This window comes from Amblyomma americanum, chromosome 9, assembly GCF_052857255.1.
Source record: "Amblyomma americanum isolate KBUSLIRL-KWMA chromosome 9, ASM5285725v1, whole genome shotgun sequence".
Lineage (NCBI taxonomy): Eukaryota > Metazoa > Arthropoda > Arachnida > Ixodida > Ixodidae > Amblyomma > Amblyomma americanum.
Window position 1 is genome coordinate 129435513 of NC_135505.1, and position 144179 is coordinate 129579691.

The 144179-nt window shown below is 43.7% G+C and overlaps 4 protein-coding genes and 2 non-coding genes across 7 annotated transcripts; 4 read left to right on the forward strand and 2 right to left on the reverse strand.

Annotated features, from left to right (window-relative positions):
* Positions 1 to 7420: 7420 nt before the first annotated feature.
* Positions 7421 to 52362, forward strand: LOC144104348 (fibronectin-like). Of its 2 annotated transcripts, XM_077637294.1 has the most exons (17): positions 7430 to 7920; positions 16920 to 16983; positions 18849 to 19139; positions 20082 to 20357; positions 22406 to 22696; positions 22793 to 23068; positions 28921 to 29196; positions 30226 to 30501; positions 33793 to 34086; positions 35620 to 35895; positions 39210 to 39512; positions 41033 to 41317; positions 44733 to 45035; positions 45614 to 45877; positions 46560 to 46844; positions 48672 to 48789; positions 52188 to 52362. In XM_077637294.1, exons 1-17 carry the CDS (start codon positions 7831 to 7833, stop codon positions 52222 to 52224), a joined length of 4005 nt encoding a protein of 1334 aa, XP_077493420.1. In that variant the 5' UTR covers positions 7430 to 7830; the 3' UTR covers positions 52225 to 52362. The 2 variants fall into 2 exon arrangements, with proteins under 2 accessions (XP_077493421.1, XP_077493420.1); XM_077637295.1 differs by lacking the exons at positions 22406 to 22696; positions 22793 to 23068 and having other exon boundaries at positions 7421 to 7920.
* On the reverse strand, positions 36785 to 36858 carry TRNAP-UGG (transfer RNA proline (anticodon UGG)). Its single transcript has one exon. It is a non-coding gene; the product is annotated as a tRNA-Pro (tRNA).
* On the reverse strand, positions 37202 to 37273 carry TRNAS-ACU (transfer RNA serine (anticodon ACU)). Its single transcript has one exon. It is a non-coding gene; the product is annotated as a tRNA-Ser (tRNA).
* Positions 52363 to 60045: 7683 nt separating the features above from the next.
* On the forward strand, positions 60046 to 65346 carry LOC144103672 (von Willebrand factor A domain-containing protein 1-like). Its single transcript, XM_077636331.1, has 4 exons — positions 60046 to 60116; positions 62026 to 62304; positions 63253 to 63534; positions 65051 to 65346. Exons 2-4 carry the CDS (start codon positions 62145 to 62147, stop codon positions 65344 to 65346), a joined length of 738 nt encoding a protein of 245 aa, XP_077492457.1. The 5' UTR covers positions 60046 to 60116; positions 62026 to 62144.
* Positions 65347 to 74895: 9549 nt separating this feature from the next.
* LOC144103673 (uncharacterized) lies at positions 74896 to 93703 on the forward strand. Its single transcript, XM_077636332.1, has 10 exons — positions 74896 to 74928; positions 77580 to 77680; positions 77757 to 77844; positions 79517 to 79675; positions 80653 to 80797; positions 81635 to 81849; positions 82758 to 83041; positions 83873 to 84029; positions 92647 to 92747; positions 93595 to 93703. The coding sequence occupies exons 1-10, from the start codon at positions 74896 to 74898 to the stop codon at positions 93701 to 93703; spliced, it is 1392 nt and encodes a 463-aa protein (XP_077492458.1).
* A 1655-nt stretch (positions 93704 to 95358) lies between these two features.
* Positions 95359 to 105199, forward strand: LOC144103674 (glutamate receptor ionotropic, NMDA 2D-like). The gene is made up of 6 exons (XM_077636333.1): positions 95359 to 95373; positions 96777 to 96935; positions 98238 to 98382; positions 101303 to 101517; positions 103994 to 104277; positions 104947 to 105199. The coding sequence occupies exons 1-6, from the start codon at positions 95359 to 95361 to the stop codon at positions 105197 to 105199; spliced, it is 1071 nt and encodes a 356-aa protein (XP_077492459.1).
* The last annotated feature ends 38980 nt before the right edge of the window (positions 105200 to 144179 follow it).

Consider the following 144179-nt stretch of genomic DNA (forward strand, 5'->3'; position numbering starts at 1 on the left):
TGGCGTAGAAGCATGCGCCATATTATGGACGCATATTTCGAGAATGTGTTTACAGGCTTTTTAAATATCAGCATTTAAAGTTCTTTTCGTTCAAGTTATCAGCACACAAATTTCGCTACTAATATAAGCGCGGCTAAGGGCTTGCCTTGAACAAGAACAGAAAAAGAATAAAAGTTTACGTTCGCGTACTTAAAGCAGTGCCTTAAAGCACCAACAACGAAGACGCCTTCTGACGGAAATGCAGTTTCATGTAAAGCCCACGAAGAAGTGAGTTCTATTTTGTCTCATATGTGAGAAATAGGATGCAAGTTTACTGAAGCAACAATATCAAATGACATATACGAGCGTAAAGCCTCTTCAGAGAGACTTGTTGTAAGCAAAAGTAATATTGTCATCCTTGGGGATTTTTGTATGCGTATAGACACTACAAAAGAGAGAGAAATGCATAAATACTTCAGGCTTTTAACTTTCATGCGTTAGTGTGAATTATGCGGTAAAAAAATGTGTGCTTAGTTTGAGTTCGAGCGTTTAGATGAAAAGATGTGGGAAATCTGCCCTAACACTGTGTCTAAGATTCTTTAAAGGCAGTAGGTACATGCACAAGTGAGTTGAACATAGTGCGACAATGCACATGAGGCGGTTCTGGGAACTTTTATATTAGCACTAAGATGTTTTATTTTGCATATAGGCTGGACGCCAGCAGAAGTGTCAACTTATACATAATCAAGCACTTTTTATGATACAAAGAAAATGGCTTCTGACATATGGATTTCTTGCTGGTAGAAACTGGTAATTTATTATGTTATAAGTACTGCGGAAGATCCCACGATGAACTAAACCGTGTCGAAATAAAGGTTTTCAAAATGATAACCACAACAACCAAAATGACAACCACTGTGGTCCAACCTGGGTTCGAAAATGTGTAACTCCTTTCGGTTTTTCACGAGAGTGAAATAACTAGAAGATTAAAATTGGGGTGGTACCAAATTAGCAGATAATCTTGGATCATGAAAGAAACTTTATCAGTATTCCTTCAGAGAAATGTATATACCACCTGTGTCTAACCGGCACTCGACTGTTTGGCGCAAATGTGACTATTACAAAGAGGGTTGAATTTAAAATCAGTACAACGCAGTGAACTAGGGAAAGGTGAATAATAGGTGCGACGAAAAGAGGCAGGAAGAGAGAGCGGAGTGGGTCAGGAAGGAAATGCAATTCAATAATGTTTGAATCGAAATGAAGAAGAAATGACTGTAGGCAGTGTAATCGATGGTCGCTAAACGCACTCCCTGGATTTCAAGAAAAGGCAAGCTCCTGGCGACGACAGAAGATTAGGCGGCCGGATGAGGCTAGAAATTGTGCGGGGACAGGGTGGCCGCGCTGGCATAGGACCGGGTTAATTTAAAACTTAATAAGGACATTTGCTTTGCAGTGGATGTAGTATAGCTAGTGATGATAATCATGATCGGTTTCCGCACGTGGGCTTTAAGTACGGTGGAACCAAGAAGTTTTTCGGAGCCGTGTTTGCAGGTAACTGGTAAAAACTACTCGAGCATAAGCGAATGCTATCCATGTGGTTGATTATTGATAGCCTCATAAAAATGACTTCTACAAAAGTGGGACTACGTATATATCTCATAATTGCTGTTAGTGGGTGGCTTTACTATCAAGACTTATATATATATATATATATATATATATATATATATATATATATATATATATATATATATATATATATATATATATATATATATATATATATATATATATATATATTCTGCAGCTAGAGCAAGAGTAGTGCTTTTTTATTTCCGGATTAAGGTTGAATGCTGTCGTTAAGGCAGAGAACTCCGGAGGAGGGCTTCCTGTAAGCAACTCAACCGAATCCATCGAAACGTTTTGAAATGAGCGTTCGCGTTTGCTAAAACGCCTCAACAAGCAAAGGCATGTGACAGTGATTTTATGGTGTGCACGTACTTTGTTACCACTCGCAGTTCGGTTGCCAATTTGGAACAAAATGTACGCTGTAGCCTTTTTTTTTGTTCGAACACACCTGTACAAACGTGCCCTGTAACAGAGTGTGAAAATTTTTACCGCATCCCAAATAACGCAGCAAGTGTACGATGCAATTAGCTGCTACTACGGAGCATTGAATCTCCTCCTAATGCTGGCCTTGGGTAACATTGAGCAGCATGCTAGCATCGTGCTATTCTCACGATCATAATGGGAAAAAATATTGAGCTGAGGACATGAATGTGCTTTTTTATACGGTGCAAGCGTCCCTAACAACCTTTCCATTGTGCGTTAGTTTATCATCACGTGTGCGCAAAACATTATGTCCAAGTGCTATTGCGAAATAAACTCGGCATACGCATACATGCCCGCCACAAATTGTAACAATAAACTGTGCTGTACCGCATCAAGAATAATGTTCTAATATAAAAGACTACGCCTGTCGAAATTCTTTATTACTGGCTGCCACTGCTATGTGACTGTGCTCTCACTTTTTGTACCAATTACTTTTTCACCTCAAGTCCGCCTAGATATTTCCAATAGCTAAATGAGTCACAGCTGTTTTTCCGCATCCATTGTCACAAGCACATCACTAATTAACTCTTCACTTTCAGCGCTAGCCTCATGGAGGCTTGTGTTATCCTTAGAATCTTATATTTAGCTAACGTTATCAACGTTCTGGTGTTGTAAAAGTTTTGCAGAACAGTCGGTTTGTCTAAAGAGCGTTTAGGTATTATCTGAGGAATGGCTTACTATGAGTCTTCTGATAAAGATTGTGTTAAAAAGAGTCCACTAATTGCCTCTTGTCGCAAGGAGAGTTTTTACTTTGTTCTTTTTTATTTTTTCATGATACATGTGTCGGAGCAGTGTATTATACAAATAAGGCGAGAAAAAGTTATATTCATTAGCAGCCAATGTATATATCGTACAACTGAAGTGGGAGTTATCTATTTTATGGAGCGTCCCCAAAAATTCAATAAATTTTCTCTTTCATTCGCGTGTTTGATTTCAGTATTTAAAGTACGAAATAAACATACGGCAGTGCGGAGTTGATTAGGTAGCGGTTGTTTGGGGTTAGTGCGGGGTCATTGGAAGTTTTCATATTCGCTGTTACAGGAGGGAATTTAATACCACTAACAATTTCATGCTATTCTTTTCACACTACGCAACTTGCTGCTCACACAAGATGTGATGCTTTAGAAATAAGTCGTGGGCACTTAGAGGTTTTTCAGAAGTATTCTAATGTGGATTCGAAGCGGCAGCCGGAACCATAGGTTGAATTGTTCGTAAAAGCCAGTTTCCAAACTGGCAAAGCATCGACTACAGGTGGAAAGAATAAATAAACGTAATTGTCTTAATGAGCTTACGCGGGCACAAGCAAATTTAAATGATAAGTGACGTTCAGGATGATATTTCCCGGGGGCCAAAGAAAAGCAATGCTGTGGAAGCAACGGGATAGTCCGGCACATCGCTCACGTTAGAAGTGTGTAAACTCGTAGGTTTGGCAATGGCTGTGTTTCAGGTCTGGTCGCTGATATAACACACTGAATTGTCTCGCACTGCATAAAAACAACAGGAGAGAGAAACATTATGCAGCGCCGCTACCATTTTTTCATAAAAACGTTCATCCTCATTTGTATGCTGACGCGCACCCACCATATGTTACCAAACATGAATAACTGCAATTATGAGCAGGCAAAATGAAAACAATATAAAGAAAAGCAAGAGACGTGTGAAAAAGCAGATATGTACACTATCTGTCGAAGAGGAAAAATGTATTTGCAATAGGTCGAGAAGGAACTGCAATAACCTCTCGAGCCGTGGTACGGAAATTACACTAACATGTGCGTCACCGTCTAAGAATAATTCCACCACACAGCCTACTGCAGCGGAAGCCTTTTCAGTGATCTCAACGAGCGCCTGACGAGCGTTGTTAGAGCTGAACAGTTGTTGATTAGACGGGAGCTGTAGCGTGGTCTTGAAAATGCGTATATGCAGCGAATCGGATATCCGATGGCAGAGACCACGTGCGCCAGGAACAGCAAGGAAGCAAAAACATGCAGATACTTTTTCTTCTCCTCCTTTCTCAATACAGCGAGAAGACTGGCACGTGCAGGCCCTTCTTCGCGTTGCATAAATAGGCAAGTGCAATATATCTTCAACCCACATAGTCCAAAAGCCGCTACCACAAAAATCAAAACCAGGAATTTGGCTTCTGTTTGATTGAGGACAGCCTGAATAGAGGTGAAGCAGAAGCGATTGTCTTATTTTATTTTATTTACGAAATACCTGCGTCGCCTCGAAGGCATTATAGCAGCGGAGACAGTTTGAACACAACGTGTTATTTTCACAGAAAAAGCAACAAGAACATTAAGCGAAGTTAACATCAAAGTAAAACAAAACGATCATTGAACATTATTAAAGGGAACAGAAAGCTTGAACTATAGTAAGACAGGAGTAGATTCTCAGGAATACAAACGATAAAAAAATAGCGATAATCAAACACTGGAACACACACTTCGGGCAGCAAGTTCCAGTCTTTCACAGTTTGTGGAAATAATGATTTAAAAAAAACTGTTTGTATTAGAATTGTATTCGCGCACCTTCTTGGAGTGGTTGTGCCGAGTCGAGACGCAAGTTGGCTCCAAAAGGTAGTTACGGCTGTCAATTTCTGTTTGGTTATAGAAGATGCGGTGGAAGAATTTAAGTCGCAAATTTCTTCTTCTGGCGTTTAACGGTTCCCAGCCCAGCCATGATTTTATCTAAGTAATACATTGGAAGGGGTTATAATTATTTCATACGAAGCGTGCAGCTTGGTTTTGGAGTTTTTCTATTGCTTCGATCAAGTAGGCCTGATATGGGTCCCAAATAATGCAGGCGTAATCGAGGATGGATTTCACGTGCAAGAATTAAAGTGTTTCTTTAACATCTTTTGATGCAGATTTGAAAATTCTACGAGAACAACATTTCACTTGCCTTAGTTATTGACTGCTCGATGTGTGTGTTCCATTTAAGAGTCTGCATAAAATAAACATCAGGGTACTTGCACTCTGAGACGATTTTTATGGTTATGTTTTCAACAATGTATTGTGTGGGCAGTTCTAGTTTTTATTCGAAAAATGGACGTGATTACATTTATTAATATTCAGATTTTCATATTCAGATTGTCTCATATTCAATTTGTCATATTCAGATTGTCTCATATTCGAATTGTCTGATATTCATATTCAGATTGTCTCACATAACTTTGGAAATTGCACGTAGATGGATTTCCCTATTATTTTCAGTACCCCACCAAGCCGGACGAGGATATTGCAAGTTTGTTTTTTATATTTGGCAATATTTTTTTTTTGCGAGTTACTAGCTAAGGAACCTGTCGTCTACACAATTACATACGTTAGACTGATCGTCCAGGAGATTTGGTCATTACTGGCTTGTAAATAGAGCGCTGGGTCTAATAATGAACTGCGTGATGATTTGGATATCTCCATTTTTTTCTAAGATTGACTATGGTGCTCTCCTTTTTCTTTGGTTTTCTCTCAGCTTATCAAAGAGAACATTGCGCCGTTCATCGTGGAACATTCCATGCAGCCCACTGCATAGCCCTCCTTTGCGAATAGCTATGTGCTACTGGTGGTCACCGAGAGGTATGAAGTCTTGATAAGTTCAAGGGCCTTGTTGGAACAAACAAACCCCCACGTGTGGAATGAGAACTGTACAAGACTGTTTGCGTTGATGCACTAAAAGTAGGCGTGTTCCTCACTCTTCAAGCTAACTCTCATGATTTATGTAGTCGCTATTGGTAATCAACATTAGAATCATCAAACCTACTTATGTTTTCTGTAGCACAAACGCTGCTCCCAATGGACTCCTAATAACCCATTCCTGCACTTGGTGCGGATTGCTTTATCTGCGCCCCTGACCCTCTGGTGCCACCAGGCAAGTCTGACAGGCCCGAACACTTCCTGCGCGCTTCATTTCGCGCCAATTAAAATATTTCTTTCTGCTGCCCCTCGCCGCTCATGCCATCTCTTGGAATCCGCTCTATCACCAAGATGTACCAATGAGTTTCTTCAAATCAGAGACCCCACCCCTCTAAAATTTCCGCTTCCAGATTTCAGCTAGGATACCATTAATTGGCGCTCCGTCCCTAAGCCGCTGGGTTTTCTTCCCGTCTTTTGATGTCGCCCCTGCTAACTTCACTTCATTAGATTGGTGATTTCTCGTTAACTTCAACCGTATTGGAAAACAATCTATTCTTTTTGCCAGAGTTTATTATTGGTCATATGGAGTAATATATTATCCCTAAAAATTGCACTTGAATCCTCCAAATCTCTCTACGAAGGAGGCGACAAACACAAAGACCTTTCGACAAACGACGGGTATTGCGTTGTTTAATATCGCGCTTTGCACATTTCTCACACGCTTTACTAAACTCGTACTGCAGATACTCATACGAATTTATTTTCCTGTTTCGTTCTTTTATTTTTCTTGCTGCCCTATGACCCTAAATTTATTCCTGTTTTATGAAAATAAAGGTGTACGCGTACTTATATGCCGGCCTCACGTCTCTCGCTGATATGGAACTCTTCGGAAATTCTCCATCTTCTTTTGTTGACGTCACTTGCTAAAACGTTTGTGTCCTCTTGAACCTGACTCATTTTGTGACGTTAAACTCCATAATTAGGGGTCACCAATGTTCTGAGTCGCAGTTTAAACCGAAGACAGTCTTTCAGGCCACCGAAGGCGAAGGGATGTGTTGCAGTTTATGCTATTTTACTGCGATTTTCGCGGATGACAGAAAATTAATTACCAATTGTGTATTTAAAATACGAGACAACTGAAAATTAGGTGAAAGTAAAGGCAACTACAAGCCGCTGCTGGGATCCGAACACAGGACCTTCGCTTGTCGCATACGGCACTCTTTTAACTAAGCCACAAAGATGACCGTGCTGCCTTCTGCTTCAGAATCTAGTAATGTTTAGTGCAGGGTAACATTTGCAGTGGCCGCTAGTAACCTTTTCCAATCTTAGCAGTAAACGTAGAACGTCCTGTCACACTGCAAATGCCTCGTGAAACTTGTTGAAAGTATGCAGGAGCAGCGAGTGCTAGGGCACTCTTGTGCCATCTTTGGCAGCAGCACCGCCAGGCCACACCTCCTTTTATACTTGCTCTGCTCACTGAACAGTGGTCACTCCTCGTTATTCCTATTAGAGCAGAAACCATGCACGTGCAGTGACATTTGAGCTTATTTGCGAGAGCAACACATCGTGGTCACCTCTCGCCCCACTTCTGTCGCGCCCGCCGGGGAGAAGGGCACGTCTGGACCTTCCCTCTCGAAACAACGTTTCCTCCTTGCCTCTCTACGTCTACCCGGCAGCGCTGCGGGTTTCAAGGGCGTTTCTTTACCCCCGTCTGACGACGCGCATTAGACGGAGCACGTTCCGCTGTGCTTTCCCCTTACGTGCCCTGTACGCAATCGCTAGAAACAGCCGGGAGTGCGGCATCCGCAAGTTTGCGAACCGAGCGTTGGCGCGCACCTCAGCAATTCAGGGACTGCCGGAGAACTCAGTGGCAGTGCCGTTTCCGCACTGTCCCGAGCAGATCGGTGTGTTCGATAGATACCGCAAGTCTTCTTGCTTCGGTATTTGCGCTACAGAAATCAAACGTCGCTTCGCGTGACGCTTGCTCGCCACGGGAGGACGCGCTCACGCGCTAGTGAGAGCTGCGGAAAGATAAGCCGTCCGGAAAAAGTGGGCGTTTGTCGCCGCTGCCGGGACAGTCATCGAGCATCCACTCGAAGCGTCGGACGCGATGTCACCGAGCGGCGACCGGCACCGACAGGGGACTTCATTGCTCGTTGCGTGTTTCCTGGGGACCTTATGCATTTCAGCGAATGCAAAGGTGAGGAATACGAATTACTCTGTTTTGCTGTGCACAGTGCCACGCACTGGTGTGAAATTTGTCGCGTTACTTTTTCTTGAAAATTCGCGTATTCGGCATTCATTTGTTCTTCTGGAAGGAAACTTGCTCTTAGAGTTTAAGTTTAAATGCTTCTTTTATTCATTTATTCTTTCATTATAACTTATACCAGGAAAGGGGATTCAAGAATGCCGCTTAAGACAATGTATTAATATAGATGCGCGCAATCTTCAAGTATGGTTGATGGCAAGCGGGAGTAGCCTGTCATCGTCAAAAATTACGCAGCAAAGCAATTAAGTCTTTGGCTGTATGTAGGAGAAAACACTGATGAAGTGTCGGCGTAAAAGTTACGTGTGAAGTGTGAATCCAGTTGTTGCCTTCAAGATAGGTACCAAAATCCAAAAGGGTTCATTACAAGTGAACTGGGTCCACACGGAGTTCGTGGGGACACCTGACGTTGAAGAGTAAATCTGCCACTCAGCGGGGGGCTTGCTAAGCGAAAACGAAAAGTACAGGTGGTCATATGATGCGAGAAATCAGCATTAGCATAATTGATTGGCGCTTAAGCTTTTGCCCTGATCGCATTCCCATTGCGTCTCTGAATTTGATTTCGCCGTTGCTTTTGTGACCCGCTGCTATGTAGGTTTTTTATGTGTGGAGGATTCTGGAGGGTGGAGGTGAACGCAGGGTGGTGGGGGGGGGGGGCGCCTTCGGAGGGTTGAGGTGGGTGGATCGGTGGTGGGCTCCGAGGCTTCGGTTTCGACATCAAATGGTTCACGCCGATGGGTGGAGGTGGGTGTGGTTGGGCTGCGCTTCTGGAGAGTGAAGACTTTTGTCGCCAAGGGTTTACACGCCGCAGTTTAAGGAGAAAATCGCTGTTACAGTTAACGTATTTAAATATAACAAAAACACCATTCCACAATTTATAGCTGTAACAAAATATATCGCCCTGCAGAGCCGTCATTGCCAAACACGGAGAAATATGTCTTTCTATTCTGATAGATGGTTTTTGCCAATCTCACATCGGTTCGAAACTTGATCCTCTAGGCTTGAAGCTCTTTTTACGAGGAAGCCTGTTTCTAAAAAAAAAAAATGTTATTGCTGATCTTGTAAAATACACTGTTTTCTAGCTATACCTATGGTACTAAAACGGGCAAGTTGAGAGTGCCCAATAAAAATTATCCCCTATGAGAGAATTAAACAGCGCCACATTATGCGGGAAAGCATTAGCTCCATGGCCTTCGAATAAGAAATCCACACTTGTTCGCAAATGTTGTCCAGAAGTAAGGATAGCTGGCATTTTAATCTAAGAGTACACGTTCCTTTTGACACCTTCGAAACAAGCGCTAGGCCTTTTGAAGAACAATAAGAAGACCCTCCTAAATTGAAGCAAAAGTGTTCTGAACACACTACGTGATGAGTATTAAAACATAGGTGAAAATCATATGAGGGCTTGAAAAACTATTTCTATGTACCTTTTGCAAATCGACTCATTCATTCACAGTGTACTCTTTATCATAGCTAAAGTAAAGGGGGAGTTCGGTGACAGCTTTATTGAACGGGCACATGCAGGTTACAGGTTTGGCCTTGTAATCGGCATTTGAAATGAATCGAAGCCATACAGACGTCTCAAGTCAACGAGAATGATGGCCAGGGTATGGGCGCTGTATTTTCGCCAGAAACAATAGTGATAGCGGAATGCTTCAAGGGTCGGCAGCACCGACAGCCTTGTATCAGCGGGAGTTCGAAGTGAGTAGCTAGAAGGCAAGGGTGGCGGTCGGACTGTTTGCAGTGGCGAACTTGTGCGTACTTATCATGTACTGTCGTCTTTAAGGAGCGCTAGACAGAACAATAGACGCAGGAGGGTGAAGCACTTCACCATGCCTGCCTGAGATAGCCGCTAAGGCAGACCTCAGATAATGCCCTTGGAACAACCGCGTGAACAGAGAGCTTGTACCGAAAAGTATTGCCTGATTATTTCATTGGGAACGGGAAACTTTTCTTATGACAGAGCATTTCCCTAAAAAAAGTACTTTTTAGATTTAGCACAGACGACGAGCAGTTGTTATGACACGGTCAAAATATGGTGAACAATCCTAGTTCGAGGAAAAAAAAATTGAGAATTCAATATTATCTATTTTCGTTTAGAGCTCACGCAAGTGCATTCCGTATGTGTCTTTACTTAATACATCATAGGGAGGTGATTGCACCAGGTTGCAGTGCGTTGAGTTTTTAATGGATTGGAGAGGAACAGAGTAGGTAACTGTATTCTGAAATGTACGATCCGTACAAAAGGCCAGTGGTTGCTACCAATTTCTTAATCATATTCTTCGAGCTCTCAATTTACCGCGTAAAATATTTTTGAGAAAAACTATATCTTAAAATGACATTTGTCATTTTTACAAAGTGTGGGGAATAGAATCCGAAAGGACATGAAAGGGATGAGCTTTGTGACTTGAATGCAGTCCACTACTATGAAGCGCCTTGCCGGTGCTGCCGTATGCGAATTCGGTGAGCGGAACTCGCATTAAAGAGACAGCAACGCTGCCATTTCGAGGGGGATAGATTTAGTTGACCCCCTACGATCGCCAGATCTCAGTGGGAGGTTCCGCGAGTTTTCTTTTCCGAAGCGCCGGTTCAAGTGGACACTTTTAGACGATGTAGGCACCAGCGCCGGCCACGAAACAACATTCTATGGGATTGCTTTTGAACAACTTGTGCCCCAGGCCACTGCTTGTGGCGAGGCCGTAAGCTACAGTCCGTGTGCATCTCGTTCCCCTTATTGATGCCAAAAAACGTTGTGATTTCGGTTCAGGGCGAGCTGTGTGAAAGCCACTGTGTGTAAATGGCTCGCTCTTGCACTTTGGGAGGTGGTAAATCGGTCGAGGACAAATGCTTTCTTGCATGCTTCTTTTCGAGCCTTGCTATGTCCCCCCTGCTTGCCTTCGATACTTTCGTGTTCATGCACGAGAAAAACTGTCGCAGAAATGTTAAGACTCAGTGGTAGAAGCCCAAGTCTACTGATTTATTCCACAGGAAGCGAATGAGGTGACAGCTGGACTCCTCGGCGAAGCGCCGCGATCTTCAAGTGGTTCGCATTGTCAATACCGATAACGTAGCGTCGACCTCCTCACCGACGCAAGCGCAGCCGTGATCACAATGCCATTTGTGCTTTGACCCCGTGTATAGAAGCATGGCGAAAAAGCCAAATGTAAATGCATCGCTCGGCTGTCTTTTCCCCCCTCGTCACGGGATTGCAGCCTGGCAGGAAGTCGCGGCCAGATTCAGAAGTGGCCTCGAACGCCGAGAGTATCCTCTTACATGGAGGGAACAAAAGCGATACTTCGCATAGACGCCACACGTACATGGTACGTCTGCGGTTCATTCGAGATGGCTCCGGCGCTAGATGATCTGACCGGAAGAGGCTGGCGCCACCGGCAAGGGGAAAAGGAGGAAATACAAGCGTCGACTCTAAGCAGAAGAGAAATGCAGACCGTCATGTGAGGACCTTGCATGTAATCAGTTGTGTAGTGCAGTTATTTTCCGTTTTCGCCTAAAAACCGTCTATTCACCTTTTAAAATCCAACCAGTTTAGATATCCCACACTCCGAAATACAGCCGTAGTGCTTTGAAGCCGTGCGCTCCACTATTGCTGTCGGCACATGTAAGGAGCAGAGTGCGTGGCAGATTAGCACTGCTGGCTGCGCTGGTTAACGGACTCTTGTGTGCAATGTTCCAGCACCACATCTTGTCGAAGGTGTTGCATCGCTCTGTGCTATCTCTCATAGTGCCTAAAATTAGAATATTAAGCTACTATTCATGGTTGTGTACGTAGCCGCCCACGGGAGACGGAAATTCTCATGAGAGGGGTGAAATTGATTCTTTGGTGCCAACCGTACTTTCTTCTTTGAAAGAGTTTAGACATAGGGGAGCTTAGGTGAACTATGTAGGCAAGACCAAACTCCTCGGCAATATGCGTAAAATAGATCATTTTATCTGTAAAGTAGAGGTCATATCAGCAATCAAATCTAAAACATCGGGAATAAGACATGACGGGAGACATCCATTCGTGCTTCTTTTCGCATATTTCACACCATGATTTTATGCTACCATTTTCGCCTTTATTTTTGTTGACTGCTGTTTTCCATTCTGCCATATGCAATGCCAACTTGTGATTTATACTTGTTACTTTCGATCCTTGAATTTTTTTTAATGTACTTGGCACTTTAAGCTCCTAGCGACGTAATAATGTCTGATTGTCAACTTGTTTCATCTCACCTGCCCCAAAGATTCGATTTGGCCTCGTGATTTTGTTTACCCAAGGAAAGAAAACTATATCAGTACCTGTGCGAATTAACAGATGTGGTTGCTCATGTCGGCTTTGCGCTAATATAGCATGTGCTTGTACTAATCAATGAACGGCTCGAGATCTGCGCCCGGGCTGTCGCTTTCGTTTCTCGGTCTCCTGTCCTGTCTTATCCGCTCTGTTCTACCGTTTTTTAGAAAAAAAGAAGAAAAACACAGCCGGAAAGAACGCACACTCGCAACGAAAAAAGATTACCACGGTGACGTGTCACCGGAGCCGCACCTAGCAACGCTCGGCGCTGCGGTTATGAATATGCCGATAACAAAAGTGCCAGGCGTGTTCGCGAAGCACTACACTGCGCCAGCCGCACGTTGCTATTTTTGTTGCTCCGGTGACATCATTGCGCTAATCTTCCGTGGCGACTGTAGTAATACTCCTCTAGGCGTTTGTACTTTAGCAGGCGGAGCGCCAAAGCGTTCGGGGTTCAACTTTGGAGCGGAGGTTCCGGAGTTCTTAGATCTGCTTTTGGTGAAGTACTTGTTTAGTGTAGTGTTCAAATATCAGGGAACTGAGAGGCATCAGGGTGAGTTGATGCGTGCCATCTCGCATTCACTACTGGAAATGTCTTACTCTGGGGATACGCGGAGTTCATCATGTACAAATGTTGCTGAAATGTACGACTTTTAAGTGCACGCGACATACTCGGAGCAGTAGGTTTTGGTGGCGATCCACGCATTCATAAAGTATACTTTTCCTTATTAGCTGCTAAGCGGCCAGGTCACTTTAAACTAGAACCGTGGAACACTTCATCATCTTGCGCTGCCGTGACGTGTTAGGCGTCGAAAACCGGATACCAGGACGGCGCAGCGTGCGGTGTGCGCCAGAATGTGACAATTACTGCTACAGCCGGGACATGGAAACTGGCGAAGCTGTAACAGCTTTGGCATGGCGAGTCAACTGTTGTGAGGCGCACAAAAGCGAAAGCCTTGCGGCGCTGACATCGTGGCAAGTTTTGCCATGTCTCAAGGCGGAAGTGCAGGATTCAGCGACAAGGTTTAACGGACCGTTGCACAATTTAAGGTTCGAAACTGTCATGAAGATTTCAAATTACTGACTCTTTCGTATTACGTTTAGGCCATGCAATTTAATCAGGTTCAATATAGAAATAAGTTCTTTGAATGATCAACTTGATACAAGAGAGAAGACAGGGATCGAGGGCCTGTCAAGCTCCGTGGCTTTTCCCTCGAGTCCTTTTCATACCTGTACGCATGAATAAAGATTATTATTATTATTATTATTATTATTATTATTATTATTATTATTATTATTATTATTATTATTATTATTATTATTATTATTATTATTATTATTATTATTTCTAGCTTTGTGCTTCCTATATTTGATACTCCAGATTACGATGATGGTAACGGTACGATAATGGTAAAAATAGCGAAAATAAAAAGCTTCACCCATGTCTCGTACGAGTATTGTCCCAGTAGAAAAACACTGCTCGAATTCGGCGTCAGCTGAAGAATTTTATATTCATGATAAATGGAATATATCAGGGAGCTCTGCCATATTGCCTTTTGAGATAATCGGAGGCATCTCCCATAGCAGCCTAATGAACCCTGCACTTTGCGAACTAGGCTTCCCTTCCCCGCCAACTTCATAATCTCCTCCGCACACACGACTCGGCGCCGCTCCTTGCTACGTTTGCCTTCTCTTGGAATCCACTCCGTTACCTAAGGGGACAAGGATTCGCTTCTTTTCGCAGTGCATGTCAATCAAATGTGCACTCTATACTGATTTTGACGATGTATTATCATCTCGTGCTTGTGCCCTTGCCCCCGCAGTCTCTCTCTCCCCCCCCCCCTCCCACTTTTCCCGCCTCTGGTGTCTTTCAGCAAATCTCCTGTCGCTAGATGCTCACCCCCTGATGTTTATCTTCGCATTGCTTGCAAAGCATTCTTTAATTCCTTTTTAGCTGCATGTGAATTGCACAGTCGTTTACCACGACTGGCTTCTCTATCAGCAGCCCGATTATTTCGGCTGCTGTAGTGGTCTGTGTACCGATTTTTACATTATCCGCATTTTATGTTATTGTCCTGCTTTGCTCACAGGCTTACTGTCAGCCTGGAATTTAACGCGAACGGGACAACTCGAAACTTGGGCAGCAAAGGGAGGCAATCTGAGAAGGTGGAAGGTCAATACCCGAGCAAGTTAATTTCACATCGAAAGTGTAATGACTGTCATGTATAAATGTGAATGATCCAGTCTTCTATTGCCTGTCCTGGCGCCACTATGTTTTGATATTTTTGCGTTGGCATTGCAGCTCACTTTACAACTCTCATTTCCTCTGGATGATAATAATAATAATTGGTTTTTGGTGGAAAGGAAATGGCGCAGTATCTGTCTCATATATCGTTGGACACCTGAACCGCGCCGTAAGGGAAGGGATAAAGGAGGGAGTGAAAGAAGAGAGGAACAAATAGGTCCGTAGTGGAGGGCTCCGGAATAATTTCGACCACCTGGGGATCTTTAACATGCACTGATATCGCACAGCACACGGGCGCCTTAGCGTTTTTCCTCCATAAAAACGCAGCCGCCGCGGTCGGGTTCGAACCCGGGAACTCCGGATCAGTAGTCGAGCGTCCTAACCACTGAGCCACCGCGGCGGGTCCCTCTGGATGGCAGATCTCATTTTAAAGATGCCCGATTTGCAAACACCTTTCAGGCTACCTCCCTTCTAATGAGCCTGCTCGACAATATCCAGATTTCTTGGTGTCATTTACGTTATACGATCACTGATTAACTTTGATAGTTCTCGAGTTGTATTTTCTCTGTGAGGTTACAAGCATTCATGCGCATTTCTTTCAGGTGTTTTGTCTGCTGATAGAGCTGCCAGTGTACTGTGTGCCTACCACACGCCCCACTTTTATTGCGCATTCAGTAGTTAACTATTATCTGGAGTAATCTTGAATTCATCAACATCCCTTCCAACCACTAACTCGTTTATGGGCTTCTTAGGGACAAGTTTGGCTACTACCCGCTCTAATCTACGCCATTTGGAGACCTCATTATCGGTTGGTAATTGCACCACAACTGGCCTATAAATTTTCAATTTCCTGCGCGATACCAGCATATGCGAACACTACATAATCGTTCTAATTTTAGTCTTGCCTTTCGAGCTTCTGCGCATTAAAGCACAATTAAACTAGTTAAGTTGTCTCCTAAGCTCTCATCGAAAATTATTCCATAAAAACAGCGCTTGCTTGATGCGCCGAACAGCACTGTTTTTCTCCGACAATGCTATTGCATAGTAAATGCCTTCTTGATGGGAACGCCCACGTGGCATAAATCCAAGCTATGGTTGAAAATTCTAAAATGTAGAGATTTGTATTCATGCGGGGTTCGAGGAAACAAATTGGATGCATTATTCTCATTCGTTTCATCTCTTCACAACGCTAGAAATATTCCCAGATATATAGTGAATTTAAAAATGGTTAGTAGTGAAAGACAGCTTGCGGAAATTACTCGCAACATAACTGCCATATTAAAGTTCGGTTCTCTATTTGACTACTTAGATGAAAGCATATGCAACACTTTTTATCCAGCCCCGAATATGGTTCCTCAAGTTTTCTGGGCTAATGCTTTAGGGATTGCAGTACCATGCAGACCGAAGCATGCCTCCATCATAGCCAGGAAGGTGTTGTTTAGATGTTGAAATCTCATGATGTGTGTCAGCTGCAACCGGTGAACAATTGGGTGGTACTCCGGCAGTTTGGTTATTTAACATTCTTCAATTATTCGTGTAACCTAGTGTCAAGGAGCTGATGGCTTCTCCATAAAACAACTAGTCCGAAAACAAATTTCGGAATGCTCTAAAGTGGTCTCAACTCTCTTCGCTAACGGTGTCAGGCGCAGAATATGAATCTTACCTCTTTCGAAGGCTTTTTTGCGCACTTTAATGCAAAACGCAGTTTTTGCTTTCAGAGTCTACTTAGGCTGCGTTATAATATTGTCTGTCCTTGATTATTTCTGCTAATGCGTGTCCCTTTCTACTAACCTTTTGCGGAGCGGTCATATTGACCACTTATTTTCAAGGGCTCGCCACGTGCCTTTTATTGTTCAGTAAACCAGAAGCCAGGCTGCACTCCAAGTAAATACCGTCTTTTTTTTTAATCTAGTGCGTTCCAGTAAAGGTTTCCTGGATATTAATTTTATTCATGAGGCAACAGTAAACTATTTGCAGTACTCTAAAAAACATATTTACAGGACTGGTCTAACCATCCGTCGCAAAGGTGAATCACATTTTGAAGTTTGTTCTGCACTTGCACGGAGTTGTTAAAAATGCCACAAAAGACCGATAGTGGGCATTTTTCATAGCAATAGCAGAAAACCACAACAGTCCCGAGAGATGAGCTGCACATGTATTGACTGATTACGGTACGTGTTGAGAAATGCCAAAAAATTCCTTTCATAATTCTTTTTTTTTTTTGAAGCGCAGCAGTGATATTTTTTGGGTTAGCATTTGTTCAAAAATGTCTCGTTGGTAAAGAATTAAATGAGAGACTTAAGTGAAGAGAGAAATTGAACAGTTCTCTGCTATCTTCCAAATATGATTTTTCGATATGACTATGTGTTAATGACATCATCTTTTTCCGCAAAATTGCAGGTGAGCACGAGACACAGCGAAAAATTGGACCTACCACTTCACGTGGCCACATCTGATTTAATCGGTAATTTAGTACTCTTAAGCAATCTTGTTGAAAACTGACCATATTTACTTACCGCGCGCTTATACTTACATTACCTCAGTAACATTCGCTGTTACGAATCTTTGTACATTCTAGAGTTGCGGCACTTTGCAGTATAAGCAATTGGTATCATTCATGTATTATTTTTTTTAGTATACACTTGAAACTCAAGGATATCCTAGAAAATTGGAGCTGTTTTATCTTTTTAGCGTATCTTTATGTGCGGGATTACTAAAAGATCGCAACAACCCGTACTGCCAGCGACAGCTCCTTATAAACATGTGGAAAAGCTTCTGCGGTTTTAGTTGGCTTACTAATATTTTTTTTCACAAATATTTTATCTTAATCTTTTAATACGTTCTGAAATTTGTCTCAAAATTTTCCTGTATTTGATTTTTCTTTTTTCCAAACGTCTATTATGCACTTGTGCGAAACTTCCTCACTCGCGTCAAAATATCTGCCCTTTCAGCAGCACGTAAATACTTAAGAGACAAGTGCATCTATATACTCACAATTTTGCGACACTTGATTAAAGTTGCATTTTTCTTTAGGGAGTAGCAATAATACTTGACAAATATTTTTAGCAGATGTTACCACTCCAACCTCGCCACTCCCACACATGTCGAAGGCCAGAGATATACTCACGTCATTTACCTCGCCACTTTAATAGAAGCCTCCTCTCGTAATGCAAGCTCTACGCAACGGTCGAAGAAAGACCACTGTTAAGAGCGGTGATAGTTGCACATGACCTGATAGGGCGAAAATGTAACGGAGCACACTTCGGTTCGCTGTATTTTTTCATGCGCTCCATAGCAATTACAAGCTGGTTTCTTGGGTTCATGCGTTAGCGCACCAGCACCATGTAGTATAATATGGGTGAAATAATTCATAACGGTGATTAGGTAATGTGTGACATGTTTGTGAGCGCCGTAGCGGACTCCGTAATATTCAAACAGGATCTCTATTTCACGACTATGGCCAATTGATTAGTCTTTATATATTGTTTAAATTTCAAATCCTACACGCAGCGACTGTGTTTAGTGCGGTGGAAGTCTCTAGTTTACCAACCGTTGGAGAAATACAAGACGGCTCTAAAGACATCGGATGGAAATTAGTGCACGAAAATAAATTTTCAGACAATGAGGACACGTCATAAATGGCAATAAAGATATCTAGATTATCTTAATTACAAGAAGTCTTTATGGTCGTAGAATCGTTAGCCCAACTAGTTTTTACCTGTATTACGTACAGGAAGAGGACCAAAAGACAGCTCCTCTACAGAGGACATCCTGTGAAAGAAAGCACTAATGCGTTAAAAGAAAACCAGCCAAAGTGATCGCTTTATGTGTCACGCAGAAAACATTTGAAAGTATACAGATGTACAAGATGAAGAATAGTGCAAGCGAAACACGTTTTTCTTAAAACTAAATATTTGAAATAGGCCAATAAGCTGAGAAGAAAGCTGTTAGAAAAAGGGTCCTGTGTTAGGCTTATAGCGGGACTAAAAACTAAGCACAAAAAGCATGAAGCATTAATGCTGTGTGACTGTTTTTCATGGTATACTGATTAATTACAAACATATGCGGCACAAAAATTAGCCACCTGTCGACTGTAATTTGGGGCCTTAGGGGTTTAGTTTTTCAAATGCTTTTAGCAGCGCAGCAGGTTTAGCTACTAGAACTTTGTGCCTCTATATTTCGGAGGACATTCTTTTTTGGAGTATTCTATGTAAGCGTTTGGAAGCCAATACTTCTTTCGTATATATGGACTGATTTCTATGTCAGGTAGCGCACTCTACCCTGAATAAACTGCTGGGGTAATAAATAATCTGTCACACATTTTTGCAGACCCTCCTACGAACTTCATTGCATCTGTGTTCTGCAACAACACATTGGCTGCCTCGTGGGAGTATGGTGTGGAGAAGTTATTTAATATCGACGGATTTTTTGTCACCCTCTGCCACAAGGATGGATCCAAATGCTACAACTCGACGATTCACCTCCCGTACATGGGCTTCACGTTTCAAATTCTGGAATACAGTACAAGTTATCAAGCAAAAGTATTTGCGTTTTTCAACAATGGTCCCTACAAAACATACAGCAAACCAGCTCAAGTGGCGTTTGCGTCATACCCAAAGAGTGAGTACAATAGAGAATGCTAAACTTAAGAAATTACAGAAGAGTTGCAATTTAGCTGACATTAGGAGACAGCTTAAGTGGTTATATTGAGCTGCTGTCGAGATTTCATTGTACTTAGCTTCGTATTTGTTGCAAGGTAAAATTTGCCCGTAAAGTGCCTCTGCCTTTTTTTATAGTGTTGCTAAAGCCCTTCAGCGCTTCTTTTATACTGCGAAAGTCAATCACAATTTATCGCAGCATTAAGAACACGTTTTCAATACAGATAAACAGCCCTACGTTCTATTCAGAGAACAATTATTTAAAAGCCATATTACTCATTAGACCCTTCAAAAAGGCTCCTCATCTTTCTTTACGACGCGAAAAGTGGTAATGGTGTCAACTGCGGATATACGTATTCCGTCTCTTGAGAACTAAGGTGGTCTAGACTCTCAGCATAACTTTGTGCAAGGTTTGCGCGCAGTTGGACCTTAGCAATGTTTGGTAACTTGTTTTATCCACTGTAACTTAAATCGGTGTCCCACTTGTGTCAAAGTTTGACAGTTCTTAAGTATGCAGATGACTAAGATAACACTTTATCTTGTGTTCCCCAGGAATTATAGAAATGTGGAACTTTATCTCAGACCTTATTCGTGCAGTTTTTGAAAACATTTTTAATTGTGCAATTTGTAGCCAGTGTATTTTTACAGCATGTTTCGTTTTTATTCCTCAGTATATCACGCTTTGCTGATCGTAATGATTTATTTGTGCATTTTTTTATTTCATCTTGCCATAGTCATGCGAGGGTTCAGTATTTAATAATGAAGAAATAAATAAACCGTGAGCTAATTGATCTCAACCGTGCTTAAAAATCTATTTCTTCACCGAAGTAGCATTTATATGGAATTTATTATCCCGACAAACGTTTTCCAACAATGGCACACGCTTTTTCTCCTGTGTTTGTAGTTCCGCAACTGCAGCGTCTAAGCGTCACTGCCATAAGCCCAACAGAGCTGAAAGCTCAGTGGAACACCAAGTGGAACGACAACATAGTGTTCACCATTTGCTCCGACGAAACATCGTGCAAGAAGGAAATTGTTCACGGCAGAGACTCTGAGCACACCTTCAGTGGACTTAAGCCTAGCACCTCCTACGTTGTTAGCGCTCAGCCAGCAGCTACTGTCAACAACAAAACATGCAAGGGTGATATTCAGAAGAGGAGTGCTACCACACTTTCTATAGGTGAGCTGTATTGATAGATGTTAGCATGCAGTGTCTCCCTTTCGAGTTTCCCTTGCGTAATGCACAAGAAATGCAACTGTCAAGAACAAACGTGTTGCAGGGTATTTCAGTTGATTTCGGCACTAAACTGACTTCATCGACACGGTTCGCATTGCTGACTTGGAGATCGTAGGATTCTAGTGTAGCGCCAATGCACCTCTAGTGGCGAAATGTACTTAACTTGTTGCCTAAATTTATTTATTTATTTATTTAGTACATACTGTTGGCCTCACTCTGAGGCCGTAACAGGATCGGGTTTACATACATATGAAAAATTGTGAAAGAAAAAAAGAAAAAGAAACAGCAGAGAAGGAACTTTTTCATTTTACACAAAGGTACACGTAAACGCACATGGTTACACTGTAGTTAATAATTTTCAAGATGGTTTGGTAGCTTCGATACAAATGCTTCAGGGGACATCTGGTTCACAACTTCTGGAGGCAACATATTCCACTCATGAATCACATGTGGAAAAAATGAAAATTTGAATGTATCACTACGATATCTTATCTGTATTCGGATAGGTGTTTTTCATGTTTTGTTCTTGTGACACGTGTTAGGCTCAAACAGATATCTAGTCTTATCAAGTTTTGTGCGATCATTACTCCCTAGGTGTCATATATTTCGGAAGCACTGAAACACCGTCTCGTAGAGCAAATATATAACCTATTGCATGATTTTTCACACACGTTCAGAAGAAATTTAAAGGGATCATGGAATGATTTTGATGGTCACATTGAAATGCATCAGATTGGCAGAGGTGGTGTTCGAGAGTATTAGGCTCAAATTTAAAAGCTCTGTGTGGATTCCCTGCTTTAGAAATAATTTTTAAATTCCTTCTCCCACCTTGCCACCCGTTCTAAGCCACCCCTTCCAACACCGACGTAGAGTCTTGCCGAGCCTTCTAATTAGGTGTGCCGGCGAGAAGTACCGAACTGTTTTCTCTTTTGCTGTGAATTTTCTTTATTACTTGAAGGGGGGAGGAGCTGCATCATCTCTAATTGCTTATATGATCGGTGCTAGTTAAGCTGAAATATTTTTGCTTTACACACTGACGTGTGATTGATTACCGATGACTCGCGCACTTTTCCTAGAATTTGTAAGCACCATTTCACGGTGACGTTACGCCGATGACTAGAAGTTATTAATGCTAAAGCATTTTTTCCCCATGAGTGGCGTAAACAGGACATGATGGCAGAGCGTGTCGGCAGAACGCGTCATGAGAGCGTGTGTGAACGAAAATTCCCATTCAAATAAAAAAAAATCGCCGGCGTTGCGGATTGAACGCAGACCCTCAGAGCGAGAGGCACGCACGCAACGCACACGCCACGAAGGGTCTCTTTTTTTTGTGCAGCGTGGTATTTACTACACGAGGTTATGTCTGTACAGAAAGGCGATATATGCAGAATATTTAAGAAGCCCACAGCTAGTGACGGCGCTGCACAACCTAGATATAAAACAACACTGCTAAAAGGGCGGATAAAGATAGACACTGCATCAACAGCGGAAACCAGTCCGGTAGAAAGTCCCTCTCATCAGAAATGTTTCTTAGTTGGCTCATTATTCGACTGAAGTGGCTTCTCGCACAACCAAGAGGTTCAGCTTTGCGGTCCAGCTTGCGCGTTTTCCACAGGCTATGAGAAAGGCTCTTTGGTTCAAGCGTATTAGAGGGGCACGAAGTGAACCAGCTGGGGTGTGTACGACGATAAAGTGCGTTGGAGATGCGCACTGAAGTTAGACAACGATGACTTGCAAAACAAAGTGGCTAAAATCATCCAAGAGTCGCGTGATAAGTGTCTTGTGACAGCAATGACTTGCAAAAAAGCTGCTGACGTTCAAACGCAAATGCTTTCGCATTTCTTCAGAGCAGCAGACTGCAGTGGCGTACAGTTTTTAATTCGAAGGCATTTCTGTCTTCCTATATCCTGAAGTTATGCCCATATGGAACAGTAATAATGGACGCAGTGCACTAGAAAGTGAATTCTTAATCTTTTCAATGCTTCTTACAGACCCTCCTACCAATTTGAACGCCGAAGTGCTCTGCAACAACCAAATTGAACTCGCGTGGCAGTATGACGCAATGAAAGTGAAGCATATTGATGGATTTTCGATCAGCATTTGCAAGGAAGATAGTTCGTCCTGCTTCAACAACACGATTCGTCCAGAGTTCAGGGAATTCACATATCAAATTTCCGATTACGATAGCAGTTTTCACGTAAAGGTAGCGGCTTACATAGGTGATGGCACCTCCAGGGTGTTCAGCCACCCAGCTGAAGAGAACATCACGTCATACCCCAAGAGTGAGTAACAGATAATGCAGTAATTACCCTTGCTTGGCCACATTGATTGCGGACTTATCATTAAGGGACTAACCTATGCTTTTCCGCCACTTATAGTTACGGACCTGGAAGATGTTATCATCACTGCCACAAGTCCAACAGCGCTGAAGGTGCAGTGGGGCAAAAAGTGGAACGTGAACATACTATTCAGCCTTTGCTCTGGGCATGAACCGTGCTTGAACGAGACGGTTTCGGGTGAAAAGCTAGAGAACACGTTCACTGAGCTTAAACCCAGGACTCTTTACACTATCAGCGCTCAGGCAGAAGCCACACGCAACAAACGAACATGCAAAGGACAGATGCACAAGGAAAACGCCACCACATTACCTCTACGTGAGTAGCATTTAGAAAAAAAAAAACTTATTCTCGGTTATTCTCGTGTTATTTCATTGTTCACAGTTAACGCATGAGCATGAGTTTTATTATGAATAGCAGGCAACTGAGCCAAGTTCGAGAATATCTTGCAAGATGCATTTGAGTTTTTTTTTTCTGTATACTGAAATCGACTGTGGCGATCTTGTTGTGAGAGTATAGGCGGGGTAGAAAAAGTTGTTGGCGCGCGAAAGTATTGATATAAAAGAAGATTTAGTTGCATAGTTAAATAAAGCTGCAAAAATATTACTGTGAAAGAATAGCCCTTAATTCATATGCTATCTGATTAAAATCTTCTTTCATAATAATATTCTACTCTTCTATTTCTCCGCGGAAAGAGTTGTTTCGGTGCAATAAACCGGATCGCTGGTTGCAGCAGTGTGAGTGTAATAACAGATGAAGAAAAAAATTAAAGTTAGCTGGATATACTGAGGGCGGGAAAGATGAACTGCGATGTTTGTGCTTTCGAGATTGGAGTCAAAACCTCCAAACGGGTAAAGAATTGCGAACTTATGGAAACATAATTGCGTTTGTGTACCTGCACTTCTATGTTGAGCTAACGTGTGGGTACCGGATTGGAGTATTTAAATATATTGCAGGGAATAATTCAACAAAACAAATTCAACATACTAAAAATCTTCACGTAATATATGCAGATTCCTCAACTTTAATATAATCTCTAAATAATAGGTTTCATAGTTTTTCGTTCCGCTTAAGCTGTGCCCTTGAAAACATGATGCAGAGTGCTCCAACTTCCGAACAGCATTAAATAAAGACAAACACAGAGGACGCTCTGTATTCAACTGGACAGAAACATTTTCCGTGCTTAACTCGGCCACTTGGAGCACGATCTGCAGCCGTTAAAACGGCCCCAAAGAAATATCAAACTATGAAATACGAATAGACCATTTCGTGGGAACACTACCCACGTTTTTCCAGCGCGGAAAGGAGGCTGAGTAGCTGACAAAATCTCAAATGTAATTACCAAAAGCGGTCCATGCTCAATGTCTCCGCGAAAATAAAGCACAGTGACGTAATTCCGACAAGGCAGGGGCATCGGCCTGTCGGCCGCAAAGAACCCCCACCGAAAGCTGGGGGCGCATGCATTAGAATTAGGCTCCGTGAGTGGGATACAAATTGCGTTAAGTATCGAGGGCAGCTGGAGACTGCAGAGCAGACTACTGAGCGGTGTTACGCACGCATACTTCGGCGGCGACGCCACGAGCGTGTTGCCTTCGGTGCGTTGTGTGCTGTACTGAAGTGCACACGTAAGCTTCAAGCCATCCTCAAGAGCATTCGAGCCGCAGGCGTGGCCTAAATTAATTTATTCAACACCGCATTTGAGCGTAAAACTGCACAGGCATTGCTCATCAAACCGTGCGTTCTGGTGTCGATTATCCCGTTTTTGTTGACTTACTACATTGTGGGTATGATTGCAAACGTCCCTTATGAGTGACTCTGCTGTGGTCGTGGGTTGTAAAAGAATCAGGGTTGGTCGCGCCCAACAAACTTTAGTCTACCACCTGCCGGCTACAGCTTTCGACAGCAAATGCACACATAACCTTGACGAACACACATAAGCTGGCGGAACATTTTTTTTTGTCGCGGAAGCGCCTCTACCGTTGATATAATTTTATCTCCCTATCGCATCCGTATGCTGAAGCTTTGTCGTTAAGGATGTGTACAGAAAGGAAAGGTGATAATATCCGGCCTTGCATGCCGACCCCTCACGTACTCCATGGCTGACAATCGACGCTGGTAATCTTTTTTCTAATGAGCCGAATGAGAAGTGACAGCGCCATGCATGTGGGACTTGCTTAATATTCTTCAGCATACCAAAGAGAATATCTGCCTTTCCACTGCGAAGGACACAAGAACGACTACGCGCTCGCATCACGGTTCACACGTTCACAACGTGCGTGCATGCGCGTGTCTGCATAACGTCTCCGTCGGGAGCCTAGCAAGCACAACAGAGTGTCCACGCCATTGTGAGTTTGCAGTCCTGAACTTCTTGCGTGCTGTGGCCACTCGCAGCCTGAGTACTCGGAAAGCGAGTCCAAACGTTCAGCGCTCGTGGTTGCGACTAGATTTACTACCTGTCGTCGGTTCTGCGCAGTTTTTTTTTTTTGTGACTTCGCATTCTTGGCTACACTCGCCGGGCAGCCTTGGTAGTATTCTGACGGCAATATTCCAAACATGGCGAAATAGCGGTCGTTGACAAACGCGCACAAATATGTCCCCTACGCAGTTGTAAGAATTCGCAAGGGGTGGAGCCCCGTGTACCTCGGTTTTACGCAATTTTTTTCCTTACCAAAACTTTATTTCCTGTGAGAATGGCATATTGCCACAGGCTGTCGAGGCAGTCAAAAAACCGGAGTGCCGAGACCATAGGCCTAATAGGAACAAGAGCAAGAGCCAGGCGAAGCGGTCGCGATGTTGATGTTGTTAGCCTCATAAAATGGCACATCCTTGCGCAGGCGTATCGGCCAAGAATTGAGGTGCACGGAAATGTTGATGATGTCCTGATGCTTAATGGCAGATATCCACGGCGGGGGATTGCCCAGCAGGGTGCATGGCACGGAGCCTACATGTTGTTGTTGTTGTTGTTAGCCTATCAAAAGATGGCACATACCCACATGGATTTTTGCCCTGGACCTCTTCCTCTTCATCGACGATTCGCACCAAGCTGGAAGGAGGGAGTCGCGCAAGCACAAATTGCACATATAATAATATTTTTTATAGCATGACGCTATCATATGAGCCAAGCCTTACTTAGCGTTTCCCTGCAGTATCCATGTGATATCAGCGTTTGCTTTAGATTTTCCTCCCAGGCGAGTGTATACCACGTTTCCCAGTCAGGAAGCCATAACAATTACTTCAGTCCTCTAGTTCGCAAAGGAACAGAGACAAGTGGATTCAGTGGCTGGAGACCTTAACTAATGGGAGATGTGCCAGCTTCGTTACAAAAGTTTTGGGAATGCAAAGACCGTACATTTCTCCATAATTAACGCATCCCACTCTAGGTCAATGTTACACCCATTATTTAAGGCTGGCTTCTGTGTAACTTCGTAAACGAATTCCAAATAACAAGTCTTTTTGCAGAGGGTAATTACCTACAATGCTGTAAGGCTGACTGACAGAATATAAAACATAAAGGGAATGACAAGTTGGGGGATTTTCGAGCAGTTTGGAATATTTTCGTGCGCTAAACAAGACCAAGTTAGTGCCTACAGCCGGCCATCAAACTATGCATAAAGAAGAGCGCGCTGATTTCGGCCCACTTCACAACTGTCAGTTATCAACCTTCCCACCGCCCCCTCTCCCATCTTTTCGAATTTTATCCGCTGCTGTTCAGTGCACAGTGCATGGACCGTCAATGGTAAGCGCGCTCGGCTTCATCGCGGCGAAATTCCAGATACCCGTGGGCTGCATGATGTCAGTGCACGGCAAAGAACCACAGGTGGTCTAAATAAATCCGCATTCCTTCACCCTGGCGTTGCTCATAACTTCCAACGTGTATCATCAGGACATGCCCTTCTTATTCTGCAATGCTACTTGTGTCTCTATTATGGCGTTAGCGTGAAGTGGGCGGGGACCACACAGGGACACCCTGCACGTCCCTTCTTCACTATTTCTCTACGATTACCGGCATGACTTGCTGTTGGCTTATTAGACTAGAATTCGAAGCAGCTGTACTGAGAATGAACATAATTTGCTGATATTCGGTCTGACGGCCGCGAATGCACCACAGGCGTGCTTTGTTGGGCTAGTCGGTCAATCATGGCAAATAAGAGGTTGTACTGCGCAAAAAAAAAGACACGGACAAAAAAAAAGAGGGAAGATTTTGTAAGCTACCCCATCAATCAAACTGTATCAGAATGCAGCAGGTTTTTTGGACTGCGCTTAGAGTTGATATGACAGTTCGAAGCTATAAAAGGTGCGTCGCTTTTTAAATAAAGTCAGTCGCGAGTCTGCGCTTGTTGTGTTCCCTTCTCCTCCTGTCTTTTTGTGCGCAGTACCTCCTCTTATTTATCGAACAGACAGTCTATACCTACCCGCCAGTATACAGTATTTCCACTGCAGGTAAAACAGTTTGCTTAGCTTATCCTTAACCCAGCATCCTGCACTCGGAGGTTGCGTGTACAGAGGTGGAATTTATTAATTTTTCTGAAGGCATTGGCAGTTTATTGGGAGATGTGTTGGGAGAACGGCGCAGATTTCTACACCTTAATGCCGGACAACTTGGTTGATATTAATGCGACAGCGTTAGGGGTCTAGTTTGAGCGGAAACCCCCGGCACCGTATTGGTTAGTTTCAGGAAATTCCGGAAATGGTCGATGGGTGCTGACGCAGAGCCACATACCTCGCGCAGGTAATTCGAACACCCCACAACAACCAAACAGTGCAACTAAGATGACGTCACTGCAAAATTCTTTATTGATCGACAGGGTCGAGATGTCAATTCGCCCTCATTACTTAACCCCTCTGAAAAAAGAAAATAGCAATTACGCGAAAAAAATGGTCGAGCTAGGACTGGAGCCGCTACCCCTTTTGTCTTCAGCCCTGTCGAGCTAATCTGCTACCGCTGAGCAACATACGTTTGACTTTGTTAAAGGGAGGCCTTGTGTGGGTCGTGGTCGATAAAATGAAATTATAAATTAAATTGGGAAGAAGAGAACAGAAATTATGAAAAATGTCTCTGTGTGTGAAGTGATACGCAAAAGGACCTCACACAGCTGAACTGACCCATTCAATGTATCGCTTCATACTGTTCAGGTGGAGCTAAAGTCTCCCCCGAATTTTTCTGCGTTTCTTCACATAACGCTAGCTTCTTCTGGACACATTTAATATTGCTAATTACATTGAACTCCTGATTAGTTCAACATAATAGGGACAAAATTCTTTGTTCAATTTCGGCGCTGTTCTGATATAAAGAGTATTATCTTCGCAGTTCATTGACTGCGAATTGCTATTTGTAGAACTGCTTCCTAGAAAACTTGACTAAAATCAGTCTACGCGTTGGCACGCCAACCTGACTGCTAATGTGTCAAACTGGAATAATTACAGCACTTCAGCTGCAATGTATATTTGGAAACAGGCGGGTTGTTCGAGCATCCAAACTAAACTAAATAATTCTTTATAATGCATGGTTTAACTTTAGAGCAATAGCAGCAGAAAGAGGCAAACAAGTTGCTGTCCGAATCACATATCCACTAGGCTTTGAAGCAGAGAACAAAGTTCGCGAGGGTGCAGCATAAACCGGAAATAAAAAAAGACGCTCAGCTTCCTGTTGCGCAGGTCTGAAAATTTGAAGCATAAACGAACCACATTATATAATATTCACAAACGATGAAACAGCATCAGATGTATCAGGCGTAACTTGTTCAATAGAAATACGTACGCGTTTGCTCTAGCAAGCTTGCTTCAGGCGAATCGAGAGCAAAGCGAACGCAGCTGATTGAAGCTGTGTAACCCGAGAAATTTGGCTCATAAAATTGAAGGCATTTAACTTTCACGAGAGTATGGTCGTCGATATACACTTTCATAAGTGAGGTGATTCCTCTTCTTTTTTCTTTGAAAGACCCTCTTTAATGAGGCTGGACTTCAGAAAATTTGAAATTCTAGAACTAGCCGTCTGAAATTCCTGTGTCATGCTGTCCTATTGTTAGAGTGCCGAATTCAACGGGACTTTTGGTGGACGTCATTTGTGCGTTTGTTGCCAATCGCTCTTAACAACCTTTCTTTGTCAACAGATGTGCGAACTAGCTCAGTTTTCTTTTTTACTCAAGCCAATTTTGTTAATATATTTCCAGCGCCTCCGACGAACCTCACGGTAGCTGTCTCTTGTGATGGCAACTTTGATGCAACCTGGCTGTACAAGGCGCAAGACGATATTGACGGCTTCATTACCCAACTGTGTTACAAAAACGGATCTGGTTGTCGCAACAAGACAGTCAACGCATCATCTAGGAAAGTCACTTACGTGGTGACAGAGCCAAACACAACGTTCACTATTTCTGTCCGGGCATACGTTGATGACGGCTCCACCAGCGACGCAGACCAAGTCACCTTCACTTCTTTCCCTGACCGTAAGTATGGCTATGGTGGTTGAAAAACAGGCAGCATAGAGTTTTCATTTGCAAATTCATTACGAAGGGAAACATGTTAGGCTGCAGTGACCTTGTGATCACATGAGGGAATCAAGTGATCATGAAGGAAATTGCTTTTCCGAGCGTCGGCAGTCGTGAAGGCATCTTTCCTGAACGCAAGAAGCCTATTGTGGGCATTCTAGAGAATAATATGGGCTAAGATGATGGCTCTGCCATGCCAGTGTGTTAAATTGATGAGGCTGTGTTCTCAAAGGTCCAAGTGTTCCAAAGCATGCAAGGCACCCGGCGAAGCGAGATCAAAAAGGAACTTCAGGTGGCGATAACTTGGAATGGGGAGTTGCCTCCACTCGAATGCCACAAAAGGGTAAACTGTTGTAGCAAAGCCGGAGAATACCGGAATGTGACACAAATAACAGGACCTCCATGGTGCGCTTAATGCGGTGTGTATTTTTATATCGCTCAGGTGGATAAGTTTATTTCACTTCCTGAAAGAACAAGCAAACGAGGCACTTCAGAGCAATTAGGTGGCTGTAGTGAGTTGTCGTCAATAACTGGCAAACAGTGCATTAATCGCTTAGGAAAGAAAGTAGGATGACGTAATCGGAAACTATCCACATGTGCCTTCCTAGGCACACTGTTGTGATGCGTCAGCTTTCGGCTGTAGCAAGAGCGGAGGTCACATTCGGCATAACTCTCAACGCTAGGCCGGATTTCGAGGCTTAATATGCAAAGAATTGAGTATGGTTTTCACCCGTAAACTGCCGAAGAGCATTCTTTGTTTTTTTGTAGTGTACTTGTGCTGTTTTCCTTTTTTGCTTTCGCTGCCTAAATGCGATTTTCGAGCTCTAGTTTACAGTGTATATTCTTGGACTTCCTTAGAGCCTTTTTTCAATTGAAATGTTTAGAGTTTTAATGAATGCTTTAAGTGCTAATATATGCTGGAATGTTGGCCACGAAACAGGTTGTCAATGCGAGCAATTCAAAACACTGCCACTTTTTATCTTTTAGTGCCCAATCTGGAAGATCTCTCCGTTAACGCCATAAGCCCCACGGAAGTGCAGGCTACTTGGAGAGAAAAATGGAGCTACGATATTGAATTCGCCATTTGCTCGGAGCCCACACAGTGCAAAACCCCGAAGGTTCCTGGACTCCTATTAAACTACACATTCACCGACCTCGAGCCCGACACAAAGTACACTGTGAGCGCCCAGGCGGAGTTTTCTGCGCAGAACAAAACATGCAAGGGCCACAAACAGGAACGTGTGGCATCCACCTTCGAGCTCGGTGAGTAACTATCTAAATGTAAAGTTGAATCTCCCGCGAAAAAAAAGGGCGCAGGATGAGGCACTCGACATTTTTAATTACGCTTACCTCTACGGGGAAAAAATGCTAGGTCTTTCGTGAGGTGCTTTCTTTAACTAGGTCGCCTCATTTTCCCTCCAATAAGAGGGTGCTAAACATTTTATTGTTCCCAATGCCGGTGGACCATCAAAAAAAAAACAGAAAATTATTTGGGGTGAATGGTCATCTGACGCCTGTAAATAAAATCAGCGCAGCATTCCAGTGCGTTTTTAAGCCTACATGGAATCAGTGTGTTAAAAGAATATTCAATTGACGTTGCCAGAGTTTTAACAATCGCGGAAAACTGCGCGGCTTTTGCTGCGGGATCTTCATAGAGTGCACTGAGTTACTTCCTCAGGTGTTCATTGCCTTCTATTTAACTCAAGGAAAAGCAATGCTTGCTTCTTGAGTTTGTTTAGCGAGTCCAGGCTGCAGTGTTTACCATCGTCATTCGAGTTTTACGCACATTTCCTCGCAACTTTATGTGTTTGGCACTGGCACGTGACCCACATAACTTTTCTTATTTATGTTACACTACGTATCTAAGAAGAGTTTCGCTTGCTGAGGTCAACAATTGAGGAATATGTTATTCAAGGAGCAACCCATAATTCTCTGTTCTTTCTGTTTCTTCAGTCAAGTACATTAGATATTGTGAGGAATAAAAGTTTCGAACTATTGAAAATTTTTTTTTGTGAAAAACAAACTCCTTTCTGACACTTTTTGACCGAACTGCGAGCTGCTTGAACACTGCGCTAAAGATATGACCCTAAGGTAAAATACCTCGTTAATTAAAGTATACCGCAATTGTTTATTTCAAATGAGCCTGTAATAAAATACAAGAAAGAGACTGTAAAACCTGTTTAGCCGAGCAAGCATTCGTCACTAATTCTCAAAGGCCCAACAAAAAACTAGATATTAACGTTTCTGACACCGCACGTGACAGGCGATCTGTGGGCGAATGCCACCTTCGCAAAGCCACGCGAAATATTGATAGAGAATGCGAAAAACTTTGAGGATGTGTTAAAATGTCATTATCTTTAAAATTTGGAATACTTTGCCGAGGTGCGATACAAATACATGTTGGGGTACTGCTCCTTGCGTACCTTGTTTTCTCCACATTTAAGTTTACGTCGTTCATTTACGATGTATTAGAAGAATGAGCAAATTAAGTACAATATTGTGCAAAAACTCGCTAAAAACATACTAGTTAAGTAAGCACTCACTAAGACATGCAAAATCCCACTCAATGTGATGCGGAATTTTTCGCAAAAGCTCTCAGGCCAACGCGTCTGCGGCCGGAGTCGGGTCGGGATCATAGTCCGTTCAATGGCTACGAGAGTTTCCTTGCGTGCGGGCGCGGAATGCATCCTCGAGATATTTATTCCTGACCTACCCGGCACCTGCAATCACTGCGCTATCGTTCAGCCGTGCGGTCATAAAAATCCGTCCCAGTCGGCAGGGTAAATGTGTCGAAAAGGTTGCAGCAAGTACACCTAGTTGAAACCACGCTTTACACACTTTCTCATGTCCCGACCTTCGGCGTCGGCCATTTGTGCCCCGTTCCTACCTGGAGTCTTAGCTTGTGTGCAAAATAACACGGGATTCATCTGGCGTAAGCAAAATAGCGTGAATAATACCCATAAGGCTATTCTATTCACAACAAAATCTCTGACCAAGGATCTAAAGTCCATCATTAAAACCGAGCTGCTCGTTCCATAACATCCAAATATGATTCTCGGCTGAGCGTTACTAATATCAAATCTTCCATTGGTCTAACCCCCCTGTCATCACGACGTAAGATAGCAAGACTCTGTCTATTTCACAAACTTCATTATAATTTCCCGCAATTACGTGAGAGCCTTATTCTGCCCCCCTTGAGATCCTCCCGACGTTTGTTTAATTGCAACACTGTTCAGCGTACTCATGGTACCACTAAAGCTTTCAATAATTCATTTCTGCCAACTGTTATATCCGAGTGGAATGTACTCCCCGACGATATTGTCAATGAAACCAACTCAGTAAAATTTAAACACTTATTGACTGCTTATTTCTCTCCTCAATTCCTTTAGAATGCCTTTATTTACCTGTTTATTGTCTTGGTAATTTCAATGCGTTTACTGTGTTTATTTCTGCTTGCCATTTATATTTGTGTTCTATCTTTGTGACCCGTTATTATCATTTGTTTCCCCCCCCCCCCATTATGTAATGCCCCATTGGGGCCTTTAAGGAAAAATAAATGATGATGATGATGATGATTCGATTGCGTTACTCAAGCCTTGAGACTGCACGTCTTAGAGTTTGAATGAGCGGCTAAACCCAAAAACCACGACAGTCTTTAATCACTGCATTAAGCAAGCGTCGAGAGAATGCAATTCCCTTTGCTGCTGTGCTCACAGTTTTAAACGCCACTTAAGTGGTGTTGGCAATTTCTGTTAATATTTTGTTTTCAAACGGAGCCAGTCTGCCCTAGTCAGCACGCGCCGGGTAGAGAATATCAGCACCCAGTTGCCGCTCTTTTCACTGCCACTCTAACTTTTCCTTTCAATGCGACCTAATGAGCGGATGCAAAATAAAAGAACCTTGTGCTATGGAGATTTCGGGCAACGCGGATGATAATTGCTGCCTCATTAAAGAGGCAAACGATCCGCACATACTGGTCCGACGAACTTAGGGGCGTTTCAGTCAAGTTGCTCCCTGAGTGGTCCTCAGTTTGAGTCGGACTACTTTCATTATATTCGATGTTTCAGCTCCATATATAAGTACCGGTAACATCAGTACCGGTAATTGTAGATGAGTACCTGTTATATACTTTACATTTGATAGACATAAACTTTCATTTATGATAGGTGTAACGTTAAGAGGCAATAAGAGGGCAGAGTTGGTCAGGGAACAAATGCTGGTAATGACATCCTAGTGGAATTGTAATGCGAAAAGTAATGCGAAATCTAGATATCCGATGGAGAAGGGAGAGAGACTTTGATAAAAACAGGAGAAGTCTGCCTGCTTGTTTGCCTTAAGAGTAACGGTATGGATTCTAAGAGAAGGAAACCTTGCAGGGGACAGCAGGAAGCTACATGGGGAGACGAGGTTAAGAAGTTTGTGGGGATAGAGTGGCCCCAGCTGGCAGAAGATAGGGTTGACTGGACAGATATGACAGAGGCGTTTGCCCTGCAGTGATGGTAGTCAGGCTGATTATGAGGCAAGTAGCTCACTTAAAAATTGATTTTTTTACAGATCCTCCAAGAAACCTAACAGTCGACGTGCTCTGCACAAACGAAGCGAATGTCAAATGGATGTACGATAACAAAAAATGGCTGACTGGATTTGTTGCCAGACTCTGCTACGAAAGCGACCCGCAGATTTGCAAAAACAAGACGATTCCGTATACTGAGCTATATTGCACTTTTCCTCTACCTGACTTCAACGCAAAGTACAACATAACAGTCTGGGCTTATTACAAAGATCATGAGTCTAAGAAAAAGAGCTTCAGTGAACCAGCTGGCACCAACTTCACGTCGTATCCAAAGTGTAAGCATATGTTCTTAGGACTCAAACATTTGCATTCTTTGGTGTGGTTTGCTTGAAAGTGAGAACCCACCTATAATTTGCAGAGGCCTGTAATTTGCTCTTCAAAACATAGAATAGAAATAACCACTGTTTCAAACTGTCTTGATCAGTTTCGGTTGTTATTGTAGAATAGATAACGTTGCTGTTATGTTAAAGTGGTTAATGCTATAATTATCTGGCTTTTTTCTTCATACTTGAACGCATGGTGGTAAGCAATGTTATGTATATTTCTCGTGTCCCTCGATGACATTTAAAGCGGTAAGCTGGGCTATTTGGCGTTCTTTACATTCAAGGCACATTGTAACAAGCTCTAAATACAAGGACAGAAGATTGACGGAAACCACTAACGCTGGACATCAATTGGTTTTATTCGAGACAGACACATTTAATATACAGGCAAAACGTTTACAAAAGGTCACACCCTAAAGCGCATGTGCAACGGCACCTTCTATCTTCTGTCTTTGTATTTAGCGCCAGTTGCCACGTCCCTTGATGAGGCTTCTGTTAAGTTACGTTGTGTTATGTTGTGTTGTGTGAGGCTTGTGGGGCTCATCGCGGAGTAACAAAAATGCGAGAATTACATCGTGCAGGAAATATCAATTTTTATTTTTTAATAATATGAACTTTTTGAAATTTATCCCGAATTAATACTTCAGAGATATTGGTTACAAGAGTTAAAAAATTGTTAGACAACTACCTATGCGCATTTATCCTGAATAACCACGCCCGCTTTCATGTAGCCCACGGTCCGCAAGTTTATTTTCTAAATTACGCATCACCCGCTGACAGCGAAGTTTTCGCAACTTGACGACTTAAAGCATTTGCGCAGCTCGCTACTTCAAGCTTGTGGTAATCAAAATCGCAGCGGAAAATAAGTTTCAGGGACACAAAAAATCGAATTTCAGCTCGGTGCAAGCGCTGGTTTGATGCACATCACGAAATAACTTCGAAGCCATGATAACCGCCAAATGGCAGACGCCACAGTTATTACGGCAATTCGACATCATTACCGCATTTTGAAAACAGTTGATCGTGTGAGACCTGTCATGAAACCTTATAATGTTGAAACAAGAAACCTAAATACCGCGGTTCGAGAAAACAAAGTAACCTTTGGATACTTACCTTCTACGCATCTGAAGGTTTATTTTGGTATCTGGAGTTTTGAAATACAGAGCCGCGGGGAGTCGACTAATTAACAAAAATTTGTTTCAGTTTGATACAATGCAATAGGGCTTATTTTTCAGCGTTTGGTAAGCAATATGCATGTCATATTTGTATTGACAAAAAGGGTTGTTTATAATTATTCTGTACTTCGCTCGTTTCATCAGGTACATACTTTGCGTTATCCTAGACCACAAGAAGCTGTGTCCAGCGCAACATACTCGACAATGTAGTTCACAGATTGTAGTGCTTTTGATGCCGTTTAATTCTTTATTTCGGCAGCGCTATTTGTGTATGAGGGCCGCATGTTTAAACTTTATTTTGCTTTTACAGTGCCAAGACTTGGTGGCCTTACCGTGACGGGCGTTAGCACTACAGAGCTGCTTGTATCATGGCAGGACAAGTGGGCCGGAGATATATACTTCACGCTTTGTTCGTCTCCGGCGGAATGCCGAAACGAGACGGCTGAAGGAACTGAACACAAGCGCACTTTCGACGGTCTTCACCCGAATACAACTTACACTGTCAGCGTAAAGACAGGAGCCACTCTGAGCAACAGAACCTGCTTCGGCCCTGTGCAAGAGGCCACGGCTTCTACATTTGTGAAGCGTGAGTATTGAATTGTGTAAAAAGATGACAACTTCTGGAGATCAAAAAAAATTGTGGGAGTTCCTACTGCAATAATATAAGCTCTCGTCTTTAGCATTACAGTGTATTGATTTGTTAGTTCCTCGGCAAGGGATTTTTTTTTAAATAATTTATACAAACCCCATGCACTAAAAAAGCTCAAAGGTGGACAGGCGGAATAAGAAAAACTCTGCCATTGCCACAGCAGATAAACAATAAAAATGTGCACTATCAAAGCTGGATAAACGTGCTACTGCAATCGATCAATAATTCGGAATTGTCGAGGTAAATTATCTCCACCTGAAGCTGTCTTGAGTAAAGTGCGTTTTCTTCAAGCTCGCCACGTACGAGCAATCAAGAAAAGGTGGAAAGAAAGGCAGGCGGTTTGGGACGAAAGGATAGCAGGAAAAAGAAATCGCGCCGCATATATCCTTTTTTTTCACTCGCGCAGTGTATCTCCAGACGTGCGTGTGCCGCCAAGGCGATTGAAACACGCAGCTTCCCTCTAATATCCTCCAAATAGGTTGTCAAAGCAAACAAATTCTAATTAACTACATATGATTATATATCATCATCATCATCATCATCATCATCATCATCATCATCAGCCTTACTACACCCACTGCAGGGCTAAGGCCTCTCCCATGTCTCTCCAACTCTCCAATTAGCCCTATATATACATATATATATATACGTTAGCAGACAAGACAAATAAAATTAGGGGCTCGTTTGACAAACATATTAAGGAAGCCAACAGTCACCGAAACCAAGGTGCAAAGAGAATGTTTTCTATTTTTTTTAATTTCTAGTGCCAATCAATTGTTCTTTTTTTTAAAGAAAATTACTTATAAACCAGCAGAAAAAACAACCATACCGCCGGTGGGATCCGAACCCACGACCTCCGAATACCACGTCCGGTGCTCTTACCAACTGAGCTACGGCGACGGCTGTCCAATCTGCTGCTTTCGTGGGTGCTTATGTTTATTGGGTGCAAGCGAACCTTGAGATTGTTCACCAGCGCCACACTCGTCCATAGCGGCGGACGTAATAATAATTAATAATTGGTTTTTGGTGGAAAGGAAATGGCGCAGTATCTGTCTCATATATCGTTAGGCACCTGAACCGCGCCGTAAGGGAAGGGATAAAGGAGGGAGTGAAAGAAGAGAGGAACAAATAGGTCCGTAGTGGAGGGCTCCGGAATAATTTCGACCACCTGGGGATCTTTAACGTGCACTGACATCGCACAGCACACGGGCGCCTTAGCGTTTTTCCTCCATAAAAACGCAGCCGCCGCGGTCGGGTTCGAACCCGGGAACTCCGGATCAGTAGTCCAGCGCCCTAACCACTGAGCCACCGCGGCGGACGTAGCACGTCCTGTATTACCGCGAATGTGACGTGGAACGTCATCTAACGGCGAGGGCGGCAACCTTGCGAGAGCCCTCGTTTGCTACCTATGGCATCAAGACTGCCAGAACCGAGACGCTCGTTAATCGTTAAGCTGTTAGCAGACAAGGTATATATATATATATATATATATATATATATATATATATATCACCGTTATGAAGTTACGGATTTAGACTACCGACCTAATTTGTTCTTCTTGTAAAGGCTCTAACTTTTTACTCGTTTTGGAATTTCTCCTCAACAAAATCTGCACAAGCAACCTGTGGAATCAGCCTTGAGATGCGTTCAGCGTTTGAGGCTTGTCGGTAATACTAAAAGCAAAGTTCTTAGCCTGATGTACACTGCCCGACAGCCTCTTTCCCTCGGATGCCAGGAGGATATTGAAGATGAATTTAGCCACCCCGGTGGCCGAGTGCTTATGGCTTTCGGCTGTTGGCTCTAAACACGCGCATTTGATCCCTGCCGCGGCGGTCGAATTTCGATGGAGGAGAAATTCTAGAGGCCCGTGTACTGTGCGATGTCAGTGAACGTTAAATAACCCCAAGTGGCAGAAATGTCCGGAGCCCTCTACTAAGGCGTCCCTCATAGCCTGAGTCGCCTTGGGACGTTAAACCCCCGTAAACCATGAATCATGAAGCTGAAGTTCATTTTTCTTGGTCTCGGAAAATGCAAAAATAATTCGAAACTAAGGCAGTAACCTGGGCCGCTTAGGAAAAGTGTGAATACCGGCAGACCTGAACAAAAAAGGGACGGAAGACACAACAGAAGCGATAAAGACAAAATATATTCCATCCCAATGACAACGAACCAAGCCCAGGGTAATTTGGGCTAGTTGGTAAAAACATCTTTTTTTTTGTTTTACAGCAAAGGTAATTGTCTTTACGTGGAGGTGGAGCGCACCTATCACGTGCTGAAGTATATATGCTAGTTGTTACAAAATGTCAGGTGCAAATTTAGTCTACTTAGTGTACTGTCAAATTTAGTCTACTGTCGGTGCCTAGAGGTTAGACAGGCGAGTTTGCGACTGCGTTTTCTTTAAGCATGTCACTTTGTTTTGTTAACTGCGGAGCGCCTCTGCTAAGTGAAATCTATGGAAGCCGCCACAAAACCAGAAAACCACCCAAATCCCGTGGTGGCACTTAAAACTCATGCAAAGGACACACAGCCTTCAAAAAGTAGAGAAGACAGTGCAAACGCTGTGTTGTGTCTTCCAGCACCTTGTCGTACATGGACTGGCAGTACAATGATATTATTTTGCCAATCGCCCACTCCTCTTTTGAGCTCTCTGTCTCTTTGTGGCGGCACTGGCAGAGTGCTGCTGAATCACTAACCATACGTAATTGAACAAAAACTACTAACTTACCTCGAACACTAATTGTTACGGTTGCATTCTACGCTTCTTTGAGAGTAATACATTCTACCGCATACTAGAGTGGCGAAACGGACGAAACTGTTTTTTAGCGGAGCTATCTTTAGTCGAAGCTCGCCTCTGGACCAAGACAAACCTAAGCTGATTTCATGCACCCCAAGCTCTGTTAGATGAGCTCACATGCTTTTAGATGTTACATTAACCATCACTTTCGGATAAGAAAAAAATTATTAAACAAATTACTTCGTGCATATCTTGTGCGTTTGGTGTAAGCTCTGTTAGGTGAATTTACGGCTGAAAAACACAGTAATACAATACCTATCATCTGTTCTTCAACAGTCCTTTTTTCTGCGAAAATCAGTAAAATTATATGTAGGTTCACAATTTAAATGAGAAGAGGTTCACAAAGCTACAGCGCTCTTATTTAACATTCAGGTATAACTCTGCAAGTACTGCAAAAGTACAGTTGATTGCTGTTGCAAATTCTCGTAACCGGCTCATTTTTCTCTGCTCATTTCAGCTCCAGGAAAAGTACAGAACCTTAAGGGCGATATTATTAATGGTACTCTGCTTGAAGCCAGCTGGGACGCACCCGAAGAGGATGAACAACCTTCTGGCTACACAGTCCAGTGCTATGACTCCGAAACGCACTATAATGAGTCCGAAGATATTATCGGGAGCAAGAAATCAAATCAGGTCTCTTTCACTCTGCACGAGTTAAGAGCAACATTCAACTGCTCTGTGCGTGCATTCAACACGAACACAACCGGCCGTTACGTTTACGGACCCCCGGAGAGCTTTGACGTCACAACCGACGGTATAGGTAAGTGTAAAAAAAATATGCAAGCGAGAAAACTGGCGATTCAGTTTTTCTGAATAGGCGCGCATAATAATCAAGTATTAAATTCGAAATGTTGTGCTGCATTTTCTTGGATAAAAATTAGTGTGCCATTTAAACTTTACAAGTGTCCGGTCTGTCTCAGTTGTGAACGTTTTTATGTTGCGCTAATTTTTACCCAAAAAAATAAAGCACCATCTATCCAAGCCAAAAGTTCTACTCGAATGCTCGCGTTCGCCTTCCCAAAACAATTCCGAAGCGCGAAAAGCGCTTCCACACTACTAAGCAGAGAAAGCAGCTCTGAAATGAGAGCATTTTCTTACAGGTATCACATTTTCGTCGTTTAATTTTTGGTTCGAATAATCGGTACCATGCTCTTCCGCTTGAAATTCTTCCGATCATATTAAGAAACCAACTATTGCCCACCTTCAAGATTAAATTATCTCATTTATCTGAGTTCTTTGTTCCTGCCGGTAGGTGCATCTTGTGTCCATTTATACGTTCAAAAAGGCGCCTAGGCATTCATTTCCTTTTCTCAGGTTTATAAAAGTAATTTGGGTTCTCAAAATTAGAGATCACTTTAGTTACCAGCATTGGAAGAATGCGAAAGCGTTGACGCCTCCTCAACACTGGTCGCCTTTCAAATTTGGCGCCATAGTGGTTTTCTTGTTCACTTGATTGATTGGTTATCGATTATCTCTGAATATACCGTCGTTTTATCCCGGCTACCATTTCTAGATCTCCAATTTTCCCCCTCGCTTCGTCCCCGCGCAATCACTATATACCTGTCCAGATTATTTACCCGTCCATTATGTTTTGCTTCTCATTAATTGCATGAGTGCCTCTAATTTATCATTCCTTTTTTTCTATCTCCTGCTTACGTATCGATCACTTATCTCCTGGTAATGTGATCGCCAATTTTGAGTTTTAAAATTTGGCGCCACGCTTTGGCACTGTCCACACTTGCGGTTTTTAAAATTTTGCGCTACGGTGTAGCTTCACCTACTTGCGGCGTTTTCAAATTTTGCGGCAGTTTTGCTCTGGCTCGCCCACTTTCTGGACATTTTTGGCTCTAATTAGCTATTCATCAGATTTCGAAAGTTTTTGTTTTTTCGGGTAGAGTCCTCACATCATCCTCATTCGATTACAAGCACTCGTTTGACGCTACCTCTTTTGAGTTTCCCACAACTGCTGCCGATACATATTGCGGATAAGACCCTCGCCGACATAGCCTAGTAAAGCTTTCGCTTTAATGAACTAATATCATGAGCTATCTGTCAGGTACATCAAACAAAGTTTAAGCGCTGAAGAAGCCGCTTAACACACCTTGTTGTGTGAAGGGAGTTCAGCACTCTTTATTCTCGATACCCTGCAATAGTCGGTGACAACTTCAGGCAAACTGTGTCCGTGTTTACCCTTTGTCGATGCGAAAATGTCAGTGTCACGGCTTCATGCATTGTGCATTCAACCCTTGCAGTTCCTCACAATGCTCGCCCCTTTTACAGATGCTCCGAAGGACGTAACACTGGTGGCATCCACGGCTACCAGCTTCACTTTCAGGTGGTTAGCAGATCCCAATGCTACCAAATGCGAGGTTGATGTTCGCCGGGAAGACCTTTACGGGGAATCGCTTGTACGTATTGAAGCTTGCGGCGAGAGTGTCAACGGAACAGTGACTCACAACGTGACAGATTTGGATCCCTGGACTGCCTACAATGTTTCCATGAAAAACTGCCGTGATACTTTCTGCGGAGAGCCATCTTTCGCGGTCAGCACAACCGAAGTTGCTGGTAAGGCGGGCGTGCTGATTTTCAACCTTGCTTTATTAATTATAAGACCTTGATAGATCTCGGAGATACACCACTCAATATTATACTATTCTAAAATCTTTTTTGTAGGCGTAAATGTGTCCTCCAGTGTTGTGTGTAGTTAACATGTAGGTGTGTTTATGTGAAATTTAATACATAGCTTTTGCTTGCCACGTGGAACACCGTGATAAAGAACAGACTACAGCCGCCTCTTTGTCCTGAAAGCGAATTAAGTTTGTTTTTAATAACCAAAGGGTACTCTCACTTTCTCGCGTATCTCGTACACAAGGCTGTCTGCGCAACCTCCGATATATTGTTGTTTTTCTGTTTTTCATTTACTTTCTTTCATTTCTATTATATTTTACCTAACATTCTGCCCTTATCTATATCTAGCGTAATAATGCGCATCTAAATGCAGTTTATCTTTCTTTCTGTTTTTATGTGCTTTTTTTCTTCTCATCGCGCACAACGTGAAGAAATGTTTAAACATAACACATGGTGCGAAAATTAATCTTACGCAGAACTGCTGGAGCCGCTAGAATCAAGATGGAGTCCACCACAATTTGTTCTGAGTTCCTAGTAAAAATTAGCACAGTGTAATGCGTTCACACCATAAATATCTTCTTTTCAAAGAGGCAGTGTTATTCCGACTGTTTTTCTGTGAGCTTCCAGCTGAACTACAGCCCCAGCTAGCCGCCTTAATTTGCTTTCCTTTGAGGGCTACAATTCGCCTGCGCTCTTGTGGCCCTGGCTCTTATCGTGGTGCGGTGGAGTTCGAGGTGACGAAGTGGTTATCAGCACGTCAATAGCGCTGTTATTAGTTTTCCGTTGCGTCTTCCCGGACGTGGTGTTGCAAAGCATAGAAGTGTTTGCACGACCTTCTATCTCAACTACGCCAGCAAGGCTCACCCGGAGCGCCATGTATCAGGAGTTGTAGGAGCCTGTGCTATGCTGCTAGGAACGCAAAGCAGCAAAGTTAAAGCAGAATCATGTGCTGTGAATACTCTTCTAGTAGTATATAGTCCTCTAAAAGGAGAGTTAGAGGAACAGACACGCTGCGAAAATTACAATTCGCTGTTTGACGAGCAGTGCACTTTTTACCTGTGCAACTGGTCATTGACGCATTGTTCTTCCTCAAACAGCTTTTGTTACTTCTCTTAACTGTTTCTCTAAGACAACACATCTTCCTGCCTTCTGAAAACTTGCCGGCATTGCCTCATCCTTAAATGGCCGTGTACGTTTTACGCACTTCTTTTAAACGCAGTGTGGAAAAAAATTGAAAATTAGTTTTTCGAGAAAGAAACTGGAGCAGTATCTGTCTCACCTATCGGCGGACACCTGAACCGCGCCGTAAGAGAAGCAATAAACGAGGGAGTGACAGAAGAAAGGAAGAAAGCGGGGCCGTAGTGGAGGGCTCCGGAATAATTTCGACCACCTGGGGATCTTTAATGTGTACTGACATAGCAAAGCACACGGGCGCCTTAGCGGTTCGCCTCCATCGAAACGCAGCCACCGCGGTCGGGTTCAATCCCAGGAACTCCGGATCAGTAGCCGAGCGCCCGGAGTTCCCGGGTTCGAACCCGACCGCGGCAGATGCGTTTCGATGCAGACTGTTCATTAAGAACATTCATGCAGGGCCCTAGGAGATGGTCTACATTCTTATCGACCACAAATAACCTAGGGCCTGTGTGCTTCTTGTATTTTAACGATCAAGGCCGTGGTGAATGGTGGTTAGAGTATAAAGTTTCCTTTCTTTAAAAAAAAACTCTTTCTAGACTCGACCTCGGCGGCCGCATCTCGAGAGGCGGACGGGCATTTCAGTGCCTGTTAAAGAACACCAGGTGGTTCAACATAATTCAAAACGTCCCACTGCCGTGTTCCTCCTAGCATGGCGGCAGCCATGCCAGTTAAACTGAACACAGCATACCGGATTTTGTCGCAGTCGTTCGTTGCATTGTTATATCCTGTCCCGTAGAACTCTTTTAAAGCCATTCCAGCAAAGCTATATATGTACCCCCTTTTCACAGACTAAGTGTTGACGCCATTTCAGTGCTGTTCTGTGACAGACACGCAATTCTAGAGAATAATGAGTTGAAGCACGAGTCCTTAACATGCGGTTGACACTCTAAAAAAATTAGCTTCTAGTTTTGTGACAAAACGATGGTGTATTACGTGAGTTTTAAGCAAGACATGCAGCGTTCGGTTACAGTAGTTATATTGTCCTAAGTTTTTTAACGAGAAAGCCAGGAAAGCTTTCCTAGATTGGCCAATTTTTTTTCTGTAAACTTTTAAGCCCCTACACATGGTACGTCGGCTGCACCGATGGTGATGCGGACATATGAAGGCGTTCAAAAAACCAATGCCGATGTTAATGCCAGCTTGGTCGCGACATAGCAAATGTTCCTTCTTCTGTAGTCATTATTTTTGGTAGTAAACACAGTAAGATCGCGTTATCCTGCATATCTTCGTTGTATGTTCTGGTTTCTATGATTGTAGCGTTCACTGCTAACCTCTTCATGCTTTCCATGATTTGGCACGTTCGAATTGTGAGTTTTCCGTATTTCACAGGTTTTGTAGGCAGTGAGTTAGTTCAGCAGAGGTGAAAGGAGAAAGTAATATAACAATATTTTACTTTCAACTAAATAGACGTCTGGTTGCAAATATAGGTTCGCGACTGGCTAATTCATTGGCTATATCAGGTTCTAGTATCTTGGAACAGCCAGTGTCTTCTGCGAGGTCATTCAAAAAATTTTGGCGGTTTCCATTTTTGCGCAATGCGAAAACCGCGTCCCTGCGAGGCACCCACAGCGACGTCCACCAATAGGCGTCACTTCATAACTCACGTGTCACGCAGCCTTCCATGCCCTGCCATGTATCCAGCAGCTAACATGAAACCTGCAGTGCTGGTTGGACACAGAAGGTCACGTGGTGCGTGCGCCACAATTTACGTTTAAGACGCTGCACTGTTGGTATTTATATTCACTAAATTCTTTAAACATATATGGACATTATGAATAATTTATAATGCAGTCCGGTGCGTCTATCTGTTAAAGTTTAGCTAGACAGTCTTCTAGTTTGCGTTATTTATCTTTCTGTGACGTCTGCCAACGCTGGTATAAATATACCGAAAAGTTATCGTCTTTTCTAAAAATATCTCTTACCAAAAATTAGAGGCCGGTTCGCCGTAAATACTTCCTGTACGGCAAGCTGTTTTTGTTATTTCTATACCTGTTGGAATCAACAGAAGCGTCCTTCCGAAAGCATAACTAACGAAACCATGAAGCAGGTCTCACACCGTGACGTATATAGGGTACGCCACGCTGGTACTAAGAAATGACTGCCCTTTTTGTATTGTTTTCATATTGGCCTCTGATTCGCTTTCTTCATTGCTTTTCAGCCCCTTCAGAGGTACGAAACTTTAGTTATGCCATTGAAAAGGACGTTAAAGTGCACTTCACCTGGGAAGCCCCTGAGCACCCCAATGGACCCCTGGATGGCTACTGCCTACGCATCTACGACGAAGACAAACACGAAACGAGAATGATAGTATTTGCGGCAATAGTAACCAATATTACAGTGGATCTGAAATTTGAGTTTCATCTTTTCAACGTGTCTATAGCAGCGTATAACATCGATAACACCACCAAAGCACCACTCTACAGCTCTGAATCTGAACTCGGATTCGAAACCTTCGGAAAAGGTGAGTGTATGGCGTGAGGTGCGTCTGAAAGAAAATATAATTTCCCTTCTCTGCTCACCGCACACTACGTTCTTCGACACGAAGAAAACGTACATCTGAGGTTTATGTATTTAGGGGATCAATCTGCACTCGGTGAGACGGGGCTTACCCAAATGAGAATGAGATTCTAAACAATACACATGAACTTAATTTTATCTCATCACGCTGGTGGTCTCTCGTCGCTTTGCATTATCGTTTACGGAGAATAGTACGTGTCAGCATGACGCATGCAAGAAAATAGTGTCGTCCTCGTTTAGGACAATCTTCCCGCACTTACGTGAGCCGCGAGCGAATACACAGTAACAATTTAGAATGAAGTCTTTTATAGCAGTGACGTTTTTTCCGCTCGTATAAATGCTTTCCTAAGGACATCTGTCTACAGTTTTCGAGTATGTATATTAGTGTAAATGAAGAAGAATGCGGAGATTACAGCACAAATGGGGATATGTAAATGAAGCAGAGGGTAAAACAATTATGGTTAATTGTCTGCTCAGCACACAAAAACTAAGACAATTCTATGTCCATGCTTTTTATTCCAGGTCCCATGCCTCCACGTCCAAAGGCCGAAGACGTCGAGGAGAACCGCGTCCAGCTGTACTGGGAAGAGCCGGAAGACCCTAGGTTCAACATTACCGGCTTCGAAGTGAAGGTCACCGGACAAACTCCGTTCGAGACGACGGCACGGAATGTGACCATCGAGCACTTAAGTGCATGGACGAATTACGAAGTTAACGTCTCGTCGTGTACGAACAAAAGCGATTGTGGGCAGGACAGGCACTTCGCTTTCAGGACTGACTTTGGAGGTAAGACAAAATATACAGGTTTTACTATGTCTACTGAGCCGTAAAGGGGGTCTCAAGATAAAGCCTGTATAGATTAACGTTGTGTTGCAAACGCTTTGCCCTCTCGTTTTAGGAGCGCACGATTTTCCAGACAAGCACAGTGTGCAGAGCTGTTGTGTGCGTAATGAATCAGAAAATCCCTACGCGAAATTTAGCGGTTCTAATTGTCAGAACCTTCCGGACCCCCCGACTAAGATAACAGCTCTTTCTGGGCTGAAAAGCAAAGAAATCAAACTATAGGTCACTATCTGTACATCACATTAAACATTTTCAGAATACATAGAGAACATTTTCAGAAAATATTCACAGCAGGCACGTAAATACTCATTGGAGCCAAGCAAGAGAATGGACAAGAAAAATAAAAAAAAACTAGATGCAGCTGCAGGCTAACCACCTTGCTTTTTCCTCTTTCTTGCTTCTCGTGATCGCAAAGCTCGGTTCCGCTCCAATCATTTCTTCATAAAGTGGATCGAAACGCTGACGTGTCCTACGAAGACGCTCCAAAGTCCAAGCAGCATTCCAAGGTCTTGATTCTGAGTAACCTGATAATGAACAGCACTTGACTAAGGAATTCAAGAAGACGTAACCTCCCCTCTATCTCGTCAAGATAACAAAAATAAGCGCTGCTATTCTTTAATTTCAGAACCCTCGGAGCCACAGGATTTCAAGGCGCCATCTGCCGGCACGCACTGGATGCTGGTGCAATGGGAAAAGCCGAAGGTCCTCAATGGACCGCTAAGCGGCTACAACTTGACCTTCAGTCAGGGCGCGAGCCGGACCCACGCCCTAACCACGGAGTTGTCCTACAACGCTACTAATTTGGTTCCTGGAACCAATTATGAGGTGTCCGTCTACGCCTTCAACGAGGTGCAATCGGTCATCAAGCACGGCCCAGCTGTGACGCTCCAGGCGTCGACTCAAGCAGATAGTAAGTGCCACCAGAGACTCCAACTTGTTTGCTAGGCGGCCCGACTCAAGCAGATAGTAAGTGCCACGGGAAACTCGAAATTCTTTGGTAGGCTGCCCGACTCAAGCAGATAGTAAGTGCCACCAGAAACTCGAACTTGTGTGGTAGGTGGCCACACTCAAGCAGATAGTAAGTGCCACCAGACACTCGAACTTGTTTGGTAGGCGACGCGACTGAAGCAGATAGTAAATGCCACCAGAAACTAGAACTTGTTTGGTAGGTGGCCCCACTCAAGCAGATAGTAAGTGCCACCAGAAACTCGAACTTGTTTGGTAGGCGGCGCGACTGAAGCAGATAGTAAGTTCCACCAGAGACTCCAACTTGTTTGGTAGGCGGCGCGACTGAAGCAGATAGTAAGTTCCACCAGAAACTAGAACTTGTTTGGTAGGCGGCGCGACTGAATTGATAGTAAGTGCCACCAGAAACACGAACTTGTTTGGTAGGCGGGCCGACTCAAGCAGATAGTAAGTGCCACCAGAAACTCGAACTTCTTTGGAAGGCGGCGCGACTCAAGCAGATAGTAAGTGCCACGGGAAATACGAAGTTGCTTCGTAGGCGGCGCTGCCTTGCCTTTTGGCGACTGAAATACAGCGAAGAAAAAAAGATATGCAGGAGGGAGCATCTTGGTCAGCTCAAAGACGAGACAAATAATTTTATTTCTCAGGTTCGGTTCATCATTTCTCAAATATCCGAGTTGTAAGAGGTATCTCCTGGCGGTTCAGTGTGCGCGCACAACTAGAGGCACTAACGGCCATCAACAACTTTTGCGCTAAATAGAGTTTAATTTTGAAAATTAAACGTCACTGAAATGCAAGCCGAAATCATAAATTTTATTTGGAGAGCATACCAAACAATACTATAAATTTTAGTTTTAAATTATATTTTAGTTTTTAATTAAAATACCACTAGCCCCGCAACTCGCTCTTCTTAGGCTAGCGAAGATCTAAATCGCTAATTTCCAAAAGAATTTCAACAATATGCAAGGTGATCAGCATTATGTCGCTTCTATTCTCAATTAGTAATCAAATGTAAGGCTGAGCATACCGAGAACTTTATATATATAGAAAACAAGACCACGGGTACAAATCTTGTGTTCGGCTTCTTTCTAGTTGCCTTGACGGAACGCCCCGCTGCGGTGAAAATCGCACAGTAATAACGGCGAGCATTAAGTAATAATTTTGAAATGCGCCAGAGAGGGTTTGAGAACGCCAGCGAGACCCTCAATATTGATTAGGTTAGAAATTTTCCTAAATTTCAGCCGCTTACTGGGGTGACCTTCGCTTCTCACTTTGGGATTGAGTCACTGGGTGGGATTCTAGTCTCTTAGTCTATGAGAAAAAAAATAAGATATAACGAGGTTACCAATAAAGAGGTTCCATGAACCAAAGCCAAAATAATAGCCGACGTTCTAGTTTGAGGTACTTCCCTAAGAGTACAGCGGAGACGTACGCAGTTATAACGCTTAGTAAAAAGTTTAAATTCCCGATATAGATTCACAAAGGACGGTTTTAGTATAAAAGCTCAAAGTATTTCTCTGCTAGTAGTGCTTCATGTATAATTCATATGGTTAAAACATATAAAAGCTTTCGTAAAAATTTTTTCTTTATGTTGAAATACAAGAGGACGTTTCGGCTTCCCGGAGTGCATATATACTTCGTGTAACGACCACAGAAAGGACCATCAATCTTCAGTTATTTTCTAAGTAGGAATATCTTTAAAATTGTGAAAACTGCGGAGTAAACTGGCGCCCTCTACCGCTGTTTTCAAAACATTCTTTCTTCTCTACAGCTCCCTCAACTGCAGGTGCTTCGACGGCAACGATCGTCTTGGCCGTGCTCATCCCACTCATCTTTCTACTCCTTATCGCTGCCTTCTTCCTGTACAAGAGGTACCAGAAGAGGACAGGGTAAGTTCTGTTATCAACTCGTATTTTGTGACTGATTGAGGCTTACCCGCCGAAACAACGCTATGGCCTCTGATGCGCACCTAAGTACACTGCCTTCAAAGGCAGTGGATTATTTTACCCGCGAACAAACCTCAATGCACAGCGCGTTATCATTTGACCCGCTTCGAAATGTAGCTGCCGTAGCCGGCATCGAGGCTGCAACAATGAACTTAGGGACCAAAACCCCATAGACATGTTCCCCAGTTGATTGTTAACGAATTCATGCACCGAATATACCGGTGGATTGAAAGTATTTAACACAGATTTTTCTTTTCAAAGCCGTGAAGGATACTTCAATTCCGTCTCCGCAGGTTGATTTCGCGGTAGGCTAGAGAGTGTTTTTTGTATTGGAGTTTGACAAAGGGATTACTAAATAATCCACTTTGTTATTCGTTGTTTTAGGGCACATTTTAAATCGCGATTTGAAACACCACGAAAAGTGAAGGCGAATCAGTTTTTAAGATTTCAAAATCGGCACCATGGTTCACGGTATTGAACATGAAAAAATTTTTTTGAAAGCTCTTCAAGTGGTATTTACCGCATTGGACGTTGATAAACTAGCAACCCTTTAAATAAATATGGACTTGGCTTACCTTATTTATGAATTAAAAAGTTGTGTCCTAACACCCCAAAATAAAAGTTGCTTAGATGATTTTACTTATTTGACTTTTGTCAATTATACAATGTCGTCCAAATAATGTTCGCCTTGCCATACAAACCACCTACAGACAGCACCTACGTATCTTACACGACTTAAAAAAAATTCAGGGTTCATTATTTTGAAGAACCCCGTATATTTCTTCTATTACGGCTATGTTCAATACAGCTGCATGAATCTTCAAAAATAACACCGTAGGCTCTCACTGTGTGGAAGATGCCTTCAAAGGAATTACGCAGCATACTGTGTCTGCAAACACACTGCGTGCGTTAGTTACAAGATGCATATAAAGGTTGAAAGGTGTTCGAAATTCCTATGAATCCGGTAACTTGTTAAATCTAAGCGCGCATACTAGATCGCATCATTCATGCGATCTCCACAAAAGTTGTTGAAAGCAGCACTGGTTTGCAACCGTGGTTGTCAGCCGAATTCCAGCAAAGCACACTCACCAAAAGCAACCACCATGCAGTATGCTCTGGAGCCATGTTCGCCTGTGGATACTTTAGTGCTAACGCCCAACTTCACTAGCAATCCTCAAACAGGTGGTACTTGCCTGGAGCCTCTCAAATACCTGTAGAAATAAAATAAAAATTGCCGCATCTTATTTTCGAGCCCACGGTGCCGCGGCCAAGTCAGCTTCGCTGGCCACTACATGAGAGCACTGTGCTATCTCCGCAACCGATTACGCCTCGTGTTAAACTGCCAGACTTTCGTCCTGTGGATTGCACGTCTCCTATTGTACAAAATGCACAGGTGGGCATGATGCTTTTAGGAGAGTCACGGAAGGAAAAAAAACGCGCAGAAATGGCTGCCTGTGTCAGTAGACGCATAATTCGCTTTTGAGCTACGTCGCAATACTGACAGATAGAGGAAAAGCTAGAAATTTATTTCCACGCAGCACTAAGCGTTGAAGATGTCTTGGGCCAGGGTGGTCAAAGCCAACTTGTCTATGAGCCAGTCCAAGACTAGCCAAGCACGCCACAATCTGGGGGAAGGGTATGGACAAAATGGTTTGGTTTAGGGGGGTTTAACGCCCCAAAGCGACTCAGGCTATGATGGACGCCGTAGTGAAGGGCTCCGGAAATTTTGACCGCCTGGGGTTCTTTAACGTGCACTGACATCGCACAGTACAGGGGAAAAATGAGGGCATAATGGTAACGAGGCTGGCGAACATGCAATGCTCCGAATTAGCTTTGGGTTCGGGACAATGCGGGTAAGCGGTGGAGTGTCGGATACAGTAGAAATAAGAACAGGCAGGTGTAAGCAGTGTGTTTCCGTGTATGCGTCGAAGATGGCGTAGTTGCGTGCAGGAAGCAGGAAGTGTACGAAGAGTTTCTCTAACGTTCCCGAAGTGAACACAAAAACGCGCCAGAAGCTCGGCCCTGGAGCAAAATGCGCTGGTGTTGACATTATTGCTGCAGAAACGCGACACTTGAGGAAAAGCCCGCCAACGTTGTTTGGATAAATTGGCACCGATGATGAAAAAGTTATACTCGGCTGAATAAAGTGGAGGCGAGCAATGAGGATAAGATTTTAAAGCGACTGTAAAAAGCCCGGGTAGACTCGGTCTGTCCCGAGATGGATAGCTCGCCTGGGCTTTAGCAGCGACAACAGATGGTAGTGGTGTACACTTGGGAAAACCTGCTTTCGCGCAATATTTCGTGCTTAGAAATCCGAAACCTCTGTCAGTTTTCTTTCTAGAGAGGCCACGTGCAGGATCATTCAACCTACCATTATATTTCCTCAACGCATCATAGCGATCTGCCCTTTATAGTTTTCAGAAACTAGCTGTTAATTAAAAATATTGTTTTTTTACTCCCTATCTTCCTTTCTTTCGTAAGCTATTAAGGAGAACTGCGTCCCAAGGTAATTTTCCGCTTCTTCCTCATAAGCCCTCCCTTATAGAATGTGTCTATAGATACTCTATGGACTTCTTATAGATTCTATTGCCTTTCTATTGATATTTCTTTTTTGTCTATTCATAGTCTATAGACTGTTTAATGACAACAGTCTACTAAATGTGTACGGCCATAAATCTATAGATTGCGTATCGAGTGTCTATAGCATTTGTATACTGTGTCTATAGCATTTGTATTTGTATACTGTTGTCTAGGGTTTGTCTACAGAGAGTCTATACACTATATGGACAGAAGTCTATGCACAGTCTACCGATTGTCCAATGAAATTTTTGTAAGGGCAGAAATGTCCATACTTAAGTTGAAGTTTTGCAACTGTCATTACCTTGACGTATACATATAACCCGAGAGTGTCATCTATCTTTTGTAGAAGGCAAGATGCAGAAAAATAAAACGACGAATAATAAGCAGTGCAAGAAATGTGCTTCTGGCGTATATAAACAGCTAACACATGAACCTGCGTGAGCTGCTTGCAGTATTGGCGTACGAGATAAAGCAGAAATATTTTTTCGAAGGGCGAGGGATCTCACTAGACACCTTTGTCGTGCGACAGAACCCACGACACGGGGCTCTGTCGCGCGACACAAGGCACGATAAGAACGCTTGTCGCGTGACATAGAGATGTGTCGCGCGACACAAAATTCTGTCGTCCGTTTTGACCACCTACTTCTTTTCTCATAAACCTAGTATCGCTCTTACCAAATCCAGCTGACATTCATGTGAGTTAATTTCAGCCAATACAGTAGGGTTGTTGCAAAAACAACGCGTTTCATTATCTTTTACAGAGAAAGGACGCCTCTGACGAGCGCGGAAGATTCCTAGGACGCTGGCCGTTGCACTGGGGACCAACACTTCGAATATTAAAAGCTCAGAAGAGCAAGGCTGGTATTGAGAGTACCTGTGTGCGAACATTTTGAATGAATGAAAAATAAACTGAATTTTTGGCGTGTTGTTGAAAAACTTGGTTGCTTTTATTGGCCTAATTTACGGACTCCCTCCGCCACTCGCTCCAGCAAGTGGAGAGGGGGCGAACAGGCGATAGCGAAAGCTTTATTGCTACACCTATGTTTCTGACCCAATTCTTTGTGCGAATACTGAATTACATTGTCAGTCAAGAATGCTCATTTCCAGTGCTTGCGATTCCGGCCTATGTGGGCCTTGCCCCTGGAAGCAAATGAACGGCTTACATTCAGATTCCAGAAGAACACAAAGCCGCCGCCATTTTGCCTGGAGAAACTCCTGGCAATTAGCTTTTATAATATTTCAATGTCTTTTCGTAAATATGCCTTGTCATCTGAGACCTCCACTGGCAGAGCGCTCTGCCAGCTACATTCTTAAATTTCTGATAAAACCGAAGATGGCCCTGAAAGATCATAACCTTCAGCTGGTATGAAAAACACGAGAAATGTTTTCGCGAGCGCTCTATATCACAGTTGAGTTCGTCCAAATAAAGCTTGTTTTATTGTGCTGTTGTTGTTCAGTCACGCAGTTGTGCCCGAGCTACTCCAGGCGACCCTTCTATTATAAATGAAGCTTTGAAAATGGAAGAAGTTACTGTGAGATCACCTAAGAAAGGGGTACTTTACCACCTAAAAAACACCTCTGAAAGTTGCTTTTTTTGCCAGCGACAAATGTGATCATAAACTTTTTCCGGAAATCTTACTCTTTTATTTTGGGTGCTATTGAACAGCACAGACGGTGTCCGACTTCGAGCGACCTCAAGAACCAGACATGTCAATCTGAGCTCGTTTCTTCGTTTTATCAATAGGAATAGCTTGTAATCAGACTGAAGAGATCCGATTTGTTCCCAATTTTTACTCACTGTCCTAAATTTCCTTATTTGGAACAAATTTGCAATTAAATACTTTGCGGGCTCAAACATAGAGACATAAGCCACACTGGCTGTATGATCTTACTGAAAGTAGTAAGAGAAAAGGGGTAACGCTTCAACGTAGTTAAACCAAGTACACGAGCAAAACCATGCGTTATTTCTGAATTAGGGGGGGGGGGGACACTTGAGCTCCGCCTTTAGGGTACGACGCAATGGATTTAGTGACTTACTGATAAAATATAAAGGATAGGTCATTCTCTCAAAGTCCTCATACCATTACCAGCGCAGTGACGCTGCGCTTATGCAGTGAGAAACTGCACTGATGTTTATATCACAACCATGGGTAGGGATTGTGCGAACCATGTGGCTTTTACCAAGCAGCCTCTGACGACCAATCATTAATTTTACTGCCACCTGCCACAACAGTTTGTTTTCTCACAATCCGATGGGCAGGTTGTGTTGACGCCTCAAGGTCACGTGACCTATGTGACGCGATATGCTCCTCCCATTTGCTACAGCTGGCTCAACAGAACTGCGAACGTTCCCGAGCTTCCTCCCTATGGCTGCAGCTTGCGCTGCGCCTCTGCGCAGTAACCCGAGATTATTCGAGTTACTCCGAGAGAACAAGACAAGATTCTTGTTCTGGGTTAACACCTCTGGAGGAGTGCTTTCGCGCCAAATTATTGAGAATTCGTAGGGGGTTATCGCATGTTTCAATCCGGCCTGATAGTACACGGATCCATAGATGTGTTTTGCTTTCCCGTATTTTCATCTTCACTGTGTTCTTCTGCTGCGGCGAGTCTGTTTTACAACCTGCAAGGAGGAGAAGCAACGCAGAAGCTGGTATCCGAGGCGGAAGTAGCTAATTACGTTCAGGATCGAGTGCAATTACACGCGCTTGAAGCTTAGCACACAACAGGGGATCGGTTGCAAGCATCTCATGGCGGACGCGCGCACCACCTGTCGGCATCATGAAAAGGCTACACACCGCCGCCGCGTACGGCGCAACCGAACCGATGTGGAAACCTTCCCCTCTGTCCACCATAGCCATAGTAAGAACGAAAGTGGAGTTTTAGGTCTTACATTCTCACCGCAATGCCTTGCACATCATTAAACTTTAGAATAACACCAAGGCGCCATTTCAAGGGAGTGTTACGTCGACAAGGCAGGCTTAGTAATGCACCAATATCACATCGGTAATTTACTAGCGGCAAGAAAGGTCTCTAAGACACTGCAAAAGCAATCTAGCCGCACAGGTTTCCATTTTACAAGATATCATCATCACCATCAGCTTGACTACGTCCACTGCACTACACAGGCCTCTCCCATGTCTGTCCAATTAACCCTGTCCATGGCCAGCTGCATTACCCGTATCCCCGCAAACTTTTTAATCTCATCTGCCCACCTAATCCTCTGCCACCCCCTGCTACGCTTCCCTTCTTCTGGAATCCACTCCGCCAACTTTAAGGGGTTATCTTGCCCTCACATTACATGCCCTGCCCCAGCCCTTTTCTTCCTCTCGATTTCGACTAGGATATCATCTTAACGTTACACCTATCATCTTAACGTTACATCTTAAGGTTACACCTATCATTTTTTTGTCCATAGCTCGCTGCGTTGTCCTTAAATTAAGAACCCTTTTCGTTAGCCTCCATGTTTCTGGCCCGTAGGTGAGTACTGGTAACACACAACTGCTGTATACTTTTCTTTTGAGGGATACTGGTAAACTGCCATTCATGATCTGAGAGAACCTGCCATATGCGCTCCACCCCATTATTAATCTTCTAGTTACGCCTTGCGGCCTTGCGCTGCTTTCCCCGGCGAGCTAAACTTCGCGGCGTAGTGTGTATGTAGTTATCAAGCTACGACGAATTTCCGTCACATCTGCGCGGGTATGTATCACGCTATTACGTTTCATAAATATCTCTTGGTGCGTGACTCACAGGCCAGCCACTTGCGGAATCAACTTATCTGAGGCGCCCAGAGATGGCAATAGCTACCCTGTATGCGCGCTGTATGCGAGCTCTGTGAACTTACTAAGCTATACCACAGCTTCATCCTGTGATTCAGGATCCGCCATCACACAGCTCGTGTTGTTTACTTACAGGACTTTGCCAAGCAGTCACCCGCGACGCAATAAAAGGGATTGAGCAAAAAAATTATTAATAAGAGTATTTCACCTCCTAAAAAATTTCAGAGCGCTCTTGAGGCTGCTTACGTGCTGTGAAGGCGAAAGCATTAGTGTTTCGAGTGAGTGTTCAGCCTCGACGCATGTTGCGCAAAGAGAAAACAGAGACGCACCTTTGAAGGTTGATGTCATAAACGCTGAAACCACAAAGGTCCGAGTGAAGCACTCGGACACTCGCTTCGAACGCCTGTCACGAGCTAGCCTCCAACCCGACTAAGCATTGTATGGTATATAGAACGAGAATCCGCATGAAATCACCCGCAACGGTGTACGACACACGGTTAATAATAATAATTTCTTTTTGGGAAAAAGAAATGGCGCAGTATCTGTCTCATATATCTGTCTCAGTATCTGTCGTTGGACACCTGAACCACGCCGTAAGGGAAGGGATAAAGGAGGGAGTGAAAGAAGAAAGCTTGAGGTGCCGTAGTGGAGGGCTCCGGAATAATTTCGACCACCTGGGGATCTTTAACGTGCACTGACATCGCAAAGCACACGGGCGCCTTAGCGTTTCGCCTCCATCGAAACGCAGCCACCGCGGTCGGGTTCGATCCCAGGAACTCCGGATCAGTAGCCGGTCGGGTAACAGTTTTAATACGAAAATTTTCTTTGAGGAAAAGAAAGGCCGCACTAAGCCTCTCACATCTTGGTTGAAACATCAAGCCTGAATTAAACGGAGAGGTAAAGTGTAGGAAGGCATAAAATTTAAGGTACATATGCCGTCGAGTCGAATCCCTGTCGTAAGCTAGCCATGCTAGAACATGGAAGCTATACGAAAAGAGCATTCGTATGACACCACCCGGAACCCTGTAATACCAACAGTTGCTCACGTTTTTGATACGAACATTGTTGGGAATACTGGCACAACATTGTTGTCAGCCAGTGAGTGAGGTATAAGACGGATTAATTTGATATGATTGCTCAGGACTACGCCGCTCGGCTTGTTGTCTGAAGTCCTACGGCTGTTCGATGATGTCACTCGATTTTAGCTGCAATCACTGGAATTACCTGTAATATCTGCGAGTACGCAAACTAACATACGCTGCCGGCCTTTCACGTTATGGGGCTAGCAAGGCTTTCGCCTTAATGTTCTATTACTTGCGCTTGTGCGGTTTTATTAATGATGCAGTCAGGAAAGAAACCCTAGCCTTGACCTTACACAAAACACACATCAAATCGTTCCATCCCCGCTGCAAGAGACCAATAAAATTGTCGAAAACACTGTTCCGTCTTCATGGCCGTTCAATTTGTGAACTTTTCCAAGGTGCTATTATTTCACTTCGCACATCTGTTTCGCTTCCTCTAATTGACACATTTTTAAAATTCAGATTCGGTAACAAAAATCTATACTAATTTTTTGTTGCACCCAAAAGCAATTTCTTCTTTACGCAGGCAAAATCTGACAGGAACCCGAAAAATTCAAGCTCTAAAAAGATGTGAAAGTACCTAAAAGCGATAACACTTATTATTCAATCAAAAAATACAAGTCTGCGTACAGTAGTACAGTAGTGCAAGCAGTATTTGCAATGGCCCAGTTGCAGAAGCAAGAGCAAGGCACAACTGCAAATGAAACCTCCTCTTTATCAAAGTAGTCTTCAAATAAGAAAAATGTGCTTTTGCAGAAACTTCTGTCAGGCCGTGTTCCACGCACGGTTCCACGTTTGCGCTGCCTGCAAAGTTAGGAGAAAGACTTGGGCAAGTGATATGACGTCAGCCGGATGAAGAAACGAGATGAGCTGAGCACAGACGACTCCAAAGTTTTGGGAAATTCCAGACGACCTTGTTTCTCGCCATGACCATTGCGTCGCGTATGGCCTTCTCAGATTCGTCTTGCTTGACACCCTAGACGCGAGATAGAGCGACGGGTTACAAAACTTATTCTCAGATATCTCTAACCGGCGATGATGCGACCTCAGCCGCCTAGTGGGATGTTATAAAAGCGCGCGGCCAGAGAAAGGCAAAAAGAACACGTCGGAGGCTTTTTGGCGATATTGTTCATGGCAGCGCGGAAAAAAATGAAGAAAGTAGCAGCTTTGTTCTTATTCCTATGGGCGAACTTCTTGGCGTCTTCTGGCATAACGGTAAGTACTTTTTTGTTCTTTCTTTAAGACAAGCTTATAAATGGTTCCAAGTGGAAGTGCTTTCGTCATTATAAAATTCTCACCAAGTTGTAGAAAATGAAGCCTCCATAGAAAATGGAAGTTACCTGCGGGCTAACATGCTTGTTTTAAATATTTGCACTTCATCAAAGAACGCGAAAAACGCTTTACATTTGACTGCACTGAAGTTAGGTATCACGCAAATTTCACAACGTTAATAAAATAGCTTGTGATGGAAGCTTTTCTATGTCAGACAAATTTATCAGTGAGAAAAATCTGATACGCTCAAAAGTAGCAGGCATTATTTCGGTTAGGGCTGTAGCTTGCACCTACTACTTCCGCCGAAATTAAGAAGGTGGATTACTCGTCAATGCATGATCCGAGATAAATGCAGGTATGCAATTACTTTTACTCTAGAAATAATTCTGGCTTCTTCGTGCTAGGCAACAAAACTGACACTTCCAAACACGAAACCCCAAGGACTCAAATCACATTGTATTATATATATCTGCATGGCTGATCCGGTTCGTTTTTCTAGTTGCTTGGATTGCGCGAAGAATACCATATGAAACCGTAGTAGAAAATACTTAGGGAGGTCTTTTTTTGTGTAACTGCGGCATTATGGAGAGCTGCACAAATTTAAAATTGAATCAAGTTCTGTGAAAATGTTCCATTGAATCAAAAGAGTTTCTTACACTTTTCCCTTAAGGCTCTTTCACATTTGGCCATTCAGTGGCGAGACCGAGCAGAATATACCGTGGCGGTTGAGATTCCGCCGAAATGCCTAGCGGAAAGCCTTGTCGATTCAGGACGAATTTGTTATGCCAGAAAAATCCTGTCGACTTCCATTCGGCAATAGGACGGTAATTAAGGTGCTGCGTTCCCGCGGCGACATCCATGACGGCGTCCTTTAAAGGAGGACCCCTCGCTTCGGACTGAATTTTCGTTGTTACAGCCTTTTGTAGAACACTCACTTCCCATAAATAGAACACGGGCTTTTGTTTCGTCTCCATCTGGCTCGTAACAAAACTTATAAGCGATAAATTTCAATTACTGTTTATATGCAGAAACGATTCTAGCGCTTCTACGGCTAAAATGGGGGTCGGTTTGTTGATAAAAATGCTTTCCTTTCTACCATACAGATGGAGCCACTAGCTTAAGCCTATCGTTACGGTCCTTATGTAGACGCTGAGGTAAAGGTTTGAGTGTGTTAAATGGTGCACTGTCCCACAAAATGCCTGCATTTAGCGTACTTCAGTGCAGATGCGCTAATGGCACGTAAACACCGTGGAATTGCACTTTTTCTAACTTTACGAGTGTAGCCCGCGAGCAGAACACACCCTGACTACGAGGCGCCGAAGAAAACGTTTCACGGAGATCTGAAGGTCGAGGCGGCAACGTGGTGGCCGAGAAATGTGAATGAGGGCGCATTTCGGCGATGGAGAATTTCGCTCGCTCTCGCCGCCGAATGCCCAAGTAAAAACGAGCTGTTGGTGCTCCGAATGTATGTAATTATCGATCACCGAATATTTTGGTTTTCGAGCTTTGCACATCAACGTCCCCAGTAAGGATAACTAGTGGCAATGCATGGAGCCAGTAAATGTTTCGAAGCTTAACTGATTGAAGTCGCGCAAAGGGGTGGGGAGGGGGGGGGGGGGGGGGGGGGGCACGTGGAATTGATTTAGCTCGGTTTGCACGGGACTACAGAAACAACTGAAACATTTAGACGTAGTTACCTGCACCTTGAAGACGCTGAAATGAAATCTAAGATGGGTAAAAAAAGGATTGGAAATCAAAACGCGCACAAACTCTTCACTTGACATTGCAATCAGCACGCACTAATTGGCCTGTTTGTTCCAAATCAGCCCACACCATTTCCTAGAATATATTCATGTATGGGGAAGAAACATTTCGGGTAAGAAAAAGACGACAATGACTTGCGAAGGAAACCACGGGGTACAGAAGGCAAGAGTTATGAGAAAAATGAGAGAAATCAGCATATGGAGACACGGCGCAAAAGCGAGTTCTGATGCGCTAGCTGAAATAATCAGGGAGATCAGAAAATCCTGGTGGAACATGACACTGAGGAAATGGCGGGCTTAGAGTGGCTGCAATGAATGCGGGATAGGGTTAATTAAGACGACGGTTACAAACGGCCTTTACACCAATATTGAGGTAATTGAAATGAGGATGGTAATCATGGTTGTGGTGACGAATACTTCAAGTGCTTGTTCTTTCCTCGAAATTTCAACATTTCGTCACGTGATTGCTCACTATGAAAGACAGCGCTCATCCGGTTTCAGGCGTAAGTACATGGAACTGAAAAGCAGCTAAAATTGCAATTATCGACACTCTCATAACACTTAAGTGATGTTAATTATTGTTGCTTCTTACTTTTTATGCTCCCGCTTGTGTGAGAAGGTGTGTGTACAGGGAGCGGTTCTCGGAGAGGGTAGCAAAGAATTTTTATTATTTTCTGGCAGTCATAATAAATTTTCTCTTCGTTCTGTGTGTTTACAGGCTTCCGTTGTGCACGAAACAGATGGAAAAAAGATTCAAATTTACGGAAGAAATACCTACAACAGTTCCAATGAGCGTAAGTGATGTGGTGCATTTTGGAAGCTGGCTTTCTTCGCTCCAAAGCTTGCGTATTAACCCACAACAGACTTTTGTATTAATCTAAAACGGTGTTTTCATTTGTGGAAAGCTGCTTCACTTATCATTCAAGACTGGTTTTGCACTTAGGAGACCTGCTTAGCCAAAAGTGTCGGAGTAGAAGAGCATGATTAAATTTTAAACTGCTTTTTATGGACCGAACCTTAATACCCTAAAAGAAATTTTCTGCTTCTTACGGCGGCAAAATTCCAAAACAGCCTGAAGGTTTGCCCTAAATATCAGGCGGTGTTTCCTGAACAAAACATGATTGCCTGCAAAGGTTTCGCTAATTTTTGTTATAAAACCGCAATAACCGAACTCAGAAAAGATTACCAGACCCTCAAAGAAAATTTGCCTTGATTTTAATCAAGATTTCATCAATATCCACAATACCGAATTGCCCACTGTTTCAATGGCCCGTGATTTTACGTTGAGTCAATGGAATTCTTGGACTCTTCTGTCTCAGTAAATATAACTGCAGGCGCCGGAAGTTGCCCGTTTCATATTTGAGTCGGTGTCCCCAGTTTCTGGTGGAGATTTTGAACACATCTCGGGAACTAGAATCAGAAGCGCACGTAAAAAATTTCATCTGCCCTTTTCTTCTGGCGGAACTGAGCAACCTGATGTATTACGGGGTTTATGAACTGGTGCTTACCTGGACGAGTGCGTCGCTGGATTGAAAACTGGCAGTTGTCTGGACGATTAGATTCGGCTGCCATTAGCTGTAATTTAGTTCATCGTAGTCATTACAAATGTCTTGCGTAATGGTGCGGTTCATGAAATACTCAGGCGCCTCTGAACGTCACGAGAAGGATCTTCCACATTTGGTTTCTTATAAAAGGGCTATGATGACTGACCCGAGTGGCAGGCAGCGTCTGCTTGCTACATTCAAGTATATTATCACGTCAGCATTCTCCATTTCGTCTCGGCGTTTTCCTTTCCTTATCTTCCCTTGTCGACCGTGTGGAGTAGCAGGCCAACATCAGCCGAGCTGTCCGGCTTTCCCTTATTTAACTTTACTCCGCTTTCATTAACAATTTTCTCTGTGAAATTCGAAATCAAAGCGAATTTACTTTTTCACGTTTTAATATGCGTTTATGTAGAGCTTCTGTGCCACATAAAAATCCCTCATAGGGTGGTAAATAATAAATGTTGCAAAGAAACTGTGTCCGTATTTCCGAAAAGACAAGGATCGGCCACAATGTCTAAGAAAGTTCAATTTCTTTGTCTCTTAAAGGGTGGTTCACACACAGATTCTCAGTTTATCTAGTTGTGTGAGTTTTGCTAGCTTCACGCTTTTTCGAAGTGAGAGCTCCCGCCGAACACAACATGCTTTCGCAAATTCCGGGCCGAGCCTCGACAGGTGCACTTCGATGAAGGCAGAGTTCAGAATTGCACGCAAATGTGATTTAGTGAAAATTATTCCAGGGCCCTCTATTTGGGTGATACACAGACTGTAAATGGGAGGTTTTGGGTGCTAAGTTATTGCAAATTTATTGCATTCTAATGTTTTAGCACAAATGCGACACTTTCTAAAATATTATTGCGTCAGTGAATCTCGTGTTACAGACAGTGGCCCCATTTTCATTTCAAACGTAACAGTAAGAACGTTGTCAGAGCGAAGTAACTTCAGCATGTGCATTACTCAGTATACAAGATATTCGAATGTTCGATTTATAGACTTTTGACTCCTTCGCCATAGATGGGATCAGTTTTTCGCGAACTGCAGGCGCCCTGAAGACTTGTGAAAATTATATCATCGCACGATTTAACTTCAAACTGCTAATAGTTTTATTTTGTCTTCTGAAATACAATGCAGTAATTTATTCTGGTACCAACCTTCGCTGCAGCGCTACGCATATTTGGGCTCGAGGCTATAGTCCGCGGAGGAAACCGTGCCACAGTTCAGTGGCAAAACGCTTCTGGACCTCTCACCGGCTATGAGATCACCGTGTGCTTAGTTAACGAAATGCCACGATGTGAATCTGCTGTGGGTCTTATGACAAGCAAGAAGCTGCAACATCTGACCCCCGGAGCAACTTACGAGGTTCAAGTTCTCGCCTTTCTTGAAGCAGATGGCAACAGGACTAACGGAAAAACAGAGAAAATACATTTTACGACCGCGCAAGGTAAGGTACCTCCTCTTCTTGAGATTAAAATTGGGCATGTACTATTAAGCCCTCGTACCTATGGGTATAACAAGCGCAGCCTTTCAGAACATTGCAGCGCTGTGATGTCAAGAGAAATAATCAATGTGGACAAGTTTTTCATTTCATTGAAATTATTAGTGTTTTCACATTAGACAGATGCGTTGTGTGTGTGTCTCTCTTCCACGTATATTTGTCCCAATCTTTCATCTTTTATATTTCTTTTTTTCGTAAAAAAGGAAAAAAAATGACTGTCCTTTGCCTGGTGCCTTGGTAAACTTCTAGGCTTTGAAACCTATAGTCTTGTATGCAGTATTTAATCTTTTTTTTCTGTAATCTTGTAACGGGATATATGCAAGCTTTTACTGTTGCCTTTGCCTTTGGGGGATGGAGCGCTGTTAAGCTGTATTAAAACAGCTTTTTCTCCACCCTCCCATTTCACTTTTTGTGTGGAATAAATAAATAAATGTTCAAATATTCCAATGTTCAAAGATAGAAGCGGAGAACGCTATAAGCTTTGTCATAATTAACTCTTGATATGTACTAATATTTGTAAGTCAAATATACAATTAGAAAGAAACATTTTTCTGTCAAAATCAGTATAGAAGCAAATTCGAACATATGTTGAATAGTTTCCAATAATCAGGAAGATTATGCCGTTCTCTGAGATCCATAAGTAAAAGTCCTCTTTTTTAAGTCATCTTTCATGAGGAGAATGATGCTTTTTAACTGCGGGCAGAGTAAAGCCCGCTATTATTTAAAAAGCGAAAGTTGTGCCACGGTACTTAATTATTCATGTATTACAAAAGTGCTGCCGGTATAACTGTAATATGAGCATGTTCTGCATATTTGGGTACTGCAGACATCTCATCAGTACCGAGTGTCGTTATTTACTAAATTTGACTCTGTGGCTTTTTTTTACAACTTCAGTTCCAGCTGTTGAGCAACTTCGAGTGATTTCGGTGGAATCCACATCCATTGAACTGAGTTGGGCACCCGCCGCAAACTCCTCTGTCTCCCACTTCGACATCGATGCGTGCCCCACCGACGGAGGAGCTTGTGTTCACGTGTACACAGACGACTGGTCGCATCTAATTCGAGGCCTCACCCCTGAGACAACGTACAACATCCATGTTCGAAGCGTCACTGAGGAAGAAAAGGAGCTGTCATTCGGTCCGGCTTCTAACGTTTCTGCTACAACAATGCAGCTACGTGAGTTGCCACACGTCACCGTTTACTTGCAGCGTAAGCTATACTAGGCCGGACACATTAGGGAAGAGTGTTCAAGAAAAGTACTGAGGCAGAGAACAAGAATTTGTGCACGTTTTAGAAAAAAACTCGTGCGATGGCCTCAGAATAGATACTATGCAGTATCACCATGCATACTGGCTAGCATTCATGTCTTTAACAAGGACGAGAAACACAAAAGCACAGGACAGGCGCCTGTCCTGTGAATATGTGTTGCTCGTCTTTCACGTTGAAAAAACGCGCTCGCCAGTATGAATTGTGACGCATTCCAAGTAGCCCATGCTTCCGCTTTAGTAACTATGAGATGTCAGTAGTCTTAGCATGCACCTTTATGGAGTAATTTTTCGTGATCAGTGCATTCATATAAAGTTGAGAAACGTTCCACCAGCTATACGTACCCATAATTAAGGCACAGAAAAAAGCTGTACCTGACGAGCTACGTATTTCGAGATCTTCAAAGTGTTTGTAGCGTTTTATTCGGTTAACACAGGTTCTGTGATTCATTTTTAATGTAAAACATGCCACAATTAAGGTAAGACATTCCGAAATTAACACAAAACTGCCTACATCTTAGGGCATCTTGGAAAAGACACACTACTAGTTCTAGAAGGCTTCCAGCTTTTAGTCTGTTTCTGAGGCAAATAAAACGCTCTAATTTTAATGGTGGATTTGAATACATTATAGCGGGTTTTGACACCGATTCTCTAGGCTGTCTTTGTAATTACCTGCCATTTAAGCGTTGCACGAAGAATTAAGTTTACGTATATATATATACATATATATATATATATATATATATATATATATATATATATATATATATATATATATATATATATATATATATATATATATATATATATATATGTGTGTGTGTGTGTGTGTGTGTGTGTGTGTGTGTGTGTGTGTGTGTGTGTGTGTGTGTGTGTGTGTGTGTGTGTGTGTGTGTGTGTGTGTGTGTTTGTGTGTGTGCGTGCGTGCGTGCGTGTACAATACAGAGTAATGCTGAATTATATACCCAAATGAAACTACATTGTATTTAGTATATTGGCACCCTTCTTCAGGCCCAGCCTAAAATGATATTCGACGGAATTTATGGAGCCCCTTCCAGAGTAAAACGTAGAATTTCCCAATCGCAATTAAACGTTACAATTGCCCTCCATATACCAGCGCAAGTGGCAAGAAAACTCATGAGGATAATTTTAATTTAAGGTGGGCGGCTTTCCGACGATTGTTTGTAAGCAAGGTTACAGTGGAAGACATTCCTAAAAGAAAACAGCTGAGTGCAACGTTGACAACCAAAAGTAGCACGAAAAACTTTTTCCCGGGCATGTAGTTAACTGCGGCTTTTTTGGCAGCCATAGCTGTGGCAAAATCTTAGAAAATAGGACAAGCAAAAAAAAACAGGAAATTAGGTGTTTTAGTGCAGTGCTTATCAACAAATCAATTTTCAATATTTATGCCTTTTTTACCTCAACAGCTGCACTTGACAATGTCTCCGTGAGGGCAACATGCGACAGCTTCATCATTGCGTCTTGGAACTACTCACTTGAAGGCATCACCGGTTTCTTGTTGAACCTCTGCGCGGGTGGCCAGAGTTGCATAACGAGAACCGTCGACAAGGCAGACCAAGAACATACTTTCAAGGTGGATCCAGTACTTCGCCAGTACACGCTTTCCATAGAGGCGTACATCTGGAAGGGGAACACGAAATACGCCAGCGTAGGCGTCAACACATCGGTTTTATCCTTCCCCGAAGGCAAGCCAAACCTTTGAAATTTATTTTAATTGCTATTATTCTTCAGCTGAAACTATTAAATTTATTTTGCAGATCTGGCAGAAATGTGCAATAATTTTCGTAGTGGGACGAGTCTGATGGCAGTTTGCTGTTGTTTTATTTCAGAAAGAAAAAAAGAGACATTCTCTTCCGATTCGGGCGCCAGAAGTCGTTTGAAAGAAAATAAGTTGTTCCTAGAAAACTCTTCTGAGCTAGGGGACAAGAACACTAGCATACATACATTTCAATATTAAGCAATATATGGGTCACACCACGACAGTTTTAATTTTCGCTCAAAGCTGTAGAATGCAATAAAATATTTAAGAAAAGATTCCATCATGACAAAAAGAAAAAGATAGTAAAATAACACTGCAAAAATATATTTAAGAACAATTACAAAGTCAGTGCCATTAAATCGTTCCTACCTACTGAATAAAAACATAGTCTCAGTGACGTCCAGGCGATTTTGTTACTGCTTTCGAGTGAGCTTCTTGACAGCCAGGCGCAGAGTACTATAGATATAATATGCTTGGCTTTGAGTGATCATTTTTGCGGATACTTTATTGTGTTCATTGAATTTACGCTTGATTCTTTTTTGCTGAATTGCACTGAGTGTTGACAGAGCTGCTAATAAGATGACACGCATGCAGCGAAATTTGCGTTTCAATGAGAGCGTCTGGTCTAGAAAAGTTTAATATCACGCCTGAAGTGAATATGAGTCATGGACAAGTAAAATGCACTGCTCCTTTAGTGATGCTAAATGAAGTAGATAAAATTTGACTGAAGCCAATATGTGATCAATATTGAAATCATGGCTTCATGTTCTTTACGATAATTCGTGGGTTCATCTCGCAAACCATTAGTGAACACACCTACGTTTCCTTCAATCGAAAATCTTCAGCAGGTAATTCATCCAAACTGGTTGCTTTTCACGACAAAAGATGAATAAAATTTTGCGCGAATAGTTTCTAAATGCTGCACTGTCCATCAATTTTCTATTTTGGCTGCGTTTTTTGACCTAATAGCGGCTACTTGAAGAACTAATAATAATAATTGGTTTTTGGGGAAAGGAAATGGCGCAGTATCTGTCTCATATATCGTTGGGCACCTGAACCGCGCCGTAAGGGAAGGGATAAAGGAGGGAGTGAAAGAAGAAAGGGAGAAGGGGGTGCCGTAGTGGAGGGCTCCGGAGTAATTTCGACCACCTGGGGATCTTTAACGTGCACTGACATCGCACAGCACACGGGCGCCTTAGCGTTTTTCATCCATAAAGACGCAGCCGCCGTGGTCGGGTTCGAACCCGGCTACTCCAGGGCAGTAGTCGAGCGCCCTAACCACTGAGCCACCGCGGCGGGTACCAATTTGACAGCAAGCACGCCAATGCTTTCTACTTTCTACTCAACAGCAGTGAAAACAAACGCAGAGAAAGTACTGCCTGCTCTGCGTTGAAAGGTCGTCGTAATAAAAGTTTACATAATTAAACCACGTATCAATTTAGCTACCGTGTACGCATGCAGTATTGGAAAATCTAGCCTGTGCATTAAATACGTAGTCAAGTTTCGATTAGAACTATTCGTGAAATTTGCGAGGTGTGGTAATCGATCCGCATAGCAGCTTGAAATTTAACTGGCTCTTCACTCCTTGTTGGGTTGTACGGCGAACAAGGCTGAACGTTGTGAAAGAGCCGTTTAATGTTACTGAGTAGTTCGCGCTTTGTCCATTGGAGTGGTAGGAAAGAATAGTGCAGAAAGGTACAGCCATAGCGTAACATTATTTAATTACGGTATAGCTAGGGCTGGCTCAAAAAACTGTTGAGTACGGTGCAGTCAGCCGTGCAAGGAAGAGACGTGCCCAACGGTTGTAAAATAGACAACTTAAACGCAAGATTTAGCGAAATAAGCAGCAAGTTCGAGTAATGTGAGGTAGGAGTAAAACGTACGGAAACCACGACAATACTTTATATAACTGCATCAGCTGGGATGTTGCCGATACGACAAAAAGAAAAAGATCAAAGGATTGCAAGACTATTTCTTTGGTTTTTATTGCACAGAGGGCAAAACACTTGTCTAGAACACACTCTGGGTGTGGTTCGAGCTGATCACGTGACACCTAGCGATAACATTTGGTTAAAAATGGTTTCGATATAAGCATCTGCGGTTAACCTCATTGGATTTCATCTTCATTTTTTTTTGGCTTCCTGGTCGCAGCGGCTTTGGGAGCTGCGGAACACACAGACCGGTCGTTATAAACATGTGCATTGCCCTCTGTACAATACAAATTACACGCCTTTTGATTAAGTAAATGAAGTCGATTTCACTATATCTTAGCCAGGGATTACTAACATCAGTGTGGCAAATTAACTAAACGTTCACCGTATCTTCATTGCTTTGCAGTGCCGAGGCTCGATGGCTTCAAAGTAGAAGCGGTCGCACTAAGGGAAGTCAGGGCCACTTGGAAGGTGCCTATTGATGTCGACGTGCGCCTTCGCGTTTGCCCCCTTGAATCACCGCGCAAATCTTGCGTGAACTACGTCGCACACGGCACACAACTGGCCTACACCATCAGTGGGCTTTCGCCCAGCACAAAGTACAGCATCGAGGCCAGCGGAGCCGTGACGCTTGGAGCCAACACTTGTCTCGGCTTTGGGATTACCCGCGAAATCACCACCCTCACTGAAGGTACGCAAGAAACTTTCTAAATATAATACAATGTGCCTAAAATGAGCGGCTACACGCACATGGGTGAAGGCCTAATCAGTATGCGTTTGCAAGAGTGAAAGAAACTAATATAATCACCGATAATTTTATATTAATTTAAATAAATCCTTGAAAATTAGGCTGTTATGTAGAGACGCTACTAAAATCTGAATTTAAAACATTTAGACAGGATTGCCTGCCTGTTTATGTTTGATATCGTATAATGAACTCTGACACGTCCCCAACCAAAACTTTTTAAATTGAGTCCCAGCGCTTCGAAGCCGGATCGCCTCGTTCTTCACGGGTGATTAGGGGCTGTGGCTGGCGTCTTTAAGCAAGCGAGGGTGAATGAGCACGAGGCCTAAAAAAGGAAAGTGGCAATGCGAAGAATGCGGGATCAGGAGGGAGGGGAGGGGGGGGGGTAAAAACGCCCACTCTGAGGGTTAGGGATATGAATCACGTTGTGACATAGCCGCACTGCGCGCTGATGGTCGATTGCGCCCTTCCTTCGGCTGCAGAGCGAAGTCCTTGCGCGTACACAGAAGGAAGGTCTTCCTTCATGCTGTTGGCGTTGTCTGGGGTTGTTTGAATGTAGCAAGGTTTGAGTAAGAGCCTCTTCTGGAAATTTTTTTCGGTTCCAATGATGGTGATTTCGTTGAAGATGCTTCTAAGGTTTGAGCCTTCCGAACATTCTAAAGACATTTTGTAGCCGAACATTCCAAAGACGCACGGTATAGAACCAAGTCTGACGAAATCACTATCCTCGGAACCGAAAAAAAATTACAAAAAAGGCTCTTACTCGAATCTTGGTACATTCCAACGACCGTAAACAATGTCAACCTCAGAAAGGGAAACCTTCCCTGTGTATAGGACTAGGTACTTCGCTCTGCAGCCCAAACAACAAAAGGCGCCATCTACCGCCACCGTACATCCTAACAACTTGACTTACACCCTTCACATCACCGCTCTCCTTTTACGACATCCTGCTCTCCCACCATGCATACCTTTATACGCTAGCCACACCCACGGTCACCTCTGAAGAAAGAGCCTTGCCGGCTTCGTAACTTTGGGTTTCAATTTAAAATGTTTTGGTTGGAGACATGTTGGAGTGCTTGACCCAGCACCTCCAACAAATGAAAGGGGGTTCGTGCACTAATGAACCCTGCGATAGAGTTCAAAACCCGCCGGCAGCAGAAGTAACGCTAGTCTGCACAGGCAGAGATCTGGAGCCGCGCGCCGGCACTTCGTCTCTAACTTCTTCGTCTGCCATGAAGGCAACATCATGCGCGTTCATCATAGTTCAGGCGCCTGCGTCATAATTCACTACAATAAAATCATTTACCCTCTGCTGTTAGTGATATTACGGCATTTTATAGCTGTATACCTATATCAAACCTCGATCGCAGCGCTGAGTGCCCTTGCCAGCGTAATAGATACTTTAAACATATCGTGTATACAACTACCGCTACCGCTTACAGCGTATCGCGAGCCGCAAATGCGCATGCGCGGATCATCCCTTGGCGCCACGTTGCCTTCAACAGCGCGTACGCCTGGCGTGTCGGGAGCAATAAGCGTATGTGCAATGGCAGTCCATGGTATGCGTTATGTGGTAAGCGTTAGCGATACGCACTATGCTAAACAGCTCTAATAAACTTAGCACGCGGTAACTCATAAAGGGGCATGCATTGTAGGCGCCCTTGAGCTCATTTACTGATTCCGGCATTTATAGTGTGCACAGTTATATGTGAATGGCAAATAACACTACTTAAGTGGGAACAATAGGACAAAATTTGAGGGCATAGGGCTGTCTGTCATCGCCACTTTTTTTTTTAGTTTCATCTGTAGTTGCTCAGTGGGTATGAAAGAGCAGATATTTATCACTTGAGCCAGAGAGTAAATAAAAAGAGGAGAACAAACAAGTAATAAGAAGAGAAAACGCACCCGTTAGCATAATGACTGACTTTGCAATATAACATTTATGAAAGCACAGCACAAATATCAAAGTTGCGTAAATAATGACTTCCAGATTGTATGGTGGACGTATCAAGAAAAAAGAAACGGTTGCTATTGGCTTAAAACGAACCTGTACTCCTAACACTGTCTTGCAGCTATATGCCGCTATGACGAAGATTTCAAGGAAGTGGTGAGGGAGCTGTCGGATAACGTGCGAGCGCTGGCTCAGCGACAGAATTCCGTGAAACGGAGCGAAGAAAGCGACGCCATTCACTCTAAGTGCAAGGCCATAGAGGAGAAGTTGAGGACCCTCTCTGAAGATGACCTGGCTGACTGTCTTCAAGATATCGACAAGCTGTTGGAGAACTACCCGAGGAAAGCGACGCAGTGAACGTGCAACCTCGTCAACAGCCAAATGCGTTTTCGTTGGAATAAAACTTTGTTTTGTTTACGTGTTGCTGTGTGCTACTCACTGTGACATCTTCTTAACAGGTAAGAGCCTAGTGTACGTCAACAGAGCAGAATAGAATAGCGTATGAGTCAGCAATACCCGCGCACTGAGGAAAACTACCTTTGTAGTAACACTAGTAGCAGTTTTAGAGCTGCCTAAAATATTCTGTAATAGAAAAAAGATTTTCAATTGTCGGTCTCTCCGTCCAACATGCCTACGCCCAAAGTGAGGGCACATTCTATGTTGATGCTACCGTGCTAGACCAAGGCCTCGAAACAACTGGAATTAATAATGAATAAATGTTTACGGTCGACTGTCTCACCGCCTGTTGCAACTACCCTACAGGAGGTGAAGACGTCGCTGTTGCTATGGCTTCTATTCACGCGGCCTTCCATTGCATCCTCGCGGACTCAGAGGCAGCCTTCAGAAATTCCACCACAAGCAGTATCGTTCCGCTTGCAGCATGCATCCTCGCAACACACACCCAGCACCTACAATCAAGCACCCGCTATGTGTACCGGGCTATCAGAGAGCCATGGGGAAAGAGTGTGCAAACACTTCCGCCTGAGCGTTTGCTCCCGGAACCATTTATCTCCTCATAACGCCCAAGCCCACTTAAAAACGCACACTACCTGCATGAATATAACACAACACGTTAAGGTAGCCCGCCGCAAATATTCTCCTCCCCCTGAGGGCCGATGCAAACACTAGGACGTAAACTTCCAGCGCCTACCATCACAGACTTTCCCATATTCATTCAAGTTACATCAAATAGAACCGGGATCCTTTGAGCAAATATGCCGCTTCTTTGGCGAGAGATGTCATCTATAGTTGATGGTCTGGGCCTGCGCGCCCAATCCCAAGTTTGCGTGGTTTTTCCAGCCAGCCATGGAGGGGAGGCAGGAAGATCTGACCAGTTCGCAGCTCGAAGGCCAAGTCCGGCTCCTAGTCCGAGCATGGGCGGCATCAGCACCACCCAAAGGACTCCCGGACTTGGGACCCCAACCACGATAATACGTCGCTCCTAAGCGTGCAAAAAAATTCATGATCACCGGCTCTATGTCGCATGTGCATTTTACACCTTGACACGGCGCACCAGAGATTAGGTTTTAATTGTAAAAATGGGCGCAAAATCATCCGGGCCTTGAAGGCCCAGAAGGCCCAATCGTCAGCTACGAATTTTAGCACACAATCGGAGTGCCCAGAATAGACAAGAGTTACTGCAATGGTTGTAAATGCAAAAAGACAAATATACGCATGTTATTGATCTGGAAGAGCCGAAACGAGTGTGATAAAAGTGCATAATTAAATAGTTTTAGGCGCAAAAAAGGACAAGACACATAGGGTAGAAGACAGGACGAAGCGCCTGGTACAAAGTGACTGGTACAAAGCTGCAATTTTGAAAAACGTCATCATTATGAATCTGTTTCAGAGATCATCGAACGTTACTCAATGTAAGAGTGCATTCTGGTTTTTGTCCTGATATAAGGAGATCCTACATGGAATGCACTTACGCTGGAGCTGAAGGCGAGAAGGGAGCAGCGGTGGTCAGTGGCATGCAATTTACTCCGGTGCAGATTCGATGGAGTCTTAAGACATCGAGCTCGCGATGAGTTCCCGTTTCTAACCGAATTCATTTCCAATTGACGAAACGAGTCACAATTTTTTTTACCGGGCCCATACACCATTTCTATACCAGCGCCGATAAGAGGCTCCACATTATTTCTAGTCGTGGGCACAGCGCTGCCCATACTGAACCTTGGAGACAGGCGAGTAAACTGCCAAAAGTACGTTATTGAAATCCGCGAGAACATCCCTACGACGACTGCTATCGTGTGCATATGAGCGAAATTTGTGGGTCTGACGAAAAAAATGGCTGTGGTTTAGCTCTGGTTAAAGCTGGAGTGACGCGATAGCTACAGCTGGCCGAGTGGAACTCACTCAATCGAACTGCAAAGTCAGTCTTTCGCCGCTGCGTTTCGCTGGGCATTCCTTCGTCGTCTCTCGACGTGAATTCACTTTCTCTCTCCGCTCCCTCTCTCCACTCCTCCCCCACTTGGTTTCGCCGGCGCGCCGCGCCGCCGGCAGCTGCCACGCTGACCACGGCGCCGCCACGCTGAAGGCTTGAAATGCTAGCGTAATGCAGGCGCGCGGCGCGCACACCAACTGCGGGCTGTCACGTTGCTCCGCGCATGCGCACAACTGAAGAGGCGGGCGGCGTCTTGCTCCGCCGTCGGCGTAGCGGCGACGCGCGCGGCGCGCACACCAGCTGCGGGATACGACGTCACTCCGCGCATGCGCACAGCTGGCGGAGCAGTGGTGCCAATACTGAGCGCACAGCCACGCTTACCTCGCGAAGTGACTGGCGTAGTGTAGCTATCGCTACAGAAAACTCTTATTTTTATCGGAACATAAGAAGAAGGGGGGCTTTTTGGGTCAGCTCCAGTACAGCCGATGCTTAAGTGGCATTGTACTTTATGAAAACAGCACTTATATTGTACTACGCTTGTCAACGCCATTGCTAAATGTTCAGCGGTGCTGACACTACAGTGCACTGGTTTAGAATTCAAAATGCCTCATAGCGCTCTGTTTAATATCTTCAGAATTGTTCACAAAAATCTCTAGTATTCAATGTTTAGTCAATATTGCAGTAAAGCATAACTACCCCAAGAAATGTTGAACGGTTGTGTCGGGCGCTGCATTGGGGAATTTTGTCTTGAGTAACGAATGACTGGTGGTGCTTCCTTGTGATGCATGCGGCTGGTCCGTAGATGCTGCGGCTTTTTTTAATGCATAATGAACGGTCGGCTTTTACTTTATTTCAAAATTTCTCCTCCCATTAAATTCAAAATTAAGCGTCGCGTAGGAAAAACGACACCGGTGGCACAAAAGCCAACATCAGAGATATGAGTTGGGCGTATTGACTGCATCATGCCAAAATACTTGCGCTTTCGAAAAGTATGCAGACAAAACAACATTTCCAGTGCACGTAACTAGAGAATAAAGGCAGGATTTGTCGAGCCAGAGTGCCAAGATAATCGCGTTTTCTAGATTCTAAAACCTGATATGGCTACTGAAAACGACCGGCTACAATATTCTAATTGCAACTAGATGCCTAACTCTATTTGTTAGCAACTTAATTCTTAAAATTAGTTAACCAGCTTACTATTTAAAACGATTAACCAATTTTGTGGTGTCCTCCAGCACTGGTAATACAATATACGCCGCAAAAAACATATTTTTACCCCAAACAGCCTGTTTCCGCAAATTTTTAAAGCTCTTCCTTGAAACACCTGGTATATTTTCCAAACCTGGCTGTGCGGGGAAAGGAATGGAGAGCGAACGTGTAAGTTCCTGCAGTGCCCACTAAATGGCCTAAAGAAATCCAACACAGCTTTCGTTACACAACACTACCCAATACGCCTGACGAAAAACCGTACCTGAAACTGAAGAACGGTTATTTTGGAACACACTGAAAATTTTGAATATGAATGGCAAGACAAGAGTCAAGGCAGCTATAAGGCACATGCGCAAACTGTCAGTTTAAAAAGGCACGGCTATGTTTTACTGTGAAGAAAAAACTATCCCCCTGAACCTTTATGTTGTGGTTGTTGGCCTCAAACAGTGCTGTCACATACCCACTGCGGGGGAGTGGCCAGGACAGAGGGAATTAAATACTGATGAACCTTTGTCACAGCAAACGAACGCTACGAACTTGATCTCTTCTTCCTTTTATTAAAGTTTGCAGCAGCTGGCCTGTATTAGTGGCATGCATCAGGAAATTTTCTGCACTATTAGATTAAGCTATAAAGACAAAATTGTAGCTCGTTTTATGCGCATTTTTTGTCACTTTTTTGTACATTAGCTACCAATGAGAAACGCAAGAAATCAAAGCAAGACAGCTGTTCTCAAAAGCAAAACAGCAGAAATTTTAAGACTTTTAACCTTTCGTCGGGACAAAGCAATGACGTAGAAAGGTACACGACACTATATCTCCGTTCGCCATGAGCCTGCTCGCTTCAAGGCCACCTTTAACCTATCAGCACCAGGGGGATACTTTTAATATAAGCAGCTACATAAAATTTCGTACGCTGAAAACAGAAAGTGGTCGTCCTTCTTCATACTGCTGTCTCGATTTAAGGATCAATATCTTATTAAGGAAACTCTTAAAAGTATAATTTAAAACATGTCGTTACCAATACTTTAAGAACACAAATCGCCGCGAGGGAAACTTCGGACTTTAATTGTCTGAAAAACTAAATTCTTAACTTCACTGAATTAATGAAGCACGGAAACCAACCGTTGCCTTTGCCAAACTGAGATTTTTGAGATATATATTATGCACTATCCATGTTTAAATACGAATCTCATGGATTCACGGAATTTATCTGGTAAGTTTTTATCAGGAAGCTTTGGGCTGCGCTTGCAGTTTCGCGCTACTTGCGGCAATGCAATCACTTAGGCTTGCAGATGAGAAGAAGGTAGGTACGTAATGAAGGTTTCTGTTTGTATTGATTCATTCAAAGTGCCGAAGCCTTTTATCAAAAGAAAAATCACTGCTGTATAAATATATACAAAGGAAACCCTGGGTTCTTTGTTGCAGCACAGCAGTTCTTGCCAGCGCCTCGAGCATCAATGTTCGTTCCTAGCCACAACCGCACTTGTACGCTGAGTGACCGCTGCTTGAAGTTGAGTGCTGCCAAGGCAAGTAAGCTGGAGCCGGTAGAGTATTGCCTCAGTGGGGATTGATTTCTGGGGAGCTTCTCTGCTGTGTCAGTTAGAAACAAAACAAATATCCTCAAATGTTTGTTGTTAAAGCGACAAGTTTGCAGTGACACGAAAAAGAAAATGTACCACGTGGGTACATGGGAGGAACATGCTCAATGGCATTATTTCAATGCAACCTAGGATTTCGCGACACCGTGCTAGTTGCGACAGCAAAAATGAGTGAGGAAGTAACCATCTCCGAGAATGATACATATTGAAGCATTGTAGACAACTACAAATTAAAAAAAAATTAGGCAATGGTCTTTCGAACCCCTGGTGTGACTAAGCAGCCAGAAGGGAGCCGACGACTTGCGCGGACAAAAATGAGCACACGGGAGATTTTCCCCTCTTGAAAGAATAAACGTTAGTGGCAACTAGCGCATCGCATTGGCATAGTTCTGAAAGTATTCTGTGCGCAAATTTAAACTAGCAGCAACAAACGGCATAGTATCAAGGAAGCACTTCAGTTCTTCCTGGGAGACAAAGGCACGAGGCGCCTTACATCTGCAACCACGATTTTCAGCCTGTAATAACTTAAATAGCCACCGCCTTTCAATACTCAAAAACAAATTATTGGCTAATGATAGGCGCTTTCAGACAGTCTTGGCTTAGAGCTCGCTGAAGGACAGTTTTTTTTTTTCGGAAACGGTTATGTACCAACCCTCTATGGGAGAGCGTTATGCTTTTTGTGCGAATAAATCAGCAAAGCAGCTAGGACGGCAGTCAAGACTAGCGACAATAACTGGAAAATGCAAGAGGGCTGTTAATACATGCATTCTATGGCAGTCAGCATAATAAATAAAAAAAATCTGTTTCTTCGTGTGGAGTAGGTGTAAGCATAAAATTTTCTACAGTAGCGGTTATAGATGCCGCTATCTGAATTTATAAATAATACTGGGTCGACTCATACAACACAACATCACACCGCACTCTGCACTAGTCAGCATCGACGCCATTGTTGCCAGTATCCTGGCCACTATTTTCATGAAAATCAGCTTCTAGCGGGTCTGACCGCTTTCTTGGCTTCGCACGTAGCGCGTGGAAATATTCGTTTTTCTTTTTTTCTCCTGGTGCAGAGTCCAGCGGTACACTGCTCTGGCGTAGAACTCGGCTCACTCTTCCAATCGACAACACTTTTCCTAGCTTCCTGCCAGTTGGCTGTATTGCACGGATAAAAGGCTTCTGCCGCCGACCATTCTGTAATGTAGAATGAATGCACCGCACACGTAAGATGACGTATGATTGTTCTATACAGGGGCACAACTTGTGTAGTCGCTTAAAACCTACGAGAGGGATGCGAGGGCTCTCACGATGGCGCCTTCTTGACGCGTTCACGAAAAAATAGCAAAGACGTGCAACCTGACAGGTAGTTGGTTTGTTTCTGGGTTTAACGGGCCAAAGCGACTGAGACTATGAGGGACGCCGTAGTAGAGGGCTCCGGATAATTTTGACTACCTGGAGCTCTTTGACGTGCACTGATATCGCACAGTGCAAGGGCCTCTTAAATTTCGCCTGCATCGAAATTCGAGCGCCGCGGCCGGGATCGAACCCATGCCTTTCGGGTCAGCAGCCGAGCACCGTAACAAATTAGCCACCACGGAGGCGTGACAAATAATTCAGGAAAAGAGGAAGCTTCTATTCTGTCTATCCCAGCCTTCCCTCCTAGTTTCTGGAGTGGCAGCTACCGACAACGATTAGGTTGACGACAGTCAAACTGCCAGGATTTTGTTATGAATTATGCGATTTCCTTTTATATCAGTGCAGTAGATAAGCAGTTGTTTTTTTCACGCACTAGCCATCCTTATGAGCGCAAAGACAGAGGGTATATCCGCTGCTCAGTTTGCCGGTTTTCTCTATACCACGTGGCAATGATCGGGGCTGTCGGCGTTAGTGCCTAGCGCTGGAGGGCCTCAGGCGCGGAAGCTTTGACGTATAACTTCGACATAAAAAAAAATGAATGAATGAATGAATTAACCATTATCAAGTAGTACTACATACTGATTACCACTAATTGTGCGAGCTGCTGAGGCAATGATGGTGTATTTTGAGGTACCATAAAATAAGGAACGAAGCTGCCCTCCTAGCGCCGCCGCTTGTTTGAATCCTTCTGGAACATGTGGTATGTGGACCTATCATGGCGGAAAATCTCACGAAGCGTATGTTTTATGGTCGACACTGTGGCTTCCGCAAGATGTTCACCTGAGCTTGCCGGTATGGAAGCTAGAGCGTTTCATGCCTAATATACACTCACCGCGACTTTCTGCTCACATTTAGACATGACCTGACACTTGCCACGAGGGCTGATTCATGTTTTTTTGCATTTTGTTCTTATCCGCGCAAAATGATCCCTTTTTTATGTTTTCAGATTGCTCCTTATATTGACTTGGAAGAATTTGGTCATGGCACGGAAGTTAGCGGTCCCCTAGCACCGGTTCTTGAGGGCTTCGCCCGAAAGTTCGGACTCAGGTAACAACGTTCCTCAGAAGTTACACTTTCTCACTGTGCTGAATTGTTTGCGGTCCTGTTTCTGTGATGTGTGCAGGACCCAGATTCTCTACCCACAAGAACGAATATGGGGTATCAAGACGAAGAATAACTTTACAGGCTTTCTTGGCATGGTACAGAGAGGCGTAAGTTGATGATATGCATATTTTCGCCAATATATGCGTCAGCCCAGGTTGCAAGCGCGCAATGTCAATGTGCTTCGGCGCGCACATTAAATGGATACTTGCGGCCTTCATTTAAGCATAAAAACTCTGTGATACGTTGCATGCTGTTTAGCGATTTCTGCGCAGAAACAAAAAGCAATTCTTCTACAATACAAAAAATTAAAACGTGCGAAGGTAAAAGGCGAGTTTATAGTGTAACGAAATAAGGTGACGAGGAAAAAAAAACGTTGAAAATGTTTAAATGTCTAAGTCGTTAAGACAGACTCCTGAAAATGTTTTCAGGTGCCATGGTTTCTTGTCATGCTCCCTTTTGCACACGCGTGTGGTGCTTGCGCATGCCTAACTAACGCATTTACGCGGCCTTTGGGATCAAAACAGACACTTGAAGCAGTCACATAGAAAATCTTCAACTTTTGATCATGACAAAAAGTATTACTTTACTCCTCTGGTGTGAAAAAAATGTAAAAAAACTGTGTCTTTTCAGTATGTTGTGTCAGAGGAAGCAATATATCCTCATATATTGGTGCACAATGCAGAAGCTAATGTCAGCTTCTTCGGCAAAGTCGAAGGACCCGTTCCAAGCCTGGAAGTCGCCACTGAAGACATATTTCAACACGAACGGCTGTCGACGGCTTCTTATTGAGCAAGAACCAACCAATTTTTTTCTGGGCAAATATTGGTTCTGTGGTTCTCTCTCGTTATGCTGATGTATGTTGGGTCGATTTTATTGGTGAAACAATCGCCTTTTAAATGCTGCCGCCGCTGGATTAAAACTGCTACCATCAAACCGTGAATAATTACGTAATCACCGTCTGACACTGAATGGCAGTGCATTCTACCCTGAAGAATTCAATACAAAAAATAGGTTTTGATGTCGGCGGAGTTTGTTATAACGACCAATGTTGGCGGCAGGTAAATTCTATTTGTTCACCTTTATAGCCGACAAAATCTCTGTTCTAAATGGAAGTAACCTTATTCTCATAAGGAGACACAGTCTATTTCTCGGATCAACATTAAATAGCCTTCAGTGTCCCTTAAGAACTTTCGGGTAATTCGGGAGTGTTTATTTTGAAGTGAACTTCCTGTGAAGTCCTGGAGCAGGATCATTGATGGAAGCAATTCGTCTTGAAAATGAAGTGGGTCGGAGAAAGGCAACAGAGTAAAATAAGTGTACCGCCCTAGTGCAGAACGCTTACACAAAAACTCTTGACTGCCCATAAAAAAAGGTGCACAATCTTCAGATCTCACTTAGCCTGAAAAAACTCATCAGAGTCATTTTCTCAGGTTAGGGCAGGTAAAAGGTGTCATGGTCAACTTTTTTTTTCACGGAAACAATAATTGTATCGTTTCCTTCAGGACGCTGGCTAACTTTCCAGTGCGGTTGTAACTGTCAAAAGATTCTGATAATGAGGATTTCATGGGTGAATATTGAATTACTTCGTTATGCTCTGAGCATTCTTCCTTTTTGGAAAAAGATATGGCCGGAGTTCGCACCACACAAGCTTTATAATCACGCCTGTATTCAGGACACATAAAAAAAGAACACTGCATATTCTTATCAATGAAAGAAGTTAATTTTTTGCATTAACTTTTTTGTTTTGCGTTGTGAAAATTTCTGATACTCTCTTTCCAGGAGGTGTATATCATGCCAGGCCCCATGGCTCCAACGGTGGGCAGAGCCGAAGCTGCCGACTTCACGGTTCCGTACGACGTGAACTACGTCAGTCTCATGACTTGGAAGCCGGGCACCTTTGTGGATCCTTTCAACTTTGTGGTAGCCTTTGATAAGGAAGTACGATGTTCACTCGCACGCATCAATTAGCGCACCTGTTGTACGCAGGAGCATGGACTAAAAGACAGGCCTACTGCCTCATAACAAATACAGGTTAACATAACAAAGGCAGATTAAGCGGACATTTTCCTTTGCAGATCGCCCCTACCGACTTGAAGTTCTAGGGACGTTTTCTATAAGCTGTCGGTTTGCAGTTGTCCATTCTACGTCAGTTCGGTTAGCTGTCACTGGTCATTCAGATATTGCCGCGGCTTTCAAGCGTCTGTGGCACGCGACCCGGCAATTATGTGGTTGGAGATCGAACATTAACGTTGGCTGCATATAGGATCCAACAGCAAGCAGTTATCATGTTCGGTCACCTTTTTTTGACAGAGTGCTGCGATACACTTCAGTACTGGCTGCATAACGCATCGAACCTCAGCTAAAGGTGAAGTCCAGTCGCCAACCATCGAATTCCTAGGTCGCTTGCCGCAGAAGCTTCAACGCCGCGGGCATATCTGAGTAAAGACTGATTGAGGACTGAATGTACTCTAAATGCAACACGGAAAATGGACGTCCTATAGAATACGGTCGCTGCTGGCGTTTAGTTTTTTTCGCATTTCTGCAAACAGTCACTACATGTAAAATCCGGAATTTTTGAAAAAGGATGCTGTCCACAACAGTCCGTGCAAGTCGCGCGACTGGCTTTAGAAGAAAGCATTTTTGTTTTAAATGCATCCTAATTTGAGGTCAAGATTACAAAAAAAAGTGGCAACCGAATTTTTTTTTTAATTCGAATGCATTCTTGGGACTATAAGTGATTGCACCTTTATAAAGAAAAAGGCGTGTCAGATAAATTTGGCGCGACGGGCTTCGAATGCGCCTTCATTATATTCATTCTGGTGTGATTGGTTTCCTGAATCATGGTTAATACACTAACAGAGTGCCCACAAAAAATGTTCACGCGGAAGCATCTTGTTAATGAGCTATTTCTGCAGGTATGGCTAGGTATTCTGCTGTCCTGGATATTGCTCTCACTTGTGACGGCAGTACTCGACTCTCCAGCCTGCAGCATCTCAAAAGGGAAACTGAACTCCTTCGCAGGGTTTATGTGGCTCTACTTCATGCACCTCTTTCCTTGCAGTAAGTCACTCACTGATCAAAAATATTTTCGGCGCCCAGATGATTGCTTTGATGTATCATAATGCTGGAATGAGATATGACTCAAGATATAACTGAATATGAAGATATGTCCGACGATATCCATATTCACAAAACGCCTGCCTTGTTTGCATGCATAGAATCGCCACAAGGCGACGCTTCCACCAAATCTTAAAGGGTTGAGTAATGCACAGCAATAATAGATCACTTACTATGTCTATGCAAAAAACTCCTGCAAAACTGAAAATCGTCAACATAAAAAAATAAATAGTAAGATCATCATGGAAACATGAAATACAGAGAGTTATTCAGGCCAAGCTGCTCCTCACATTTATACTCAGCGCCATTTATTGTCCGACGCGAGCACCTCTTAAGTCAAAGGAAATATTTTTATTTCTAAGAGAAAACCATACACTTCGCCGACATGTAGTGCGAAGGTGTTGATACAGATAGTCTATTCTTCCGTGGTGTTTCAGCATATGAAATAAAAATCTTCCCGCGCGCGCATCGATTAGTTTTGGGGCCATAGGACACCAATGGGATTTGCAAAGCCTTCAAAACAGTCGCGGTAAATTATTTGTTTCCCACGCCATGCTCCACGTGACCGCATAGGAACACGTTAGAAGCTCTTGTGCAGACTTGTGCGTGTGAATGAAGAAACCTCGATTTTGACTCATAACTTGACCCCAATCGGCTTGCAGCCCATTGAATACTGATGATTTTAGGAAAAATGCCAAATATTTGGGAGGAATTTAGAAAAAAGTTTGCATTATTAGGCCTTGACTGCGCCAAGCAATCGTACAGAAATTTTTATTTCAGAACTCCCGATACGCACATCACTGTGGTTTCGGCTCCTCTTGGGTACGTGGCTTACTGTGCTTCTGGTGATCATGGGGCTGCTGAGCTCGACGCTCACTTCGACAATGGCAATCCGCAAAACGGCCGATTATGTGAACAGCTTTGAAGATTTGCTGCGGTTTCCGAAGGTCACCATCACTGCAGAGAAACTCACATATTTTTCCAGACTCTTCAAGGTAAGCAAAACCAATGTGGGAGCGCTCGTTTCACGATTGCGCGTATCTAGGCTAGAGGGTTACAACTTGTAAGCCCCAAAACAAAGAAAACCTGAGCAGCTGATCATTTTTGAAAAATAGAACTGAAAGCGTGGCAATAAAAGCAGCACATAATTGCCAAAGGCACAGCAAGGTCTATGTTTTCCTTTAAGTGCTGCCGACATCAGCCGAGGTTTTGCTCTTATTCCCAATTATCCTTAACAAACTCATGGTTAGTGAGGCCTAGTTGAGGTTCATTAATGACTTGTCTTCCAAACATTCTTCAAACAGTCCTCTTTTTCTGTTGCACTTAATTTTATATTTTTTCTATCATTAAACTTTGAAATAAAATAGTGTTTGAAGAGTCCACGACATCGTAGGCGACTAGTCATTTGCTCATGCGGAATTGCCCCAAATAAAGAATTCTGCGTGTGTTTTTCGCTTCAAATAGAGGAACGCATTTGAGAACATTGAACAGTAGGTCGTAGTGTTCCTCATGTATTGCACGATGTTCTTAGCCTTGAGCAAGCCATCTGCAAATTTCGTCAGTGGACTGAGTATCATTATTCCCAACTCGAATAGCCACACTAGTCCCAAAGAACTTCTGACCTTCGTCACAAGCACTCAGCCATGCGACTGTGGACTCGCAATCTTAAACAAATTTTTCACCTCACCAGTGAACCTCACTGATAAAAAAGGAGGAAATATTAGCGTGCTGGTGATTCTATGCATTCGAAAAATCAAAATTTTTTCACTGCGTCTAGATATAAGCCCTTAGACATCGCGATCAGCTTTGCAACACTGGAGACACTGTTTTACAGCGCGGCCCATGCGCGCAAAGCCGAAGCGTTGATAAAAAAAAACAGCATGACGCAGTTGAAAATGCGCAGCACCCCGTTGGAGAAACATTCAGAAAGCTCAGTGGCCGGGAGAAAGAGGTCGTGGGCTTGTACCATTCGGGTCCAGTGCTGTCCTGGCTCATGGACGAGGTCCTCCAAAAGAAAAGGGTCCTGGTGGCTCCAGATGTGACCTTCAAGTCGCACATTGCCGACGTCTTCGCAACAACTGGCAGCTGTCAGCACCATGTCTCAGAGGGCAACGGCGGAATGATACACATCGTGATGGCCATCCGAAAGACGCTGCCAAAAGATTTCAAAAGAAAGCTCAACAAGTAGTACGGAACCCCTCTTTCTTTTACCATTTTATGAGCTATCAATCATAAGATCATATCACCCCAAGCCGAAGCCTGAGTGGCTGTTTTTTTTTCTTTTTTTGTCGTAGAAGGAACGATTTTATTTCTGCATTAGAGACTTTTACGCATCCTGAAACACAATAGACAGATCAAAGATAGACCAAAGAAAAATATGACACCCGGCACCATTTCGCTCTCTTATCTTTTCTCTTCTTGCAACCTAAAAGATCTTGGGTTATACAAAATCCGAATCCCTTCCTTCGCCAAGTTCAGTACTAACATTAAGGATGGCCTGTTAGTAGACGTGATAACAGTTTTGTACAAAACGAATCTGCCACTGTACTTGGCTCTCTGGTTTTGTGCACCATAAAGCTCCTATGACTTTCAAATAAATAGCATGCTACTTTTAAATCATAGGCAGGAGATTTTTTGGCTGAATGAATGTAATAGCAGCAAGGCAATAAGCAAATTATTCGCGTGGAGAAGTGATTTGGAAAACGCGAAACAGAAGTCCACAAGTTACCTCAAAGCTGCATGCAAATCGGTTTTTAGGTGTGTCTGAACTGAAATGCGTTTTTCCGCAGTTCGCATATCATGGCTCTGGGCGGGTGCTTCTCTACCATATTTGCTATTGTAGCCAGGGTTTCGAATACTCGTGCAAAAATTCAGCCACACTGCAGAACCACTCCTGTTCATTACTACAGCTGGCTTTTACACAGCTTGCAGTAAAAAAGAAGAAATGTCTTTTTTTGTGTATTTAACTATAAAGATCCTCCTACACAATCGATGTATCTTTGTTCCTGTTTATTACAGCATCACCACTGTCAACGAGTGCAACGTCTATCACAAGGAGATGGAATGGCGTCTCCGAAACTACGCCCTGTGCAAGAATTTGAAAGACGACGCTGTAAAGCCTCTTGTTCTATTAGACTTGCAAGGTGCATTTCTGTTGTTGTTAGGTGGCACAGGAGTCAGCGCTCTCAATTTGCTCGCAGAAATATTCGTGAAGAAACGGCACATATGAGAGATATTTACTAAAGTGTGATCACTGAGGAGCCGGCAAGAAATTTCGCATATTTTAAGGTTCTTTCCCAAGAGGAGCACACCGAAGTGCATCCCGTTTAGTAGAAACATCAACCTTTTTTATGCTTTATGCTTATAATCAAATTCAGGATGTCTAGAGCAGCACAGTTTTGTTTGTCGAAATTGTCATGACAATAAACAGTGAATCTTCATGCCTGATTTGAAAACAAACATGTTCATTTCATTCTTAATAGAACTGAATAAAACCTATTCTTTTTTTTTCTAGAGTTGTCTTAGTTAAATAAATGAAATGAAACACTTCCATAGCTCTGGAAACCCGGTAAACCACAGCTTCATTATTTCCACTACTAAAGAAATGTCTTAAATGTTGCATTGAAGTCTTACCTCACTGCATTTGCTCTGCACAGACAAAAAAAAAGTGGAAAGCATCCGCCTAATAACGATTGCCTAAAATACATCCTCAGAAAACTTAGTACATGAGAACAGTTCAAACTGATAACAGTGTCTGCAACACAGCGCGGCATGGAATATCATTGAGTTTAAGCTTTTGGTCGATGCAGAATGATCATTGCGGTTTAGCATCCCATGTCGACTCATTTCTTCAGTGGTTCACTGATGAACCGAGATTGAAGCTGACAAATAAGGATCCGCAGGTACATTGCCTTTCAAAATTTATCGCACTTAAATCACCCATAAAGCAATCAAGATCGCCCACGTATTCATAAACTCTAATACTGCTACAAAAGTTGGACTTTGATTTGCTGCTCTGGCCTCTAATAGCAGTATAGGATTTTAGAACCCTACTTTGGTCCAAGATCTATAACATGTTTGGAGAAACTTCATCGTACACTGGAACTGCAATACGGCTGCAATGAGCAGATTTCATGCCTTTGTATTTGTGCAAGCGCTGAGCGTGGATATCGTTAGCGGAGTCATCAAGCAACTCGCAACCCCTCGGTCTCAAGTAAGGCACACTACCAACGTTACAACTGATTTGGAAGGAGCTTACTTTTTGTGAGTTTCAGACATCAAGCTTGAACAATGAGTCAAAGAAGTTTAGTGCAATAGCACTTGCTTCAGATAACGAGACTGACAACTTTGACGAACTTAAGTTGGATGTATAATTTCCCTTGCAGTCCAGATTTAAAGTTGCTTGCTTCGTGTTAGATGAAGAAAAAAGCATGTCGGAGTATTTACAATGAAGGATTCCCCTTGCCCGTTATGGCAGAACCTTCGCTATATGCACACGCCCTAGACACGAAGAAGGCGTGGCGATTGAAAACGCCAATAACAAAGCACTTGCGTACGAGAAGTTTTAAAATTTCATTGCTTTTTTTCCGCTGAGCGGTCATGTACGAAAGCATCGACAAGCTATGAACCAACGATAGCTTTTGGCCATCATGATTACATGATTTTGAATTTCACGCCAGGCCATCAACAAAACTTTCAGCCATTACTAATACACGCTGTGTACTGTGAGGAATGGCAAATATAAATTATGATTGCCCTCAGGTATTGATGTCTGTAGCACTTGTCTAACATTCACTGAATTGAAGAAAACAACCGAATACGCCGCAAATTCGAAGCACTTCGCGCGTTATTAACAGAAAACCTTTGTTGTTTTGTCCTCATTATTTACCTTTCTGGACAATCGCTGACCAGTGAGAAACAAGTATATCTTCTTCCGCTGCCTCAGCCGTATTCAACACCGCCCGAGGTCATTCCCTTCTGTTTTTCTTGGCGTGTGAGATTTGACATGCGGGCTTGAGTATCGTGTTGGGAAATACACGCTTCACGGATCAAAAGTAAAAGCTGCATTACACTATTATTATTGGAACCCTGCAAGTAAGCTTTTCTCTAGAAATATACAATCCCTAGAATTCCTTCATAAAAAAGTGATCACACGCAAGTGACTTAGGATACGCTCGAACACTTTTCATTTCTTTAAAACAGTTATGGCAGCTAACCTGTCACCGTTCTATTAGAAGCGGAAACCTTACGATACACCGTGGGCATCATTTCAAGTTCCAAAATAAGGAAAACAGTTAGATGAAGGAAAATGTAAAATAAAAATTAATGCCGGAGCGTGGAATTTTTCCCACGTGAACAAGAAACGTAACTTTTCTTTCCAGGAACTTCGAAGATTTTTATTCATATACGAAAGACCGAGCATCCTAAAAAATAATGACACTGAATTTTTAAAACAGTTTTTATATATTCTCACGCTAGACATTCCAGCAAGTTTATCATATACTCCTGAAGGCAGCCAAGCCGATAAATGTGTTTTGCAACGCACGCAATGTGTACAATGTCAGAAAAAGAACACTATATAACAATTCCTTTTTCTTGCACATTCAACCGTCACTTCAATAGTAAAATTGTCCAACTGCAAATACAAAAAATATCATGTTGCAGAGGATCATACAATGTCATTTATTTCAGGAAGCTTATTAGGAACGCTCTTGAGAACTCGCGCACTAGACCGGCATAACCATGTTCAGTCTTTAGTGTAGTGCAAGACTGCGCCAATGCTAAACGAAAACCAAAACTCTATCCCCTAAAGGAGCCCAGCACCAGGCCAGGGGAAAGCTTTTACTTGTTGTGTCACTAGACGGTAACCGATGGCATTGGGGATCGGACCCTGCAGTTGCCATATGTGAAGCGGATGCTCAAACCAATAGGAACCCCCTGCTGTAAAAAAAAAAAATGAGCTTGAAACCGAAGCGTAGAAAGAGCATCATGCCGCCCGACATGACAGTTGCAGTGGTGAGCAAGATATCTGCCAGGCTCACTTTTCATACCGCAGCTACCGGAAGCGCTATGAAGTTTAGGGCCGTATTACGAAACGAACCACTTCTTTTCTCATTTATTTGGCCTGGACGTCCATGTCACGAAGGCAACAGCAGGTGAAAAAGCAGACGGCCAACCACAGATGCAGCCGGTCTGGCCGCGGCCCCATCGTTGGCCATAGTCCTGCTGCCAATTTCACTATGGCTGAGCCACTCGCCCTAGATTCCGCCAATTGTCTGCACTACATATGCGAAATTTCACTCTCGAGACTGGATTAGCGAAGATTAAATTCGTCTAGTGCGTTAAACGTGTCTTCCTGCTCTGTAATTATTTGGCGTTGGCGCCGGTCCTCCAGTCCGGCATAGGCTCGACACATGTGTGCGCAAAGCAGGTGGCATCACGAGCGTACGTCTGTCACGACCATTGTGGCGTCTCCCATGAATGCCATACGTCACAGAAAGCAGCGACCAATAATAGGGAACCAAACAGAATGGAAATGGAATGAATTGTTACAGTATACGGTACCAGGCGCCACTTTTAGCTGCAGCACCGCCACCGTGGCCAGTGCTCCTTCACGTAAATAATACAGACAGAGCTCGTAATGTGAAAACACGAAATCTCCCTTCTGACAGGAAGCGCACTTCGCGACTCTTAGCTGTTTTTAATGACCGTGTCCCATAAAATGGGTGAGAAGAGATCGGCTCTACGGACAAATTTGGCAGTGGCCATGTCGAAGCTTGTAAAGCTCATCCAGCTGCCAGTTCTACGTCAAAGTCTGTACAAAGTCCGCATACCCTCCCCCTCCCAACTTCCCCCTCCTCTACCCTCAATCAGCTATTAAGACAAGCCGAAAAAAATTTGACGGTTGGCTAGCCCTCTGGGTGCCGTAAGACATTATGCAAGCAAAAGAAATTTAGTTTGCATTGTGATTTGAAGCAGCGACGCCATTCAAACGAACCCGGGCGCTTCGAAACATGAAGCCTTCATCACTGTCAACTGTGTATGATTGGCTTAACGTCGTATTCGGCTATCGAAGACTTCCGTCGTACACTTTGACCAACACCACGCCAAACGATCTTTAAGCCCCAAATCATATGGAGCACTCACCCGGAGCACCATATCGGTGCTTCCTGGTCTCCTGAACACCGCACTTCGTGCGCTACAGTGAAGGGCGAACACTCCGAATTATCGAAATGGGAAAAGGTTATCAACTTACACAACTATTTTCTCGCGTAAAACTGAAAGCGTTTCCATTAAACGTCATGAATAAAAATCTGTTTGAATGGTACTATTCATATTTTACTCTGTGAGCTTCACTATACAGCTGGCAGCTGTATATGCCCCGACAAAAAAACTTTGTCAATGTTTCTAAATCTTTCTCGGACATGGTGCACAATCTTTCCATTTGAAAAACAGATTTTTTTTAGCTTTTTTGACTCCTGAAGTATGTGAGGAAATAGTAAAAGTGACTTCTATAGGACTGGAAAATTATTTTGAAAGTTAAAGTACCGTTATTTGCATTTTTGCGTTGCGTATTTGAGTAAAAATAATAAAAATATTTTAAAATCATTTTATATGAAAGCACAATTTATTTTGCCCCGTGAAAAAATCATGATCAACGTGCAAAATTTTATTTTTCACAAACTCTTCCCGCTACGGTTTCATATCATTTGCGAAACAAGTTGGCTGCTACGGCCCTAGCAAAAGTTTTGCTTCAAAATACTAACAGGGAGACTTTTCTCTACAGTAACACTACGTACAATGATCTTTTTAAAGCAATCTTACATAGTTGGGCGGAAAGTGAGGGTCGTTGCATATTTGATGACCAACAAGAGAAATCGGCGTTCATAAGATAAACCTACCAAACAAAACTCTATTAGAGTAGCGGATTAGTGGTACTCTTAGGAAGAAATTAAGAAGGCTCCTCAGACCAACAAGAGGTGTTGGAATGTGAAGACCGGGATTCCAGTGATTAAAATGTGGATGATGTGTTCCCTCATGCACAGTCAATCGGATATCAATATATTCGGACACAGTTTACAATTGCAGTGGAAGATCCCATTCAAGGAGGCCCTTAGCCATCTGTTTTGACCGATTCGCATGTCATTGCGGTTACTACCATTTCACGAAGGCACCAGCCAGCCTTCTGCAATTTCAGGCTCAGGCGTTAAACGTGACATCATCAGAAGAGGTCGACGCCATTGCCTGAAGGGCCTAGTTAGAGGGCATTCGTGCTTCGTTTTTGAGTGAACAGACTACAGGATGGTCTCCTGAATAGTGGACTCAAATATAGTCGGATGCAACTGAGAAAGAGAGCTGCAGACCACTCTCAAAGGAGGCGACCCATCTAATAGCGTCTAGCTGTTCTCATGACATCTAGCAAAACCTATCAGATGGCCTAAAATTAAAGGCGCGAAGCTCCCGTTCATGCTATGACGCCGCAAAGCATTTAACATATCACCGAAGATTTTCTGTACGAGCTCTGTGATGGTCGAGTTTTCGGCGTACTGTTTTTCTTCGAACGGATGCGGCCCTTCGGGATTAATTGCTTTGAATTTAAACAGTAGAATGAAAACGGTTTGCCCCTGATCCATCGTAACCTTCAGGGAGGCTATTAGAAAGTAAGCGAATAATCATAAACCAGAACACTGTTAAGAAGCGATGACAACGTAGTGCCACCCCTAACAATAGTGGCACACGTAGAAAGCCCCTGATACCGCAGGCGCCACGTGAAACGAGATTGAATGGTGCACGCGGCAACTTTGCCAGAACCCCCCTATGATATCAAGATATGGTATCAGGATTGACAGAACCGACGTCCTAGCTAAGCTATTCAGTATTCAGGGATAGTTAAATGAGAAGCTTGTGAAGACATGCATATCATGGATGCGATCAGCAATTGATAGCAAGGAAGTGTAGAAGTAACCTTTAGTTGTGTTTCTAGAGTCAATAAATAGAAAATTATAGTGTATTATATCTTTGCTGAAAGATAGTAGCAAAAAATATGGAAGAAATACAACCGCAACCAGTGATGGACTGCAAATCTATGACATGCGCATTACGCGCACGAGGATCTTGAACTCAGCTACCGCGGCGACTCTAGAATCTTCTAACCTGGATGGTACTTGTGCTGGATGTAGCCTAACCTTGAGACCATGCACCACCTCTACCCTTCCCAGCTCTACCCTTAAGGATAGCCGTAGAAGCAGAACTTGGAGCGGTATGGCACTTATAAATAAGTGTTTGTTTCTGTGAAAATAGTTATTAGCATTGGATATCTGCTTTTTAATAATTTTAGGGCTATCTATTCGTTCTTGATGCCCATTGCCTATTTCAGTTAAAATCGCAGTTTTTTCTCACTCAATTAGTTTGTAAAAGCATCAATATTTATTGTCTTATATTGAAATACCATCCTTCATCCTACAAGTAAGCTTTGTGCCCGCTGTTCAGGGCTGTCTGTTACACTGTCTGACATTGCTGGCACATGAACCCAAAATCTTATGTCAAGGGTAGTTTTTAAAAGGGATGTAGTTCATGAACAGAATTTTTTCGCATATTGTGAGATACACCTTAACAACATATATAGCCGCAAATTCCTTCTCGCTGGACCTGTAATTAATTGCTAGTTACTGTTATAAATTAACACCATACGGTTCCTGTGGTAGTCGTGCCTACTAGAAGCGAGTGCACGGCAAACTTTAAAGGCAACATTTTGCTAGGCACCAGAAGATTAGGTCATCCTCATGTGAATGTCATTAACAGAATCTTACACTATTTCACAGTTGCCTCAAGATAAAATTGATGCAATGAACTTTCCTGCAATTCTACTCGAAATTACGATTACTGGAGAGGTGAATTCCCCGGCAGAAATATTACTAGTGTTCCAAAAGAGCAAAATAAAACAAGTTACAAAATAGACCATTGGGTTTTCTGCAGTGCTTGAAGATCGCGCTGATAATGTTATGGACATTGTGAGAGTTGCATTGATTTCCGATGGCACCGGCATAATGCATCGGATATCAAGATAGAAAGTCCTGTTCACTTTCAAGTACATGGCGCTAAACTGAACGATCTTATCTTGAACCTGAACAAAACCTGCACTATGAACACGGCTGCATCACTACACGCTGCCAAACCTTTATATATTCCAAGAATTACATGGCATACTTTCATTCGCCGAACGTAAACGGAGACTGCAGAAGCTCGTCGAAATGTTTGTGCCGAACAGTAGTAAGCCCTGTATATTTGAAGAAGGTTGCCTACGGTTCAACGTTGGTAAAGTAAGCGAATCTCACTGCTGACCGCAACTTTTCTTCGCATCACGCCCATTACGCTTGGATAATTATTTTTCTAAGCGCACGCACCGCAGGTATCCGCAATTCAACGAGGTAACTTTAAAAAGTACCCATTTCAGTTTTTTTACCGAAAAATTGACCCGTTGAATCGCATATACAGCAAGCCCGTGTATAATGATATAACCATTACTACAGCGGAAGTAAATGAACTAAGTTTTCTACTGCAGTTTCGCTTAACCTGGCTTTGTTAAAGCAAATGGGTTCTGCTAATCGAAATAATAAAATCTATATCTCCACTTATTTTTGCCAAAAAATTGGTAGCTAAAATTTGAGAGAACTTTATCTTCCACAACAATGAACGGCATGAAAATCTAGGAAAGATGTCAGGCACTTCGGGAAAATGCGCAAACCATTGAAGGCGGTCTTGGCCACTGGTTTGTTCCTGTAATTCAGGTAGAAGATAAGGCCAAGAAAATGGCTTGATAAGACAGCGCTGTATTCCGACTAAGAATTTATTGAAATATAAGTGAAAAATTCACGTAAATAGAAAAAGTACTGCTAACATTTATGCTTCGTGTCAAGCTGCGAAGTTTTTAAAGCGTTGATGTTCTTTAATAATTATGCACCTAAATTTAGACGCAGTTACAAGGTTATGTTGCTCTAGAGGAAATGAGTTTTGAAATAATCGGGATAGTCTTTGAAAGAGTGGATGTGTCTGCGCGCCTGCTTTTGTGTTCGTCTTCTTGCGACTTAGAAGAACGGCGTAGAGATTCAACATGGTAAACAACGCTTAACAACATGCTTTCTGAAAAATGTGTATGCTTAATTCTTGTTATTCTAAGTTTCACATAATTCAAAACTAGTGCCAAGGACTTTAGACCATTGCGGGGCCCTTGGGACGAGTGCTTGCTGCCTAAAGGATCTACCGATATTAGTAGAGCTAAGTTCTAATTTATACGGAAAAAAAAAACGCGCGCGACCGAAGTTGATTTCTTGTTGCACAGCTAATCTAGAAAGGTTTATTCATTTCTGCATTCTTTTCACTATGTGCGCCTTCAAGCTACGTCGAAAAGACGGTAACAATACCAAGTATACAACTCTTCAACTGTCTGCAATCAGCAATTACCTGTTTAACCGAACAAGACTGGACACTGTCAGCTGAAACAAGAACACAACAACATCCTATGCAATGGACGGGGCTGCGCTGTTGTCAGCTGAATTATTCTCTTCAGCGAGCTCGAGCTGCTGGCGTGTGCTGCAAATATCTTGAGGTATCAAGTGTTTTTGCACTCTTTACGCTCATGTCTAAGTCAAGCATCAGAGTTTCCTAAATGAATACAATCGTGTTTGAAGGTCGTCGTTTTCTAGTCATCACAATTTTAGTTTTGACTCTGGCCACGGCAGAGGGTGCCTCTCTTCATTTTTGTGCGCTCATGGCTTTGTGTTCCTCTTCCGCAGATTGTTCCGTACGTACACTACGACGAATTTTCAAATGGAACAATAATTACTGGTCCACTGGGCGCTGTCGTGGAGGCCCTCGTGCGACATTTTGGTCTAAGGTACGCTATCCACTTTACGATGCATATGCGCTTTCAAGGTAGATTGTGTTGAAGGTGAAGGGTGCGTTATATATACTGCGACAGTCCCGTAGCTAAGGCGCACTCAGCTTTTTTGTGCATCATCTTTCAAAGAAGATAAAAGAAACGGCCCCTGCGAATTAGACTGCTTGAGGTCGTTACCACTGGCATGAAGCTGCCGGTTTTAAACTGGATTAAAGAGCATTATGTCCACTGTCCAGTTAGAACTTGGATTCGCCGCTGCTGCGTCTCACAAACCACTTAAAATCCACTGGCGTTCAAATGAACTGCTTAGCGTTTTTGCTTGCGCTTGAATCATTTCTACTTGAGCCACACGCCCGTTAATTGCTGAGAGTAATGAATGGACTTTTTGGTAGCTTAATGGGACGAAACAGCGTAGAAAACACACAGACAGATATAAAACACTGCGACACGAATGGCGGAAGAGCGCAGAAAAGACACGTACGAAGAAATCACAACACGACATGAAGGTTTTGTCGTAGTGCTCGTTTATTTGTCTACGTGTTGTCTGTGCTGTTTCGTGCCGCTGATGTACGGTTCTCGAGAAGTAGTTGCTAACGCACGGGTTCGAAGAGAGCAGTTACAGCCATCTGAATTAAAGATGCAGACCAGTTTTCTAAACAATTGCTGGAAATCCGGTAATACAGCCCAGCAATGTATAGCTTACAAATCGTTGTTCTGGTTAGCATCAAAGTGCTTTGTAATAACTAACACACGTTGTTCCGTACGGATCTAGACTTGTGGCTATAATGTTTAATCGATCTGCAACCGTGTGGGTCATTCCTTTCAAAATTGCTGTGCATTCCAGTACGCATATGACTCGCGTCTGGTTGCTAGGCACAAAGACAATGCGACTGCATTATCATATGTTCAACATGATTGAGAGCAAGTCATCGCAGGGTTCAACAATAACCTAATCACAGCTATCCTTAAAAAGACTCAGTTAGTATATTTTATTATTCATGCAATCCAATTCCTTGAGATTTAGCAGTATTTTTCCACGGACCAAATGTATACATTGCAAATTTTCTCCACTCAGCCTGTAGCAAGAGTTAAATACTTGGGTGTATTCTTTTACTTGGAATGTGTTGGAATGGCCATTTGTCTTCTGTGTTTTCACTGCTCTCTAAATTTGCGTCTTTTCTGCATTCTATTAAGAGCGTTCCCCTTGCTACAATCGTAAGCAAAATGTATACTCCTCAGCCAACAGTGTGTTACGCTAGAGTACGTATATCTTTCTTTTACTTTTGATCAGCCATTTTAGAAAACTAGGATAACTGGTTTATAGGGGTTTAGCGTCCCACGCTGACTCAGACTATGAGTGTCGCAGTAGTGAAGGGCTTCGGAAATTCCGACCATCCCGGGTTCTCTAACATGCACTGACAACGCACAGTACACGGGCCTCTGTAATTTCGCCTCCATCCAAATTCGACAGCCAGCCGCCGCGGCGGCTGAGTTGTTATGGCGCACGGCTGCCGGCCCGAAAGACGCGGGTTCGATCCCGGCCGCGGCGGTGTAATTTCAATGGAGGCGAAATTCTGGAGGCCCGTGTACTGTGCGATGTCAGTGCACGGTTAAGAACCCCAGGTGGTTGAAATTTCCGGAGCCCTTCACTACGGCGTCTCATAGCCTGAGTCGCTTTGGGACGTTAAACCCCAATAAACCAAAACCAAACCAAATTCGACAGCCGTGCGCGAGATCGAACCCGCGTCTTTCGGGTCAGCAGCCGAGCTTCATAACCACTGTGCTACTGCGGCGGCTGAAAGTTAACTTTATATCGAAATCCGCCCTTTGATCAGTAATGCAAGGTTTGTGATTGGATCGAGAATACAGTGTTTTTAAGTTTTTACTCGTGTCTGACTTTTCGTATGTCCTCAAGAAAACTGTGGCAATAAAATATATTTCAACAAGTTTTTGCGCACCTTGTGCTCCCATTCGTGAGCTTCGCACTCGTGAACGCTTTATATTGTCTAGAGTGCGAACTATTTATGCCAAGCGCCTTCGGAAGTATTGTGTGCCACTAGTTCTTTGACAAACCCCTGAAGAAGTATGTTCCCTTCGCGCTAGAAATCAAATGAAATCGGTCCGTTTTAAGCTACGCTGTTTAATTTAGGAACATGATTGATAGTAGTAATTTTCTCGCTTTTCTTCTCGTTTTTAACGAAATGTCTTTTTGTTTTGTTTTTTTAACATTTTTTGCGGTGTCTGTTTTTGTGACAGCATGTGCCAGTTTTCTCACCTGTTTCCGGGCATGCCACTAAAGCCTTTTGAGGCATCGGCAGGCCCGCATTTCTATTTCTCTGCAGAAAATAAAGAATATTATTATTATGATTATTACAGTGTCCGTCAGGGAATCGTGTGAAGTTGCCTTGCGTTTAAAAAATCCCAATTTTAAAAGAAATGTCGAACTGAAAGCTTCCGCTTAGTGACGACTAGGTTAAACATAGGAAGCTAGCGTGCAGTGCTCACAATCTTTTATTCTTTTCACCTGGTTTGAAGGTCACAAATGCTGTTTCCACCAGAACGCGTATGGGGTTCGAAAACCAATGGAACTTTCTCTGGATTTCTTGGCATGGTGCAGAAAGGGGTGAGCCAATACCAGATTTGATGCACGTAATACACTTATACCGCACATGATTTTTACACTTCTCTTTCGCTTTGAGAAGAAAACAGTTAGTTTGTTTTTGACACGCAGTCTTCCTCTATAGAATTTCAGATCTCACTGGAGCAGACGTACAATGGCATTATGACCATGCAACATTCATTCACTTTTAAGCAGATGAGCCCGTCTCTTGATTAGATCTCAATGCGCACTAAAAGTCCTCAACAGCTCCTATGCCTCAGAATTAGTTCTGATCATAGCAATCATAACAATCCACACAATGCGCGCTTTTATATAAACTTGCCTGATGTAAGACTCCTCGCCTAAGGTCCACAGGGTCCACATTGAGGAATACAAGTATTAAACTGAACTCTTTTCTCACAGAATAGCTGAACCTGCTGCCTTATCATCGAAGTCACGTGGTGTCAGTAAGCGGCGTTTGCGGCTGGCCCGTGAATGCCATCTATGATTTATTATTGCTGCTTGAAATTAAGACACTCCCTGGCAACAGTACGTGGTAGCTACTGCATTGTTTTAAACGTTACATTCACGCACTTTGCGCTCAGCCTTTAGATAAGGCCAAGGAAAAAACCAGTAACCAGCCAATGTTGCATGGGCCTCCGTGCTGGCAAACATTGATTAGCCTGTTTGCTTCGCAGCCGCACAGCTGATATAAATAGTACTACGAGCAATATGATTCGCCATTTTAAAACCATCTGTACGCAGCAATCTCTACATATAAGTCGCAACGGATGCTCTAAAATGACAGCTTCCCCACCGGTACCTTGACTTGCTACCGGCCCTGCCGAGTCGTGGCGTTCGGATGTTTTGGTATCCAGCTAATTCAGCTAGCGCATCAGCGTTAAAAGGCATTGCACAGTATTGGACTGAGGTCGCTGACTTCTATGCCGAAGTTGAAGCGAGGACTCTTTTGTCGGAATCGGGAACAGAACTTTTAGCAACATTGACGCAAACTCCACGACGGCTGGTAAAAGATGCCGCACCGCTTACCGCCAGCAATCATAGAGCCCGCGTTTTATGTTACGTTTTGAACATTACATCACCGCAGAGTACCGAGTTTGAATGAGTGGTACGGAAAACAGGAAGTTCAACTGCGAATTCAGATCTGTGAGCCCGAAATGCATCTTTTGCTTCCGGCGAAACGACGACAAGGCCATGAAACTCCGAACTATCGGATTTTTCTAACAAGAAAAAACTGATAAATAGCGCTCACTGTCCCTTTAAGGCGCATCGGTCGGGGGGCGGGAAAGCTGAGCAAGTTAATTTGTGGTCCCATAGTGAGAGAAAATCTAAGGAGTTCCTCTTGCGACAGTAATAAAGTGTACGTAGTTTGTTGATGTCTAACCATTGTTACTGTCTCCTTCTAGGGAATAGACATCATGCTGGGGCCAATGGCACCAACCACTAGTCGAGCAGAAGCTGCTGATTTCACTGCGCCGTACGACGTGAACTACGTTAGCCTCATGACTTGGAAGCCTGTGAAATATGTCGACCCTTTCAATTTTGTCTTATCCTTCGACCCGAACGTAAGATTATTGCTTTTTTGATTGTGCTGGCGCCTTGTATATTTGACCTGGGGTTAAAGTCAGTGGCGCTGCATGGACATGGTTATAAAACACCTTTTGGTGCGAGATGAAATCCTCGCCAAAGCGAATTGCTGCATGCGCGTTGCTTGGAATTAGTTACATTTAAACAACATCCGTTCGGTTAGCGTTTATGTATGGCTGACATTCGTTATAAAGATAAAAAAGCGTATTATAGTGTTACGGTTATCATTCCTCGCTAACAATGCTCGTGAAAATACACATCTAACAATAAATAAGCCGTATTGCACCATTTTCTTCTCTTCTTGCACTTACTATACCATCGTATTATGCGGAAATGTGGACAGTCAGCACCTGCCGCAGTTCAAATTGCAATAACGTTTAGACTAATTTTTACAGGATTTTCGCACTGGGTTATATGGGTATATAAATGTTTTTATACGGGTCGCTCTCTCAAGAGAGAAGCTTCAGATCATTATTACTCACAACATCTTCGCTGCAGGTATGATGCCAGCGAAAAAATGAATATCACTTAATCAGCTGACACAGGAAGAGACTCGTTTGCAAGTGGTGGATTTTCATCAGAGTTGTCAACAGCAAATTCACTCAAGTACACACTCAAAACAGAAAGGAAGGCTGAAGATTCTGTTGCAGTTAACAAGAAGTGCTGAAACTAAGCTTTACGTGTGTTTTTATGTTAAAGCACCATACTTCATTTCTGAGAAAATCACTATATATCTCGTAAACTCTGGAGTACGAACCTATTGCTCCAGTTAGAAGATTTTCACTACCTGGCACTGACGTAATCAGGTGTCTCTCTTTTGCATTATAAGCAACACTTCACAATTTGAAACATACACGATAACAATGCAGGAAGGAGCAACTGTCAGCAAGTTCGAGAAATTTGATGAATACCCATAGAACAGCATTCTTAGTTAGAAATTTTGATGATTGGAATATTGTAAGGTACCGTTATGAAATAATTGGAGCCACTGGTAAATTCTTCAGATGCGTAGCAAAATCTTTTCTTTTAAGCTTTTCCATCGCTCTTATCAGCACTTAGGACTGCCAGAGAAAACCAAGAGGGAACGTTTTTGACAATCGCAAAAAATCTTAACAACTCAAAAACGCAAGCCTGCCGAGGGAAGATCTGCAGCAAAAATGATTATTATAATGAAATTTTACGATATATGAAAAACTGCTTTCATGCATTCTTTCTCTTGAAGAATGCTTTTATCCAGAACTTTCGGGCATGTTTTAATGCTTGCGTTTCTCTCAGAGCAGGTGTGGCTGGGCATTTTCTTTTCCTGGCTTCTTCTGGCCTTTGTCACGGCGAAGCTGGACAACATTTCTGGACGATTGTTGCGGCAAAAGAGAAGATCCTTCGCTGAGTTCATTTGGATCTACTTCAAACTACTCTTTCCAAACAGTAAGAAGTTGAAGCGTGTCACATACCTGAAATTGTAAATCGTCCCAAAACGTAAATGAATAAACACCTATTTTCCTAAAGCACGGAGGGACATTACAGCGTTAACCCTACAACCCGATGTGAACCGGCTTCGCGCCGTTCGTTGCGCTCCGTGAAAATGAGGTCATAGGGTAAGGGTATATGTGTCACGTGGCGTGTTGCAGTGGCACGTGGCAGTGGCACGTGGTTTCTGGTTTGTGGAGTGTGCTAGCCATGATTTCTAAACCGTTTGCTCTAGTGCACTTAAGCAATTTAATTAGTGCTGTATTAGCGGAAACCCTGAGATCATTAACTTCATTCGACTGGAAGAAAAGACTCGTGTCATCTGCATAGACATTGTAATATTCATGTCTGCTAATATTTATTATATTATTTATATAGATTTTATATAGTGTCGGTCCAAATACGCGGCCGTGTGGTACTCCTGCAGTAATAGTACAGTAGAAGGCCCTTCATTAATTGCAACACACTCCTTTCGATAATTAAGATATGATTTAAGAAGTGTACCAGGAATGCCACGGAAACCTTAATGCTCTAATTTGGTAGACAGGATTGTATGGTCGATTCGATCGGACGCTTTTGAGAAACCGATAAATATACCCAAAGTAGGTATATTTTCCTCAGAACCCTTAAGTTATAATTCTTTCGGCGTTAAGACGGCCAACTCTGTAGAGCGACCTTTACGAAATCCAAATTGCTGTTCCGAGAGAATCATATGCTTTTCACAGAAATACATTATTCTCTTGTATAAAACCTTTACTAATCCTTTGGAGAAAATGGGTAGCACAGAGATTGGCCGATAGTTTGAAAAAATTGTTTTTGTCACCAGATTTATGTGTAATACTTTGGCACACTGCATGCTTTCTGGGGAAGTACCTGCTTGCAAGCAAGCATTAAAGATAAAACAAAGTATGGGTACTAAAAGGCTGAGGACATATTTTACAGGTTTGATTTCTAAATCATCAATGTCTCTGGCCTTGCTATTCTTTAGAGACATGAAAATAGTATATATATCTTCATTAGTGCACGTCTCAAAAAATGCAGTTTTACAAGTTTGTGGCCTAAAAATGTTTTGGCTTCATTCCTGTCAACCGCGTGCGAACATAAGGAGAGAGTAGCAAAGTGTTCATTAAATTTTTCTGCCAGTTCTTCGCCCTCCAGTAGTTAATCATTTACTGTTAAACGAAATTCACCATTGTGGCGAGTGCCTGCGTTCAAGACTTTGCTGAGTTTGCACCATAAGAACACTTTTTTTTACAGGGAAAAATAATGTACAAAGTGTTTTTTATTTTACGTAAAACTTAGTTACAAAATTTCTGTATTTTTTTAAAGCTGCAAGGTAATCCAGTTTCTTTGTTTTTATGAACATGTCATAAAGTTTTTTTCCTCTTTACCATTCCAAGACATTCATCTGTCATCCATGGCTTACGCAGTTTTTTTTACACTTCTTTACCACTTTAAGACAGGAATAGTAACATGTTTTGAAAAAGTGCCAAGAATATTTCATGGGCTTTTTCAGCACATTCGCATTCAAACACTGGGTACCAACATATGAGTGAAATTTCGTTTCGGAATATTTCTAGAGTCTCCGGATTTATTTGTCGCAGAGTATATGTCTCCGAACAGAGTTTTCTCCTCTTAAGAAAGTCGCCTGTTTTGCAGAACATGTAGATAGAGAAATGATCGCTTAAACTTGTTACAATTCTCCCTGAGATTATACAGTCATGAACGTTATTTGTCACAAGTAAGTCTAAAAGGCTTTCGGAATGATCGCTGATTCGTGTAGGTACAGATATAACATTGCGACCAAAATATGAATCAAGAAGTATCTGAAATTCACGTGCCGGCACTCTGTTTTCTAATACGTTAATGTTGCAGTCACCACCGAGAATCAAATGCGCCTTATGAACAGTTGCAAAACTGAGCAACGTTTCTAAATAGCTGAAAAAAATTTTCATGTTTCCTTGAGGTGGGAGGCAAAGGATAACAAATAGTTTGCGTCTACACTGTAGCATTAGAGCTTCATAGTCGTCATTAACTTCAAAAATGCTGGTTGCAAGGAACATAAAATTTTTTCTGATACTAACTGTAGCACACCAGCGCCACGTCGGTTTCTCCCATTTAAATAAAAACTTCTGTATCCAGGCAGACTCAACACATCCTCCTCACAAGTCTACCATATTTCAGTGATCATAATAAAATGAAAACTGAAAAAGTATTTGCTAAGGAACACAGTAAGTTTATCTGCTTTGATTCAGGCGTTTCGGGCATTACAGTGCAGGACGGCGAGACAGCTACTGTCGAGAGGGCAAATGATATCTTTAGATGCAGCCATAAAAACAACAAGAAAAGAAAGAAGAGATCAGTTTCTGTGTGCTTAAGGGGTTAGGACCGCACTGTGAATCTTGTCCAGATCAGCTTCACAGTCAATTCTTATCACACGAGAGGTTTCTGATTGACGATCTAAAAGCTGCATGTTTTTTATTTAACGCAAAATATTTGATTGCCATGGAAGTGAAATTAATTAAAATTTTGATGTTCTGTTTATGTCATGTTCTCCTATCACTTGAGAATTTAGGATCAGCGACCACGGCACCAAAAAACTTACGTAAATACGCGGTGGGACCGTGTGGGTCTCATTTATCTTTGCACCGTAATTTTCTAATAGAAGAAACTCGATAAAATTGAGTGCAAATTTAAAGTAATGTGGAGCGCAAAAAATTTCTTACCCGCAAACGCAGGAGAAGAAGGACCTTTTTTCTGTAATATACTTTTACAATGCGTCTTTCATGTGTTTTTGCGATTATGACAGCGCTATATAGGAGTAAGCTCCCAAATCATGTTTAGTGGCCGCCAATAGAGACAACATATTGCTTTGCAGGCTACCCGAACAACACGGCATCGTGGTTTAGGCTTCTCCTCGGAGTATGGCTGCTGGCAATGGTAGTTGTCATGGGACTCTTGAACTGTACCCTCACTTCTACAATGCTGGTCAGGAAGACGACTGACTACGTGGATAGCTTCGACGACCTCTTGCGGTTTCCGAAGGTGAAGATCGCGACCGAAAAGTCAACATACTTTTCAAGAATACTTAAGGTAATACTTTAGCCAATCAGAAAGTGTGTAGCGTAGAAGTATGTAATGGCAGTGTACATGAAAGGGAAAGAGTAGTTATGATTGCCGTAGATTACACATAACACAAGATACATATTTGTTTCTACACAAGCTTCACGCTTGCATATAAAACGCACTTGTTATAAATCATCGCGTCAGGAAGAGTTTACCGTAAAGGCCCTGCTGGTAAGGTTCAGCAATCAATACTGCCAACACCTGAGGTTCTTTTCAAATATATTGGACAGTTTGTTTTCGTGCACAAAACATAGCATATATTTTTCTGTACCGCAGGCCGGCCACTAACAGTAATAAGTGAACACTGAGGTCAACTTGGCTCAATTATTGTTCTCAAAAAGAAGGATCATCCTAAGCTGCCGTTTATGCCGATGCAAAAGAAGAATTTATGGATGAAAAAAAAATTGAAATTAGAAACAATTCCCCCGCTTGATTCAAACTCGTGTCATTATTTCCGAAGAGGGCGCGTTCTCACACGCTTGAAATAAATGCGCTCAAATTAGGCTTTCAGATACCCGCTAAAGATTGTTGTCGGCGCAAGCAGGTTTGTTTCGAAATTGGCTGCAGATGGCGACCCTTGTTTGGTATTAGGTCCTATCTAGCTTTGAAAAGTGAGGTTTTGAGTCGTAGTGGTCTATTTGGGATTATAACGCGGCAATATCTATCGATACACGAGAATGTGAATCACTCGTCTGTGTCCCTTTCAAGAATTGGCATTTTTCTCGGTACTACATTTGCTTCATACTGCGGTTCATATTTCGATCGCTGCTTTTGTTCTTGAGGTGATGGCCGCGTCTAAGCGCGCGCGGAGTTCGGAATTACTGCTCGGAATATTCTTCAAAACTGATGTCCAAGCAATCGCTCTAAAGGCAGAGCCGTCTTAAAGGCAATCGTAGCGTAGCACCGCACACGCATCTTCAAAGTTAGGATGCTTGTCTTGGAAACGGGGCCTGTAGGCGGTCACCCTATCGTAGTGAAAAAAAAAAGTGTATATTTCACTACTGATGTCGAGATTAAAAAATGGCCTGGCTTAGCTAAGGTTAAGCCTAGGATGCGAAGCATAATAGATTTGTAAAAGGGATTCGGTATCGCCTGCACGTGAGTCAGGCTAGTCTCTTCGTTGTTTAGCAATCTCCTGGAGGAGCGGGAGTTAGCCTTGGTGGTACCGGCCGCGCGGCGACCGCGCGAGTTGAGCCCAGTTTCTCCACAGCTGGCGTGACGTCAGACCACGTGCTCGGCTGCAGCGCCCCTATAATTGCTATAATTCAGCAAGAAAACATGAATACAAACACGGCGAAAGAAAACGAGGTAAAGAAAAAAATCTTCTCTGGAACTCTTCTTTGAAAGTTGATAAAAAGAAGATAGAAATGAGGTAGTACGTTAGAGAACGCACTGCGTATCGAATGCGCACCGTAACAAATCTTGCCAGATTCAGATTAGGGACCTGCAGAACAGAACAGACTCACTGAAATAGTGAAAGAAATCATACACAACGGAACATCGATCTAGCCACACGAAAGCTTGCTGCTAGTTCAAGGCGACCACGTTGCCCAATACAGGACTCGCTATAGTCTGGAGAACATTACACGTAGGTGCCGATTTCTACGCTGGGCGGCAGGTTTTTTTGCCAAATTATGGACGGCTACAAGAGCGAAGCGTCTGTAACTCGGTCATTACGCCAAATAGTTGGCCGCACGACGTTGTGCCTGGCCGCCTGGCGAGTTCGTCTCTGCGCAGTGGTTTCTTCTGCGCCGCTGGTGTAGCTGGCGTCATTTATGGAAACTTTCTGTAACAGGATTTTCCTATTTCGTTGTAATCTAGAAAACAGTTCTTTTTTTCTGTGCTTACTAATGTTGGTAGTAGGCAGTTCATTTGAAATACACGGTAAAAAATTTACACTAATACTGTTCTGGAGAAAACTAACAACTTCAAAGGGGCGTTTATATGCCGCAGTGTATGAAGAGGAGGCGTGTTTTAAATCTTTACCTTTTGCCCCATTTTCGGGAAAAGTTGCATGCCGTACGGAAAGCAAAATCAGAAAAGTACCTAAGCAATTATTGGGGCTTTGGCTAAAACCGATATGTGTACTGCAGACTTAAAGTTACCAGCGTCATGCACCGCGGAGCTTGAAACTAACTCACCACCATCGGTTTGTACAAAATATACTGGCATTATGGCAGGCATCATTTCCACTATTTTTTTAGAGTGCTTGCAACGGGCGAAAAAGTGAGTGAAATCTGTTCGACGCTTTTAATAGTTTCAAGTCAACAGGTTACGCTCTGTTCATGGTAACACTTGCAAGAGGGAATCATCAAGGCTTAAAGACCGTTACTGTGATGGAAATATCTGATAATTTCCCCACCAGGTGCCCTCAATGGCTGAAAGGTAAAAACCTCGAAAGATACTTAACCTTATTTGCTTCCACAACCTCTTATGATTCTAGGATCCGGTTGGCGAGACGTTCACCAAGCTAAGCAGCCGACACGAGCCGGTGTTCAGCATCTACCGGGCCGGTCCAGTATTGGACACTGTCATGGACCAAGTACTCAAACAAAAAAGGGTCATGATCGGAACTGACGTGATGCTCAAGTCTCATATAGCGGACTACTTCGTCAAGACCGGAACCTGTCGGCACCATGTCACCAGTGGCGTAGGAGGTGTCATGCATATTGTGATGCTCCTTCGAAAGACCTTGCCCAAGGACTTCAAAAGGAAGCTCGACCGATTGTACGTATTCAAAGTTTCGATTAAGATAGAGATTCATTTCAGGATTATGTTCATTGTAACAAATCTTCCGTCAAATAAAGGCCCACGTGCATAGGCGCAGTGTCAATTTAGGCATTAAGTAAAAATCAGTGAGCAGACACAGGATCTCTATCAGAACGATATCATCAATATGTGGATTAGTATTCGTGTATTTTCCTTTAAATCTTCTTATCTGACAAATTAATTCTGCTATGCACCGCGAATTTTATGAAGACATTCGTTCTTTCTGCGCTTGCAAACTACCATACTGGTAATGCCCTTCTCTTTCTTGCTCTTGCACGACTAAGGGTGCCATCAGTTCTCACGCGTTCAACATCATTAACTGCCCACTTAATTCTTCTATGTCTTCTTAACCGATAGTAATGTATTAATTTGAAGGTTGCCGAAACTTTCTAGTCACTTTTTACAATATTGCAACTGTCCTGGATGGTGCAAATCTCAGTAAAGAAAGTTGAGATTTATGTGAATACAGCTATTATGAGTTCATACCCCACGCTTTGAAGGGCCAAGGCAATGTAGTTATAACATGTTTGTCGAATAATATAAAAATCTGCCTCTCTAGTCGTATCACCTTCACTGCCACGCTCGAGATACTCACCAGTGTGTCGTGGCTTATACTTTCTTTTACAGCATCTCCCACATCAATGAATGTGACGTGTACCACAAAGAGATGGAGTGGCGCCTACGCAATTATACGATGTGCAAGAATGAAAGAGACGACGGCATCAAGCCGCTGGCCATGGTCGACTTGCAAGGAGGCTTCATCGTGCTCGTGGTCGGTGTGGGTGTCAGCCTGGTGGTGTTTCTCGCTGAATGGATTTATACGTGGAGAACACGAACAAGAGCTCGGCCGCAACCGAGGATTCAGGTGAAGGGTCCATAAGAACGTAGCCACGTATGGACGCAGGAATGTTGCTGGGAAAGTATTATATTCTCATGACTGATAGTGCACTACGTTGCGCAAATATTGCTATTTATGCGTGCTAGCTACTGTAATCAGTCTCTGAAACGAAACAAATTAAACATAGTTTAGAAAGAAGGAATCAGGTTAATAAACACTTCGAACTTAGTCAGTCAGTAGTGATGGAAATAGCAACGCGAGGATAAAGAACGCAGAAGGCGAGAACTTGAGCATGTCTGTAATATTTAAATGACACTGATGTCCTGTAACAAGACTGCCGGGGAAGTAGAAGTAATGTTATTTATTTATTTATTTGGGAGGATAAATGTGCCGCACGGCATAAAACGTGATGTTATTAATGACCGTTATAATGCGTTACAAAAAGGCATCAAGTCCGGTTATGTATAAAAAGTCACATAACCTTGGGGCGTAAATATTTTTCGTTAGCCACAAGTGGAAATCGGAGTCATTATTTGAAGACAGACTTGCCTCTTGAAAAACACGAGCGTGCACCAACGAAGTTCCTGGGCACGTCCACAATAGGTGGCGGACAGTGGTGTCGGAAGCGGGTGCCTCGCAGTGAGGGAATTTTTCCGGCGCAGGAATCTTCTCACTTTGCCACTGGTTATGAATGTTATGAATGTAGAATCTGGGCAAGACATACATACATGTGCAGACATACATGTGCTGAAAACAAAAGCAGCAAGAGGAACAAAATTATTTGTTATCTGCTGTACGTAGCGTATTTATATTTTTGACAGTTGTTAATTGCTACCGAATAGAAAATTCATACCACCATATATTAATATGCACCATGATGGTCAGGTATCCATGGTTCGTTTCTTCCTGATAATGTGCAAGAAGCTGACTGACAAACTGTAGTGCAATGTGACAATAGATCCAGAGAAAATATGTACTTAAAGGTACTGCTCTGTGTGCAATAAAGATATGTATGTTTGGGAAAGGTAATGATATTCGTCATAGTATTCTTCTCATCCCCCCTTCATCGCTCATCCATCATTCATCGAGCAAGTTGACACTTTTTTTTTTAGAATTTCAAGTGTGGCGCAAAGTGCGGGGACAAAGAACGCGTAAAAGAGGATAGCATTAGAATAACGATAACTGTTCGTTACCCATCCTTTGCACAAAAGTTGCAATTCTAAAGCAGACAAACATTTTAAAGAAATCGTAGTCTGTTACCGTAACCTACGTACTGTAGTCGTGATAGCACATCAGATTTCGCCATTTTATTTTCTCTTTGCAATCGGCAGTGTAGCAGATATTTAAACTTCGGAGGCGACAATGATTTAGAAGCATGCGAAACCTTCGAAGATTCACCTTTCGGTATGGGCCACAGAATGTACGAAGAAAAATATAAAATGAAGATTTTCGTTACCGTCCAAGTGCAGCAAACATATGGAATACTGTGCTCAGTTTCCTTTTTTGGATAACAACAAGTAGCGTGCCGTGATTTCCGTGTAATGCGCACGGCATTTTAATGCATATCAACCTTGATATGTATTCGCCTTCAATGTTCGATTACAATTGAGAGCACAAAAAAATGTCTAGAACTCGTTCAGTTACAAAATTTCCTTGAAGAGGCTCAACGACGGCCAGAAGTCCGTAGGGAATCATAGAAAAACAAGCGTCTTGGCTAAAAATGAGAAAACATTGTTTTTGCGGTTTTTTCTCCAACGAAAAATGTCACACAAAACGATGCGATGTCAAACTGTCTTAAGTTACGAAGTATTCCAGAACGATTAATTGGTTTCTTCATTGTTCTTCCCTGTTTTGCCTTTGTGTTGTCACATAGTGATGTTTAGCTCCCAGCTTCTGTGCTGGATATTGTTGAGGTGTTGTCATGCTCAAAAGACTGCTTGATGAGGTTCGTGACATAATCATTTCTACGCGGTCTAGATAACCAGATTAACAAGAAGTATAAAAGCATGAAGGATAATGCGTGCCTTCTCTATTGCAACGATCAACTGCTCAATGGCTAACAATGTCACGCAAGATTTTTCTTCTACACTCGAATCCATCCACTTTTGTCCATGACTTCATGTATAGGTTCTAAGCTGTCATAGGTCCAAAACAGCACAGCCGAATATAATGTCAAACGTGCGCTGTATCGTCTCATGAGTGCGCCTCAGGGAGATAAGGAGCGCTCGGATGTCCCATTGTGCCTGCCATCTGGGTGCTTCTTAGTGCGGCTATCCGTGCCGCGACTCGAGATTGTTGCGCTTCTCTTACGAAAATCAGAAGATTTTCAAACATCATTTTGTGTGGTAGAAATCTGAGCAAAAAAGAACTCAAAACATATTACTGGAAACATACATAAAATAAACGCACGCCTGCTTGGCGCCAAGTGCAACGCAGTCTGGCCGGAGAGATTTCTAACATTTTAGGCGCTCCAGCTGCGCTCCTCTTTCTCGCGCGTGCGCAGCGGATTTTTGCAGGTCGTCCATTCCGGACCCATCCTATCTTTGCTATAAGGTTGTTAAAGTAGCGCTGCTGAGAGCTGCATCGTTGATGCTTTTTCCGACATCAGCCCGCGCAATGCAGACAGGGAAAGGTCGATATGACTCTCGTACGACTCTTCCGTCGTTTAAGTGTTTGCTCCTTTCCTCGTTGTGGCTTTCAGTGCATTATTTTTATTTTGTTTTATTGCCACAAGATAAAAGCCTGATCGGGTGAAAATGACTGCGGCCATAAACTTCGCTCACTGGCTGTAAGGATGTGACGTCTCCAAAGCAGATAATCCCCATCGGCTGGAGGGAATTGATGTCATCTCATTCAAAATGACCTCACCAGACCGGATGTCCCGTCACTTCCGCTAAAGACATCAACAGCTTCAAATGTTATCGCATTGCCAACATAATGTGACGGACTGGAAGACGACGAAGCGGGCAGTGGCACGAGGAACACTCGTGTTAGGCCCGCAGCAGTTAAAATCATATCACTGCCATCTGTCATCACGTCTGGTTCTTCGGCTTGCCGTCACGTAGCATTCGGTTGAGGTGCTGGATCCCCTTCATCATCCCGGTCCCGCAGTCCAAGCATCTGCTGTCCATCGAGGTCTTCTGTGGAGTACTCGTGGCTTCGCACTTCCCGGCACTTACCCAGACAGCCTGGTATGCATCGACGCGCCGCCACTCTCCTCCGTCCGGCCCCAAGCCCCGACCAGAAGACACTATGAACGCCACCACTGACCACCGACACATGAGAACCTAGAAGACACGACGACCTATGAGTCCACTGAGCCGACACCCCCGCCACTGAGCAGAGACCCCACTGACTACTCACCCACACCCGAGAACACAGAACCCCCAACCCCTGCCGTTGGGCGCGTCTACGGGCCTCGGCGTTCACTTCCGGAGACCGGTGGATCCTCAGCCTTTGTGGACTTGGCTTCACCCGCTCATCATCTGCTCATCTTTTTAATCGTAACGGCAAGCCCTTCATCTTCTCTTCTCTGTTCATCCCTTCTGTCACACCTATCGTTATGTCCTGCGTTCGATCGTCACTGCGATTTTCCTAGTTCGCGCGATCGGAGCGATCGCTCGGTGACCCCAAGTCATGCAACGGACTAGAAGACAGTGGAGCAGGCAATGGCGCGGCGCGCGCAAGAGCGCTCCTGCTAGCCTCACAGCCATTGAAATTATACCACCGCCATCTGTCATAACGTCTAGATCTTCGGCTTGCCGTAACAATCTTAAGCAATTAGGTGCTCATGCGAATTACTTGTTCTTGTTTCCTTTATCTTCCACCCTTCTTTGCTAAATTGCGGTGATTGCGGCATAAACTTCGCAAGTGAGCCTATGGTAGAATTTAGACCTCAAAGGTAAAAATACGCAAGTGAACGTTTGTTGTACAGTTCCAGCAACAATGCCTCCCTGCGTGCTCATTATCATTCCTTCGCTGCTCGAATTAAAAAGAAATTTTAGCTTATTTCAGAAGTTGGTACTTTATAATTAGTAATGAATAGATGATGCGATGACATCACACTATTCATCAGAATGCGATTAGCAAAAGTAATGACCATAACAACATTTATTCGCACAAAGATGTCTCCCAGCGGAAGTAAGGTTTACAGTTCGAATGTCTTCCAAAATGAGAAGAGAAAAAAAAAGTATCGTATAAAATCAGTTTGATCAATTTGCTCAGCCCAACACTTTTGCGTATGAGAAAATGAGCGGCCAAAGATACGAAGTTTTTCTTCCAAGAAGTGGCTGGTAAGAAAATGAGACCTTTAGGCTTTAGGCGCAGAAAGACGATTGCATCAGATGGCGCCGCCAGAGGCGCGACGTATATTATACACCTGTAAAGTGACATGGCTCGAATATGTTTTCATGTATTCATTAGTCGGAGATACTATACTAATATGACTACACCCTCATGTTCTTCGAGCTGCTGGTTTGCGACACGTCTTATTGTTCGACGTAATTGTTTTGTAGTAGCGTTCTTCGAGTTTCGGAAATTATATTGGGCACTGAATGGCAAACCCGCCTTAAAAAGTTGGACAGACATTGATTGGAGAGCAATGCAATACCATTCCACCACTCAAGGGACATCAGAATACGACATAGCTTGCTTTCTAGGCTTATTTATTGTAGAGGCCCAAGGAAGTCCTGAACCACGTTCTATGCAACTAATAATTATGTCTCTCTACGCCTGTGACCCAGCTGCACGCTACGCACCATCTAATCTCAGCGCTTTTCTTTAAAAATGACGCTTGTATGACGGCTGTTGTGGTTGGTGACCACATTCGTCTGACATTGCTATAAAACACTCATCAATGCCCGTAAGCATTACGGCTCGTGTTTGCAAACAGTGTTTTGATTCTGTGAGAATTTCGTACTCATTTGCATCATGTATGTCAGCAGGGTTCCGCTCAGGGCGTAAGCTTTAGCACCATCAAATGTTGGATGGTAATCAAAAACGGTGAAACAATCAAGTTAAATGGTCGTAGTAATTTAGGTACTTTTCCGATGATCGAAGTACTGTTTACGTCACAGTGTGCCTCGTTTTTAGTATTACTAGCGGGTTATTTTGTTTTTCATGTCACCGGAGAAATTTATCTCTGCCAGTTTATCGCATCATGTTGATTTCCAGCAGACATTCCCCCCAAACATTCTGCAGAATTGTCGAGTTTAAAAGTTGATGGCCAACAAGGTCATTCTGGGGCCCAGAATTTCAAGGTCGGCTAGAAAAATAAATATGTCATTTGTTTACGTTAAAAGTAAACAAATAATTTGTGTGACCGAAACTAGCCCCATTTTCGATTGAAATTAAAAATGCCTCTTGAAATGCTTAAATTGATTAAAAATGGGCATAGCAGTAGGCTGCGCGTTGATCTATCACCAGGTTTGACGGCATTGCAGATGAATAAGAAAAGTCTTTCGATCTGGCATATCTACCAGGGGAAATGGCATGCTTTGCTCCCTCGTACTGAGGTGACTTTACCGTGTATTTTTTATATTTTCAACGCTACTGATCATTTTACCCAAGAACGGGTCAAAAAACAAGAGGAATGACGAAAAAAATTAAGAGGCATAATCATTATTCAGTTCATACTAACTATTGTGCGGACAAATTCCACAGACATTTTGTGCCTGACGTTAAGGAAAACTTGTACGTGTAAGTGCGAGCAAAGTAGAGACTTCGCGAAAGAAGACGGCTGTGAAGTGCGTGTTAACTGATTCATCAGAGGCGATAGATATAGTCACGGATCAGGTGCCAGTTCACTGTTTAGAAATAAAAAGACAGTTATTTTTTTTTCTTCATCGAGGGGATGAACAATGTCAGATTTAATCAGCCCTGATGAAGAGGTAAACGACGCAAAAGGTTGTAAAATAAGCCTCTCATTTATTTACATTATTTCAAGCTGATTATTATTTAATTCTTAAGTAGATCCTGGACGATGCCTGCAAAGTTCATTGGCGTGAATTGTAATTGATAAGTGAGCAGTTGAACCAGAAGAGGGATTTCCAAATTTTATTTCTGAAAAAGCACAGCTTTCGAAAGCCAGATTCACCGGTGCTCTCTGGATGCAAATACATGTGTACATTGCTAGTAGGAGTCACACACAGATTATCCCAACTGGCGACATGGAGAGCACCAAAGATGGTATGTCTGCCTGAACGAACGCATTTTACCTATGCCATCAAGGCAGTTTCTTTTCTCTGTGTTAGGGACAGTTCCCTTTTTCTCTAACCTTGCAAAGGCGTTACTAGATAGTGAGTCGAATTCGCTGCTTAGAATATTATCCTGGTACAACCTCCCCTCATCTAAAAACAAATGAATTTGTAGGCCAAGAAGAACTGTTTAAACAGTGTTATTATTTTATGACAAAAAATAACGGCCTACAGGGTACACTCATTTGAGGTAATCTAGAAGTGACTGAAACACTCGCATTGCTCGCCTTCAACTCAAACGTAAAGTTCATAACCATGTTTTTCATGAGAAACTATTGAGAATTGTCGTCAAATCTAAAACTATTCTAAATCGACTCCATCATTCCTACCCAGATAGAATGCAAGCTAATCTGTGAATGTTACTAGTAAACTAACTGTCGAAATGCTTATATAAAAATTTTGTTGAAATCTGGACAACAGAAGAATAAGCACTGCTTTAAGAACGTCGGACGATCCGTGACTCCAGTACGTCAAGCATATACTTTCTACGATATCACATAACAAGTGGAGCTCTGCACTAGGGCGAAACAAAATCATTTGCTCTTACAAAGGAAACTATGTGATAACCATAATACAGCAGTGCTCCTTATTCTAGTCATTTCTAGTCATTCTAAAATTGAGTTCAGCCAATAGTAACCGTCATTATCATATAGGTTACTTTATTCTGCATGTATCCATGTCACACTCGCCGAACTTTCCATAAAGAGGATCAGGTCGCCCAGTGGAAGTTGAAAGTTGAGTTTTTCTCTGTGGCTGCTCTCTTTTGAGCTCTCATTATCACAAGAAAATCTGTTTTAAGAAGCCAAGGTACAAGCCTTGCTTGTTGTTTTACGCGTGCTTGCATGTTGTCGAAACATTATGTAAATAGACGCTTTTGGCAACGCAACTCTGATTCGGTCGGAATATATTTTCTTTTGTTGCTTGAAACTATTCTAATAATTAAAAATCAAGCCATTTACGAACGAAAACAGAAGGAAGATCGAGATATCCTACGCAACAAACACGAATTGATGTTATGGCGGCAGCTATGCACCACTAAACGCAGTGACACGTACTTAACAACCGCTATCTATTGCTGTCGGCAATCGGAGGTGCCTTTTGCAGACCAGGATGGCAAACTGATGGTAATACGGTAAGATCAGGGCTTAACCGCAAGCTGGTGTTTCCGTAGCAGTTGTCCCGGAATCGGCTGTGCTTTAATTGCTAGTTGGACACTTCGTGGCATTCTGGATTTTTCCTGCCTCCGAGGCCTCCTTGCTTCGGCTGGTGCGTCAAGCACTGCTGAGTATTCGCACTGAAACTGACTTGTAACAACAGCTCGGGCGGCCACCACAGGCTCCGTACGCCGTATTGTCGTTACTTCGTTTTAGAGGGTAAATTCGACGGCCTTTATGCTACAGCTTATTGCCACTGAATGCCTACTGAAAGCACACGGTTTTGTACGGCTCGCCGCTTTGTTTTCTGCCCTCAATAATGTCGTAATTCTTCTTTAGCAGTTTTATCTATTACCACTTGCTTTGTCATCGCATTAGAGGCACGTAACCCGATGCAGCCAGCTTTTAAACCAATCAGCCTGCCACCACACCTTCGCGTGAACCTGCCTGTTGTCCGCCGTGAAAGTCGGATGTGCGCAGACCACACCATGTGCGTGCCTGCACTTCCAGCTGTCCGTGATGTCGAGGCATATTGCGGTTTTCCACAACATCTTGCGGTTTTCCACAAAGACAGTTGTCCATGTACGAGCTGATTCTAGTATTTTCTCTTCAGATATCGCTTGATCTTTCCGACGCAGATTGAGCGAAGGCAGGTCTGTACCCTCGAAGAGACAAATCACCTCAGGATCGACGCAAGGCGTAGCGTTGTGTCGGTCACTTTGACGAGCGGTTATTTTTCATCGTGTGTGCGGGATTTGGAATTGAGCAGTTGTACCTGTGGAGTAAGGTTTCATTTTGATGAAGAGGGAGTCCATCTTCGTAGATAAAAATTTCAGGATAACGAATAAAAAGAAGGAATATTGGTGGTCGCCCTACAATGCACTTCTCAACGCACCACCTGTGAAGCTTGTTTTCACAAAATAATGACTCATTTAGGTAGTAATCGTGAACGTAGCGCACAGGAAGAAAGCGACAGACGAGTCGAGCAGAATTTATCTGGCCGCAGTTCTTTCATTTACAATTCGAAAGCCCATTTTAAGCCTTGTAGGCAAGTTTACCTTCAATAAGGACGTCATTTATGAGCTGGCTGTGCTCATAATGTTGTGAATACAACCAATGTTTGAAAGCCCATTTGCTGTGCAAAAGTGACGTGCGCGCATTTCTGTTAGAGGATAATTTTAAGTATTGTGCGTACTATTTTAGCGTGCAAGTAGACCTTGGGTATAGAGTAGCTTACTGCAGTTTTCGCAGCAAATGTGCAGCTCAAAATTTATTTGCCCCCGTAAAGCCCATCCTCAAAATCATCTATTTCATTTTTAACAAGCATTTTAACAATTTAACACCGGAAAAATTTATCAGAGCTGCGCTCCTACCTGAGTTCCACCTGAAGACACAAATCTTGCCCATGGCATCATCCGCTAAGGCAGACGTACAATATAATACTTCGGTATATTTAGTTGGCGTGAACAAAATAAGCTGGCCATGGCGAGTACGGTACGCAGTCTTTCGCTGACGTCATCAAAGTGCATCAAAGGACGAACATCTCCACGCACTAAAAAAAAAAGACGCTGCGGTTATTTTCCCTAATTTTCATCTTAATCACGTGACCACAACAGCGAGCGCTTGAGAACGGGCCCTGCCTGGTCGTGCCACCTATGATGCTGGTCCCTGTGTTGTGTTGTTTGGAACTGATGCTGCCATGTTCGGTAAGTAATGCTACTCAGGAGAATGTTCCTGCGGTGCTCAAGATGTCGATAAGGTCTAAATCTTGGGTGCTTTTGCTTGACAAGCGAATACTTTTCTGCTCCGGCTTGCACATTTTCATTGCTCTGAATAAAGAATAATAGCATTCCTTCTATATTTCACACTTTCAGCACTAGCTGTTTGATAGCGCTTACTGAGTGAACACCGTAGGTCTGGTAGTGTGTCATTTTAAGTCACTATAGGGTAGGGGATGGCTATGTGCTTGAATAATGGCAAACTAACGAGTCTGGTGACACAAGATTTGTGGTTATCAAAACGCAACCGAAAAGGCGTTGCAGTTTGTCTAATATACTGAAGGCGGCACATCTGTCATTAAAGCAGATAGACTGCATTTTTGGTGTCACATGTGTACTTTCCTTTTATCTTCACTGGATAAATGGAAGTGACTCTGACCACTCTTTGTGATGTCATTTCTGAACACTGCTTACATTGAGGCTTGTTGCAAGGTGAAAAACCGAGTTGTAATTTTGAAAGAAGTTATAGGTCACGTTTATTCTTAGCACTCTGGTATACCACTCTCGGTGGTTACAGGAAGATAACCTTCAGCCACTCATGTTCCATTAGAAATTGTGATGTTTTTTTGAGATTAGCTGTTACATTCACTCAGATGCCGAATAAGATAAAACGAGGTTTGTAGGTCGTTGCAGCATATGCTTTTCAGTTTTGTTGATAAGACCCTCACGGTGAAGTTTGTCAGCACATTTTATGACGTCATCAATCATCTTTTTAGATACATTTGTTCTGCAAGAGCTTCCCGAAGTGTATGCAGTTCTGGTAGAAATATGATGGCTCAGAGCATATTCTTTTAAAGTGGACTACTTGACTGCAAATAGCGCTTGTTTTGCAATGTTTCACGTGGCTACTGTTGAAATGGAGGTACTGTGGCTGTCTATAGTCTTTTTGTTGAGGGTAGTAATTTAAAACTTATTTAATTACAATTAGCTAACAAGATTAAACTTAAGAAGATTCACTAGTTTTATGATGTCCGTCATCACTGGTATACAGTGCTGATAAGGCCATATTTTACCTCAAAAACCAATTTTTGAAAAATTTTTATTCTTTCCTGAAAACCTGGTAATATGTAAACATGCGTGTGTGTCCACCTCATGCCCTGAAACGAGTACAATCATTTTGAGATATTCGACCATACTGCCTATTTTGCTTTATTTAATGACTGTAAAGATCCTCTAAGTTGTAAAATCAATGCCTGTTGCAATTCGGACCCAGTTTTGCGGAAATCGTTCATGCCGCGGAAACTTCCGCAACGGCTGTCAGAAGAAACTGAATAGTGGCACTTCCGCAATAGCACGATCCATGACAATACATCGCACAAGAAAAAGCGCCCTAAAGCGGGCATTGTTCACACATTGTATTTGGATGAGCAGTTCTGGGGGAAGAACACCGAGAGAAACTGTCAGTGCTCTCAAGTTCGTGTGTGCTATCGCTATTGTGCATTGTATTAAACTCTGGCCTAAGGAGTTAGGCAACGTTAGCCCGCCTGAGGTAAGCGTTGCTCTAGAGCAGATGTGAAAATCATCATTACCAGGAATTCTGGAGACCATCATACCTGTGATACTGAGCCTAGCGGCATAACGTTCCGGTCTGCAGCCACTCAGTCATTCTTTTTCATAAGTCACAGATGATTTCAATGAGTCCTTTTTCTTTGTTGAAAGTGATAGACCATGTGGAGCGAACAAAGGGGGCCTAAAGCGCTTTTCCGGAATTCCTTAATTGTAATGATCCAAGAGAAACTAGCTCGCAAACGGCAATATAGGATAACAGACGTCACCGCTACAGATTTCATATCTGGGACTCCGTTCCTAAGAAGGAGAGGAAAGAAGACAGCTTGATTGTTATCAGCGCGAACGCAGAAAACTGCGCACGCACTGGCTTTCTGTCGAACGCTGTTGTTGTCCGTGCATTGTCCTGATAAATATATCGCTTTTAGATGCTAAATGTTAGCAAAAGGGGAACTGGTTGAAGTAGTAAGATTTTTCTAGCGGGCATGCCAAGGCTGCACACAAAAAAATTGCACTTTTAATTGCCCCCTATTCTATTCCTATCACAATCTCATATCTCCGCATCCTGGGTCAGCACTGGATTCAGTCCCAACTGGATTTCTTTCGACTCCTTATTGTCGATCCACTGGTTATGTAGAAAAATAGGCAAATTTAAGCATTTTAAATCTAAATCTCTGCCGCCATCAAAAGAAACAAAAGAACGCGTGTCCTCTCCGCATCCGTACCCCAGTTACGTAAAACGCAGAACTTCCCCTTTCCAAACCAAATGCTTGGGTTATCTTGAACATAAAACGATACTTAGATGTCACTGCTAGCCAGGAAAAGAGTTACCTGTAGTTAAAGAGCCATGACACCATAGATTTTTACATGCCTAGACTCCATTTTGCACTTTATCCCCGCAAACACCCCCCCCCCCCCCCCCCTTAAAAATAGTTGTTTGAGTCCATTCGGCGTTGGAGCTATTCTTAAGTAAACTTTTCCCGTTTGTTCGGACAACAGATTCTTAGTCTGGCAATATTTGGTCGCTCGTACCTGAAAAACACACAAGATTTGCGTCGTTTGCTGCGCGCTTTTCACTGCTTTTAGCTTCCACGTTGAGGATTGAAGTTTTCGCTCGGTCTCCCATTTTCCCAAGACTGATCAGGTGACCGTCCGCCGCTGTGTATACCGCCGGCGTCGCTGCCCTGAACATCTGGCACACTACTACGATAGGCCATCGTTAGTCATGCTGGCGTGATCTCCGGTGAAATGTGACCGACCATTGCGTCAGCGAAGGCGTCTGTCAACACGCCCATCACCGATCGCCGTTGCATCTACTTCATTAATTCGACAGTTTTAGACGCCGCGTGGGATAAGAGCACGTCGCCGGTCATAAAATTCACCCATTGGCCGGAAGAAAGTGACAACACCAGAATGGAACATACTCAATGGCTGGTAGAAAGTGACGTCATTACACAAGGAAGCCATTTCACTTCGAGTGAAGACATCAACAGCTGGTAATGCTGTCATATTGGGAACACGTTGCGTAATTAGGTGTTCCTGCGAGTTTTGTTGTTACTTTTGCGCAGTAACATAAGTGATATCTGAATCGTATTTGAAGGAATACGGCTGTTTTGATCGCTCACGAAAGGGCCGGAGAAATGTCTTTATTTACGCAAGGTCCACTTAAAAGGACTATAAAACAGCTATCAAGATTCCCGATAAAAGTTGTTCAATGATTAGAACAAATTTATTTCCTCATTCTTACAAGGAATGAGCCCTGAGAACGGAGCCGCTTTACAATACTGTTAGATGCGGGCCCCTGGTTCGCCTGTGCCGTCTCTCGCCAAGGTCGGTGCCGCTGAGTTCCGGATCGGGAGACTGCTGTAGTGGGGGTGACGAAGAGATGAGAGGGTCTTCGAGGTGAAGAAGAGACTGAAGGGTATATTTACATTTATACAAAGATTGAAAGAGTGAATCGGGAGCTGGCGAACACACGTCAGATCGCTGCTTAAATAGGGTCCCCTGTCCCCAGGTCCCTAGTTGGGGAATCTAGTTCATTAAAAATGCGTCGAATCACTGTGATGTAGATCACGTGTCCAGTCTTCCGGGTCCGCCCCCAGCCACACACTCTTGCCACTTCTGGCAGATTAGGGTCCGCGCTGTCCAGGCTTCAGTGATGAATAGCCCGAAGGGGGTCCCATGGCCGCGTCGAAGGTCAGTCACCTGCACTTCACGTGGAGCGTGGGACCGAAAGGCTACCACTGCAGTTTGCAGAAGGTTCCACGTATAAGGAAAAGCACAGTCTAAGACGAAGTTGTTTTCCAAGCACGAGGATTCCGGCGACGTTGGCTTAGTCAAACCCGGCTGCATTTGTAACGGCTCATTTGCAGTCCCGCCGCTCGCCGGCTCCCCCGTCGTCCCCTCCGGGAGAAACATGTCCCGGGGGGGTCCGGCGTTGAGAACAAAAGACAGGTTCACCAAAGCCGTTCTAAGACAGCGGAGGGCCGTTTCACCCCGTAAACAGCAGGGGGGGAAGGGGGGGGGGGGGAAGGACCCTTGTAGACGCCACCACCTGCGCTCGTGGCGCCGCAACCACATCGACGGCCCTTTGAAGCCTCTGTCGATTGATGATTCCCAGTGGCTTGAATATTCTTGGCCTGTTGGCGTCTCCAAACCTAACAATACTTTATATGAAACTGTTTTCTGGAGTGTGTACATAAGAAGTATTGATGATGTCATTGTGAGCGATGAGTCACCAGACACTTCTATTCACTGTAGCCATGCCAGCCAGGATCTCATGGGCACACTTCTGGTAAGTTTTCTCTTCATGAGGTTGCGCGAAACCCTCCGCCATGCGTGAGGTCATTGCTTTTGCGAACATGGCTCCAATTGGCAGCTGCTGCAGTTTTCGGGGGGGAGGGGGCGGGGGTTATCGGTTCAATTCCCGTGTTTTTTTTGTGCTGGCTCGAGATTAAAACGCCTTTCCGTGATAGCTGCGAAGGTAGTGACAATTGAAGCGTCGAACTCAGGCTTGTCATTCCAAAAGAGCTTCCTGGCGCGCGTCGGATGGCCGCCGTATGCACGCGAACCTAGATGCAATGAAAGATGTATTTATGGGCTTGGCACATTCTCAACCTATATATTATATTGAAGCGTTGGAGAATGCGACTTGAGGAGGGACAGGGAGAGAATAGGACCGTCACATTATTTTTATCACCAATGTCTTCAATGATAATGAGCCTACCTGAAAAATGGTAGGGCTTTGACGAAGTTAAACGCATCAGACGTGCGAAGGCATGTGTTTAGCCTGGGTGGCTGATGGTTTTGCTTGGCCGGGTAGTCGGCACGTCTGGCGACTGCATTAGAATCAGGTCAAGCTTTGATCGAAGTCAAGCTGATGTGATATGCTTGAGCCGCAAATGGAAATTGATGAAGACGACGACTTGCAATGCACAGCGCGAGAGTCCGCTGCAGTTTCACACGAGGCGTGATCGGTCGCAGCAATATTTATTGTTTATTTATTTCCTTCACAAAGAATAGAGAATAAACTTAACGTGGCGTCGCTGTTGATGGGCAACTGCCTAAGACCGCAAGATCGGTTGACAAGATTCATGGCCGGGCCTGGTCAGCGTATGAGTGTTTTCGCACTAAAACAACGTAGGGTAGCATGATGACTGAGGGAACACCTATTGCTCATGCGCGTTTCTTAACCAAGGTAAACATCGTGTCATAGCCCCTAATGGTTAATGTGAAAACTAGTGCAAGTTGGTTCAAGGCCATCGGAAAAGCGCACCATCACGTCCACGTCCTTGCGTTGTTCCTGGATTTCTCACCTAAGAACACATTGTCGCGGGAAATAATGTTTCTGGACAAAGAACATTGATGTAGCAAGACCACAGAGTGGCTGCCGGGTTGGAGAGGGAAACGGCTGAACGCCAGCTGTCCAGGTTGCACTTCAGCTTCTTCGCCTCGAGGAGACTCACAGTCGAGAATAGCGAAGGGAGAAGCCGAGGAATGTGCCGTTTCATTGGCTCCCGTGTAAAATAAGCGTCGTCCTGATGCTGCTAAAAAAGAAAAGGTCAAACTCTTCCGGCCGTCGGTCGCAATGAGGTTTGAAGCGAAGCACGAACACAACCTTAGGGAGCACGCATCATCGGGACTTTTTAAAGGCATTACGAACAACCTTGTGGAGTAGCCAACTGGCCTTATCACTCTGTACGGTCCGGAGCATAGTCACAGTAGGTTTTTGTTAAGCCCTTGTCGGCTAGTGGGAAGCCAGACCCCCATACGGTATCCAGTTGTGTATCGAGGATCAAGACGTCGGGGGTTATAGCCGTCATGCTAATAAAAGGCTAACTTTCCCACCGCGCAAGAAAGAATTAAAATAAAATGCGGATTAGTAGCCACAGTTGGAAAAGTGTTCAGAATAAAATTTTGCCGGTGGCCACAGGCATCTCAACCATCCTTCATGTAGCGATAAAACACCATGTCTTTAAAGTTATCTCAGCATAGAGGAGTTTGCACCGTTGTGACAGTTCTGGAGAACCTTAGCAGCAAGCACGTTTTGCGAATATAGTCATTTGGGATTCCTTTCAAAACTTCTTGTGATGATCTGTAAGCTCTGCGAATATCAGTATATACCCATAACCTTCTCTGTTCTTTTTTGCCTTTTAATATTGCGCAAGAGAAACCTTGGAAACGGTTTCAAAGAAATGCTGTTTACAAAATTCACAATTTTCTCCTGATATCAAGAAATTTTCAGTGACCATCATAAATATGTTGGAAAGCAAACACTCTATGATGCAATGCCTGTGCGCTCTCAAGCGTGAAGAATGGTTAAAAAGGGATGAAAAGACTTTTTTTTCGAGCTTGCATTCTTGTATGTTATGTAATCGAGCGTGCAAATAAAGTATTCTACATAACGGCGGTAATGTACTGGCGTAAACAGAATACCATGAAAAACATTTCTTCTTTCTTACGGTGTCATCGCGCTGTGTAACGCAGATTGGTTTGCTACCTTTATGGGCAAGCGCAGAAGTGGTGCGTTTTTCCGCAGGTACCAAACATGCAATAAGTTTTCGTAGTGACACACCAGAGGAGTCTGGCGCGTAGTCCATATTACTCTCTCCGCTAAAATATATAGTATAAACAGCCCTATTTTTTGGCTGTTGAGAACAAAGGTGAACTGCAATATTCAGTAAACAGGTAAACAGCTTCTCAGAGACAACAAAGCTCTAAAGTTATATATATGTGCCTGTGATAAGGGTCATGACATAGCGCTCTCACGAGAACACCTCGCTCACCTCTAGAGGAGATTAATCTTATATGTGAGTATCTTTCACAACTAATTTTGACACTAGAAGGTATCAACACGTTATTTGGGTGGTGTGTGCTTTAAAGAAGCATTTTAAAGGGCTCCTCATTTTACAGCTGAAGAACTGCGTTTATATCCATATTATAGGTTCTCCTGATAGATTGTGTTCCGCAGCGACAGACCACATTCGTATGAAAAAAATATTCTTTTTTCGAGAGCTCTCGTTTCAATGCGATATTGGCAAAGCTTTTGGACCGAAGAAAAACCGGCGCTGCCGGCAGTGTCTTCGTTGTTGGCGCCGACGGTGGTGTAGAGAACGTAGAAGCATGTGGCGCACCTGCCATTTAGGGCGCATGACCTTGTGACGTCATCACAAGCTGCCAACTACGGCAGAACACATTGTGAACAAATTGCCCTTCGTGACAGGTGGCAGTTGAGTTAATTTTTGGTCGTGAGATGTCGCTCGGGAAAAACAACCTCACCGGATCAAGCCTTGCCAGTGACCATGTTTAAGACAGCCATTTGCCTGGGAAGTGGTACATCGCTTAACAGCTTCACGATAGCGCCAGTAGTGGTATGAGAATTCCCAGCAATCTATGACTGCAAAGTCGAGAATGACTAATTCCGCACATATGGTCATTACCCTACTAACGCTATCAGGTCATACCGTTAAGCAGGAGGTTAAGTGCCCCTGCAGTTCTTGCAGGTATTGCTGGCTCCTATCTAACTAGGATTCAAAAGATCAATGCAGATTTCTTTTTTCTATGCAGTGGTCGACGCATTTAGGGAGTAGTTTGGGCACACAAGTTTTCTCCGCTTAATCGTTATTGTGTCACTTCTATAACTGATAAGGAGAGGGTGTGGCACAGAAGGTGCTAATACATTTAGTGGACTACGTGGCCATGGACATTGACTATAAAATATTTAAACAGCGAACTCATCAGTAGAAAGGAAAAATTAGCAGAGGCCAGATAGGCATGAGCTCTTTCTCTACACTAATCTGTGTTTCGCTCGTTGCGTGAAGACTCGATGGGTAACTTAAAAGATCCAAATTTTTAATTAATTGATGCCTTCCAGTAGAAAGTAGCAGTCACTCCCCAATTATTAAGTGAGCTGCTAATTTTTAATATCTTCTTTTGACGCAGTTATTTTCTTTTTCTTTGTACAGAACAATACCACGAATACTTCGAACGATGTTTGGTGGAATAGAGGCTGTCGTAGGAATTTTCGCAGCCTTTGCATGAAAACACAGCTCCGTTTCATATTTTGATGTGCTGTTGGAACAATTTACCGCTAGCGACTAATTCGATCGAGCTAAAATAGCTATATTGCCGTCGATTGTAGTTTATAGCTTGAAATGCTCGGCAGGATAGTGGTAACGTATTTTAAAATGACTCATAGATGGTGGTAGCAGCACTCGAATCTTGATGAGCCTCTCTTATCACACACTTCCGTTCCTAATCTTTTTTTACACACCTGTGGTGTGATCGGATTTCCTCGCCGCTTTGTATGTGTGGTGACCTGTGTTACCGGCGGTTGTCACAAACCGAACAAGAGGAGGGGCCAGCGGCGGTTGCTACAAGGAGCGCGGGGAAGTTCTTGTCGGAAGGACGTTGTCGCCGCCGCTCCGTCGACCAGCACATCGAACCAACTTCGAGAAATGTGGTCGAGGTCGTCCAACAGAACCCCAGGTTGTACGAATTAATCCGAAATACTCCTTTACGCTACTAATTTTTTCTTTTTAAAGTATTTTCTTTATTCCTTCATAAGACTTAAGAGAAGTGAGACAGTCACTGCTCCTTTCGTTTGCACAAACCCATTTTTTATTTTACTGGCCTTTGCAAGCGCACGTGGCGCAGAACGAACGCATAGAAAATCATGAAGAGGACGGCCCCGCAAGGAACTGCGTTAAGAGTAAACCAAATATTGTTCACACAATACGCACAACACGTGCAGACAACGTGTCATTGCTGAGAACCTCGCGTTTTTTGTGTCGTGATTGTGCATTGTATAAATGCTGCGTGCACATAAAGACTGGCCTTTCTAAGAGTGATATCGCAAGATCGGCTTGTACTAAATATAGTGAGGTAGAAAATATCAGAAGAAAATACCACACCATTTTTTTTCGCATTTGACGATACATTTAAAGACGTCACTCGTGTGGGGACTCCACCTGTGTGGCTGCATTGTTTTGCGAGACCAAAACAAGGTTTAGTATTGTTGGCGCGGCCTCCGTGCGCAAAGCTGCTAACGCGCCGATATTTTTGGAAAGCAGCTGGAGTTCGTACAGCTGTGCTGCTAGATTTTATTCCTGTGCGGACAATTGAGCGAATATGCTGATGTGCACATAGCAACAGAGCAATGTGCTGCATAAGCGAGAACGCTCATAACGTCGCGCTTCGTTTCACCACCGTTCCCACGCACGCGCTGTGGCTAAAGCCCGAAAGCAGAGTACTGAATAATGTTTCATCATATATCCTGAAATGAGTGATTTCTTGCAATTAGCCCACGAATTCCATCGTATGCTTGCCTTGTGGCCACCAAGAAATTGGTCTTATTAGGCATCGGGATTCCAAACGTGAGAAGGCGCCGACACTGTGCTTCAATGCTACTGGACTGGATATACAAAGTCGCTTGGCCACAAGACTCTATGACGCCACCACTTGTGCAGCACTAGTTCCGTGTGGGGAAAATAGTCCTTAAGAGCACAATACGAAAATATTAATTTCGTTGTGCTAATATAATAATGAGCAGTTCTTTATCAAATAGGCGAAAAAAGAGGCTCAGAAATAAAAACCCGCATATTCTTGGAACAAAATAGTGGGAGTGGTCAATCTTAGATTAACCCCGGTAGGAACTACCTATCGTTTGATGTGTGTTGTATCAGTAAACAAAAACTGTTCCTCTCACACGGTTCTATTCTAACATACTGCTGAAGCCAACACATGAGGAGCTTAATGATGACGCTGAATTGAAGCAGCCTTTCAAACGCTCATGAAGGAAAATTGTTTGGAGCAGATAGAAATAAAGCAAGTGTAAAATGCTTTGCAACTACACCCGAGGATCATTTATACGGGAGATAAAATAAAAACATTCTTTCATCAAATGGAGCAAAAATGCAATAGGGTGAACAGCAACAAACATTTCTGCGCAGTTTGACAGAATACAGATCTTGTACGTGATCGAGCGGCGAGTTTCTTCGCAAACAATGGTGGATATCAGCAAGAGGCCTGAGCGAGCATCGAAGAACGCCTAAGGAATCTGCAGCGCGCTCTTTCTGGCTGAACCTTGTGAAGCAAGCGATATGATGCTTGTTAAACAATGCACTGGCATCGTATATTGCAATCCGTGCAAAGCCTTGGAAGCTAACGCACGGTATGCAATAGTGAGAGATCATTTTCAAACGCATGGTATGAAATGCCGTCCTTTGTGCGGTATGTTTTTTCTGAAGAATTATCTTGGCTCATATACACATATATTTACTGAAGTCGGCGAGCACTCCCTAACAACATATACGCTCATCGACATTTCACCAGAAGCCCTAACCAATCTCTTTCACGGCGCATGAGGCCGCAGGAAAATAAAAACGAAACATGAAAGAAATGGGAGGGGTAGGAAAGCGAAAAAAATTCGTTAACACAAGAAAAACTACGGCGAAACGCGCCAAAAGTGAGGAGAAATGCCTCAATGATAGCGTGTTCTCATTTGTGCTGCTGACCATCATATCTTTCTTTTCCGTTTGATAGTTGCAATTAAATGAAGCTCCGCCAACAACGGCGCAGAGCGCTCTTGGATGGCTTGCATCAGACTCGAACTGCTTCGATGCATCATCGCTTAACTCTCGCCTCAATGCTCGTCACAGGACGGTGACATCAAGGTCACGCTCAACCGGGGTCATGTGTTGCCTTAAGCCAACCCTTGACGCGGGCGACAGCAAACGTCAGGCACGGACAGCCGCGCTTTGAGATCAATCCTCTCACCTCCAACCATCCGCGGGATACGGCAACAAACCAAGCACCGGAAATTTTACTGGGACGGGGATTGTCCTTGAGCCACGATTAGAAAAACACTATGAGCTTAGACATGATATGAATTCATTTTTACAGGCTTCGCGCATTCGATTCACATAACTAGGATATGCGTTCCAGACTTTTATGAAACCTAGTTTATTTATGTTTCATTAGTTGCGGGAAGCCGAGAGTCTGTCATGCAGGCCCATAGAAGGAATGGAAAGCAGGCGCTTCCCAAGTGACTACTGTTATGTCGTTGTTACTATTTGCGTGAAGAAAATAATCCTACAGACAAATGAAAGCCTACTGGTAAGCCACTTGAACGCGCTTGAGTTCGACCTGACGCGATCGCAATAAAAAAACAAACCAAAATACGCGCAAACACTGATTTATCCCACACAATACTGAAAATTCAGGCAAAAACCGAGCAATAACTCCTCTCAAGCATCGTATAGAATTACTCGCGTGACGTGTATCAAGCGTCGTGGGACATTACAGAAAGTTTGAAATAGATCACGCCGGCCGAAAGCTCAGTGCCTCCACCCCTTTTAAACTGCTTGCTTCGTGGGCAATAGAAGTGTGCGGTAAATATATTCGATTTCTTAGAATAAATCATCACGCATCCACTATGACACTCCTCGTAGCCGAAGTGCACAAATTGGACTTTATACCACACTCATAGTAACATACCAGGCAGGCGCTTTCTATTTGAGCATAAAACCTCGCCACGTATAACAGCCTAAGTGTAACAGCAAAACAATCGCGTTAGTTAAGGTCACCAGGATAATAGAACTGCGTAATTAAAAAAAATTGACTTGAAGAAGTTGTGTCTACCGACAAATTTCCGGCTTGCTGAGGCTCGCTTCAGAACTTTTTAGTATGAAACTACTTCTATCCTACACCCAGCGATTTCGACAATATCTCACGCTAAGAAAATGAAGAGTCAGCCAGACTATCTATAAGTGAATGGGTGGGCATGGCAATGGAACAAGCAAAGCTTAATTTTGGGGACTGCTTGCAGAGTAAGTATGGCCGCACAAGTTGTGGCGCATGTGGAATGCCCAAAACATGGTTAGGACCACCCGGAATTTCACCATGTAGTGACTTTGGCCGTATTAAAGACGTATGAGACACCAAGGAAACCTCAATTTGTGGATGGCCCTGCAGAGTAAGGACGGCAAAACATGGTATGGCAGATGTAGCATGTCTCAGATATGGTTGCAACATTCGAAATTGGCCCTTGGATTGACTATGGCCGAAACTGACTGCCAGTGAAAGAGGTGTACTCGGTTGGAAGACAGGCTTCACCTACTCTCAAAATGAAATTGGCCCAGCTCCAAAAATGTGGTGGCTCACCCCAGAAATTTTGGTGGCTCACCCCCGACCATTTGAAAATCAGTGGATACACGTAAAGAACCGACCTGAGAAGCCTCCGAGTAAGCTTCGCCCACCCCCAAATTTGGGCGGCCAATCGCCAAAAATTTGAAACTTGAGTTGACCAATGCTCGAAACCTACCAGGAACACCCACAACATGGGCCTCGCCCCCCCCCCCCCCCCCTCCCAAAAAAAAATTATGCTTCCCACCCCCAAATATTTGAAAACTGAATTTAAGCAATCTTGGAATTACTTTTGGCACTTCCAATATTGGATTAGTCGACCCCAGAAATTTGGATGGCCTACCCCCGAAAATATGAAAAGTTAGCAAACCAACGCTTGGAAAGGACTTCACACACCCGTGCAATGAGTTTGGACTACGCCAAAAATTTAGATGGCCCACCCCTGAAATTTCAGCCGCCTACTGTGCTTTCGCAAAAGATTTCGCGCTTGGCATTGCTAAACCGGCAGACAGTTCTTTCCTTGATTTAAAGCGGCCACTATCACCAAGATTGAGCTCATTTGTAGTGCACATGCGGTGGCTTACACCAGCTAAATACCAGGTTATTATGATTGCACATCTATAAGATAGGGGGCGCTAAGTAACAAGCTAGGCCACATGGCACCTTTGGTTCACTATCTCTTAAAGTTTCTTTGCCAACTCTAGCTTTGGTAGGCTTAAGAGGCTACATATTGGCGCCACGCGTCAACAGGAGGTTTGGTTGGGATTTTTATCTTCGAAACGAAGCAAGGAATAGACAAACAGCGGCTGCCGGTAAATTAATTTGAATGCGCAATTGATTTCCCTACATATCGAGAACATGGTTATTTTATGCAGTAGAAAATCACCTGCAAAAATCGAATTGCTTCCTCTGAGCAAAGGAATATATATGAACGTTTCTTCAAGATGAGGTCTCCGGCGCGGGATAGCAAGTTTAGCTACGATAATAATAGTGCAGTATAAAGAAAAGGGCCTTGTACATTTTGAAAATTAACACCAGTAATTTAAATAGAGCGCTCGCTGGCATTACAAGTTTTGAAATTAAGGTCTACATGGTCTCAGTCTCCAGAGATGTGAAAACGCCAAGAGAATCATGTTACGGCTGGGCATCTTCCACTGCTTGATTTTTTAATCATATCAGCGAGGAACATGATTTGAATAGTAAATATGCACTTTTAATCCCTGCTCGTTTTGCGTCAAGCAAACTGCGTTTATGTTCTTCTTAGAAGCCCTTCTCCTAGCTTTCATGACATCCAGCATGCCATCGCGAGAAGGGATTGTGTTGTCTAGCACATGCGCATGCGAGTTACGTTTGGTTCTTGCTGATTGTCTTCGAGAGTGATCAATTCGCTGCGAACGTCATTTCAGTATGGTGGCTGCATGATAAAAAAAAAAGAAGGCAATCGGACGAGAACTGACGTATTCAGCGTGGTATGGCCGATGGCAAGAAGGCAATGCGACTCTTGTATCTGCACACGCTGAAGCAGTTTTGGCAACAAGACAATTTTTAAATCTATTGTGTATTTTTTCAGCAGTGCAAAAAAAAAGCAGCAAGATGCGCATATTCCGAAGGAAAAGAAAGGGAGATGAATAAAGGGGAGGTGTAGAATGCCATGATGCAATAAGAGAATATAAAGCCCCAGAACTTCCGCCGCAGAATATATAAAACTGCGAAGTCACTTACAGGCTATATGAATATAACTGACGGAGGCTACAGATGGCGCTCTTCCCAAAACTGATCTGCAGTTTGTTCATCGCTGGGACACTTGGTAAGCACCCAAAGTACTGCAAACTGCAAAAATTTAAAGCAACCAGTGCCGATTCGCATTGAAGGAAAGAAGCTTTGATGAAGACGAGAGATTTACGTCCGGCATATGAGGAACGATGAAATCAGCTTTGTGTTGGCAAGGGCTTTCTGGGAGAAAAAGACAGTTTGACAAGGGTGAAGCGAAAAAAAGTAAATGAAAGAATATTAGAGCTGAATGGTTATTCTGTTTGGGTTAGTGCGCACCGATGAGGAGTGTAAGGTGATTTGAAGTTACTAAAGTAGTGAAATGCCCAGAAGACAGGCTAACAGCAAGTTCACCGCAGGGTGAACGCCTAAAATTGCGTCGTCGTAGCACGCTCTAAAGATTTAAAGTGAGCAAAAAAGCTGTTCTCCTCAAGCTAGGGGAATAAAACGCCGAGAGCAACGCTCTTTTGAGATAAGCCGGTTGAGGCGCCTAAAACACAGTTTACCGATACTAGCATTTCTGTGACACACTCCAGGCCGTGCTCATAGAAGGCTCTGTTGTGTATGTAGGCTGATTATTCTATCAAACTGTGCTTCAGTGTTCCAACTGACTTACAGTTGTTGCAACGGGGCTATTCTAGGAACCCAAGAGATATCGGCAGCTCAAGAGAAATGTATACAACAGCTTTATTTTCCTGGCACACCCCTATGGGGAAGAAACGTGCAGGCTAAAAAAAAAAGAGTGCAGGCTAACGAAAAGTTAAGGACAACGCTGCGGGCTATGCAAAAAAAAAATATAGGTGCAACGTTAAGAGACCGGAAGCGGGCAGATTTGGCGAGAGAACAAACGCGTGTAAATGATATCATTGTCGAAATCAAGAGGGAAGAATGGGCTTGGGCAAGGCACGTAATGCGAATGCTAGATAACAGCTGGTCCTTAAGTGTATCGGATTGGATGCTAAGAGGACGCAAATTTAGCAGGGGGCGGATGAGATTTAGAACTTTGTGGGGATACAATAATCGCAGCTGGCAAAGAATAGAATTCATTGAAGAGACTTGGGAGAGGCCTTTTTCTGTGGTGGGTGCAGTCAAACAGATGATGAAGTAGGTGATGTGCAGTGCCCAGCGCGATAATGTGTTGCAGTTTGCGTTTGACACAATGCATAACCGCCTGCGGCGATTGTTTTACATCGAACATTGTTTCCCTGTAATAAACATCACGTTTACGACAAAAAAAAAAAACGGCGGAAACCTATTCTTCTAGCGCAGTGGCCCGCGAAACTTGTCTCGTCGCGCCGCCGGGGATTCGAATCCCCGTCGTGAATATATTATTATTTAATTTTTATTTACTTATTTACTTACTTATTTCTGGTTTTTCACGAGCTCAGCCGCAAGGCAAACCCTCACAGAAACCGATGAGCCGGTTGACCTTCATGCTTTAGTGCTTCGACTAAACATTGGCCTGCCATCTTTACGAATTCCTTAGTCTCTTCGAGGCGACCGGTATTTTTTTCCCGCAGGCGGACGTATGTGTGCAGTTATTCCCAGGAACAGCTGCGTGCTATGGCGCCCAAAAGATGCGATAGCACCACGCAGAAGCTCTAAGCTCACGACTCGTTACTCCTTTTGTGGTTCAGATGAGGCTGCCTTGTTTCAAATGTCTACATGCTTTCTGGCAGTCTGTGAGCTCTTGTACTGATTGGTCAGTACTATTAGCACGAGTGTTTACGTGTGTATGGTTGGTAGTTTTTACTATGGCTACCTCCTCGATGTCTGGGGAGATGCTTTAGTGAGGTTCATCTTCAAGCCCAAGCTGCTGTTCCAGTGAAGTTCAGTCGCGACCACCAGCGCAAAGCCGTCATTCTCGGATACACAATGCTTGAGACACGTATAAGGGCGCCAGGGATGCACTTCATGGAGGGTATTGTGCCCGCCTCCTCAGGCCGTAGCGGTTCTGAACGCAATGTTCACGGAGTTGCCTTATGGCTTGATGCGTTTCCGCGCTACTAGTATGATCATAGTAAGCTTATAGTATTTCATCAGTTGATGTGTTGTGTTTACTTACACATGTTATAGCCTCCTCCAGCAAATGTTTCGTTGGAACGAAATATTCGCCGACGATAACGGTTCCTCCTAGTGCGAAATTTGAGTACAGCTTGATTTTACGAAGTTCTGGCGGAAAAAAAGAATCTGGACGAGTTTTAAGCTACTTTGTCGCACGAAACCTCTCAACTGTGAAACTAAACGAACTCTCCTCAGTTGTATAAAGAGGCGTGGTGCTACCCTTGCCGCGTTGCGGCCTCTTCTCCCGCGTTCGCTGCTCCCTTCTCCTACTATGGCTCATCTGGAACGGAATATTGAGTTGACCGCTGTCAAGGAGTAGTGGTAACAAAACCCACAGTGATGTCATCGGCAAAGGAAATAAAATTTATTCCCAGGCTACAGGGTATTGAACAAAAGGCATTGAGACTGCGAACTGTGCATTCAACACACAGGCCAGAAAACCACGCTGATTCTTGCCAAATACAGGTGAACCTAGTGCTGCCGTTGCCATACCACTGTCTGCTTATAGTAGGTTGTCATTAGAAAGGAAGGAAAAACAATACAAATTAAACAATTATTCTTTTTGTCCTTCAGTGCCCTCCATAATTTTAATGCATAAGAATTACTGGCCCCTTTACAAGAGAAGCCGGTGGCGTGTGTGTGCATGTACTTGCAGATGGGTAGAAAATCTCAGCGATGGCAAGAAAAACAGGGTGACGTCATTAAAGCGGGGATGTGATGCACACGGCTAGCCGAGCACATTTTTTTTCTTTTTCGCACAGAAAACCGAGAACCGCCACTTCAGACAATCGTTTAAAACCCGTTCATTTATATATTCTCGCCACTGGTCAGCCTCAACGTGGCGCCAGTTTTTACGACATTCTCACCGTAATTGTGACGCAACCCTTTGTTATACAGCGTTCCCACTGGTGTCATAATATTTCTCGTTCCGTATAGCTTACATGTGGTAGTAAAGTTGGAGGCTACCTTTTGAAAGGCATTCCAACCGACGACATATGCACTTTAAATAGTATTTCTTCACAGTTTTGTGCCAAAACTGTTTTTGGGTGGTCAACGTCCCAAAGCGACTCAGGCTATAAAAATCGCCGTAGTGAAGGTCTTCGAAAATTTTGACTACCTGGTATTCTTTAATATGCAGTGATGTCGTGAAGTACACGGGCCTCCAGAAATTCACCTCCATCAAAATTCGACTGCCACGGCCGGGATCGAATTCGCGTCTTCTGGCTCAGCAGCTGAGCGTCATAACGACCGAGCCACCGCGGCGGTTTCGCACTAAAACTGTGACGGAACCGTTTGTCGCACAGCACTCGGATGGTGTCACACGATTTCTCGTTACATGCAGCTTATATTTCGTAGTCATGTCGGAGGCTAGGTTGCGACAGTTCTAACCGACGACGTATGCACCTTCAATTTAAAAAAAATGAAAATTGGATTTTGGGGAATGGAAATTCCGCAATATATGTCACATCTCGGCGGGCACCTGAAGCGCGCCGAAAAAGAGAGGATAAAGGAGGGGCTGAGAAAAGAAAGGAAGAAAGAGGTACCGTAGTGAAGGGCTTCAGAATAGTTTCGACCACCTGGGGATCTTTAACGTGCACGGCCATCGCACAGCACACTGGCGCCTTTGCGTGGTGGTGGAAGTTGTTTTAATTAAAATTATGGTAAAAAGGAAGGAAAAGATTTTTGCTAGCCACGGCATCTGCCATCGATACTGAAGGACCTGAGCTGGGGCAGCGGAAATAAAGGATAGCAGGCAGAATGGAGAAATGAAAGGAAAGAGGTGAGGGGACAGGAAGAGAGGATAGGGGGAGAAGTAATATGTACAAACTATTTACACAATAAGAAGTCTGTCGACGTTGTGTGCGTGATTAGTTCATGTTGGAGGAATTAAAACACACGCGCACAGCACTGTGTTGGCTACAACTGGAGTGAGCGTCCAGTTGTTAATCGTGCAACGTAGCACTCGCGGAGCGTTCGGTAACTGCGTGTAACTACCTGACGGAGAACAGACGGGACGTCAACCTGTGTGTTCGAGGAATGCACAGAGGCTCACCAAGGTTCGCCCACGAGTGCACGCACTGCCCTGCGGCCACTATAGCGTCTTGAGGGAGTCTGGTAGTATGCCCAGCGCCCTATTGGCCGCAAGAATATCGCGACGAGCATCGGCGAACGCGGCACAGTGAAGGAGCAGGTGTTCTAGTGTTCCACTGCACCCATCCGTCACACTACTCACTCGTAGCGATTCCGTGACGCTCCCGTCGTTCCCCGGGCCACACGCAGCCAATGCGCGCGCGAGGATCATTACAAGTGGCGACCTTTGCGTTTCACCTCCATCGGAACGCTGCCGCCACGGTAGAGTTCGAACCCAGGTACTCTGCATCAGTAGCCCAGCGCCCTAACCACTGAGCTACCGCGGAGGACCCAATTGTTTGCATTCCCAGATTTTCTTATAAATTTTCATGGAACCATCACCGTAAAGGGTTCCGTGTGGTGTCATACGTGTGTTTGGGCGTGTGTGTGTATGGGTGCGTGTCACAGGGACAGTAATGCTTTCGCATTACTAATGGAACCTGCGTGCTTAAAATAATTAGATTCTTGGAGATCTATCGACTTCTGTATGATGAATTGTTCCCCAATCCTGACAAAGCAGTGCCTAGAGTTATTCAGCCTTTCAGTAAGAGCGTCAGCCCGCTTTCAATTACGAGTGAGATTGCCAAGAATGCTTCATTACTGGTATTGGAAGTCAGAGTTTTATTCCTGGGTGACCGAATTTGCTGGGCACAAGAGACGAGGACAAATAAGCCCTTTTTAACATAACCATCTGCGCACTCAGAGCTTGTGAAAAGACCTATCGCTAACCTTTGAAACACCAATGCCTTGATTAAATCGTGCATACACGCCATGGCATACAGTTTTGCCCAGCAAATGGGCCGTTTGTCTAGCGCAGGATATCCTGTGAATTTGTTCCTGTCCATTGCAGAACGTCTAAAGCAGGAGATGAAAAACGCTAGTAGTGAACCCCTGCCGTGACCACAAGTCCCGAAAGAAAGGTTGTGGCTGCTCCACACATCTCCATCTGATACCATCGGAGAAACAAACATGGCAGTGGAGTTGGCGTCCATGTTGTTTTCTCTGCACATGAGACGCTTCCGTATCTGTGTAAGCGTGTCAGCAAAGACCGCCAAGAAAACACAGGTAGCGCAAACAACCATCACAATCCCTTCGTAGAATGCAGCGAAGGCATCGTGTACTTGACCTCTTTGACATGTGGTGATTGCGTAGAGGTAGAGCGTCCGCCTCGCGTGCAAGAGGACCGGGGTTCAAATCCTGGTGCCGCGCAATTCTCCACCGGGATTTAAAAAAAAACGCGTGTCGATGGAATTGCATAACAAGGCTTGGGGTGCGGCCTGATCTCGGTGACCAGAACCGACGCACTCCCTCACCAGAACAGGACTGGCCACCCTGGTGTAGAACTTGACCACAACCTTCTATGAACAAACCAATTAACCCTCGGCCCTCAGTCGCCAGCGGCTGCGGAGCAACTGACCACGGCGGCGGTCAGACCTGTGACACTCCGGACAGGCCGCCATTGGAATCTGAACCTGGTAACGTTTAACGCTAGAACTTTATCTAGTGAGGCTAGCCTAGCAGTGCTGTTCGAGGGACTAGCGGGAATTAAATGGGATGTGATAGCGCTTAGCGAAGTTAGGAGGACAGGTGAGGCGTACACAGTACTAAAGAACGAACACATACTGTGCTATCGCGGATTAGAGGATAGACGCGAACTAGGTTTGGGATTACTCATTAATCAGGATATAGCTGGCAACGCCGAGGAGTTATATAGTAACAATGAGAGGGTAGCAGCTATAGTAATTAGGCTGAATAGGAGGTACAAGCTGAAAGTGGTGCAGGCCTACGCGCCTACATACAGCCATGATGACCAGACCGTTGAAAGTTTCTATGATGACGTAGAATCGGCAATCAATAAAGCAAAATTGCAGTACAATGTACTGATGGGCGACTTCAATGCGAATGTGGCCAAGAAGCAGGCTGACGACCACGTGGTAGGTGACTATAGGATAGGTTCTAGAAATAGCAGGGGAGAGATATTAGTCGAATTCGCACATAGAAATAATTTACGGATCATGAATACCTTCTTCCTCAAACGATAAAACAGGAAATGGACCTGGAAGAGACCCAATGGTGAGAATAAAAGTGAAATAGACTTCATACGATGCGCTCAACCTCGTATCGTTCAGGATGTGGCCGTCCTCGTAAAGGTGCGCTGTAGCGACCACAAAATGGTAAGGTCTCGAATTAGCTTAGACTTCAAGAGGGAACGTAAGAAGCTAGTGAAGAGGAAGCCCATTAACGTGTTCGCCGTAAGAGGGAAAGCACAGGAGTTTAGGATAGCGCTGCAAAACAGATATTTGGCTTTAACCGAGGAAGACGATCATGATGTTCATGCAATGAACGATAATCTGACAGCCATGATTAAGGAGCGCGCAGTAGAAGTAGGCGGTAGGACAGTTCAACAGGATACCGGAAAGCTATCTAAGGTGACGAAAGATCTGATTAAGAAACGTCGAAGCTTGATGGCGTCTAACCTCACCGACAGAATAGAACTGACAGAGCTATCGAAGTTATGAAATAAGCGCAAGGTAGCCGACATAAGGAAGTTTAATATGGAGGGAATCGAGAATGCTGTAAAGAACGGAGGTACCCTAAAAGCGGCGAAGAAGAAACTAGGCATAGGTAAAAACCTGATGTATGCGTTAAGAGACAAGCAGGGCAATGTCAATAGCAATATGGATAAGATAGTCAACGTAGCCGAAGAGTTACGGCGGGGTGGCGTCGGGGTGTCGTCGGGGTGGCGTCAGAGGTGGAAAGGCTGGCAATCTCAGTTGGAATTGGGCAGCGGGACAGGGCATACGCATCTTGATTCGTGCGACCGGAGCGATAGACGACGCGGATGTCCCATTCTTGCAGACGAAGAGCCCATCTAGCATCTCAGCTGCATGGATCTTTCCAGGAAGAAAGCCAACAAAGCCCATGGTGGTCCGTCACGACGGCAAAAGAAAGACCAGTTCTAGTCTTTTCTCGTGCTCGCGTATGCCTTCATTCACGTTGTTATTTAAAGAAACTGTTATTTTTAAATATCTGTGGAATATGGAATTCTGATTTCCATATGTTCGCACTCGAGTACTACGTCTACGCGATCGTTTTATTTTGCCCAGAGTACAGACAAGATACGGTGAATGTGTATGTGCTTTCTAAGCGCCAAGTGTCTTGAACAACTTGCCAGATGATGTTTTCTCTTTAAGCAGCCGGAAAGTCATGAAGTCCCTTATCTTCGATTTACATGTTTTATTTTTATTTTTCCTTTCTTTCTTTGTATTTTATATTTTTTCTCTTTTCCTGTTCCTTAGATTTTACTCTGATTGTTTTGCGTTGTGAACTACAAGTTCCGTATCCTCTGACTTGACCCATGCTACCGGGCACTGGCCCAAAAGCCCTATGATGGCTTGGGCAGTCCCGCATATGTATGTTAAACGTGCATCAATAAAGAATTTATTAGTATTATTATTATTATTATTATACAGGTAAGGCCGGAATTCAGCAAGATCCCACACCATAATAAAAGTAATAATAATTGGTTTTGGGGGAAAGGAAATGGCGCAGTATGTGTATCATATATCGTTGGACACCTGAACCCCGCCGTAATGGAAGAGATAAAGGAGGGAGTGAAAGAAGAAATGAAGAAAGAGGTGCCGTAGTGGAGGGCTCCTGAATAATTTCGACCACCTGGGGATCTTTAACGTGCACTGACGTCGCACAGCACACGGGCGCCTTAGCGTTTTGCCTCCATAAAAACGCAGCCACCGCGGTCGGCTTTGAGCCCGGGAAGTCCGGATCAATAGCCGAGACCCCTAACCACTGAGCAATCACGGCGTGTTCATGCGATGGACAAATGGACGGATACTATTTTTCAGTTACTTAGTAATTGGATTGAGCCTTCGTTAGTGTGCGGCTTGCTTATACAAAGACGTATTCATCGAAGCCAGAGACGCGCTGGGCGAGTATGGCGCTGAGGCCAACTCCGCTGGATTTCGTACGGACCTCGTTAGGAGCGGTCAAGTCGAAAGGGAGCAGTATGGGTGGCGCGGTGAGGAGGCGGCGCAAGGTGTTGTAGGCGTCGTCGCAAGTTGAAGACCACAGCGATTAGTCAGAACTGTGGGATAGAAGGTGTCTTAAGGTGCAGCAGCAGAAACAAAGTTTAGAATAAACTGGGGAAAGTAAGAGCACAAACCTAAGAAGCAGCGCAGATCTTTGATGGAAGTAAGTTTGGGAAAGGCATTTAGAAGTACGGAAAGCTGAGCAAGTTGGTTACTGTTATCCATGGTAAAACAGCGCGGAAAAAACACGAGGACGCCGTTTTTTCCGTCGTTTTTTGTCGTCGTGTTTCTTCCGTCCTCGTGTGTTTTCCGCGCGGTTTTACCATGGGAAAGGCAGCCACAGCTCGAACTTTCGCCGGTTCAGGAGAAATGCCTCCCCTGGAGACCACGTGGCCTAAATTTGTCAGTTGACGTGCGGCAAGACGGAATTTTTCATGTTGAACTGCAGGCCAACGTCAGAGAGCAAGGTGAAGACGTGCTTAAGGCAGGAGAGATGGGTGTGAACTTCGGGGGAAAACAATGTCATAGAGGTAGAACAGGCACATCTTCCACTTTAATCCACGTTGAAATGTATCCATAATCCTTTAGAAGGTCACAGGAGCACTCCAAAGTCCGAATGGCATTGAATGAAATTTATAAAAACGGTCGGGGGTCGCAAAAGCTGTTTGGGGGCGATCAGCTGCGATCAGCCGATCAGCGTAAATCGAGGGAAGGAAAAAGTTCTGCCTCTTGCAAACAGTCCAGAGCCTCGTGTATGCGGGAAAGGATAGACGTCCTTGCACGTGATCTTCCACCCAGACAGTCCAGAGCGTCATCTGTGCGCGGGAGGGGATAGACGTCCTTGCGCGTGATCTTCCACCCAGAGGTGGATGGAGCCATCTTTCTTTTTCGCAAGGACGACAAGTGATGTCTAGGGGCTTCTGGAGAGCTGAATGACACCGCTTTGTTAAGCATTTGGTCGACCTGTCTGCGCCAGCCTGGCGCTCGGTTGCACACAAACAATAGGGGCGTTGCCGCCGTGGGGCCTGGGCGCCTGTGTCGATGCGACGGGTGACAGTGGATGTTCGGCCCAAGGAATGTTCGTGAGACTCGAACGAAGAGTGGAACTGGAGAAGGAAGTTTAGAAGCTGGGCCCGTTGCGGCAAAAGAAGATCAGCGTCGTTGGATCGAAGGAACACTTTGATAGAAGAGGGATCGGGCGCAGAAGGGCTAAGCGTTCATGGCTAGGTGCGTTGCATCGTCAGCCCCCTCGCGGGTGAGCAGATACGCGATGGGCTGTACACTCCCGAGACATTCACCAAGGAGGAAAGCGGTAGGAGAGGAAATGGGTTACAGACCAACAGGACTGATAGACCGGCGGAGAGAGGCAGTACGGCGTATGACAGAGGAGGACACGTGCGGTTTAGAAAAGTGTGCGACGGTATGTAGAGGACAGTGTCGTTGCTAAGAGACTGGCAAGAGAAGGAGACAAGGACGGAAGAGCATGGAGGAAGGTTGATGCCTTCGGCGGTGTGGGTTTTAGCAGAAGTAGCAGCTGGAGTAGCGTCCGGCAGAGGACTAGGCAGAGCAGAGAAGCCGACTTCAGCTCGAGCACAGTCTGTGATAGCGTGAAGGCCCGACAGAAAGGTTCAGCCCAGAATACTAGGATGAGAGCAAAAAGGCAGCACGACGAACTCGATCGCATAGAGCAAGTCCTATACCTCAACTCGAGCGGTACACGCTGCGGATGGTTTTATGTGAAGAGCGCTGGCCGTGCGCGTCGGTAGTAAACTATTAGCGTCTTTTTCTTAATGAGGCACAAAGCATTTCGTCCAATACTGAAATCGCAGCCCGGTGTCCACCAGCCCCATGACAGAAACGCCTCGACAAGAAGTTCAATAATATTAGGTTACATAGGAGGCCTTTGAAAGTTCGACAGGAACGCAGTTTGCGCCTCAGGAACTGCGGCGCCTAGTTTTCCTCTTATATAAAGTTGTGTCGACGTCGCATAGGAGACATGGAGCGGCGTCGTGGCGAAGGTAAACGGCGGCTAGAGAGGACAGTACGGTCAAGGAAAAGAGACGAGTTCATAACGGCTTAGCACAGCAGGAGTACTCAGTAGAAGGACAGTAGCCGGGGGCTGGAGGAAATGGTGTGGAGGATTGCACATGACGACTGCAAAGCCGTGCCTCATGACCTGGGCATCCGCAAGTGTAGCAAATAGGCTTGTTGTCGGTAGTAGGCCAGGCGTTGCTGACGCTTCGAGCCTGTCGAAATTAAGGTGCCGGCGTTCGCAGAGGTGATAAAGGCGAAGGATAGGTCGGCGGCCGAGGTCTGGTGGCGACGTCGGCGCATGTCAGCCAACACGTGTTTAGGCTGTTCTAGGAAAAAAAGCTATGGCAGCAGCAGCTTCCCCTGCGACGATTGAAGTGGTTGACAGCAAGTATAACGCAACCTTAAATGTGGCCATCAGCACTGCACCAAACCATAGCTAAGGAATTGGATCGCCCTCTTGTGCCGAAAGTGCGGCGTGGTGCATGATAATCAAGAGCAGCGCGAGCTATGCGGTATCCAGTTTATGCTGCATTTGGCGTTGATGCTGGCAAAACCATCTTCCTCACCTTGCCGTGAACAAACTCGGAAAGGAGACTGTAAAGGGCTTCAAGCTTTTACTGAAACCCGCAAGATAGTTAATAAGCTCTGGCGTTAAGGTTTTGCGCAAGGATTCAATACCAGCCTAAAAAAGGTATAGATGCCGTGCCGCCTCCAAGGAAGAGTGCAATCTTCTGTGAGAAAGAAAAATATCTGTGTTTTATTTAATTTGGCTTCCTCTTCTACAAGCCAGGCGACTTTTAGTATGACGCGGGCTTCAAGCAAACACTGCGCGATGAATGGCGTAGAGCTCTAAAAGACGTCGCCTGCGCACTGCGTCCTGACAGAAAGCTGATGTTCAGTATGTTGTGCAGGTTGGTCGTGATGGCCCAGGCGAGCATGCAAAAAATAAAGAAATATAATATCAAACAATTAATATGAATCATAAAACTGTAATTTTTAAGGTTTACGATGCTAGGAGACAAAGAGGATAAGAGGGACGTGGAAACCAAGTGATTTACTGCACTTAGGGTTCACTGACAACAAAAAGCATGCGGGTTCTCGCCTCTAGCGAAACGAGCCCACCGTAGCCTGGCTGTTATGCGGCCACCTTGGTATTAGCAGCTGAACGCCAAAGATACTGAACGATCGCAGTGGCTAAAACAACGTTAGGACGCCTTCCAACAAGCATTTCGTCGCAAAGTTTCGGAATGCAGAGCGCATGATATGGTGACATAGATATTTTCGCGAACAATGGAGCACGCCATTGTAACGTTGCTGCAAGAAACTGAAAAAATAAGCGACACCCTGCACTGAGTACTGAAATACGCATCCCATGAAAGATCAGCGTGAAGCAAACAATGATATTGCTGCAGATGGATAAGCTACTACCGTCAATAAAAGTAAAAACAAATGATAGGAACGCTTACGGCACGTGATACTGAGAACATGTTTCAGTCTATCTGGGCTCCGAATCCTCTTGCTTCATATTTGCTTGAAGAGAATATTTCCGAGAGATATATGTTATTTTTATTATGTTGTGCGATATCAACCATTAAATTTTCTTTGTTTTTATACTTGAAATTCACTTTTCATGACATGCAAGTAGTTTTAAGAATGCTTGTTAGTTTTGTATATCATAAGTATTAGAAGTAAACAAAACTGACTTGCAAAGGAAAATACTTGGCGACAGTACCTGCTGAGATGTAGTGAAAGCCCCAGAAAATTTGAAATCGCAGTACTGCTGTTATGCGTAACGTGAGGTCTGCATTAAATATTCGTTAACAGTGAAGTGTCCACGAAGTGAAAATGCAGGAGGTTTAATGCATTTAGCCGGCAGATGTATAACTTGAGTTGTATGATATTCGACAGTTGTTTCTAATTTGTTGTCTTAAATACCTTTCTTTCTAGCCGATTTCTGGCACATAGGCGCCAATAGTGAAAAATGAAAATAATGCTACATCATTATTCGTAGGGTTTCTAGTCTTTGGTAGATCATATAAACTCTTCATAAAATAGTAAGATCCTATGTTAGCTCTTCATCCGGGCTTCATCAGGGATCGATAGCTTCTTTGGCATCTGCCATGTCATATTATTGTAATCTGTTGCTACCTATGGTAGTATTTGCACATTAGGACCGCAGTGAGGGCGCTGATTTGCTCTATACCACACACACACGCATCACACACACCACACACGCACACATCACAAAAGCACACGCACACACACGCACGCACACGCACACTCACGCACGCACACGCACGCGCATGCACACGCACACGCCAAGTCACCGAAGCCAAGGTGCATGGGGAACATGTAATTTATTTATGTGTTGTGCTTATCAGTGGGATAATAATACTTAAATTAATCTATCGCTTAAAGAAATTTACTTATAAAGCAGCAGAAAAAACAACCATGCCGCTGGTGGGATCCGAACCCACGGCCTCCGAATGTCGCGTCCGGTGCTCTACCAACTGAGCTACGGCGACGGCTGTCCAATCTGCTGCTTTCGTGGGTGCTTATGTTTATTGGGTGCAAGCGAACCTTGAGAGTGTTCACCAGCGCCACCCTCGTCCATAGCGGCGGACGTAGTACGTCCTGTATTACCGCGAGTGTGACGTGGAACGTGATTTAACGGCGAGGGCGGAAACCGTGCGAGAGCCCTCTTATGCTACCTATGGCATCAAGACTGCCAGAACCGAGACCCTCGTTAAGCTGTTAGCAGACAAGGTAAAGGAAATGAGGGGCTCGTTTTGACAAACTTGTGAAGGGAGCCAACAGTCGCCGAAACCAAGGTGGATAGGGTAACGTGTAATTTTTTTATGTGTTGTGCTTATCAGTGGGATAATAATATTTAGATTAATGTATCCCTTAAAGAAAATTACTTATAAATCAGCAGAAAAAACAACCATGCCGCCGGTGCGATCCGAACCCACGACCTCCGAATATCGCGTCCGGTGCGCCACCAGCTGATGTACGGTGACGGCTGCCCAATCTGCTGCTCCCGTGGGTATTTATATTTATTGGGTGTAAGCGAACCTTGCGAGTGTTCAACAGCGCCACCCTCGTCCATAGCGGTGGACGTAGCGCGTCCTGTAATACCGCGAGTGTGACGCGTCATCTAACGGCGAGGGCGGAAACTGTGCGAGAGCCGTCTTTGTGTGCGAGGACCCTCTTCGTGAGTCGTTTGTTCGGATTCCACCGGCGGCACCGTTGTTTTTTTTTGCTGCTTTATAAGTATTATTATTATCCCACTGATAAGCACAACACATAAAAAAATCACACGTTCCCCTATGCACCTTGGTTTCGGTGACTGTTGGCTCCCTTCATAAGTTTGTCAAAGCTAGTGAAGAGAAGATCCATTAACGAGTTAGTGGTAAGAGCGAAAATAGAGGAATTCAGGATATAGCTTCAAAACGAATATTCATATTTAACTGAGGAAGACGATGTTAATTTTAAGACAATGAACGATAATCTGAAAGTTATCATTACGGAGTGCGAAGTTAAAGTAGGAGGTAGGACGGTTCAACAGGATACCGGCAGAGCTATCTCATTAGACGAAAGGTCTGATCAAGAAACGTCAAAACATGCGGACGTGTAACCCTAGAGACAGAGTAGAGCTGACGGAGCTATCGAAGTTAATAAATAAGCGTAAGGTAGCCACTTAAGGGTTAATTGGTTTGATCATAGAAGGTTTGATCATTAAGCATGGAAAGAAAAATGATAGGTGTAACGTTAAGAGATCGGAAGCGGGCAGAGTGGGTGAGGAAACAAACATTGGTTAATGACATCCTAGTCGAAATCAAGAGGCAGAAATGGGCTTGGGCAGGGCATGTAATGCGAAGGCAAGATAACCGCTGGTCCTTAAGGGTAACGGAGTGGATTCCAAGAGAAAGTAAGCGTAGCAGGGGGCGGCAGAAGGTTAGGTGGGCGGATGAGATTAGGAAGTTTGCAGGGATAGGGTGGGCGCAGCTGGCAAAGGACAGAGACATTGGAGAGGCCTTTGCCCTGCTGCGAGTGTATTGAGGCTGACGACGATGATGAAGTCCTAATTACCTGTGCAAACGATTTTTCCTCCGAATAGCACTCTTTGGCCATCGTGCAACCGTCGTAAAACATTTAGTGCCCCCATGTGAAGAACCGTGACGTGCTTAGCGTGCCATTAACTATTAAAAAGAAGTCAGAATAGAAGAAAGAAGATAGACATTGATTGTCGGACATTAGGGGAGAGGGGTGCCACCCTAACCTAATATTAATTTTGACGCATTATAGCACCTAGGATAGTGTACGCAACGATTAGTACAGTCGGGGGCAAGTCTGTGGAACACGTGTTCTCTAAATGAAGCCGACCATACCTATCGAAGTGAAAGTCAAAATGTTGTTCTTTCAGCTCGAAAACTGTGGTCTCCAGCCGCCTTCTAATATCAGATCAATCGGCTTCGTTTAAGGAACACGCATTCCACAGACAATTGTTCTCGACTGCACATCAGTGCAATAAAAGGCCCAAGAATGTTATATCTGTTGACTAAATGAAGAGTACTCACGGAGAAACTTCATCTGCAGATTTATGACAACGCGGCCTATGTTGAAAATGTCACCAACGTTGATGAGTAAACATTGATTTACTGGAGTCACCTCCCGGCCGATATCACCTCAGTGAATTACTATGCTCTCTTCTGGAAAGCTTCAAACTCTTTTTTGTTTTTTGTTTTATGTTATCGAGGTATCTCACTGACGTTTTTTTTAGAAACTGGGTATTATTACTTCAAAGAGGCCCCCATATCTTTTACTTTCTATTATTGATTCTAAAGTAATTACGAAGAATATTTGCGCAAATTATGCGCGGCGATTTATTGTTGTTTGCTGCTGCCCAACATTATACTATTCTAGATAATATTTTAAATATGTTGCGATTAATCTTCTAGTTTTATTACTTGAATTTATATTCTGTTTTGTTTGCCGCCAGTAAATCTAGCTGCTGAAAGATTTATGCTAATTTGGCGCTTGATATTTGGGTACTATGGCTAATATATTTCTTTTTAATTATTCCGCAGACTACTTAGAGGTATTCAAAAGAATTGTTTAGAGACTACGGCAGCATATTCGTTTTCTTTGCCTGTAATGTTATTGTTTCCACACCGCGCTCCAGTAGAATGCTTCGGCGAGTTTCTGTACTCTAAAAAATATTAAATTTCGGCATAAATTAAAAATGTGTCAGAATTCAGGTAATTTTAAAAGGCAAGACTGTATATGTTTGCGACGCCGAAAATATCTCTCGTACTTTGTGCGAACGTTTTTTTAATAATAATTTTGATATCTAGCTGTTCGCAGCGCCCTTGTCCACATAAACAAGTTTCGGATCTTTTGTGCTGTTTCAGTAAAGCATGCTGGTGGGTTACTTGGGTTAGTATTTTGAAACTGTTTCACCGCTGTACCCTTGTTTCCTTGGCCGTGTGAATTTTTTTCCGCCAAGGAGTTTTTTTTCAAAGTTTCAAAATTGTGCTGTTTAGCCTGCTGTGAAATAGCTTGAAAGGATAACATGAAAAACGATCTCCCCTACCAGAGAGATGCCTCAATGAATGTGGCGGGATCTTGCCCACAAATTC

Bases quoted from the DNA above. Each gene is read 5' to 3' on its own strand.
- LOC144104348 (XM_077637294.1), top strand. From the start codon at position 7,831: ATGTCACCGAGCGGCGACCGGCACCGACAGGGGACTTCATTGCTCGTT. The intron at 7,921-16,919 runs GTGAGGAATACG...GCAAAATTGCAG, and splicing joins GCATTTCAGCGAATGCAAAG to GTGAGCACGAGACACAGCGA. The intron at 29,197-30,225 runs GTAAGTATGGCT...TTTATCTTTTAG, and splicing joins CTTCACTTCTTTCCCTGACC to TGCCCAATCTGGAAGATCTC.
- LOC144103672 (XM_077636331.1), top strand. From the start codon at position 62,145: ATGCCACGATGTGAATCTGCTGTGGGTCTTATGACAAGCAAGAAGCTG. The intron at 62,305-63,252 runs GTAAGGTACCTC...TTACAACTTCAG, and splicing joins ACATTTTACGACCGCGCAAG to TTCCAGCTGTTGAGCAACTT. The intron at 63,535-65,050 runs GTGAGTTGCCAC...TTACCTCAACAG, and splicing joins TGCTACAACAATGCAGCTAC to CTGCACTTGACAATGTCTCC.
- LOC144103673 (XM_077636332.1), top strand. From the start codon at position 74,896: ATGCAATCACTTAGGCTTGCAGATGAGAAGAAG. The intron at 77,845-79,516 runs GTAAGTTGATGA...CTCTCTTTCCAG, and splicing joins TTGGCATGGTACAGAGAGGC to GAGGTGTATATCATGCCAGG. The intron at 81,850-82,757 runs GTAAGCAAAACC...GAAAATGCGCAG, and splicing joins ATTTTTCCAGACTCTTCAAG to CACCCCGTTGGAGAAACATT.
- LOC144103674 (XM_077636333.1), top strand. The intron at 96,936-98,237 runs GTAAGATTATTG...CTCTCAGAGCAG, and splicing joins TCTTATCCTTCGACCCGAAC to GTGTGGCTGGGCATTTTCTT. The intron at 98,383-101,302 runs GTAAGAAGTTGA...ATTGCTTTGCAG, and splicing joins CAAACTACTCTTTCCAAACA to GCTACCCGAACAACACGGCA.